At 39.7% G+C, this 144,179-nt stretch overlaps 1 protein-coding gene and 1 long non-coding RNA gene across 4 annotated transcripts; one reads left to right on the top strand and one right to left on the bottom strand.

The window, feature by feature from the left end:
* Positions 1-40,668: 40,668 nt before the first annotated feature.
* Positions 40,669-110,868, bottom strand: ANO6 (anoctamin 6). Of its 3 annotated transcripts, XM_066183130.1 has the most exons (20): positions 110,688-110,868; positions 85,209-85,285; positions 76,618-76,746; positions 68,601-68,666; positions 66,681-66,959; positions 66,210-66,323; positions 63,985-64,100; positions 63,450-63,584; positions 62,039-62,144; positions 60,756-60,816; positions 57,282-57,427; positions 55,725-55,802; positions 54,043-54,268; positions 53,008-53,177; positions 52,363-52,460; positions 51,635-51,765; positions 50,632-50,837; positions 46,371-46,570; positions 45,789-45,894; positions 40,669-44,852 (listed from the first exon to the last, which is right to left on the bottom strand). In XM_066183130.1, the coding sequence occupies exons 1-20, from the start codon at positions 110,773-110,775 to the stop codon at positions 44,646-44,648; spliced, it is 2,739 nt and encodes a 912-aa protein (XP_066039227.1). In that variant the 5' UTR covers positions 110,776-110,868; the 3' UTR covers positions 40,669-44,645. The 3 variants fall into 3 exon arrangements, with proteins under 3 accessions (XP_066039227.1, XP_066039229.1, XP_066039228.1); XM_066183132.1 differs by lacking the exon at positions 66,681-66,959; XM_066183131.1 differs by lacking the exons at positions 40,669-44,852; positions 45,789-45,894 and adding an exon at positions 45,999-46,041.
* A 106-nt stretch (positions 110,869-110,974) lies between these two features.
* On the top strand, positions 110,975-129,169 carry LOC136289385 (uncharacterized). Its single transcript, XR_010720785.1, has 3 exons — positions 110,975-111,132; positions 125,441-125,518; positions 127,004-129,169. It is a non-coding gene; the product is annotated as an uncharacterized lncRNA (long non-coding RNA).
* The last annotated feature ends 15,010 nt before the right edge of the window (positions 129,170-144,179 follow it).

The following is a 144,179-nucleotide window of genomic DNA, read 5'->3' as shown; positions in this document are numbered from 1 at the left end:
CAGTATTTGATTTTACCCTTGTCTTCAAGAAGCATCCAATACTGATTCTTTTCATATTGTGCAAGACTGACGTAATGCAGAATTATTTGTTTCCTTACATCCATTTCTTTCATGTTCATCATTGTGTGCTCAGCTGTTTCGCAGGCAGTAATGAACTTCTTGCCATACTTGTTTGCTGCAATGAAGGGTATTATTAGTCCTATTTTTCAGATAATAAGTTGAAGCAGAAAAATATGAATAATAACTTTAAGTACAAATTTTGGGCACCGAGTAAGAAAACAATAGACAACTATTATTCAGACTTCATTAGTTCACAGTACAGCCCTCCCCGACAGCACAGTGTCAGGTGTGGGTGTGAGATCCCACACTGTAGTCTACAAGACTACCACAGTATTCTGCTCAAGCTGATAAACAGCTAAGGGGCTGAGGAAGGATGCTTTGGGGAATGGCTTTGTGAGGTTAGCTAGCTATAAGGTCTAAAAAGAAGACCCGTGCCTTTCCCTTACCAACCATAGGGAATGAGCCCATTGATGCAACCACCTTGTGTAACCTCCACTTTAGTTTGGCGTCTGTCTTCTGGCATAGCACAGATAGGAAAGGCAATTGTAGAGACAGTCTGGGCTTAGCCTCCTTTATCCTGGGGTCAGAAAAAAAATAGGCTTAGCATGGACAGAATCCTTGGAAATGCTATTTATCAACTGTTACTAAGCATATGCAATCAGATATTTTCTCAATTATTTATAACTTGGCCATATTTATGCATTATACCCATCCATACATATAGATGCACAACAAAAGACTTACCCATCACACAAAGACTACTCAATGCCAAATTTCACTTCCTTGCCTCAAGACAACATACTGCCAGAAATTATTTACAAAACTGTTGAAATAATCACTGGTAAATAGCATGATTGGCAAATAATATATTTTCTGCTGATTTTATTATTGAAAACAACTGGACAATTTATGCTAACACTTTTTTGGAAATCAGACATGGAACATTTCAGCCCCAACAGTTAAACTCTGGAAGAGTTTTTAATGACTGAAATTAAGGGTTTCTAATGGGAAGAGTTTGGCAGCATTAACTACAAAGAACCTTCACCATTCAGCCTGCAATTGCTTCTCCCAAATTGTGAGTTGCAAATCACCTCCACCCCTAATTCTTGCCAGAGTTACAGTCCCTGGTAAGAAGGGAACCCAGAAGTTTTAATTTTTTTGCTTGGATCGTGGGGGTAGAGAGGTTGAGTAGCTCTAGTATATAGTATTTTTATGAAGACCCCACTGCTAAACCATATATGGAAGTACTTGAGGACAAATTAGGAAGCGGAACTTATTTATATGTACACGGTACACAATGCCTGTAATGATTTTTTTTCAGTTTAATAGTCTTTCTGGAATGAGTAGGAATAGTGTTATCTGTTACTTGCATTGTTGATAACTTCCAGATGTAGGAACAGTGTGTTTACAGTTTTGGTTTGGTTTGATTTTAGTCATATGAATTTGATGTGAGAAAGACGCAGACTTATGTTAACATGAGTCCTACCACAAAAAAAAAAAAAAAAAAAAAAAAAAAAAAAAAAACCAAAAAAAACCCCAAAACAAACAAAAAAAAACCAAACCAAAACAAAAAAAGGTATGTACTCATTAGGGCAAGTAAGTTATAAACAGCATATACAAAGGAGTATGTATGATTGTGATACAAATGGGTTTGGGGTTTTTTTTACTTGGCTCATAGAAATACCAAGTGCAACAATGCCATTACTTTTTAAATAAGCTTATCTCTCTGGTAGCCTGGCTTTAAAAGAAAGCCAAAGGGTCTCAACTTTGAAGTGTTTCTTTAGGTTCAGGTAAAGGCAATACTTTGTAGAATCCATGCAGGAACTATTTTAACAGCATGAGGCTAAAATGGGCTTACTTTTACATCTTTGGGAATTATCAGTCATTTTGTACCTGTTCATTTCACAGTCACATTCTAGTTACAATCTGTCCATAAAATTTGGAAAATACAGCATAGAAAACATTATTATGTATTGAGGTATTCATTAGAATATTTGGTGTATGTATTTGGGAGGAGGTGAGGGAGAGCATCAGAAAGGAGGTGTTTTTCCTTACACTTGCAGGACTTGAGCCAGTGAGCTTCTTGTGACTGGAAAGTTTATGCCAGCACATTGTAGAAAACAGATTTTCAGTATGAGCACAGTCATCCCCCAACTGCAGGTATCAGGGGACAATAGAAAAGCCAGATTTTTGTGATTGATAATGCAGAATTGACTGGACATACCATAAGAGTCAACATCCTGAGTCATGTTTTACCATTGTGATGGTAAAATTATTGATATTTTAGAGAATTGATATTTGAGAGTTCTAGCTAAGAAGTTCATCCTAAGTACAAGAACAGTCCTTTCAACTAGGACCTTGCAGTCTGTTTCCCCTCCCCATTGCTAATTGAAAGCACCACAGGGTATACCTGACAATAAAGGCTCCACATTCTTACCTTATTTACTGTGTGACTTCTTCTTGGAGCTATGGCAGCTCACAAGATACTGAAGAAGTCTGTCCCTGTTGGAGATGGATACCTGAATTTGTTAACATCACAATGACCTTTTTTTCTCACCTCTTTAATTTTTTTTTTTTTTTTTAATTTCCTGATGCAGCCTATATTAGAATGATTACAGGCTGCAATCACTTAGCAGAGCATAGGAGAGCAGTGAGGGAGATACTGTCCACATGTTATCTCACTGTGATCACAGTTAATAAAGCTCCAGTCTGACCTGTTGTGATTTGTAATTGTGTTATTACACACCTGGATTGTCCAGATCTCCCACTCCAACCTGTAGCCCCAAACTTTGATGGTAACAAGGTTTTTATGATAGAAAAACAAGAGAGTCACTTGTATATTAAAAAGAAAAATCTGCTTTGTTTTCCCATTTTTTCTTCAGTTTTATGTCTTTTAGAGGTCTTTGCATGGCATTTCAGTAATCTTTATCTTCAAGAATTCAAGCACCTTTTTTAGCCCAAAGGAACAACTTTAAAGGTACTCTTTCTCTTAGCGAGACCACATCCACTCTGAACAGAAACATATTACTTGGAATTTATAGTATAATATTGTTTCTCTGAGTCATCATAATGAATCCACATTAGTTTATTATCACTTACACTCAGCCCCAACACGTTATATAAATGATGTTGGGTAGCTTGTGTATCTGAATACTAAAGTCTACCCCACTGTTTCTGTTGTCCTGTCCTGTGTTGCTTAAGATAATTGCTGCTGCTCCTGCACTAGTGCTGTTGTCACTACACCTGTACCTATAACTATGCAACATCATCTACTCAGACAGTATGGAACTGGCTATATTTTTGATTTGTAGATATTATCACTCATAATTAAAATATTTATAATCTCGAGGTACAACCCATAAACATAGGAGTTTATGTTCATGCTTACCAACATAAAAAAGCCATCCTTTTTTTTCTTTAAATTGAAAGGTCTCAGTTTAAAATAAGTACACTTTTCTTTAAAATGTTATTTATATTCATGGCAATGGCAGTCTGTTCTAAGGCCTAATTTTGCTCTTACTATTCTCAGATGTTAATGAGTTCAAAAGTGCATTTTTGCCTAATAAATCTTCACATTGTATCAGTCTTTGAGAAAAGAGGGTTTGTTTGGTGTGTTTGCGGTTTGCTGGCTTTTTTTAAACTTTGGAGCTTTTTCAGTTTCTGCTGTACTGGTTGAAGCTTTCCTGAATTACTTCCAGTGGAATTTTTAGTTGTGAGTTGCAAACACAATATTTTCTGCATTTGTGTTATTTCATCTAAAGCTGATAGACTGAGTTAAAAAAGCAGAAAAAGGAGTTTCTGTCTTACCATTTACAAACTCCCAAATGGACAAGAGAAACATCAGTTGAATCTGAAAATTAAAGAATATATAAACATATTTGTGACAATATTCTTGTATGTGTGGCTCTTTTCAGAAGTGCCTTGGCATCTTAATGGCACTGATTTTAATGGGGAAAAAGCAGCTGGCCTACTGCAGTAATTCTGAAATCCCACAAGGCAATGAACTGCTTTATTAGGCAGCAAATACCTTTCGAAGTGAGGCCCATGATGACCAGAAACAATATGTTATTTCACTAACTACAATTAATATTTGTTTTGCATAATAATGTAGTTTTAAATACAAAAGTTTTAAGTAGTCTAAAAGCTTAATTTTTATGAAACAGTAGTCGGCAGGGGTCATTTATTTTACCTGTAGAAGTGATTTTAACAGGCTCTTTTTGTGTATTCTTAAAATTTTAGTTCCATCTTTCATCTGAATACTGCTTATAAAAATCTTAAGACAAAATAATCACCAGGAAATATGTCCATCGTTACTACCTGACATAAATATCTATATATTTGTATATCTATATAGATATCTGTACAACTAATCATGAGCGTACATGGGACAGATCAAAAAAACATGAACAGGTTAAAAAATACGAAGTTCAACTTAACTATAACAAAAGTTGAAAATGATCATGCCAACCAATGAAAATTAAACTTTGTCATCTGCACTGATGGCGCCTGTAAAATGCAGCCCAAGTAGGGCTGGAGCCCAAGTGTGCAGCCAGCGAGCCAGGACACTGCCAGTCGCATCTCCCTGGGCACACAGAGCACAGCCTGTCACAGGGAATGGCCTGGGTGGTCTGCTGTATATACAGGCCTGTTGAATACCAAGCCAGTTTTCACTTTTTTAGCTTCAAAAGGAACTTTCTTTTTAGTCAATTAATCAGGGTTATTTTTGACATTTTATTCTTAAAGACATCTTTTTGGGGGCACAGAAAGGTAAAAATCAAGAGATATTTACTATTTATACAAATACTTATTGCTCATAAGGAGCAATTTAAAATGATAAATCATTATTCTATAAATCAGATATAGGCAGACAACTTACTGGACTCCTTCCAATATACACTTAGACATGCACCAAAATATCAGAGTGTAATTACTTTCATTATGTATTCCAATTAATCTGAAAAGAACTGAGTCTGTAAAGATGGCATCCTGCTACTTTTTACTCACATAAACCCTAGTATTATTTATAGAATTGGTTGTCCTCTGTTTATTTGATTAAAATATGGACTAATCAGGCACTGCTTTTCCAGAAATAGTTCTTGACTATGATAATTCGCCATCTTCTGAAATTTTCTTTATTTAGCCAAAACACAAGTGCATATTTTATTTCATGGCAATACTTTAAACTTATGTCTGCTTTGGAACCAATGATTTAACTAAAAAAAAAAACCTAAACAAAAAAGCTATTTTAATATATATCTGAAGGTATATTCTCTTGTGTGAACCCATGTTCTGATATTCTGAAGATGTTTTGTTTGACCCCAATGCTTTTCCAATAAGCATAATCATTTTTTTTTACTTTGGAGATTATTTTATAATGAGCTCATCTTCACCTTTGACATTGCTTCAATCTGGAAAAGGATATGTGGCCATTGCAGACATATAACTGTTTCTGACCCTGTATTGTCAATGATTTAGATCTTCTTCTTTGTCTGTCAAAAGCAATGAATTTTCTGTCTTCTTTATTTGTTTCAAAACCCGCTTCCTTCTTCCCTTAAAATGGAGACTCATTTTTGCATATTTGGAGTTCTCCATAAAGGGGAAAAAAATCTTGTGAATCTTAAAATGTTGTAAGATATTAAAATGTTAGCTAAGAATATACTACTAATGTAGCATATTTCAATAAAGAACCTTTAGCTCTCTTAAAGGATTGGAAAGTTAAAGGAAGAAGCTCGATTGCACTGCCCTGAAAACAAGTTGTAAATGACGGAAGAGGCCGAGAACTTTCTTCACCCTTGGGGCAGTTGAGTAGGTGAGGTGCAGACTTGCTGAAAGTTGGTGCAAGGTGTGGGCTCGTGTCAGCCCTGCTTTGGTAGGTGGGCTCTTCCTGGACAAGTGCTACCTGCACTGAAGACAAGGATGTCTTGCCTTGGTGGCCAATGTGCAGCAGGCCATAGAGCTCTTCTGTGGAGGGAGGAAAGATATAGCTTTTGCCTACTCCTAATCCCCCAGCTTCCCAAACACTGAATTAATTAATTACACCTGTAATCCTCTCCTCCTCTGTCAATTTAAGTTTTCTCTTCTGACCTTGTTCCTCCCTCTTGGCCCCTTCTTCACTGGTACCATGCTTCAGTCAGTGCTTAATTACTCCACTGCACTTTGTGTTCTCTAGTTTGAAGCCCCTGTTCTTTGTTTTGTCATATTCTGGTAATGCAAATAATCCTCTTCATTTGAAGGTATTTGTATTCTGTGATCTTGTCTCCCCTGAGCCTTCTCTTTGGCAGACTGTAGAAACTGAGTTTCGTCTGTCTAGCCCAAGTCACTAGGTCCTTTTTAATGATGTTCTCTCTGTATGGGTTTTCTGTACTTTCATGGCATTTCCGAGCTGTGGGGAGCAGAGTAGACCCAAAATAAGGTCCCAGTGAACTTACTTACATAAAGCATGCAATATCCTGTATTATTTTTACAGAATAACAGTGTACAATCACTCATCCCTTCTGAACTTTTACTGCAACTCTTCATGTGAAGGCGAGTACAGTTTGTCGATTTAAAATCTGTTCCCAGTCTAAAATGTGTGTCTGTGATTCACCATGCAAGGCAGTACTGAGACCATCACTGTTTAGAGACATTTTGGCTGTGCCTTGTCTAACACATTGATTCTAATGAAGTTATTTGTGGCTTGCATTGACTGCTTTGGAGTCTTGTCTTTCCTAAACCTTTTCTTACAGGTGTAAAGTTTATGAAGAGTCTTGTGATTTGTGGCAGTAAGGATACATTGGAGAAGATAACAACCAAAAATTGTGAGGCTCCTTTGTGCCCTGGATCCCTTCACAGCAAGGGACTGTGTTATAACTTACAGAATGAGTTAATTGAAGAAGCTATGGAAGTGCAGTGATCAGAAAATGTGCAATGATCTCTGATGTACAAAGGTGCTGTCTGCGAGCACTAATGCCTCAGCTGGTTTTCCACCATCATCTTGTTGTAAGTGATGGGGAGTGGCCTGGGTGGACTGCAATATACACGGACCTGTTGAATAACAAGCCAATTTTCACTTTTTAGCTTCTTATCTGCTACTTTCTTTTGACCCTGATGGTTTAATCAGTTCCACCTGGGCTGAATGCTTCATGTAGCTGGAGCTCGGAGGGCTACAACAGCAGGTTGCAAGAGGCTCATGGTAGTAACTGCCACTCAGCTCTGTGCAATCTGGTTTTATTGGAAATTATTTGTCACAGACAGGTATTTTGAATCATCAATCATTTTAAATCCCTCTTTGTCTGAGGTATCTTGCATCCACTAGTTGTGACTTCAAAAGTTAAAGAATAAAACCTGTGCCAAAAAATACCTCCTTTTTTTCTGCACATCTCATTATTTAGCAAATCTTTCTGGAAAAATAGAAGTAAACTTAGGACAATGCTTTTTCTAGAATACTTATTTATCTCACTACCTCCTCTTTTTGCTTTAACATCATAGGTGATAACTGCACCCCCTGGGTACATCTTGGCTGATATCTAAACCACATCTAGAGCTGTTTTCATTTTACTATGAAAAATTGTTTGAAATGAGAGGCTATGGATGCTTTAATACCAGGACCACAAAATGAGCTATCAATAAATCTCTATCATTTAAAAAAGCTAAGTGATGTTGAGATTTATTAAATACCAAATATAATTTCACTGCTACCAAATACCATAGCCCCATTCTGTTGCATTAAAAACAAAGGAGAAAATATAAAAATAATTAGCTTTATGCATTCAGAAATCTCATAGAGCACAAATAATAACTCTGGTCTTGACTTGGTAGTACACAAAGGATCTACCCTGTTCCACAAGATTTCCCAAAACCTTTCTGCTACTAATAATGCTTAATGGCTTCAGTGGAACAAGAACTTTTCCCTAAGAGAGTTACTTTCTCCTGCTGTTATTGCAAAGTCCAAACCAAAGAACTTCATTAAAATTACGTTGTGCTTTCTAGCAGAAATGATGATATATTTTGTAGAAGAGGTAAACAGCATGGATGGATCTTCTCTAGTCCTTGCAGAAGCGACAGCCTAGGAATCCCACAAGGTGCAGTAGGCATAGTACAATAAGGTGTGCTTAATCATCTGACAAGGAATGCCAACAGGCAAATATACTGGAAAACACCATTTGGCTGTAACACAAGTCCTTGGAGGACAGGTAGGGAAATAATGAAGAGAGTGCAACAGGTAAATTCCTATTTGCAAAATGATCCTCTTCCAAGCCTGGGTCTCATGTCATAAAGCAGTTCAGGATGTCCACAATTGCGTCAGAAGCTTGGTGCAGGCTCTGCGAAGGAATGTGTTCAGTGTGAAGAAGATACTCTAAAATATAAATACTAATAATTTTTCTCAGTCCCTCTCTTCTTAAATTATAGGCATTTCTAACTGAATAGAGTTGAAATAGTCTTTACATGCTAATATGAATAAATTCAGATTTATTATGGAAAAATATGAAGTAGCTTTTTCTTATGTACAAGACTCCATGAATTCCAAGACAATGGTATCAAATTCCACATTCTGTTCCAAATTCCATTCTTTTAATTTCAACACATTAATTTATTAGAACATGTTGCAATTATTTTTCTTTCCTATCCTCCTCCTGGAGGAGGGGCCCAAAGAAGAAAGCCCATGCAACCAAAGTTTGTGCTTAAATGTATTTTTTTGACATGACATTTATTAATGATTTTTCCACAATCCTTCACTTTGAAGATATTTTTTTCTTAAGATTTTTGACAAGAGGTTAATGCAAAAGGTGGCTGAGCAGAGTTACTCCCCAGGATCTGGAAGCTGTAGACTGCCTTTCCTGCTAGTGCTGAGCCTGGGGCCAGCACACCACCAGTCAACTGGGCACTGCCTGGCACCACCCTGCAGTCCCAGCTCTGGGTGTCCACAGGGAGAAAGCACGTCTGCTTTTTGTGCTTTTGGGGTTTTCTCTTTTTTTGATACAAGGTCCAAAACCATTACATTAAAAAAAATCCAAAAACACAATTAAAATGTTGTACGTTTTATATATTAAACATTAGGTTTCAGTAAACTGAATTACCAAAAAATCTGTGGGTTTTTTCAACTCATTTTATAAGCAAGAAGATAGAAACTTACATGTGTCTGATGTCAGCCTTTAACAGATTGCTTGGTGCAACAGGAAAACTTTGAAAGTGTCTCTACTCAAAAATCTCAAGAATGCAAAAGACAATGCCAACGATCTGCATCTGTGATGCAACAGTCCACTATCTGTTTGGTAAATAGTAATACGTTATAGAAGCTAATCCAATGCACTCAACTCTATGAGTATGAATGGAAAGAAGCAAAACAGGTATGATATGAAATATGTGCTGGGCAGTCTTCTGTGGAGTGGGAAAAATGTGAAAAGAAAATACAAATTTATATTCTGTGCATTCCATTTCTTAAAAGCCATCTGGGCGAAACATCTACTATTAGCTTCCCTGTAAAGAAGAATGGGAAATGGGTGGCTAAAATATATGAAAAGAACAATAGACTAAAAGCTAATTGCTCCTATTTCCATATAATTTAAAAATATAAAATTGCCTGAGCAAAATGACAAAGGAGGTTTATTCCTAGCCTGTGAATAACTGAAGGCTTACTTGTTTCCCTATTCTAGAAAAGCTTGTATACGAAAGTTGAAACAGGAAGCTCATGTATGCATTTCTTTCCAGGGTGAGATTTGTCATTCAAAGATGCTGCGTAGCTCTCAAGCCTGAGCAGGGACAGGTCTTATCTGGAGATGCACCCTTCCCTTGCACAGGCTTCAAACCCCCCACCACAGCTTTAAAGTCAGCACCACCTTTTTATACTAGGAAGAGCTACTGCTCTCCCCAAAAGCCTCCTGAAGAGGGTCTTTGTGCCAGAATACGTGTTGTACTGTCTCCCCCGCAGCAGGGGTGTTTGGGGTGACTCAGAAGCCAAAGGTTCATGGTGCAAAAGCTTCCCTCAGCACCGGTCCATCAACCTGAATTGCTGGATCTCTGCTTTGTCTCACAAAAGCAGAGGACAGCATCTCCTGCCTTAGCAGGAGGTTCCAGTAGCAAGAAACACTGCTGTAACTGGAAGTAACAAATGCAATACTGGCAGTGCTACATAGCAGGACTTTAATAGCTCTAAAGTTGGGGCAGTAAGCATCACGCACAAGAAAGCACACATCAAATACATTTCTTTGAAAAACTAAAGCAATTAATCTAAAACTACCGAGATAGAAAAAATAATTAAGTCTATAGAACTGAGTGAAAGGCAGTATTGTCACTACTGTCATAGTATCATTGGCTTAGAGCATAATTCAGAATGAAAAAGATCTCAGAAGGTCACTAGGCCAACTGCCTGCTCAAAGCAGGATCACCTCTGAGCCCAGACCAGGTTGCTCAGAGTTATACCCATATGGGTCCTGTAAACCTCCAGAGATGGAGACAGTACAGCCTCTCTAGGCAGCTTCTTCCACAGCGTGGTGGGGATAACACATTGCCTTTCAACTAACTGGAATGTCTCTTATTTCAAATTATGCCTCTTTTCCCTTGTTCTCTTTCCATGTACCACTATGAAGAACCCAGATCTCTCTTCTTGTCAAAAACACCCCCACAGATGCTGGGGGGCTGCTCCGGGGTCCTCCCATAGCCTTGTCTCTTCTGGGCTGACCAAGCTGGTTCCTTCACTCTGTCCTCAAAGGGAAAATGCTCCAGCCCCCACCCAGCCTAGGGGCCTCTGCTGAACTCAATCCAGTTTGCTCCTGTTGTTCAGTATCTAGGTAGTCCCTTCCCTCAAACTACTGACTAATGCAGCCCAGGAGAGTTCCCAGTCACCTTCTCCTTTATGTGCCAGATGTGCACTCCAAGAGGACTCACTGTATGATTTCCTGAGGAAACAACAGTAGGCTGAGCAGTCTGCAGTTCCCTGGGTTGATTTTTATGCCCTTTTGAAGACAAATGAAACACTTACTTTAAGTCAAAGGAGGAGACTAGAGGGATAAAACAGAAGAATGGACCATTTTAAGCTCTGGCTTACAGCTTTTCAGCTTACAGATTTTCACCTAGGTCAGAAAGAATCCAAAAGAACCCTGAAAGATCCACAAATTGTCTTCTGGACTGTGAGAATGACAAATTAGGTCAGATAAGGACTCTGCTACATAGTGCTAAATCTAATAGCAATCAGTGTAGGATGCCTAGAGTTTGGGTATCAGAAAGAATATAAATGAAGGGTTCTCTTGTGTGAAACACCATCTGGTACCCCAGGCCACCTTCTCATCTTCAGCAATCATTGAGTCTGGACTGGTGGGGCTCTCAATTACACCTAAACCACTCTGCTAATCAGTCCTTGTAATCCCATTGTTTACAAACTCATTAAATTCCTTTATAGCTCATTATAACTTTGGTATCAATAAATTAAATAATTAAATTCTCTGTTGTGTTGGAAAAACGCTTCCTTTTGTTTGATTTAAACATAGAGTTGAGTCTGTCCCCTAGTTCTTGTGTAACAGGAAACAGTGGGGAACGAACACTGTTCACCTTCCTTCCACGGTATGCACTTCTCTTAGATCCCATCAAAGCTGCTCTTGAGCATTTTCTTTTCTGATGAACTTCCTTTGGGATACATTTCATATGTCCATCTGTCTCTCATCCCCTTCCCATGTGTCTCTTCCACAAACACCAGTTTGAGAACTGTTTACAAAACAGTCCACAGATCTCCTGGCAGACTCTTAAGGAAAACACAGCCTCTAGCCAAAGTCTGTGTTTTGGAAATGGTTTTTCTTTAGTAAGTATAGTTTCATTTTTATTTGATTATCTCCATTGGCTAAATGTGGTTAGCTAGCATTTTACAACAGCTATATTTCATCAGCTGGAAAGACAGGAAAGACTCTTGTGCTGTATTTGGAAATGGGAGTGAAAGAGGTCAAGAATGGCCTTCACCAAGGTCTTACAAGTTTTTTGTATTCAGAGGGCTCCCCACATCCCACGTCAAGGTGACTACCCAGTGGAGGCCATCGCTGCCACTCAGGAATTCAGGTGGGAGGCTTTGGAGGAGGATTGGAGATTGGGAGGGAGAAGCAGGACAAGGATGTTGGGGTGTTGCAGATGCTGGCATCTGCCCTCTGGGCTGTGGGCATCCTGCCAGAGCAGTGCTTGCTCACAGTTCTGGCTGCCTCATTCCCTCAGGAACTGGGATCATGCTTTTCACAGCACCACCAGCTTTGCCTCTGCTTGTGGCGGTGTGCAGCACCTTTGTCATGCCACCACCAGGTACCAACCCTTCCTCTGTGACTGTGATCCTGCAGAGCACAAGACAGTCTTAAAATATTACCCTTGGTGCAGTCAGTATTTTGGGTTTAGTGACCTTAGAATCAATAGTGATATAAATCAGTGCCAGAAAATTATTTCTTGCTGTGAAGGGAGAGTTTCAGCACACTGAGGTGATGAAGCAGCATGTCATGGACTGACTGTACCCACAACTCCGTGCACTGCTCTGTGAGGCTTTAGTATCCATCATGTGGCAGAGAACCTCCTTTCCATTATTTTTATCATACAGAACTGAAAAGTGCATTTTATCCTTTTATTAGCAAGCCAGGTCCACCAATAATTTTAATTCTATCGGGAGGACTTACTTTGGGAGTAAATTTTCTGGTCATTCAGTTCAGAGCTGCATGTGTTGCCCTACAAAGCAAACTCCTCTCCCTCTCTCTCATCCTGTACCTGGTAAACACAAAACCCACCAACTAGAGACATTATTCTAAATAGAGCTGGTAAAGGACAATGTATTTTTTTTCCTTACAGTGACTAATAATGGTGATCAAGTATAAAAAGGGAAAGAACAACAAGGCAAAGCTATTGATTCTGTCCTGGGTGACAATTGGTTTTAGTCTAGGCTTTGGAAAACCTAGAGCATTTTCCTCAATTTTATAATATTTTATGTGTATCCAACTTATTTTTCAGGTTTGAATTTGAGCAGAAGTGTGTGCCTTCAAGATACGGTGTTTGTAGTTTGTGAATAGACAGAACCAATGGGGAACTTCCTCAGATAAAGCCTCTGAATTTTCTGTTTCAGGAGTCATACACTCTTTAACCTTTTCTTCTTATGTAGTTTAGTGAAGTTGGAGCTGTTCAGCCTGGAGAAGAGAAGGTTTTGTGAAGACCTCATAGCAACCTCCCAGTGTCTGAAGAGGGCCTGCAGGGAAGCTGGAGAGGAACACTTTTTCAGGAACTGTAGTGGTAGGACCAGGAGTAATGAGTGCAAATTGAAAGACAGTAGGTTGAGATTAGATGTTAGGAAGAAATTATTTACTGTGAAGGTGGTGAGACACTGGAACAGATTGCCCAGAGAAGCTGTGGATGCCTCATCCCTGGAAGTGTTCAAAGACACGTTGAATGGGCCTTTGAGCTACCTGGTCTAGTAGGAAGTGCCCGTGCCCATGGCGGTGGAGTTGGAACAAGATAATCATTAAGATCCCTTCTAACTCAAACCATTCCAAGATTCTATGATTCTATATCAGATTCTATATCAACACTCCAACACTCATGTTTTCTCTTCCACAAATAAAAACTTTTGTTTTCTAGCAGCTCCATTGCCGTGACAAGCAACACAGATGGATAGTGCCTGGATCTAGAAAACTGATACTTTTCCATTTTCCCATCACAGTAAAAGGAGCAAGCTGAAGGTACTTAACAAAGTTGATGTGCATTTTCTTCAGCAGTAATGTCAGGAGTTTGAAGATCTTTCACTTTCCTTTGGTTCAGCCATTTAGTACATTGTATTAGTTTTCTTTAATACCATTATGTGCTAGAGCTTTTCTTCTTGTCTTATCCATGGTCGCAAGCCTTAAAGTTAAAAAGAGGAGGCCATAACGCATTCGTTTTGCCAGTGCAGATATCATACAGAAGATAAGAGCATTTACCTATGGCTTGCTCCAGCACAATCTCTTACAGACTATGCTGAAAATATGCAGACAGGCAATCTGCATAAGGTTTCTGTGAGTGCTCTGGACAATATTTCTGACTAGATCCTCAGCTAATTTAAGTTGGCATGTGTGTGTAGACCACACTTTAAAATTATTTCAGTTATGTGCAATGAACGTGTTTATCTCAAATTTATAGGTGGCCAAACATCACAAGCTCTATTAACCAATAAAGCATTTATTCCTACTTGAGTGATAGAAATTTTAAAGCTGGTTAAAACTGCTATGCAGCCAAATTCTTTTCATTGGACAGCCTTTCCAGAAAGGCTTCCAGTATATATTCAGTCTCTTTGATACTCTGTAGAAAGAATTAATACAGTACAGAAAAGTACCGCAAGTTTTAAGGAAAAAAAAAATCTGTATTAATTCCAGGGAACTCATATGGAGAAAAAAAAGTAGATTTTGATTTAAAATAAATTTTCATGTGACCCATAATATTACAAACTTAACAGTAAAGAAACTGACAAATATTTAAAATGTGCTTTCTGTAGGAAGTGTTTCAGATTATGATACTTTATTTCAAAATTTATCAGTTTGGAGTTACAATTCCTATGTACTGTTACTCTTCAGAGTACTTCTATTTAACTACATTATGATGAACACTAATAGGAATACCATGGGTATTTTGAAAAATGTTCTCTATGGATGTCTGTATTCCATTGTGTGCGTTGTTACATCTGGTTGAATTCAGTTAAATTCTATCTTGGAACTTTACAGGTAATCTTGTTTTCATCTATGATTAAAAAGTATTCATGGTTTCTGTTTTCCAAATTTTTCAATAGATGAATTTATAAACCGTAGTTAATATACATCTTAATCTCTAATACTGGGGTTGTAATTCATTAAATAAAAATAAATAATGTATACATTTCTTTTGTGTACTGCCTAATTGCACTTAGTTTATATTATCCAAATTACACATGCTATTTTTTTTTCTCTGAGATATACATACCATTTATTTTCCATTTTGCTTAGTTTTACTTAGGAACTAAGTATGACAGATTTTATTTATTCACACCTCTGTTTTTCAGTGAGGGTATTTTCCTCTCAAAACTACACTTACACAATTTTTCGTGTGCAGCTGTAGATGGACCTGTACTGCTGGATAAATCAGAAAAGTTGAGGTGTTCTCCTTCATCAACGCTCTTGGTGGGCATGCTTTTTAAAGGACTTGTAGAAAATGTGGAAATAATTTAACAGGAAACAGTCAGCTTAGGATTTAGATTTTTGTCAGACCTTGAAAAGAATTTGAGGAAACTACAGTACTTAATCAAAGTGCTTGAAGATCCTATTTCCTAAAGTATGAGAAAAAAAAAAATCAATATTTTATTAAATAAGCTGTTAACCACAAAGGTTTACATCATCCAGTATGAGTTTCTGAACAAGAGGAAGGTTAAAAAAAAAAAAAAAAAAAAAAAGCAGACTCTGTGCTCTGTGTCCCCATGGGGGGCCTGGGCAAATTCCTGCCTCTGTGGGGAACGTTTCTCCTGTGGCATGGTGGGAACTGGAGGAAGCAGAGCCTCCACAGTCAGTGCCACTGACATTGCTGTCCCACTGCCACAGTTCCTCTGCCCCTGTTCTCCTGCCCCTGCCCAGCTTCTGCTCTCTCTCCTGCTCTGGAAGCAAGTACTAGAGGCTCCACAAAGAAAACTGAGCTTGTGCTTCTTTCCAGCAAGGATTACCTCTGCATTTCTCCAGTCTCTGCAGAGGTTGTAGTTAAAACATTGTGTTTAAGCCCACATGAATACAGGACTGTTGAATATTTAGTTGGCTCGATTATTTTCTTTCAACCAGGGCAGAATATAATCTGATGCATTTCTAAGTGATTGCAGTATCTGCAAGTACATCTTTCTTTCCTGCATGGAGCTGTTGTATACCCATTCTGAAGTACATGGAAGAATATTTCTGCTTGTTTTTAATTCTTCTTTTGACATTTTTCATAGTCTTACTGTGTTTGGAAAGTCTCCAACATGGAAACTGCTAATTCACAAATTTTTGTTGCGTGTTGTTAGATTTTTAGGTTTTGGCAGTTCTGAAGAATCAATCTTCAATCAACAGCTTAAGACATTTTCCCAAATGCCTATATTCAGACTGTTAAAATATTCTATATTTATATATAAATATGTATTTATATCACATATGGTATATATCAAACATAATTTGGTGTTGTAGGGTTTTTCTGAGGTCATTTGCTGTGGAAAGATCACAGTTCTGATCAATCTGTTAGATCTACAAGTCTTTCAGTGTTTTCTACCCTTTGTCAAGTTTTCTGTTTCACAGTGAATTATTAGGACCCTTTTAAGCCTTGCCCCTTAAACAATACCCTAGGCTCCCTGTCCTTGCGCTAATGCTAACTCTGGATGTTCAGCCTCAGCAAGGGAACATGCTTCCCTGGGATTCACACTCCACAGTCCAGCAAGTATGCTCTCTTTCTACTTGGACACCATGCTGTTAGAGGGTTAAGAAACTGTTTATTTCATTTATCTTCCATCACCCACAGGGATCCTCAAAGATCCACATATATCTCAGCTCTCTGAATCCTTCACTGTGTGCAACGTTTCCAGCAATCCCCTGCCTCTCCAGTTCCATGTTGTATGCTTTTAGCTCCTTTTAGCTTTCTGTTTGTTCTCTCAGTCTCTAGTTTCCCCTAAAGGATGCTGTGGAACACCTTCTTAATGATCTTCCCACCCACACCCCCCTCCAGGGAGCTGGCTGCACTGTGTTTGTGTTTCATGGTCTTCACTACTCTAGGTACCACACGATGCTGGTTGTCCACACACCTGGGATGACAAGCTAGTTCTGACATTGATAGAATTGCACAAGTGAATAACCAGCAACTTTTCCACACCACTCCTCATTTCATTCCCGTTAAATGTCTTTTTACACATAATGAGTTCTGCTGGTTCAGTATTTCCCCATTTGGAAGATATTCCCACTTTTGGACCATCCTCACTGTGTTTCTCTTACAGCTGTACCATTTCTACAGTGCTTTTTAAATAGCAGGACCTGAACTGTCACCAGTGAGGGTCATTTCACACCATCTATACAACACCATAATTTCTGGTTTGACTTTTATCCCTTTCTTGCATACTGACACAGACTATAGGCTGGCTCTCTGCAATCACTTGGCAGAGCACAGGGGAGCAGAGAGACCAGTGCTGTCCAAATGTTTGTTCCCTGTGATCATGGTTAATAAAGCTCCCTTCTGACCTGTCCTACATTGTACTTATATTATGAAGCACTTGGTGTCCCCAGATAAGACACTTGACAAAACTATGTGTCTTTCTGACCACTGTCAACATTGAACTGAGTGCCACAGACCTACCAGCAGTGACTCCTAGTTCTCTTTTATTTATGGTAATAGCCAATTTAAAATCCATTGATTTATATATGCCTAGTTAAAATTGTTTGCCTCCATATTCATTATTTTACATTTATTGACATTGAATTTTTGTCTGTTATTTTACAGCCTGTATATCCAGAGCATGTTCATCAGACTGAATGTAGAAAAACATCATCTGAGCCAGGCACCATGTGATGCCATTATAGGCATCTGAGAGAAAGAGGCATCTCCAGGGCCATGATTCTTCCAAGTCTAATGTATAAATCCCAAACAGACAGGGGGAATCCAGCCTCTTTCTCTCCACTGAGTACAAAATGAGCCTCAGGTGGTTTTGTGTTTCTCTAACAGCTATGCTGTGGTTAGGTAAAATAAATCCCACCTGTTGTGAGCTGTCTCTTTCACATTGCAGACAGCCTTTGTTTATATTGCCCTAAACTATTTTGTGTCATCTACAAACCCTGCCATGCTGCTATTTGCTTTTCTCAGATGATGTTTGTGTGAATGGGGCAGGCACACAAATCCACAGATGCTGGTGGGACTACCCTGGACATCTCCCTTTATAAAAAACCAAGAAAACTCTCATGACCAAAAAGGTTCCAACCCTTTCTTTTTACTGTAAAAGCTTTATTTATTTAACAACCTTTTGGGGAGGATGTTCTCAAAACCTCTTTGGAAACAGATGCATGCTTCTGCAACACAACATCACCACAATCTGTGCTCTAACGGACTATTTCCAAGGAGCTCAGTGGATTTCTGATGTAAGATTTTCTCCCTACAAAATTTCTAGGCTTTATTATAAGTTTCCTGTGTTGGTATTCCTATGTCAGCATTACACATCTATAGGTGTTTTGACCTTTTCTAATTTTCTTTTCCAAAACTGAGTTCATATCTACCTTTTAAGGGGAGGGTTGAGCAGTTTTAGCAGTTCTTTTACAACTCTGGGGAAATACCTTAAGGTTCTGCTGATTCATTACTACCTATTTTATTGTTCTGTCCTAAATATTCCCTTACTACATTTGAGCTGCTCCTATTAGTTGTAATCAGGAAAGTGCATGCAGTGGAACTGTCCCTGAGTTCTTTGTGGTTACCCAGCCCACCTAGCTTTCCTCTTTCTGGAAACCCCATTGGTCCTATTGATTCCCTGATTAACCACAGCAAATTTGAGAGAGATTTTTCCACATCTTTTGGTTCTTTTAGCAAATTGTCTTCAAAATGTTTTTCAGACCTGACTTCTTATGATCTTACCTTTTGCTTGCCAGAACAAATCTACGCCTACTTCCTGGAGATTTGTCTTTGATGTTGTTCATATGGATAAAATATTTTTTGTTTTGTTTTGTATAAAAACCAGTATTCTGATCATAGTGAATTAGATTAAGTGAAGCTATGATGTACATTAGGCACATATCTAATTATTATGGTGAAGGTGTAGTTTGCCTGTTTCTGCTCACAGTCAGTAGTTTTGGTAATGAGAGAGAGAGTAAATTCCATTAGTCTGAGATGGCCCAAGGTAGGCATGCAGCAGAGGTATTTGTGCTCTGGTGCCCTTCCTTTTCATGGCATTTTTAGAATGTTCTCTGCTTCATTAAAAAAAGAAGAAACACCTTCCTTTTTTAAATTAATTGAGTTTATACTGTTTTCACGAGAGAGGAGATTCCTCAGAGGAAGGTCAATAACATAATTAGCAAAATATAATTAAGACGGTGGTGCTGAAGAACAAGAACCAAGTTGCTGGCCAGATGCTTCCCATAGTACAGCTGGTAGATTGGTTCTGTCCTTTGGCTAGGCTTGTGAAAAAGACAGAATTTAACAAGAAAAAAAAATCTCTGAGGTCTGAATATCTGGCACTTGAAAGACAGCACATACTCCGATTTGGTTTTTTAAGCACTCAATTTTTTGCAACTTTGCATCACAAACAAGCAAAAAAGACATTGTTTATGTTATTCATTTCAAAAGTTAATTTTACATCACATATTAATTTGTAATATTCAGTGCTGTCAATTTGCCCTTTCATGTATATTTGCAGATATGAGCCCGACTGAAGCTTGAAACAAGGCCATTAGTATAGCCTACTAATGCAGTCCATACTCTCAATTGCTTTATCTTAATAAATAATCTCTGGGACATGTGATAGAAATAAAAACTAATTTTAAATGATAACCATATTTGAAAGTTTGAACTTTTGTTTGTGACTCTTTGCAAAGAGAAAAATCAAGAATTATCCAGTAAATTACTGGCAATGTGTTGCTGTTCTTGCTCTGTTGATAATCACGGGAACTGAAGAATTGCTATATTTTAGCAGACGTCTAGTGTGATGAGTCTGTTACCATTTCTTGCACAGTGATCAATTCCTTATGTTTCAAAGGCATATTATGTAGTAACCCACACAAAGGAACAGTTTTTAATCTCTGGAAACTACTGCCTGATAGAACCTCAAACATGGCAATGAAAGTCCCACATGTTTTAACTCATCTTTTCTAAAATGACTCCTGTGTATACCTGAAATGCCAAGACCTGGTTCCACCCACACATCGTGGGTTTGGTTCTGTTTTTAGTTTGTAAAGAAGAGTTAATGGCATTTCATATATTTACTTGGCATCTCAGAAAAAGTACATCTGTATTTATCTCTTTGACAGATCCTGGAGAGGCAGGATTTTCCCCACACAGTTTTATGGAGGCAAAGTAACCACAGCATTAACAGAGGGAAGGAAATCTGTCTCACCTCCTCATTTTCATTTTTCAAACTCCAGGCTTTTTTCCATCAGAGCACAAGATGCAGTTAGCTTGTCACTGCTGCTAACTGGATTAAGACTAACAACTAATTTTAGATATAGGAATGTAATTTTCCAATTTCTAAGCACTATTATCTTTCAGCAGATTTGTTTTTATTAACAAGTGGAAATCTCTGTGTATTTTTTATTGTTTGTGACCCTTTTTCTTCATATGATCCAATTCTAACCTGGGTATATAATTCCAGAAAGACTGTAAACTCTAGTAATTCAATCATGCAGTGCATCTTTAGGTGTTTGAATGCTCTAAATATCTCTTCCTGAATATGTTTTCCTTTAATTTATTAACGCAGGGCTCCAGATTTTATTTAGTGGCCTGTGATTGTTTTGATAAATATATGTTTGGCCATGGCTTTAATTCTTTTGGAAACCCTACTTAGGCACAGAGGACTGATGGACCATTACAAGTCATTGACTGTGGAGAAGGTTAATCAGACAAATCTTCTCATTAACCTGAATCGGATTCTCTTCTTTATTACTGAAAGACAGATAATTTAGATTTTTACAGTGAGGTTAAGGAATGAGTTATTATATTAAAAAACATGTCTGTATATTAAGCATGTGTGCTGTTTATATGAGAGTTTATAGAATAAGGAATATATTGTGCAAAAGCAAATTGTAGTGCTCTTCAATCAGAATAAACCCATAGTACATATAAATGAATAAAAGACTGTTCTTTTCCAGTGTACAAGTGCATAAAAATGACCTTGATAGTGCTTCTTCTTTTCTTTTTTTTCTATTCCTGGGCTCCTATTTTGGTTTTTGTTCATTCTGCCGAACTTTTTTCATTGTTTTAGGCTGGTTTATTTTCATTGGGCAGCTTACTTGCTTAAATACACGACTTTCCATTCCCTTCAGTGGTGACCCCCATATTACTTTTTCTAGCCTTTTCCCAGTCTTGCACGTAGCCCTAGTAACCTTATAGGTGGCACAGTATTGTCTCCAAGTAGTATGTTCACATTTTTGAAACAGATCTGAACATTGTGAGCTTTATTTCTCAGACTAATAGGTAAAGCCCTATTAATTTATCTTATTTGTCAAACATGCTATGCCAATATGCCATGAGTAGTGGTATGTAGATAGCAGGCCGGTTCATTCCTTATGTCATTCAAAAATGACCTACGTATTTATATAATTTTGAATTATGAATGGCAGTGTGCTACACGTATGCCTCCATCTGTATGTGGGAGAGGGAATGAGACTGAGTTCAGCATGGTCTCTTCTTTTGCAGTCACTGGACTTTCCCTTAAGATTGATGTTCTGGAGAAATCTGGAAGCAGTAGGATTTCCTAGCACATCCTTAATACTTATAGGGATATCAAACTGCAATTAAATACTTAAAATCTTGTTTCTGTTGCTAGCTGACCCTGGCAGAATCATAAGTGTCTAGGCGTCTACATTTCTGCCAGAAAAGTCCTTAATTTTTTGAATGATATGTTGGGAGCATGACCAGCACCATCTTGCTGAGAGTAACGGTGTGTTCTCATATATCCACTAAACATGGTAATTTCTTCTGTTAGATCAATGTTTGATTTCTTCTCCAGTCAATGTTTTATATCAAATAACTGAATAATCTTGAGAGCAGAAAGTGTAATGACATAATCTTCCATGCCTACTCCAGGTGACTAGATTAGAGAGTCATTTTCTGGCTTGCTAGCGCAACAGACATGAAATCATTTAATTAAAACTGGAAAAATTAACCTGAAGAAACTGGAGAGTGACATACAGATATATGTTGCTGGCCACAACAAGATTTAGGTTAAAACAGCCTTGGCAGAGATGAATGGGCAAGGCTCCCACAGACCTGGATGGCTGTTCTCTTTGTTCCTAGAAAGCAAGGAAACCAAGAAGGTTGCATCAGCAGCTTCCTGGGGCTGAGGGAGAAAAGGTTTTCCCCCCCAACTCAGTGCCAGCTAGATGAGAGAGTTCTCTATTCCTTCTGGTGGCTTTCCTAGATCCTGTTCAGACATGTGAATGTCCCCACATATACAACAGGGAGTCTAGGTATATAACCCAGTGCTGGATATTTCTCTGTGGGCAAGATCTTGGATTCGTCCCATGTAACAGTCAGCCTGATTTATTGCTCAGAATTCTCCATTAACTTCAGAAGAGCTCTGCAAGGTCTTTGTTTCTGGCTAAGGTTCCCAAAGTTAGTGGGATGAAGCTGGCTGAAAGTGTCAGAAGTTCAGAATTGTGACACTCGATATTGCAACTTCTAAAGGTTTTTGTGGACTGATCTGGTAGGGAAATTTTGGTTAGGTAAATGCAGCGGTATTTTACAATTGACTTTAATAGCCCTGGAAGTAATTTAAAGAATTCTGTAAAATAGCTAATGCTGCTACTCTAGAAGTAGGTATTAACTGCCTTTAGTCCAATAATTTTGAGTGATCAAAGCCATTCCTCCTAGGTCTTGCTGTAATGAAAGATGGGGTTTTAACCATTCTTTAAAAGCAGTGAATCGTTTCAATTCTTTCTCTCCTGAAAGCTCTATCAGATGTATTTTGATAGAGTTAGAATCATGTCCCTGTTTTCGTACTAAATGTTCCTATTTATATGTTAAAAAAGCTGGCAGGTTTGCAAGTACTGAAAAAAAAAAAAACCTCAAGGGGACAGCATTTTTTAAATGGAATGGGATTCAAAGTGAGAATTCATGAATATGCCTTTGGCTGGCTATGACTGCAAATCTTACAGAGATCTGTGACACTCTCATTCAGCAGAGTCCAGCTGGGAACTGGCATGTTGTGTCTGTGTAGCCCTTTGCTCTCTGCATCTGTAGAGAAGGAGGTCAGTCTCGAGCCCAGTGGAGGGGGAGGACGTGGGAGCTCTGATGCAGTTTGGGGAGGGGCTGTGGTTATAGCTGGAGAGTAGGCTCTCTGCAGGAGGTCATGAAACCTGGATCACTTGCATGAAACTGGGCTACTGTCAGCCTTTTATTTGGTTCTTGATGAAGACACTGTGGATTGGAGAAACCTTCCTGAGCTCAGTACTAACATACACATCACTAGAAATCTGTTTTGGCATCTGCTGGTTTCTTCTCTTTGAACACTGACTCTACAGAATAGAAATTACCATCCAAAACACCATATTGCACTGTGCATCCTTAAAACAGAAAGCAATTGTAGTCACTGCCAAGTCAAAAACATCTGCCTGAGGGAAGATCTTGCTGGTCTGGGCCATGAAGCTGTTGCTACAAGGTAGAACACTGATGGTTATTCCAGCACTGTTCTGTTATGTGGCTCATAACAGAACAATGCTGGAATAACCATCACTTCTTCTGATTGTGTTTCCATCTTACTTTTTTCCTACATTCCCAAAAATTGTTGGATGAAAAAGGCCCTAGAAGCTGAGAAGGTCTGGAAGAATATCTCCTGCCACAGATTAGATAAAGTGCTGCAAGGGCCATGGGGTGGTAGGAAAGATGGCACCAATCAAGATACTGGTCTAAATTTTTTTGCCTGATTGAAAGTCACTAAAGTCTAAGAACATGCACAAAGATAACTCGTTATTATACTTAATGGGCAGTTAGTTGTATTGCATCAGGTTTCCTTTATGTTACAGAGTAATTGGACAAAGCAGAGTCTTGCCATACCAACAGGCATCATCTAAAAGCCGGGAAATATTTCTGTATAGAGAGATGGAGGGACCACAGCTGCTTGATTCAGAAAGCGAATAAAAACAGTAAATGTATGAATAGAGTCAATATTGAGTGGAAGATGTACAAAATAATAAATGTTATAGAAAATCAAGGTCTCCTATTTACTCTTGAGCATAATGCCAAAACAAGGTAATTTGAAATGGAAGTGAAAAGCAGCATATCCTGAGTGGTATATTATTAATTTATGGTATTGATTGGTGCATCCAAATGAAGGATTTAGTAAAAATAAAAGCAAGGAAAAGTCTGTGTATGGATAATGAGAAGATCTAAAACCTGTTAGACAGCACTGGATGACATAAGCCAAGGGAACAAAAGGTAGGGTCTTAATTAATTGGCAGTAGATTTCTTATCCCTTCATTTTGGCAGTAATCTGAACAGGAGTTTCAGATGGCCAGATCATTTCTCTGGTCATGTGTTGCAATGCTGTACAGACAAGCTTAGGCATGATTTTGCTAAAATGCTCAAAAAGGCTTTTGTGTAGCCACATTTGCAGCCAAAATATGTTTAATGTGGCTGCAATTCCATGTGCTGTGGACAACTTGGTGTCAGCCACAGTTGCTTTTTACAGCCTAAGCAGTATTAAGGAACGTGAATTTGACAACCAACAACGGGAGTACACTCATTCCTAAGGTAACTCTGCTGGCCTTGGTAGAGCTGATCCAAAGTTCAGTTTAGCCTTGATCTGTTTTTCTGTAGTCAGCAAGTTGTGTGTCCGGAGAACTGCTTCTACTTCTGCTGTTCTATCCATCTTTGTTCAAGGTAATAACATAAGAGGTAAAAAGGGTTCAGGGAACGGTGACGAACATAACTGGAGCACAGGAAAACTCTCCTATGAAGGAAGATTAATAAGGTTTGAGTTGTTTCTCTTAGAGATGAGACAGATAAAACGGAGGAAAAATAAAAAGAAATCTGAAAGGACTCATCCACATAGCCCTCGTGACCCACTAAAATACCTTTAGAGATCCACAACAATGGAATTGAACTCAGCTGCTGCTACCTGCTGCTCCCTACCAGTTGGATGTGCAGTTGGGCTCTCTGCCGTGTGCCTTTTGGGGTATAAAGGCTAAAAATCATTCATATAGGGGAGGAGCAGCTGTTGTCCCTGTTTCCCACCCAAGAGAAAATAGGGGGAGTCACAGACAATCTGAGAATATTCCAAGTCAAACAAAAGGGAGATACCTTTCCACATAATACACAAACACCCATGGAACTAGGCAATAAATAAATAGTGTATGAAGATATTATGATTTGTAGCAAGAGTTTTCTGGAGCATAAGAGCTGCTGGTAAAGCTGGGTGCAGCTGTGCAGCCTAGGGGATGCTGGGTTCTCCATGGGTGGGATGGACAAAGACTGACAGCGAGCATGCTTCTCAGGAAAAGGCAAAGCAGAGGTGTTTGGAGCTTCAGCCACACTGGGGAGTTAGCTGCCTGAGTCTAGTCATTATCCTGCATCATCTGAGCCGAGAGAGTCAGCCCAGCTTGTGAACATAGCCTGTGGTCAGTGTGGACAGTAGTATTCATGGAGGGATGAAGCTGGGTCAGAGCAAACACAGTTTGTCATGCATTTGCAGTAGACAGGCAGCAGAAACAAGTAATCAGTTACCATGGTTCAGTTGGTTTTTAGTAACTCAGGGGTGATGGTAAAATATCACAAGACCAAGTCCTAAAAGCATGCCACCCATGCCTCTCTATTTCACGGGTAACAACCATTGTAACAACCTCTGACGACTCACCAAACAAGTTCTCTAAGCAGCTGATGATAGTGCTATACTTTCTCAGTAAATTCAATTTCATGTCAGTGTACTTTATTTGATGAGTATTTCTTTTTTTGCTGCAGAGCTTCAGCAGCAGTGTGGATAGAGACGCCATGCCCTAGCTTTTTAACGTGTGGTTCACTCATAGCACACCTGGGTTTGTAACCCAGCAAGCCCCAGAAATGGTATAAATGCATCTTTTGTGCCTGGGCTGGGTACTCTGCTGGGTTCCTTACTGCCCAGCAAACACCTACAGACTTGGCTGTCATTTGGGAAATGGGAAGGATCAAGGCAGTTCCTGGGATATTGCAGGGACCGAGCCCCAGAGATGACAATGGATCCCTGCTCCCAAGCCTGGTGAAAGATCTGCATGTCTGGGGCTTTTCTTTCTAACTTCTCTTTCTTCCTTAGAGAGGCTTTGAATTTCAGTTTATTCTTCACTTAATGTGAAGAGAATTACATTATTCACCCTTGTTAATAGCTGTTAATGGGAATTTTATTGTTGAATCTCCTGTGTTTGGAAGCATCAATTTATTTTCAGAGCGAATTTTTTTCTAAATGTTCATGGGAAGAAAAAGTTATCAGACCACCCTCTGCAATTCCTAGCTGATGTTAGACTGCCTTCTCTGATTAGCTTTTAAAAACTATTTCTAGCTTAAATATGTAGCATGGAGCCCTAGACACAAAGCTTGATGGTGCTTATCACTTCAAATACACTGTCAACAACCTCCTCCCAAAAGGAACAGATTGTAGGTGTGTAAGGGACTCCTTCTTTTCCTCCTGCAGAGAGCCTTAATTTTTGATATCAAAAAGCTTGGCTGCAGTGAGTCCCCCAGCTGCTTCAGCCTGACTCTAGAGATGGCTGAGGCTGCAGGTGAACTCCCTGCAAAAACTAGGGCAACCCCCAAGTTCAAAGTGAAGTAGCTGGAGCTGGATGGGATGCATTCCACAGACACTTCTCCTTTCTTTTATTTTTTTTTAATTCCCTTTGCTATGTTATATTATTATATTTCTATCTTACTTCTCATTTTCCCCAACCCAATTAATGTCTTTTCACTTGAAATGGTTTGTACAGTCGTAAGGATTTGAGGAGACATAGCAACTGTAATGCTATAAAAGCTGGGAGGCTTTATCTTGCAACCGTCTGTGAGTGCCCCTCTTTGCGCTTCCTGAGGCCTTTGTACATGGTAGCCTTACTTAGGGGAGTTTATCTAAGGAATTTAGGTCGTCATACAGATCTTAGTTTATGGGGGCAGTTGAGTGGAATTAGGATGCTTGTGGTAAATTGAGTATATATACATGGGTAAAAATAATAGCAGAATAAAATAATGTATAAAGTAATATGCCTTTCTAAATGCCCAGGCAAAAGTAACAGATTTGTGTATCCCAAAGCACATAGAAAGAGCTTTCTGATGACTAGGTGCAGGAATGCTTACTTATGCCCCAAATATCACATTGCCTTTTGCCTTTCCTTTTTTTTTCTTTTTTTAATGCATGTGAAAATCATTTGCAAAGTCAACTCTAAAAATAATAGTGTTTGTGTAACAACTGCAATATTTTTTCAGGTGAGCTTTGAAATTTAGTGTTTGTGTATTTAGTTAAGAACATATAAGTTTTTTCCATCCCAGCCTCTATCTCACATCTGTAGAGCTGATGTCTTGTATATTTTCTCTTTTCTAGAATTAAAGTCACTTGCTTTTAGGCTGAACAAAAGTTTCTCAAGGAACTTAAGTAGGAAAATGGTAGGAAGCATGACATAATCATCTTTGTTTCCCAGTTTGAGAGGTTCCTAAGCCACTCCTCAGAATATAGATGCAAAGGTTAAGTGATAAAGGTATCTGGCAAATTATTTTTATAATGGATTTATAAAACTGCCCTGTATTGCTGCAAGGGAGGACTGATAGGTATTTACCATTTCTGCAATACCAGCCAATCTCTAGAAATGAGTCTGGCCATTTCGTCTTCCTTATTCTGATAGAAGGAAGACAAGTGTAACAATCTGTATTTTGTTAACGTTCTGTATTTTGTTAACGTGGGTGGGTTTTCATGTTAATAGACTTTTAATGATTTTGCATGGGAGAATGTCCTGTCTAAAGAAAGAGGGAACAGCTGTTATGTTCAACTATAGGAAAAATAATTTAATAAAACTCATGTAGCATGGCAGCATATGGAAATTTTATTGTAACTTGTGCTGCCTCTGCTGTGAAGTACCCTGGTCTTTATTTCATTCCATAGAGTTTAGTACTCAGCTGAAAGACTGTTGTTAGTGACTGTTTATCTTTAAAACCTCCACTAACAGCGTTATTCTGCAGTCCGTTTTCAAACTGGGTGCATTTCAGAAATAGACTCTTTATTAGATCCCATCATATTGGTGTCTATACCAGAGGGCAAAAATAAGACGCTTAAATAACTTAATTTTTTGTCTCTGTGAATGGTTGTACAGGCCACTCTGAGACTGGTCATCTGATGGGTGTGGATGGTGTAGTGGGCAGGTGGTTTTGTTTGCTCCCTCTGAACAGCCACTGCAGAGACTCTGGTGGGGAGGCTTTTCTCACACACCCCTGCAGGCACCAGCAGCAGCTGCCCCACTGTCCTTAGCTCTGCATCACTTGGGAGCACCCTGATGGATGACAGCATGTTTTCCTCTGATCTAGAGACATTTCTGAACCTTGCTAAAGCTGCCTTTTGCTTCAGCTTAGGAGCAACTAAATTCACTAAAAAGGAAGCACCTAAAATCAGAAGTGCAATAGATAAATGAGTACAGGAAAAAAAATAATTCAGTTGCTGTCTTGCTCTTGTTCACCTTGTCTTTTGAAATTGCAGTGAAACTCAAACACTGCACTTTCAGGTGAAGAGCAGAGCGGTCTGTGTAAAGTTAAGGGCTTTACACAAGGAGGGATTGCTCTTCTAATCCATCAGACAGGTGAGCTGCATTGCATTTAGCCAGTAAAAGGTGGATATTGGAGGAAATAGCCCATTAAATTACCATTACCTAGTCCTAGAGAGATATTCCTGAAGACACAGATCACTAAGGTGTGAAAGAGCAACCAAGTCTCTCCTCAGCTCCTAGTTTTTTGGGTGTGGAAAACAGACAGCAGTGGTGCCTGTCTCTGAGTGAGTCATGCAGCTTAGAGCAACGACTTTTAAAATCTTCTTATCATTAGAGAGAGACACGTGTGTTACACCTGATGTGTGTTACATGCCAGTTGTAAATCAGATGCTGAAGAGGATTTTTCCACAATCGAAGCCCCAAAATGCCTCCTGATAGGCAGGGTCAGACCCAAGGGCAGAGGGGAGTGCATCTCCTCTCAGCCATGCCTTCCCCAGACCTGGAAGCAAAGTGGGGTTGTCCACTTTCTATTCCTATTTTTGGTTTTGTGGTGTTTCCAATCCCACTGCAGGCTGGGCGAGGCGGTGGGGCCGGTGCACGGCTCAGTGAGGGCTCTGGCTGAGGTGTGCTGGGAGTGCAGGAGCCAGGCTGGCAGCATGGGGCTGCCTTCCTACTTCAACAGTTTTGCGTCCTGGGATTACCCTGGCCCTCAGGCCTGCTCAGCCTCACCTGGGTCCCCTCATGGACCCCTTAACTCATTACCCTAGCAGAAGGTGAACAAAGCAGTTGCTGTGCCTTCTTTTCTATCTGTAGGAAAAAAAATCTCCAAAACCAATTTGGATTTTGGTTTGGGAACTGGCTCTACAATGAGGAAAATGCGTTTTAATATAAAGCCAGCCTTTACAAAGCAACACAAACCAGCACTTCATTTCATGCAGTATCTGGACATCTCATTTCATTTGTAAGCTAAACTATTATTCACAAGTGTAAGCCATAGATCAGAAAATATTGCACGCATTTGTAAATGGTGTAAATAACCAAGTAGTTAGTTTTTTTCAAATTGCAAGTTTCTTTGTGAATTGTGCTTTTTCCTAATTTAAAATCCTGAAAATTTCCTCAGCTAAATTTGTTATGTTCCTAAGATCCAGATCCAAAATCACTCAGATGTCTTAACTGAAACTTCCTCTAACACTTAAGTTGACAATTGTGAATCTTAAAATCCAGTTAGCATCTATGTAGCTTTTTTTACCAATCAATTCAAAAGTGATGGAACTTTACCACCCTTCTACAAGTTACACTACACATATAAGGCACTGCTCAGGTTTTCATCAAACCTCCCAGCAAGGATAAAACTCACTTCTTGACAGATACAGGCCACTGAAAATCAGCCTAAAAGTGAAATGGAAACAATCATAAAATTGACTTTTTTGACAACTAAAATTTTTAGTCCTAGCCAGGATCAACTTTTGGATTGCAAATGGTCTCAAAACATATATCAATGTCACTAAGTGGACAGGACATAAAAACTGGATTTTTAAAAATTTCCATCAAATTGCATGACAAAACTAGGAAAAGTTAGTTCTCAGCTGTTTTCTGCTTTATGTTACGGGCTTAGATGTGTTTTAGCAATATTTCAGTCTTAGGGCTTTATGGAATTATCTTAATTTTAATACTGTGTGATGTATAGATTTTTTTTTTCTCATTGACACACTCTAAGGAATTAATTTTTTTTTTCTCTCTTAAACTGATTATTCTAAATTGAAGCTCTTAAGAAAAAAATTTTCTTTTTCTTATGAACACACACAAATCCTTACAGAAAGGCTCCTGGCTAAAGTGAGGTGTTTCTGATCCAAGCTAGGAGGAAGAGGGAGGAGGGGGAGGGGAAAAAAAGAGAGCAGGGGGGAGCATTTCTCTTCTTTCTTTCACCATAGGAGAGTGTCCCAGGCCCCTCCCTGGGATCTGAAATCTTTGACTGAAGTCAAGCTTCCCTGGTTTCAAACTTGGCAGGAGTGTGCCTAGATGCTGGATGGTAGCTGGGATAAGAATTAACTGGGAAGGACTCACTGAGTTACTTCTAATGAAATAATTTTGTACTGTCATTTTAGATAATTAGACATTGGCATAGAACCTCAGTCTGCTTTCCCCAAATCCCTGGTGGAAAAGCTTTACTCCAGCCCTTTCCAGACTTTTAAGTATATTTGTGAAAAACTTCCCAAGGTCTTGGGTTTTCCTTTGGCTGCAAAATATATGTTTGGACTGGTAGAAACTATCTGGTAAGGGAAAATATTTCCTATTCAGCTCTTGTAACAAAACAAAACAAAATAAACAATTTTTTTTTCTTTTTTCCTTAAAGGTTGCTAAGAGATAGATACTTCATTCCTTAAAATCGCTTTTTCATGGAACAGTACAAATGTTAGCAGACAAAGCAAGCTGGTCTTGCTGTATTGTAAGGTGCTGCAGAGAACAGGACAATAAATAGATTGAAAAGAAAAAAATGCTGGGAAATGCTTGCTATGAAATTAATTAGGTATTTAAACAGGAAGAGCTGATTTCTGTGAAAGCAAGAGGAGTTCTGTAAAACCAAGAGTGCTTTTTAATCTTTCATAGCGGTTCGGAGATTCAGTCTTAGAGCGAAGAAGTTCTAGAGGGCAGCTCTAATGCGTTCGTAAGCTAAAAACAAGGACCAGTGAATAAGAGGGCAATATCTGCTTTAGAAATACATAGAGACAGCTTCACCTTTATAATGTATTCATCATGAAGCATTAAAAGCACTTTGGCCCCATGTCTTGAGGGACATTGAAGTGTTACTGTTACTGCAGTGCATTGCCTATCCTGCTTAGTGTTACTGCACACTCGGTATATCTTTCGGGCTTGTAATCGTGGTGTTGCAGGCTATTTCTTTATATTCAAATAATCATGGGCCTAATTTTGAGAGAGTGTCAATATGGCTGGCTGAAATGGAATCAATGGTACCAAACTCCTTTATACTAGCTAAGGAGCTGGTCCTGTGTGCTTAAAAATAGCCTAATGAGGGAAGGACCAGTCTACCTACGGAGAGGTTTTGTGACCTACTTCTGCCACTCTCCTGCTCTTTTGGGAAAGCTCTGCTGGTTCTTCATCTCCCCGGTCTCCCCCAAATCACTCACAAAAACAAATTCCACCAGAGAGAGAGAGAGAGAGACAGCTGCTTCTGCATATATTAATAATACACAGCTCTATAAATGATTAATAAAAGATACCACTGACTTTGAATTATGGTGTAGTAATTCACGCTTAGATGTTTAGATGGCTCTCAGCCTTCATCCTGGCAGTGCACGAGTCATCCGGGATGAATGATTATCCTGCCATGCAGACTGTTGTTTCTAGTTGCTTAAATTGAACACTGCACATGTCGGACAGGATCATGCAGCTGATTATGGCCCACCACATGGATGGCCATAATCAGACTGATTAACTTTTTAAATTGCTCAAAGATGCATCTGTGGGAATGGTGTCAGCCACAAACTGTGAGGGCTTCACCCTTTGGCATGCTGGAACCTAGAGCTGGTACAAAGAAGTGTCTAAACTTGTGGTCATATTTAATTTAATGACATGTGCAGATATTCTGGTGAATCCTATGGAGTGCCTCGTACAGAGCAAAGTCCTGTTGCTCCTTTGGTGGTGTATATGTTCATGTTATCATTCTCCAGCTGTTCACTCCATGGGAAGTCATTGCACTCTCTGCTGTGCCTCTCCGAGTTCTCAACAATGGTTACATTTGTGTGAGATCTATCCCTTAAAAGGGAACATTAATTTTTAAAAAGCCACGCAAAAATGAGATTGTATTTAAAACAAACAAACTAAAAACCCGCAAACTGAGAAGCTGGGTATTAACTGAGTAACTGGGAGCTGAGTAAAAGAAGTTGTCCATGGGAGAGAGAGAACAGGAGCAGAAATTCAACCCTGTCTAGTCAGCTGCAGACAACTCAGCCAGCTCTTGTTTACTTCCAGGTGATTCACAACATCCCAATGTCAATCAAAATGGATCAGAAAGATGAGACCTGAAAAGTGCCAGTTTTTCTCTGTTAATTACAAAGGGATCCTGAGGTGGCTCACTCAAGTGTAGATGACGACTCTCCAGAGCCCTAAATCTTGGCGAGGTGAGGCTTACCTTTTAAACCCCTGTATTCTCCGTTCTCTGTAACATTCTCTTAGGCTGCCAGTACACAGAAGAGTAAAAGGCCATCACTAACAACCTGTTCATCAAATCAATGTATTAAAACGCTGTAGTGGAGCTCGTAGGGGTGTAAAATCCCCACAAAAGCCTTGTCTCTGACTATGGTGTGCAAAGGCAAGATGGAAAACCTGGTTGGGTTATCCCAGATAGAAGGAAAAACACCAAAGTATTTAGATCCACAAGTGAGGCCTCCCTCCTCTTCAGGGGAAAAAATGGGGCCTCAGAAGGAGTTTGGTGCCTTTGTGCTGGTTTCTGAGTGAAGCAAACCTTTGAGGGGAAACAATGCTAATAGAGTCATCGCTTTGGCACATGAGCTCTGCTAGAAAGAAAGCCTGTTAATCCCCTCTATAGTCTCTCTATTTATACCCTTAGGCTGCACATAAACTGGCCAAGTACAAGAACAAAAGCTGACTAGAAAAATCACTCCTGTGATTGTTGTTCTCGTGAGCTATTATCCCCTTTATTAAGGAGCAGGCTCAGAACAACCTCTCTTAAGGACAATGTTCTGTAAAGAAATGTGATTATCATGCTGATTTAGGTGAAACTTGGCCCTCTAGCTCGCCTCTCACTCTGCCCTCCCTGCCCATTTTCCTTACTGTGCTTTTAAGTGTTGGTGCCATCAGCCAAGCTGGAGGAATGCTCTGACCTCAGTCCTGCCCCTTGCTTCTTCGGGAGATCAGTATCAACCTACAAGTTAAGTTTGTCTTCCCAGCCATTACTTTAAGGAACTTGATTATATAAGTTTTACAATATAGAGAGAAAAAAAATCTTGGACTACGCATTTGTGTGTAATTTTAGAGGTGGGGTCTTCTAGAGAAGGGCAAGGCGTGGGACTGTTCATCAGATTACTGGTGTCCTTTCTGGTATTTCTTACAATCACTTAGAAATTAATGTATGTGATATTTCATTTGTTTCTTTAGTATATCTGCAGCCCATTAATAATTGGGATTATCTTCTCTGCAGTTTATATTTGAGAATAAAAATCCTCACCAATGTCCTTTTTCACCATGACTGAATAGAGATGCACCTGCTTGACCTGGAAGGCAATACGGCCCAGGTTCTTTTGTGTCAGTCAAGTTAAAAGAGGAAAAAATGGCTCTTCTGATCTTTCTGCAAAGTACATTTCCAGAGGCTTTTGGAGAAACCCGTCCTTCATTGACATGAGCTTGACTGAGAAGATACTTTGAAAATATAGCTTGCAAACATCTCCTCCAGTGGTTTTGTTGGAGAAAAAGGAGCAGGAGGGATTCATCCTATCATACTTGGCTATACTGAGCATGGAATGTCTTATTTGGAAAACTGTCTGCATCAAAAATAGCTGTGTTGCACCTTACAGTCCTGCAATGAAAATTGTTAAAATGATGAGGTTAGACTTATCTGTAAGAATGTTAAAATTTTTGACTAAATGTAACGTTTCCATTAATGTATTGCCAGAATGACTGAGTATAGTTCACTAGATAACACAGTCTTAAGAGGCCTGTGAACTGAATAATGGAGATTCTTGAAGTAAAGTAGTAAATATCTCTTTCAGGCTATATGTTTACAGTTTTCTGACCCTTCCAGTGTCGGGCAATCAAAAATTTTATCTACAGTATACCCTGACTTTTCAAGTCACAATCCTATTCAAGGCCAGACAACAGGAATAAATGAAATCAATGCAAAGAACCACACATTAATTTGTGGGATTTTTTTGTACTCTATAATCTATTTGTGAAATGAAATTAAGTTACTCTAATAATGGTTTAATTATACGTAGGCCAGATGAGACTGTTGGTATTTAAAGACAGGGAATGTGTATATTTAAAGAGATGAAACTCCAGTCACACTGGAAAGATAAAGCAAAAAAAGGATGATAAGATAGAGCGGTGTTTAGGCTTATGTCTGAGGCTGACTGGAGCCAGATGGTGGATTTAGAAGTGGTGGTTGCTGGATTCTTATGAGCTTTCTGCTGCTGAGAGCACACCACAGTGGGGCAGGGAAGAACTGCCCTGATAATGTTGTGACCATAAGCTACAAAGTACAAGTTTAGTCAGTCCTTTCTTTTGAAGACCAAGTAAAAACCATAAGTAACAAGAGAAAGCAAAGGTTTGGGAATTTTTTGCACAAATGTGATTCATTATGGGATATCTAAGTGGGCAAATTGGGTGTTTCTAATTTTTGCAAAAGGCAGACAAATAAGAGGGTGTTTATTAGGACATATGTGCAAATCAGGTACTTCTGAAGCTGGAGGGCTGGAAAACCTTTCCAGTTCAGAACTGAGGTTTGGCCACACTTGTGTCTTATTCCTGGGTGAAGAAGGGGGAATTTGGAGACCCTCTTGGCCACCACGCTGACTGAATATAGTCTCTTTGGGTTTGGCTGAACCTACAGATCGTCTCTTCCACATTTAATCAGGAATAATCTAGGAGGGTGTTGCAAAAAGCTGTTAGCACTCATGTAGGACCTACGGTAGCAAATATGAGAGAAGAACCACTGGGAATGTCCTGACTCATTATTTTAAGAATTTCTTTCTCTATTAAAATATCTATTTAAATATTTCATAAGTTTTTATTTTCCTGAGAATTCAGCTTTAATTGAAGAGGGATATCTGAAAAATGGAAGTGGTATTCCTGAGCCAGATGTTTGCCAGCATTTTTAGTGGCTTTTTGAGAAGCTTCCTTTGTCACAGGTCCTTCAGCATTCTCCTGGCCAAGCCTTGGAAGATGTTCAGCTTCCTCAGGGGGCTCAAATTTGGTCCCCTTCCACTTTCCTTCTGGCCTCACTGATGGATTTTGAAGATGCATATTTACAAGTTAAGACATCACATATTGCTTGCTCCTGCTCTAGCACAAGCAGGATTTTAATATTAATCTTTGTTTACTCAACAGTATAAGTTGTATTTAATCTAATATCTGTTAAATTTAATACTGATATATTGAGCACTTTCTTAATGTATGTTCACATTCTGTCTTAGTCTATTATACATGTGCTATATAGATGTGAGGCATTGGCTTTATAAACACAGAAATAAAGACAAGAATAAAAGAAGCTTTTGCAAACCAAGTAACTACTCTGTGAAGTAATGGAACTTTGAGAGCTGCAGTTCATTCCATGGGCTCAGTTGATCTAATCCATCATAAACCCTGACAGGGCAGGTTTGATCCCCCAGCTTTTGACTGTGTGTTCCTTCAACTCTCGCTCTGGTTCTAGTGGTGTTTGAATCTGTAATGAAGCAGGTTGACTCACTTATCCAGAATAAAATTGAATAGATAAAGATGGGGGAATTTTGTCTTGGGTTATTCAGTTGAATCATCTTCACAGAGGGCCTGAGAAATGCTGTGCATAGTGAAGGCTGATGGAGAGGGAGAACGGTGACTCTTAGGTAGTAGAGATCCATTAGACCCACTTAGCTGCCTCTTCCACCTCCCCAGCCAGGATACCAGGACATGGGTCTACAAGACTTTGAAGCACTCCAAGTGCGTCTTGCTGTCATGACGTGGTGTCCTGCTCTTTCTGTGCACCAGCAGTTGTGTCCACTGGCCCTGTGATGAGCTGGTAGAAGAATACTCAGTATTTGTGTGATTTTAGTTAGGTCTCTTCCATTTTTGTATCTTGAACTGATTCTTCAGGATGTTAAGTAAAACACAAGTGATATTTGAAAAATGTGCAGGAAAACTTGGGGACACAGGACGTGACTGAGCTCTGGCAGGGGTGGTTTAGATTACTTGAAACTGTAGGCTTCATTGCCACAACAACTGGTTTTCTGCATTTTTGTTTCTCCTTTTCTTGGGTGAATTTGAGAGGAACAGTTGCATTTTCTGTAACTGACTGATTTTTCATCTGTACTAAGCCATATGTATACAATGGACCTAACTCTGGGTTGCAAAACTCTCTTTGTACTCACAAGACACTGAGGGCAGGCTACAAGAAGGTGGATCTGTCTAAAGAACAAAGGTACATTAATAATCTTAACAAGATGATACACAGACATGACAACCAAAATCCAAATCACCAACTCATGTTTGCTCATCAAAAATATCTGCAGATGGTTTAAAGAATTTGATGAGGTACAGAAATCAGCTAATAATTTGCCATAGACTTTGACAAAACTAAATCAGATTGTAAGAAACGGATGGAGCTGCATTTCCAGGCTGATCCATGTGTCAAGCACAGTGTTGTGGAAAAGTTCCAGCACTGTTCCCATACGTACCATGGATCATACTTTAACTGCTTACTGCTTTGGTCATCCGTCTTTTAATAAGGTCTCTGCACTTGACTGAGTTTGTGGTGCTGGTGATACCTCAGCGAACTATGCACACCTTCTCTGCGCCTGGGACTGCTAAAGGCCATTGGAGAACTAGAGCAGACATTGCCTCTGATTTAGCAGTAAAACCTGTTTTAGGTCTCAAGTCCTGAAGACAGCCCAAATCCTCCAGCACTGGAACTTTCAATAAGACATTGTTTGTCCTGCTGCACTGTCAATAAGATGTCATTACTTGAACTGCAAGATAAGAAAGGATTTGTTAACGGCTCCTCTTGGGGGTTGGTGTCATTTTTTCCCCCTTGTAGATCCCTGGGGAAAAAATTCAGGAGCAGGCTGTCAAGGAAAGAAAATCAGTTTGTCAATTTTTTAATATTATTTTTAAAGTTTTTAAAATTTTTTAAAAAATTATTTATGCTTTTCAGTAAAAGTTTTAAGTTATGAAAAGCACAAATTCAGCCTTATTCTTTTATTTGTAGTCGTGCAAAACCAGTGATTTAATGTTCATGTGCATATACCTTTAAAAGAGATAAAAAGAAATACTTTAACATCTTTTAAAAAAAAAAGCTGCTTTGAGCAGTAACAGGTCTATAACCTATCATTAATCTGAAGGTGCAGTAGTCCAGGAGAGGCAGAGCAGTTTTTGCCTTTCCCAGGTCTAAGTAACTAGTTACTAATGAACAGTGGATGTGGCAAGAAGTTTTCAGTCCTCGCTTTGGCACAGTTGTCAGTGCTGTAACCTGGAGGTTGCGTGGCTGTGCATGGGGCTGCTGCTGCTCTCACCCTGCGACCTCTGCCTCTGGCCAAAACCTCCTGTAAACACCCTTGTCCGGTGTCACCTCAGTCCCAGGCTGCGCGGGTGGCTGCTGCAGGTTGCTGTCAATAAAATTCCCTCATTGTCCTGGGGCTTTCAGGGTGCAGGTGACATTCTCACAATCTCTGATTGAACAGTGACATATTTTTCGCAAAGCAACATTTAGAACAATGATGAAGTGCCCGATCCTGTGAGTTTTTAGCCATCTGTATAATCTTCTATATAAAGATATGATTACGCAGACAGCATGTCTGAACTTGGAAAATTCACTTGGATTCAGGTGAAGTCTGAGCTCAAAGCACAATAGCTACACCTGAATAGGGATATTCAGAGGACACAGAGCAGGTGCCAAGACCAGACCTGCTCGTTTGCAGTTGTGCAGGGGATTCTTAAAGGAACAACCCTGCCCATTCATCTGTGTAACCGGCTTAGGCAGGCAGGCAAGTCTCTCTTTTTTAAACTCATTAAAATAACTATGGGATGAGGAGCCCACTTGGCTGCGTTTTGGTAGATTTTTTTGGGGGCCAGAGGCTTCCCCGAAGCTGGGCTACCTCTCCCACCATCTCATCTGTACTTCCCACAACTGTCAGGCCGCCCGTGTGGCCACAGCCACGCATGCCAGCACCGCCGGCACATCTATCCGTGCGGCCGCACTCCCCTGCCCAGTGGGCAGCTGCACAAACACAGGGGCTGGCAGCAGGCAGCCCCGGGGCGGCAGGGAGAAGCCAGAGCCCCCGCCTCCTTACGCTGGCACGGCTGCCAAAATATTTTCACGGGACAAGTAATCTTAACCCCTGGCAGCCTGGCTACTCTGAGCTCTATAAAACCCAAGAAGACAACAAACCCCAGGCACCCTCAGTCCTCAGTGGAGGGGGTGGATGTTCAGGGCTGAACGCCAGGCTGGGGCCGTCGGTCATAATCTCCATTGGCTTGCCTGGCTCCAGCAAGCGAAGATCCTGCCGTGCCCATCCAGAGAGGCTCACAACTTCCTGCTCACTCTGAGCAGCCAGACCGGTTTAGAACATGACTGCATGAATGAGCACGGTATGGCTGTAACATGAGACCAGGTGGGATGCCAGAGAATGGGGGGTAAGGCGATAGCTGCAGGTGGCTGTGGCTCCCAGCACAGCTTATTTAGGCACTTGTGGGCATCATAATTTCTCAAAAAGCTGTGAAATTATGTGAGAGGCTTACATGGATACTGTACAAATACCTAACCTCCCCGACCCTGATATTACCTTAATGCTATCAGAATTGGTTGTAATTTCTCTTGTGTTGCACAATTTAAGATGTGCCCTCCCCCCAGCTCTCTCTTCATACGCTAGAGGTGGCTTTTTGGTGTCCTGGCCTGTGCATGCTGTACTGTGGAATGCAGTGGGATTTTCTCCTTGGTCTGTTTTATGTACTTTTTCTTTTTCTTTTTTTTTTTTTCTCTCTTCAGCAGTTCGGATCTTACCATAGCCTACATGTTTTTAGAGAATAGTATATCTTCATACAATTGATATAATTCCTGACTGATTAACTGTAACTTTAATCTCAGCAACTAACATTGTTTTTACAGGATGTATCAGAGAATGCAGCAGAAATTGTAGAAAGCAATTTTAAGAGACTCTTGTTTTGAGGCCCTTCCAGCTTGTAAATAAAAACTGCTTTCTTCAACTTTCCTAAAAATAATTTTTTACTATTATCAGGCTTTTAAAACACATTATTTTCTTACGAGGAAAATATTGCTCCAAGCTGTGTTGAACTTATTTATGACTAACTACATCCATATCTTTTCTGTGTTTTGCATACCTGCTAATGATCCCCATGCTTGAGGTCCACAAAAATGCAAATAAAGATAAAACTTGCAGCCACCATCACTTGCACCCCTGTATTGGAAAAGCAGCTTTATGTAATAGACTGGAAATGACAGGTAGGCATACCAGAGAAAAATCTAGACTGGGTGTGAATTGCTCATACTTTTGCTGACATCTCTGGTGACCTGCAGGCAGAGCACACTAACAGGGTTGGGTGTTCCAGGTGGGGCGGAACACAGTGTGCTTTCATCTGGTATGTACTGACTATCCAAAATGTGGGCACTTCGTCTGCTCTGTGACAAGAAAGAATTACATTCTAGCATCACCAGAAATAAAATGCTATGCTTTGTCTGTTTGTATGTTAAGTAGAAAAGCCTGCTGATTGAACAGTTTTAAAATTGTAGGTCAATTCAGCACAATCTTTGTATGGATTTGGGTTATGATGATACTACATCTTTCTGCTTGTAGGACAATTATCCTTATTACGCTTTATTCTGAAGTTTCTTCTGTTCTTGTTCTGACAAAGCCAAATTGAAGCAAGAGTGGCAGGGCAGTGTCGGTACTGGTATCTGTGAGACGCATAGTCCTTAGTCAGCAGAAAACAGGTTGGAAGTGGTGGTACTTCTGCTTCTACAACTGTCATAAAGCTGCTGAAAGCAGATCCTGAGAATGTCTATGTGAAATAAAACCAACACACCTCAGTGCAAAGACAGTCTCTATTTAGAACTACCCTCTAACCTTTCTGTTCTTTAAGTCTTAGGAAAGGATTTCCCTAAAGCAGAGAGCAAGACCCAGAGTGGAATCAGAAGAGAACTGATGGCTGGATGGCAGGGAGAGACTGAGTGGACTGCCTGGAGGAGGGAGCATCCCAGATCCAGATGAAGAAATAAATGATGACTCTGAAACATAACACAGGGTTTATCTTGACAGGAGTGAAAGGTTATAAAGACCCAAAGTGGTTATTTTTATGAGACCATAATGGTCCTTGTCATCAACGGGATGTTGAAAGGAATGACTTCCATCTAGGAGATGCAGAAAAACACAGGACATACATTTTAACACTAGTAACAGTTTAATGGAGTAAGATTGAAAAAGAGGATGAATATGGAAATTAGACAGGGATGACACTGTAATAATTTAAATGTAGCATTTGGCAGAAGCAGTATCATTCAAGGAAAAACAGACAACACTAATCAACATCAGATGTATTCATATTTTAAAATATACTTTATTTAATGACAATAAATATAAAGAAATCTTAATATTCAGAAACTAATGGCAAACATTCTTAGAAAAAATACAAAAAAAACACTCTTACATTCTGAACTTTCTTGACATATGCAGAATCTAAAACAGTGGTGATAGTCTTAATTTATGGTGCTTTATGGTTAAGGCAAGGAAATGGTCACTGGTTCAAATTCACCCTGACTTCAACAGATCTGTACAAAGTAGGAGTCTGGCCTACATATCAAGTGTAGAAACAAAGGTAAAATGAATTCAGAGTTTAAAACAAATGCTGATTTTCCCTTCAAGCAGATCCTTAATTAGAGTGACCAAGCCTAAAAAAAAAAAAAAATTACAAATACTCGTATGTTGGCAACTGGCCCCCAGCATTTTGTTCTTATGCCTCCGCAGAGCTTCCTGCATGCAAGCAGAGCACATTTCAGCAGCTGGAGGGAGCGGCTTCAGAAACTGCACAGCTTAAATCAAACTATTAAAATGCAATTATTAGGCACAGTGTTGGTTTCCCTCTTCTTTTTCTGATTCAGAACTCTGCTGTGAATAACACTGAGCACATGGCAGACTGAACTGAATTCCTGATGTAATGTCTTCTGAAATGAAATGTTACAGCTACATTAGCAAGGAGCACAGCATTTCAGAAGCAAATCACCAGAGCAAGAAGTGAATGTTGGCTAGGTGATGCCCGTGCAGAGCTCACCAATCTCTTCAGCCCAGCTCTGGTTTCAGCTCTGCAGACTAAGTGCCTGTCAGCGACCACTAAGTGCATTTCTGAAAGCTGCCTTCTGGGTCAGTTTGAACCAGAAGGAACTTAGTCCCTGTGTGCCCAGACTAGTCTGTGATGTCTCCCAGAGAATGGAGACAAGTGGAAGACTGGTTTCAAAAGCACATTTGTCATCTGAACAAAAAAGTTTACATAGAAACACACTCAGGGCTGATTAGGATTTTATTATGGGAGGAGCCCAAGCCATAGGCACATAGGCTTTGTTGATGTAGCAGGTTTTTTAATTGTTACCTTAAAGGCAGGAATATAAACTCTTTATGACACTGAGGGCTAACACCCCTTTTAGGAAATTATACCAACTGATGTAGGAAGAAACAACTTGGAGGGTCCCCAGGTATCAAACAAGGAACAAAAATCTAGGCACTCCTGAAAATCAGCCTTAAGCTCTGCCACTGCTCACAGTATGATGATTCATTTGTTTCCTAGTCTCTTTAACTGTCAAAGAGCTTCCTTAAGACCAAATAATTAACTGAAATGGTCCATTTTGTGCTGCATTTCCCCCCCTTTATCACAGGATGCCTCCTTACCTGCCCCAGCCCTCTAACACCACACCTGGAAAGGTATTTAAGGCACACTGGTGCTGTAATCACTGATTAGGGAATAAAAATGGCATCTCTCATCTGAACACAACTGCAAATGAGAAAGGTCCAGTTGAAAGCTAAAATCAAGACCTCCAAGTATGAAAGGAGCTGACCGTCCTTTCTAACCCAACTCATTTTGCACAGGGAAATCCTGAGTACTTCACTAAAATTGTTCCTTGAAACAGTTTTTTGGACGAAACTTTGTTTGAACTGAAAGTTTGGTATATTATGCAGTGATAGGACCAGAGGCAGTGGGCACAAACTGAAATGTTTTTTCACTGACAAGGTGACTGAGCAGTGGCACAGGTGGTCCAGAGAGGTTGTGGAGTCTCCATCCCTGGAAATATTCAAAAGAAGAGAAGACCAGCCTGGCTGAACAGAGAGCTTTGGCTGGAACTCAGATAAAAAAGGAGAGCTGACGACCTCTGGAAGAAGGAAGACTAATGCGGTGAGGTTATGTAGGGAGAAAATTAGAAGGGCCAAAGCCCAAGTAGAACTTAATTTGGCTACTGCTGCAAAAGACAATAATAATGTTTCTATAAACATATTAGTGACAAAAGGAGGGCTAAGGAGACTCTCGATCCTTTTTTGGATGTCGTGAAAACACAAACAAATGGTGAGAAGGCCGAGGTGCTCAATGTCTTTTTTGCCTCAGTCTTTAGTAGGAAGACCAACTGTTCTCTGAGAACTCAGCCCCCTGACCTGGGAGACAGGGACAGGGAGCAGAATGAAGCCCTCATAATCCAAGGGGAAATGGTAACTGACCTGCTACACCACTTATACAGGCACAAGTCCCTGGGGCCAAACAAGCGCTGATCTGCTCACAGCTTGAGCAGACCTACCGTTTGCCCAGCCTGGCTGGATGGCAGGGCTCCACGAGTGGTATTTAAAAGACATGTAGATGTGGCACTCAAGGGACATGGTTTAGTTGTGGACTTGGCAGTGTCAGGTTAATGGTTGGACTTGATGATCTTAAAGGTCTTTTCCAGTCTGAATGGTCTTATGATTCTGTAGGGTTTGCTTCAAAAGACAGGCTTGAGTTACACAGCACTCAGTATTTGGAGACTTTGCTGCAAAATTAATAGGTTTAATTCCTTCTGATTATTGACTGGATAAAAGACATCTTCTAAATGCTATTTAGTTTCTGTAAGTAAAAAAGCTATATGAATAATCTGCCTAAAAATTTTGCTTATCTACTGTATTTAAGAAGAGTACAAAATTACAAACACAGAGTAATCACCTGGTTTATAGAGTACAGGCATATTTTGCTCTTTTAGAAAGGTTTTGGTTTTCACGATTTATATAAATTGGTCCATTAAAACTGTTAAAAGAGAAAACAAGATAACAATCTGCCATTTCACTGCTTCAGGCAAAAAATAGCCCTCCACATACATGCCTAATCTGTAATTCCCTAATTCCAAGTTTGCAGCTGGAGCCAAAATAAGCAAGCAGATTGGCAGCCTGATTTGAAGATGACTGATGGCTGTAGCACATGCCTCCACACCTCTGACATCCTTCCACATTATTTAAAGCTTCACAGCATGGTTAAGGCCTATTGAATGGTTTATTCCTATCTCCGGTTTCAATAGATTAATAGTCTTGCCAGAATTCACTGCATCACACAATGTTGTATCAAAATGTTCAGCTGCACATTTGTCCTGTGTCAAAACCTCAGGGAAGAGCACGTTCCGGTGTGAGAGAAATGCAAAAGACAGCCCTCCACAAATATTGATTTAGTATGTGAAAAGACTTTTAACACTTATTGCTTTTACGGGTAGGAGACCTTCAAGGCTATGAGCATTTAGCTCAGAATGGGCGAGTGAACTAATGAAAGTACATTGACAGGGGAAAGATAAAATGCCTGAGTTTTCTACTCACTTGGAGTGCTGTAAGGTCAGTTTGTATGCATTGATTTCAAAGGCAATTCTCCTGTTTACCGAGAGATTGATGAACAGGATGGGCTTACAGTCCTGTTGCTTCCTGTGATCCAAGTCCATGATTAATTGAAATATCTTGTTATCCATTTAAGTCTCAGTATGCATAGCTAATTCAGAGTAGCAAACAACCACGCTTAGTAGTTCCAATGGGTTAACAATGGGATCTTGAGTTGCATTTTCTTTCTTTTTCTTTCATGTTTTGGCTTTTACTCTTCATTTTATAGTTAAGGTTTGCATTAGCAAGCAATCAAAACTCCTTCATTAGATGCGATGGTATTCTTAAAGCAAATCATTCTTGTTCTTAAGGCTTTATTCAAGTCAGACTGGTAATCTAACAGCTGATGCCTAAAAAAAGTAGAAAGCAGCCTAGGTGTATGGGAATTAATCTGCATCTTCTTAAGAGGATAAATATTTTTCACCTTCATCTTTTTTTTTTTTTTTTTAATATATCCTAAAAAGCTGTTTAAAAAAAGATACCTCTTCTCTGCAATGCAGTGGTTACATTTGTCCAAGTGAAACAGGTAAGTGAGTATGTAAGAGTTGCAAGAAGCAATGTTTAGTAAATCCACAGTGCTTGATAGATATTGTTAATATCTGGACAGGTATTTGTTGTGCAAGTACTGTTATTCCATATGGAAAAGTACTTATTCATCTTTATGTCGGAAAGTGCTGTCTGCTTCCTTGATGATTTTGTCAGCTATTTTGCCCATGTTTTTTTTCACACCTTTGAGATCATTCTCGTGTAATAGTTTCTGTGTGAGGTACTTCTCTCGTTTGACCTTGCTCTTGGTTTTTTGTGATACATCCGGAATCGCATATGAAATAATAAACTTCACAAAGTATATGACATGCTGGGAAAGGTGAAAATGAAAAAATGTCAGTCAGGCTGAAAAGGACATTATTATGATTATCAACGAAATGTCACTTTTTGTCTTAAGGCTCTGTGTTGATTTAATACCAGTATCTAGTGCAGTAGAAAAGACTTTAAAAAGACATGACTAATAAGATAGAATAATTGTCTGATAAACGAAAATTTCAGATTTTCCAATCCTGATCTGAGCAAGGACTTCTCTTCCTGCTTTGGGGAAACCCTGGTACACATTGCTTCCCTCCTGCATGGAAACCCTGGTTACAGTTTCCTATAAGGTTTTCTAGGCTTGTTCAAATGACTCTGGGGCAATTACTTTTCTCTGATACAGGAAATCTGCTCTAACCAGTTTCTGATGACTTCAGTAGTCCCTCGATCAGGCCCTAAATACTTTTAAAAATTATTTTAATATTCCCAATAACCCAATATTTCTCTCTCTTCATCTTGGACTGATTCCCATCTTTTGTAAGCCCAGGCTGTACCTGCAGAGGAAGGAGCAATTGCTTTTTGATGACCATCTAGAGACTTCTCACAGTGACTGTATTTATGGACTTCACCATGCCATGTGTTGTACCTGTATTATGTACATGTACTGTGTACAGGTATCATGTATATGCATTCAGGATGCTGTGTGCAAACTTCCTCTAAGTACATGTATTCTATTTCTGCTACTAAAGATTATTCTACAGTTCTTGAGAAAAGAAGCTGCAGATATGTGGGGCAATCCTTGGTTGATGTCATGATTTCAGGGAAATCTTTTTCTAACGTTGCTACTCTTAATTTACATCTCCCAAGTTCTTGCTCACGCTAGCACACATCACCAGCTCTGGTAGCTGTGCTTGGACTAAATGCCTCTGAAGGATTTTCTGCAGGGAGGGAAAAGACTAAATAAGCAATGCTCAAACCCCCATACACTGACCTCCATGACAATGATGAAAGCCAGCTTGGCTGCAATGACATGCCAGTAGTATATATTGTGCTCATATTGGTGCTGGTGACCAGGAGGGTACCGGAGATCGCGGTATCTGAAAGCAATGTAGGAAAGTCAGGAGCTGGTCTCTGGCATCTCTGCAGTACGGCACTGTGGCCAGAGGATGGAGCACCACATGGCCCTGCTTGATGCATCCAGGAACAGTTAGCTCGGGGAACTACTGGGAGGGCTAAAATCATATCTGCAAGATAAGCCATATTTGGCTGAAATGTCGTATTTTTGCCATTTTATTAAGAATTAAGAATTTTATTAAGAATTAAGAATGTTATTAAGAATCGATAGAAATTTCAAGGTGCTTTTTTTGAAACCTATCAGCTAGGAGAAAGCCAAATTAAAATAAGAATTTTCTGAGTAGCACGAACTTCCACTCCATTCTGCCATTCAAAATAAGCGGGGTTTTCCTGTGTTTTAATCTTTCTTATGGGATATCATTAACTGAATTAGACGGCTTAAATATAAAACCCATTATTTTTGTAACTGGAAAATGACAAATGCTTATTTGACACTTGCCTGCATGTCACTTGGTTCCCGAACCAAGGGGAAAGAGGCTTGCTTGCATTCTTGAAGTCTGATATATTGAAGACAGAAAGGGTGCTGTTTATATACCCCTTCATAGTGTGACTGCTGTGACTCCCGTAAGGAGGGACCGAAAAGGACCAGTAATAAACCAGACGAGGAATCATGTCAGATGTAAAAGCAATGATCATAGCCTGCGTTCCAGAAAGAAAAGACAAAAAAGCAGAGCAGCATTAAAGAAATAAGCTTTAACATGCATTCATTTGCCATATACTTATCATCTCAAAAGTTAGCATATGAGGTAAAAATAGAAAATATGTTCTTTTCCCGTCAGTTGTTGTTCATTCTGTAAATGAGCATGTAGTCTCTCATGGGCACAAAACAATCCCTTTCTGGCATGTGCACTGTGCACAGTTTCTAAATTATGGCATTCTGCTGAATGCCTTAAAACGGTTACACAATAAAACACTTGTTTTCATGTGCATTCAGATGAGATCAGCATATGTGCTTCTTATGAGATGCTTAAAGAAATTCTGCCTGATGAAACTAATGGAAACAACAGAAGAGTTCTTCAGTAATAGAAAATTAAATGTCACCAGGTTCTCCGATGTCTGAGTAAAGGAATTAAATAACTTAGATATGTAAGTGATCCGTCTCTGATCCTAGAAACATCCCACCCTTTCTGAGATGCCAGCCGCCCAAATTCATCTTGGTACTTGTTGCCTCCTACTACAGCATAGTACATGTGGAAACTGCTCTTGATGCCAAGATAATTTTTTTTAGTAGCAGCTGCATAGTGCTGTTTTACATGACGTGACCCTTTGTTTTTATCTTGCTCCCAAGAGAGTCCCTGTCCTACTCAGTCTGCTAGTCACAAACTGGGTAGGAAATATGATCTGTGGGTTTGTTGTGGGAAGTCTTTTCTAAACTCATTAACTTCCCAAAACAGACTATTCTGGAGGGCAGGTTACCTATCTTTAATCCAATTTCCTCCCCTGCTACTGCAAGTTCAAAAGGTTTCCCTGTGAGGAAGACTTTCCACTGGCAAGATCTGCAGCTGAGTATTTAGCAAGAGGCTGCCCAGCCAACTCATGACGACAGGCATCTCTAGTGCCCAGCACCTGGGAAGGAGTGACCAGCTGCACTCCAGGACTAAAAGAGAAGTGTTTTGTCCCATAGCAGGATAAAAATACCCACTTGACAACATGGATGGAAAGAACCAGGGCAGAGACATGGAGGAGAAAGGTGTGAAGTAGGGATCTGATGAGATCGGGGGAAGGAGGTTTAGGCAAAGATGTATAAAAGAGGCAGAAAAAACTACAGGAAAATTGTGGGACAGTTAGGAGTAAAGTCAAGCAGTAATGGGTAACAGAGGAGCATAAAAACAGGTTAATATCTGTATTTTGTTCCCCATCACACCAGTCTGCAATTCATGAGGTCTGTATTTCCTTATTTTGATGACACGGGACAAAAAATTTCCATTTTTGTGTGGCATTCCCAGCCAGACAGTCCCAGCCTGAGGAGATATTTGTAACAGCTGTAGAAAAAGGTAAGGGGAGAGAGGAGAAAGGGTGAAAAAAAATGTGGATATCTCTTCTACAGTTCCATGAACAATGCTTTGGTGGCCGTGCTAGCTACAACAACCTCCTGCCTCTGCCTCTAACAGTTGACTTGTGCTCTGTGCTGGCTTGGACGTTTCTGGCCCCTCGCAGCAGATCAGATGACAATGCTGACCTGACTGGGAATCACCACTGGGTCCTTTCCCTGGTCTGATTCATCACGTGTTTGTATAGTGCTGGTGCCAGCACAATGCAGTAGACAGGACTGAGGGGGAAAGACAGCGAAGGGAAAGAGCAGGGAGTTGAAAAGAGGGCAAGACCCATCCTACCTCAAGTAGCACCACTGCCAAATGATGAATGATATCCCACTGTCTTACCTTTTGAGCTGGCTTACTTTGAAGAACCTGAGAAGCTAAACTAGTTAAGATAAAAGTTGCAGAAACAATCCTATTGAGACCATGGTCCAAGATCTGTATTTAGTTCTCCAGAATATTGATACAAGTGAGTTCAGTTGAGAGAAAATTTGGCTGATGAGAAATAAAAGGGAAGCATCCTAGGTTTCATTGAAAATTTTCAAGGATAAGGTATTTTTCTTGTACTGCACTTTGGCTTAAATCAAATGTAGTTGGCATGCACTTTTAAATACTGTTTTTAAGCATTACATGCCAGTGTGAAATGAAGTGAAAATTATGTGTTGTTTATATTTACATGCTGAGTGGGTGTTTTTGACTGACAAGAAGTATATATTACTGTGTCTTGCAGTTGCAGGGAGACGACCTCACAGCTAAATTACTCTGTTTTTAACTCTGAAGTAGAGTTAAAAGTAGAGTACAAGTAGAGTATTTGTAGTCTGAATTACAAGCATAGAAAATTTGTGTTAAAAAACTTCCTTTCTGTTCATTAGCTCATCTAGTCAGACCATAAATGAATTAATATCAACTTAACAGTAAGGCAAAAAAATCCCTTCTCCCTTTGGACGAAATGAGTTTGCTGCTGCTTCTTTGTATCAGAAAGATGCTGCTATATGGTATTACAGAGCTTAATACTTCATCTTACTGAATCTTTTTTGCAAGGCCCCAGGTCTCCTATCATCCTAAATCTGAACCCTGTCTCACTCTCCTCCCTCTCTCAGAATGATCTCCAGATGTGCTCCGGAGAGCTTTAAGGACAGAAATATGAGAGCTAATCCTACGGCATCCTCTCAAAGGAAAAACTTTTTTTCCTCTTGAATTATGGGCTGCATTTCAGAATATTGCACTGGAGAACTACAAACAAACAGCACATTCTTTGCTTCCCAAGCTTTACTGCACACAGTTTTCCTTTTATACCATAACTAATTCAAATCAGTCTTCAAATCAACAACAGATGCAATAGCAAGTCCAGTGCCTCACGGCAACTCTCAAAACTGGTAGCTTTGTGCAAAAGTTGCTTTCAAGTACCAGCAGCTGCTACAAAGGTAACATGCATGAAGGAGAAGATGCATGAAGGAGAAGAAGATACACTACCCAAGTATAATCAGCTGTAACAAGGCATGTAGAAGAGAAGAAACACTTTCTGTGTACTGAGGTAAAATCAAGGCAGGGTTGGTAAAGGAAAGACTGATGACTTGGATCAGTTCCTGGATGTCAAACAGGAAAAGAAACACACTTAAAGGAGGAAAATGGCTTCTAGCATTTGCTCAAGCACATGGCTCTATGGCCCACACTTCATTAGCAATAAATAACAATCTCTTTGAGGTCCTCACAACATGTGCAGTGGGGCTGTTTGAAGGTGACAGTCTCTGGAGCTGAGCCCCTGGCAGGCCAACAGCCCCATGGAGGTGAGCATCTGATGCCCTGTTTGCACACTGACATCAGCTGCAGAAGGCAGGGCACGAACACTCTCCGAACAGCAGCCTACACATGGCTGAGTCAACGTGAGGTCACCAGAGCCACCTTAACTCTGCCCTGAATACCACGAGAACTGTGATAAGGTACAATATTTTAAAGGAATCTTAAGATACACGTTCAACTTGTAGTTTCATATTGTTATTACAAGATCCAGCCGGATTGACTAGGAAATACAGTTATCCAATAGCATAACATATTTGGTTCCTTCTGATAACAGAAGTAAACAGCAACCTTGTTGAGAAAGGCTATTCCCCATGGATAGACTGTGGTGTTATTGTCCCTGCAGAAGAAACCAGTGGGGATTGCTCCTTTAAAAAAGGCCAGCAGCAAGAATTTTCTGTAGGTTAATACATACTAGTAACTGTATAAGAATAAGCAATCAAATAATACACAGTGATAAATAACAATGGCTTATTTTTCTTTCCACAATGCAGCCTACAAATAAAATATTGGTGAGTTGATACAAAAAATGTGAATTTCATTGTTAGAAGTATATTAATCAGAATTGTTTTCTTAAATATTTTCAAGAAACTCTTAAACTTCAGTTTCTTTGTTGTGTAGTTAAAAAAATTAAGTACAACTGAAGAACAGGTTAGTGTCCAAATTCTCAGAAAATTCATTCTGATCTGCAATTTTGAGCACACATGGTATTTTTAAGTACACAAAAAAGAAACTGAATTTCTGTTGTAAGAAGATGTGCCTCAAGGATCACTTCAGTTGCATTGCCACACACAGCATTCCCCCATTTGGATGCAGCACCTGCAGTGAAGGCATTTGATCTTTTGCAGGTGTTGGCATCGTACTTACATTGGTGACCACGGCCAGAATGGCTATGCCCTGCAGGATGGGCTGCCAGGCACCAATGTCCTGTGCCTTCTGTGGAACCATGCGCCTGAACTGGGTTGTCAGCTTCCACGCATCCAACCGGATTTCCAGCATGTTGTTAATAAGGGCCAGCAGAGGAGCCAGGGGGAACGACGCCACAAACAGGGTCACAAAGCCAAACTGTATAACTGTGAAAGGGAGAGGTGACAGGCATTGGTGAAGCTTTCACTTACTGGAAATAAGCAAGTGTAGGTATGGATAGCTTATATACTCCAAATTCAGATGGGAGAAACAAGAAAGAGTAGCTGGGTTCCTAGTGAATCTTCTGGATGAGAAAATAGTAGCACAGCACTGCTGGAAAAACCTGCTAGGTGAAGGGGACAGGAAAATATTAAAACTCACAACACAGCATGAGGAACTCTTCTCGGTATTCAAATACATATTTCTTTCTGACGTCTTTATCATGGAGACCTGGAATGACTATCGGTCTCCGTACTGAACTGGAAGGCCCAAACCAACAATCATATTAATGGTGTCTGGGTACTGCCTTAAGTACACTGGCAGAGTTGTCACAGAATGGATGGTGGCAACAAAGCAGCCATGGCCTGCCAGCTCCCAAGTTAACAGCAACGGGTCCTGGTGACTGCAAACCTCCTGCAGAGCAGTCAGACACAGGGCTCTGCTATGCAACACCGGAACGTGACAGGGGTCTGCCTTCTGAATGCATTTCTCACAGGATTAGGCAGGGAAGCAGGAGTACTCCTCCATGTACAATCACATGATATTTCCTAGTTATAACATGGATTAAGGCTTAGCTGCTTAATAAAAGCTTGTAAAACCATCTGTAATGGCTCAATCAAAACTTGTCTCACAAAACATTACTGTCTCCTCTGTCCACCATATTAGGTATTGCTTGTATGAAATTTTTATTTAGAACATGTCTCTATCCAGCAGCAGTAGTGAATAAGACTAAACTGTTAATTACCCATTTCAAGATACTCATAAAATAGTCCAAGTTTTCCAATGGGTTGGAGATGGTAGTCATGTTCCCAACGTGCAACAACTTTTTCTGATCTAGCAGCTGCAGAGTATCTTCCAATTAGATTCTTGACCAAACTGTCAGGGAGAAAAAGAACACAAAAATAGGTAAAAGAACCTAAAAAGTTCAGTAAATGAGAAAAAAATTTGGCATTTCTGCTGTTAGAGGTTTAAACAATAAATTTATTTATTTCTGAATTATTCAAAACTTCCTTCTTTTTGTTGCCTTATCCTAAAAGTGGGTTTTTACAAACCATAAATAAGACTGCAAAAGGGATACCAGAATCATACTGATTTATATTTACTAAATGAGTTAAAGTAGTAACTTATATATGACTTAAAAGCCCAGTGTATAACAACAAATCATTCCAATCAATATTGAGCAAGTTTAATATTCTCACAGGTTCTACTATCTCAGTTTTGAATATTGAACCTGAAACACATCAAGTTTGACTTTCAGAGGAAGGAAGAATTTCTGATTAGAATTAAAATCAGTTAAAACAACAGAGACAGGAGCCCAGACTACCAGACCAAAAAAAGACTCTGAGAACAAGTCTTATTCTTTCAGAATACAATATGCACTTACCAAACTCAGTGACCAAGTGCCTGAAGGCATCAAGCAAAACAGTATTGTTCAAATATGAAAGAGCAGATTACTTAATAGTTTGAACTTACGGAAGGAGAACTTCTTGAATGTTGTTCCAGATAGCTTTCCCTCCTACTATGATGGCAAGCTGGGTTGTGAGCTCGAGGAGACATCCACCTGGATCACACTGAACGTTGGGAGAGACAGGAAAATTTTTTGAAGTTGGGTAACTTTTCAGGCATGAATGAAACATTTAAAATTATGCATTCCTGGTTTATTACAATAACATTACTGAAAGCAATCAAAGAAGACTGTCTAGGCAAACCTTTCCAGTAAGGTATGCAAAAGCTAATTCCAGGCCAGATATGGTAGGTTGACAGAGTATCAGTGAAAGAGTGAAATACCAGGTGAAGTCATGCAGCTTTGTGCTATCACCAGGTGAGGGTCACTCAGCAAAATAGGAATGCTTCTACTGATGTTCTCTCCTTTCTATGTACCCAGTCACAGACTGTAGGACCACAGCAAAATACACTTTTTTGGGTATGCACAATTCATTTCTAAGTCCAACTGGTACTGTGCTATATTCTTTTATGCTAGGGGTTAGGGAGGAGGCAAATAGCTTGGGAAGCAGTCCCTTTTAAACTCTAATGTTAAATATGTACAACTATGTTTTACTTAATACACTCCTAACTGCAGCACAATACCCGGAATAATTATACATTCTACATACTCACCTCCTCATTGCGATACTTTCCTAGCCAATAAACTGGACTTCCAGGGTGACCTACAAATTTACCCTTAAAGAAGGCTATGTAGAAGCATGAAGAATAGTAGTTGACAAACTGGAACAAGAACATCTTTGTGGTCAGACTGTTTTCATAATCAGTCTGTGTCCTTGGAAGTTCTGCAATGAAAGAAAAGTAAATAAATTAAAAAAAAACCCCAACTCAACCTACAAGTAACCTACAAGCTGTTCTAGAGCCTCAGCAGCAAAGTATCTGTATGCCTCACATTCCTTTATATGACTGAGAGCATTATCATTTAGATTGTATGTAATCCCCATGTATACTGTAACCATTATATAATTCTAAAACTGTATGGATTGTAAAAAGAAAAGAACTCGTTCCCTAACAATAAAGAAAGAGAAGAAGCAAAAATTCTAATAGCTCAGGGGAAGAAAAAGCACCCAAATCCAGCAGACTCAGGAAAGATGCAAATTTAACACTTTGAACTGATGAAATAGTATTAAATGAAAACACCACACTACTTCATACATCTAAAGTAAAATAGCTGCTTTAATGTTGATGGCCTGAATATAGAGAATAATATTATTTTTGACTGTTTATCTGTTTAACAACATCAGAATGGTATGTAGCTTTAGAATGGTGACCTTAGCTCACTTATTTTCTCCATGAACAAAAGCCAATATAATTGAATGTACTATGCCTTACTGACCTGTTTTCGTAAAGCTTGGTTGTTGTAGTAATTTTCTTTGTTTTGTATGTTTCACAAGCACAAAACTATAAACAATTGATCTTTCATGCTGCCTGTGTAAGGACTTTTCAGGCAAAGAGGTGAATATCATATTACTCTGATATTGAGAAAATCTATATTGGCAAATTTCTAGGTGGTATTGTGTGATTTTGGGGGAAAATTCTCAAAGATGTGGCACAGGTGCTCATTTATTGTAATACCTACTATACATATAAATGCTGATTTTTCTAGCTATTTTACCCCACGTTTCCATCTGAGGTAGAGCAGCAGCATACCAAAGTCAGTGATCAGGATTGCCACTTTTTCATAGATGATGTTGAGAATCATGATGACAACAAAGCTGATGAGTGAAGCGGTTACTGACGTGGCCGTCTGTGGAGTCAGGTACTTGCGGATCGCCTCCGTCCCACTGATGTGCTGTGACAACTTTGCAGAGAACACCAGGAAAACTGAGAGCCTGTAGACAATGATTCCAACAACTGAAGCAATAATCAAAAGGATCTGCCAAGGGAATTCAAGAAGGATGTTCATGTTCAACCACTGGAATTAGGAAAAAGTGAGTTCAAAACACTTTTTATGGTAGGCAAAAGGAAAGTAATTTTGTGCCTCTTGCACTGCAAGAGGATGATCAAATAAGATACAAAGCAATAAATAGCGAACCGATAAAAGAAGCCTTTTTTCATGTAGCATAGTAAATCTGCAGGAAAGAAAAGAGATGGTCTGTTTTATGACTAATAACAAGGTTTGTACTGATGTAAGCCAATATAACGAGAAGTGTAATCAAATCTTGCACCTGAGGCATGTGATGGGAAAAAACTCTTCATGTTGGACAATCGGCAGGATGGGTAAATGTACTAGTGAATCTACATTGATTATGGAGAGGGCTGCACCTTCTCTTCCACATGATACTATTACAGACTACACAGGAAGAGAAAAAATTTAAGCCAAGTCATGTAGTCTGCAGGAGTTGCAATAATGATCCAGCTACCCCATCTTCCTTGCCATCTCTTTCTGCTTCTCTTCCTGCTTTTATTTCATGCTAGTTCTCTAGCTATTATTCAGTTTAAGGTCTACAGTCTGTGTATCTTTTTTTCACCATCTCAGCAAACTGCCATGAACAACGTTCCCTGACCCCGCACACAGTAACTGTGCAGTAACACAAGTTACAAACCCAGAACAAATCTCTGCCCTCCAACATGAAGTCTGGCCTATTTAAATCCAGCTGCTAATCAGTATTCTTTCCTTTGTGTTTCAAATGTGTCAATTCTGAGGCTCTCCTGAGCTGCCAGACACCACTCTTTCTCCTATCTGCATCCTATCACCAAGAATGAGGTCTTTTCCAGCTGCTATTTGTGCTACAGATGAGGAGGACTTGCAGCATGCTAAAACACAGAGCTTCTCAAGGCAATCTCTCTGGGCCTGCTTGTGTTATATATTGAGTCATGGTTGACTGGATCACTTTCAAGGTTTAGTTTTAATTAAAGTAGCAGCTCTGGAAGATTAAAGAGCACCCAGCTTTGCTCTGTTAAGTGAAACACAAAACCTGAAAGAAGTCATGGACTGTGAGACACAATATGGAAGAACACAGCTGGAACAAATCAAACAGAAACTTGCAGGGAGGAGAGCATATAAACCTAAGTCTTCCCCTTACTGCCCCACTAAAAGCAAAGACATTTGTCTTAAAATAATGAGGAAAAAACCAATGGACCACCTTCACAAGCATAACTCACAAGCTAAAGCTGCAGGATATTTTGATATTGTATGCTAATGAATACTGGGTGACTACAGCTCCCTTCTCCATGTGGATCCATACCTTATAGGCTTGATTTATGCATGAAATGGAAATCCAACCAAAGCTGTTCCATCCTCATTTTTTGTTCCATTCAGGAGTATCATTTTTTAGACACTTACTAGAAAAGTAAATTTATGACGGGAAAGAATAAGAGAAGAACTTTACCCAGAAGAAGATGGCACTTGTACAGAAAGTCATCCGTACACACTTCCCACATGCAGTGTATGGCACATGCTCTTCTTGCTGTAAAAGATTAAGAAACAGATCAAGGATGCACACAATCTTCTTTTATTGGTTTGTGGGGGTTTTTTTTGTTTTGGTTTTTTTTTTTTTTTTTGGTGTGCTCCAATTAAACTCTTTATTATACTGAGGGCAGAAAGAAAGGAAAAAAGTACCTTGTTCTGTTTCCTGGAAACTCAACATTTATTCATGACTTCAGAAGTCTTGCCTGATCACAGGTGTCTGTTTTTCTGCCCCTTCTAAGATAAAAATGACTTCCACAGAGGTAGAGGGTCCTCAGTTCTTATTGACTTCAGCCATGACAGGGTGGATAGTCCTTTTGAATGGACCCACCCTTCTTGGCTGATCATGGCATCCAAGGTCATTATCTTTCAAACTTCAATGGCTAAATTTAGCAGGCACTAAAATTTTGGTCCTTGATCTCTGTATTTCTCAATGTACTCTGTACGAACAATGGGATGGCTTCCCCAAGGAAAATGACTACCTCAGTGTGGTACTGTGAAAATTCACTGAGTCTTTAAAGAATCTCTGAGGATCAAAATAAAATATTTTAGCATATTCTTCACTCTTTGAACTGTCTGAAAGGGACTTTCTAGCTATGACTTTATATATTCAAGGTGGCATAGGTTTATAAGTTTTTAAACAGGATGAGTTTTTTGATAGTACAAGATATAAAAAGATCTATATAGGATAGTTTTGACTATGGCAGGTAATTTTGAAACTTTTCAGGTGCTCTACAATAAACATTAGTATAACGTGGATGGAATGTGAAAGCAGTGCAAATGATTAGATAAGACAGAGTAATCTATTGACAGAGAATAATAAAAAGTGAAACTGAACTTGAGTAAGCTGCCAAAGCTAAAGTTTCTCAAATGTATACTAAATAGAAATCTAAACTGAGATCCTCATAAATATGAATCCTCTGTCATTGAAATGAAGTTTATCCTTGTCTCTGCAAGTTTGTTGTTATTAATCATAATTTCATCCATATGCACTTAGCAACAATAGCTATTTATACATCTTTCAAACAGAAACATCTTCAGTTAAAAAAACGTTCTTGGCATCATATATAATAATGCAACATTTCCCTCTATTCACCCTTTTTTCCTGATGCATTCCTAGGCAAAGATAGCAAATGTTCTGTGATCTTGGCCTCTGGTAGCAACACTTAATAATTTCTTATTAGGGGATTTAATAAAGTAGACTTAGTCTTCTAAGCTGGGGATGATGTCTACTTCTGTATAAGACAGAGGAACCTCAGCAGTGCAAGGTCCTCAAACAGGCAACTACTTTAAAGTGCTTTCAGTCAGATATCAATTCCCTTGCCCTGCATCTTTATCAAGTCACTGTTTTCAGGCCAGCTTATCAATTTGATGCACTGCTGATTTATAAAGCTCCAGTCCCGATTCACCACTTTCATAGTGTCTGCTCACAGCATGCCTATAGCAGTAACCATCACCAGTTATCAAAACAGTCCTTTACCTGTGTGATTTCATTCATCACCACGTGAGTGCAGCGAGCTTCATATTCTGGGCGAACTTGCTCTTCTTGCTCTAAGAACTCAACTGTGTCCCATTCATACTCCAGTTCAGCCTGCCGCCGCTTCCAAAACTCCAAAAAAAAGGTAACTATCCAAATGACAGACAAAATGAGCAATACCACGTGAGTACTGGATACTGCTTGACCCCTCTGGGCTATAACACACGGCTCAGTATTCCATACAGCTTTTCACATGGAATAAGACATGGAATAAAACCTTTATTGGCTAATGCAAGTGGATCTACGCCTTTATGCAATTACGCTTTTGGATGTATGTTCTTTAATATGAGAAACCTGAGGTAAATGCTGGTATAACCACATGCTAAAGAATGTATATACTTTATCTATGCATTTTCTTTCTGCCTAAGGCTGAAATATGAGCACTTTGCATTTCGTATCACAGACTGCTTTGAAAACGTTTAACATGGGATGCTGAAGAAATTAAGTTGTTTGGATAGGCGAAGACAAAATGCTGGAAAGTGCAGGGCTTCTAGAAAAATTAAACTCAGTATGCTAAAAAATGTCACAGGGAAGAACTCATGCTCATTCACGCTGCAATTTTTGTGTAGACAAGTTATCAATTTGCAGACTACAAAAACAATGCTTGTTCAGGTAAAACTGCTTAAATACAGCTGTCTTTCCTCCTCTGCTAGCACAAACCTGAAGAGACTGCAGGTCTTTTGTATGGCATGGAGTTTAGAAACTCCCTGGGCTGGGCCAGCTGTTTTCCTGGACTGTTGGAAGCAGCTGGAAGCGCTGAGAGATCAGGTACACAGATGCCTAAGCAGGAACAGTTAAACATGAATCCAGCCAAACTCATTACCTTGTCCCAAGACACTACTCAGGCAGATCTGGTAGCAAAAGCAATGACAAACCCAGATGGGAAGGCGGGGAGGAGCTCAGGATGCTGGGTGTCACTACCATGCTCCCTGGCACACCTTGATCTTCATTCTCGAAGAGGGTGCAGGCTCAGATTAAATGAGTGGTGTGGCTCTGCAGCACTGTTTCCAGGAGGAGTAGTATCCAATCACTGCACTGCCATTGCTCTCATTGTCTGGGAGTAATTAACCCTAAAACTGGGGCTTTATTTCGCTAGTTTGGTCCCTCATTCTGAATGATGAAACCTCAGCGGCATGCAGTTACAAGTCCAAACATTAAAGGTTATGTCTAAAATCAGGTGTGGTTCAAAAATCCCAAAGTGAAACATTTAAAACCCAGGAAACTCCATGGGCTGGGCTGTGAGATACCCTGGCATCTGCAAACAGGCGTAACTCCAGAAAACCCTGTCCCCTGATTATTCAGGGGCCTCTTTCTCAAGGACTTCTCCACTCCCCCATGCTTAGAATGTAGCAAGGACATTGCAAGCAGCGGACCAGAGGGTCTCATCTGCTTTCACCTGCAGAGCAAGGACATTAGTCTTCCATAAACCTCTAATTTCTGCCCAGCCCAAATCACAGGAATATAAAGGCTATACTGGTTTTTTCCAGCTGCAAATTCAGCTGCTGCTGGAGAGCCCTGAAGTGCAGGGACTCCTTCTGTGGCGATAGCGTCAAGTGCTAACTGTGGCAGAAGGGCACATAACACAGGGACAGCTCTCCCAGCCCCCTACTAGCCAAGCTGTATCTTTCAGAGCAGGAAAGGAGCTCCTGCTGGATTTGCCATTTTCCTTTTATTTTGAAGCAAGATTGTTTCAACAGTGGAAACAAATGACATTTCAGAATCAGGAGATCAAAGCAGTCATTTCACATCATATTGAGTGGTGCCCCCTTTCATGTGTATCCCAGCTCCACCCTTCAGGCTGGCCCAGGTATTCTGCCTCTGAAGCTGTGTCACCAAGGTCTGAGAAGAAGTGCCTCCATTGGGGAACATTTCTTGGTTTAACTGATCTTGCTCAGGGAGGGGATCCAGGAATGGCAGCAAGTGAAGTGGAAGCTGCCTCTTGTTCATGACCTTTGCCAATCTAGTGTTACCATCAAAGGGAGAATTGGCAGAGCATTAATGTATAAAAAAGGGTAACTCCCGAGGCCAAATTCCCTGGTGTTTTATAGCGCTTTAAGATTTTTGAAGGGAATACACACAAGAAAATATGCACTTATTAGAAGTGTACTGATGATAATGAAGCAATAATATATCTAAGAGTCTAATATTAATTTTAATTGTTTTGGACAAAGAAGTCTAAAAAAAGTAATAGAGCAAGATGAAAATTACAGCTGGAATTATACCAGGACCATGGGTCATTTGGATTCAGTACAATTTTGGTTGAATTTCTGTAATATAATTCACCTCTTTATATAGTGGACTTACAACAAGAATAGTAGTAGACCTTGCAGCCATATCTATAAGCATGAATTGAACTTTGTAATTATTGCTCCTGGAACCATTCTTCAAAACAAGAAGCACAATTTTAATTAAAAACCAGACTGACAGTAAATTAACTCTTGACATGATGGGAGAAGATTATATTAATATCAAACTTCTAATAACTTACAACTTGGTGAATTCTGTGCTGGCATTTTGACTTTAGCATATGTTTTGGAAGAAAACTTCTTTTTGAAATTATACATTTCACCTTACATTTCTTTAAAGCAAGAGTTATTTTGAAGCACTCTAGGTCATCATAGGGAAATAAAAATACAACATGTTTTACAAAGAAAGCAAATTTTGCGTTCTTGTCAGTCTATATATGAATTCAAAATATTACATGAGACACATTCTCTATAGCACCTCGTATACAGACCTAACATAGAACATACTTCTGTAATTACAGGATAAGACACTGCAATAAAAGCCAGTTAACAAAGCTGCTAACAAGAATAAACCAAATTGTTTCTAGGAAAATAAACCTTGCCTAATCCCTTGAATATAGCACCAAGTGTTTTCACCTGTGGGAAACATCCCGCTTTCATATACATTTTCTGTGCTAAAAGACCAATCTAGTGCTTGTAACCTACTGCACTTTTTACAATCTGCTTCTTAAATAAAGACAGAAGGAAAAGAATTCCTGAGAAATATAACAAAATGCTATTTTCAATTGCATTGTGCAGTTACACAGCTGTTAATAGCACAAGCATCTCCGTAAGTCTTTGGGAAAAACCCCAGATCTCCTCTGACAGATATACTTAAGCATGTGGCTGGCTCCTGCTGGATGAACATGTGGCAGCCTTAACCACCTCCCTCAGACTTTTCTTCAAGTCATCAAAACAGAACAGATACTGAAGACTAATTTTTAAGACTACAACTTTTTGTTTGCTTATGATGAGTTCCTGTGAATGTGCTTGTTTTCTATGGAACTACTTTCCAGTGAATTCCCAAGTGCTAGCAAATGAAGTCAGTGCAAATTTATCCATGTTTTCTTGGCTGATGCTGGAGGCTAGGCCAAAATTAGATAACAAACCACAGTTGTTGAAATTGACTTACCCCATATTCCCATAAATACTGCAAACACCAGTGTTCCAAAGCTATCAAAGATACAGAGTTTCTGGAAAAGTGGAAAAGAAAAAAAAGTCTTAAAATATAACTGACCATTTTTCTTCTTCTACAACAACACAGAACAGAACCCAGAAGCTGCTTACTGAAAATGTTGATTTTCAGTTTTTATGTAGTTTCATAAACAACCCTTGTGGATAGTGTTTCCTCAACTTCTGTCCATGCACACCACTCTCCAGGAAATCAAGGAAATTAAATGCAAAATTCAGAACGAAAAAGAAAAGCCAAATATGAATTATGGGGAATAGTAAAATGGTGTGCTATCAAACTTTCTTCCATCTGTTGCATACTAAGAGGAAAAACAGTGCTTCTGGTCTGGGAACTCAGTATAGAATTATGGATCTTTAGTACAGCCACTAAGGCCATGGACACATCTGGTTCTCATAAGCAGGATAGCAAATAAGTTAGTTAGTAAAACCACACTCTGATGAAATACCTCTGTGGTCACTGTCTCCCCTTTTTTTCCCATCATAGCCTTTTCCCTGCATTCTTATTCCTTTTACCATGTAAGTGTGCAGATGCAACACATTAAAGTTGGGCAAAATATTTTTGATGATTAGCTGAAAAATCACAGTTTTGGGACTGAATCTACGGAGAGGAATGATGAAAGGTTAACATTAGCTTCGTGAGACAAGGTAGTGGGGAAAGAAAGTAAGGTTCTTTTTGACCAGAATAAAGAGCAGACAAGAGGACACGGCTGTGTCACAGCTTCTGTCATAGCCAACACCAGCCTCTCCTTGTACCCATCTTCTCCTTGGCAACATGGATCAAATTCAAGGCATAGATCCAGATAGCTTCTTCATGCAGGGAGGAGGCAGAAATTAGAAATGTCAAAACAAGCTTTAAATGTTTCCTTAGCAAAATTGATTCAGAGCTACTGAATCAAGGCTTTACTGAATCTTCCCTTCCCTCAAAAAGAAGTACCCCAAATGAAACCTATTTTCAATTAAAATAACATTTTATTCTCATATCAATTATCATCAGCTGTGTGAAATAAAAAAATTTAAATTTTTCATCTTAGATCAATTTGGAGCAATTAATGTTGCTGCTTTTACTTTTCGAAGTTGAGTCACTGTACCAAAAGGAATACCTATTTGCACATTTTTAGCAGTTCTGCAGGACATTAATGGAGGACCAACATTATTCCATATGTAGTACTAGAGAAAGTGCAACTACAGTTTAAAAGTGTGTCTACAGGCTGCAAATGTAGTTACCTTGGATGATTCACAAGTGATGTTGAGGTTCCAGTAGGTACATACTTTATCACACTGAGGGCACATTATGATATTACCTCCTATGTTGGGGTCACATACTTCTTGGCTGAAAACAAAACTAGTCAGTCACTCACTAACACTAAATTCTTTAGTCCTTTTTCACACATGAAGATAGTGCAATAATCTCAGGGAATTAAGAAATAATTTACCAGTGATCTGCACTCAAGAATTCCAACCCCACCCCTCGCCCTGGCAACATATCCCCATTTCCATTCATAGTCCTCATCTCAAAAATGGTTGACACATGAGGAAAATAATTTCCATCCCTTGTATGTGGTGGTAATTCTCAAAACTGCCCACACTAAAAATAAAACAGCTCTCAAAAGATCTCAGAGGCTTCAGTAGGAAACCCACAGTGGCATTCTCACACATGCTATCGTAGCAAGTCTGAAGGGAAAAGGAAGAGCAGCGCTGCCTAGCAGAACAAGGAATAGCTGCAGAGCCCAAAGGAGTCCCTGTACTTAGTCCCTGTAGTCTTCTAAAAAGGATCAGATTGAAAATTGTGCAGAGGGCAGCTGCCACAGTGATTCACAGATCTGTCTCCTAAGAGATAGCAAAGGAGCTGCCATCTCATACATACTACCCCAGCATGGTGGAGGCTGAAAGGTAACATCATTACTCTCTATGCGTGCATCAGGGGGCTAAACACCGGGGAGGGAGCTGAGCTGTTTAACTAAATTATAATACTGGCAAAAAGATGAATGGGTATAAATTTGGCACAGGACTGGAGCTGTGGAATAGCCCTTCAGCATCGATTATGAACACCATTCCAGGAGGGGGTATACAACTGGATGGCCTGTAGGTCCTCTGACACAATGCCATCATTTTTTTTTTCCCTGGGTCGTTTGGCCATGATTGAATTTTGTTGTGATGAGAGAATCTGTGTCATGGCTATGCCTTGCCTTCCAAGGTATCCTAAGCAGCTGAAGGCCCCTGTGGTGTTGCTCTTCCTATATTTTCACAAATTAGAGGAAAGAAATTTTTAACATCTTTGGGGATCTAATTTAAGGATTACCACAGTGAAAATTATGTCTTATGGCAATCTGTATTGACTTCTGATTATCACTCTTTTCTTTGTGTTCCTACACTAGGTATGGTGAACCTCATTCAAAATATAAATAAAATTATGAAATAGCAAACTCCCCCATGTCTATCACTGCAATGGTCTATGGATATCCATTATTTATCTAATATTTTATGCCTTTTCCTTCAAATCCACCATGGTAGCTGTTCTCAGGCCCTCTAATTTTGCCTCCTTCATTAAGCAGTGCCTTGCAAACCCTGCACTGTCCCCCTGTGCACAGGAGTGATCAAAATTGCACGTGATATTAAAGCAGGCCTGATCAGGTACCTCCATGTGCAGTTGTCCTTTGTCAGGCATCCATACAGAAAACAGCCAACTCCTACAACCGCAGCCACAGTCAACATATTTGTGTAAAAGCCCAGCCAAGCAAAGTAGATGCCAATTTTCTCTCCATAGTATTTCCTGTAGAGGAGAAAGGTGATTTTTATTTTCTTAAGCAAGTAAATCCGCATTTCTGCTTCAAATGGCTCTTCGTTTCACACATTTTATTCCAGCCCATATTGTAATAGTCCTCCGATTTCAACTTTGGGATTGCAGTAGTATTGCATGCTTTTGTCAAAGGATACAAATGGGGGGGAAAAAGAGAAAAGACCATGCATTACATAGAAAAATTTTAAGTGCTTGCCTTTTCATAAATCAGCTCATCATGAAACCAATCTCAAATTATGCTCCTGTGCATGAGCTGATCTGGGTGTATGTATCTTCCCTCAGAACTGACTTGACCCTTTGACTTCCCCAAAATCAGACCCATTATGTAGATTTCTCATTCTCCCTGCATTAGTCCAGTGCCTGTTACACCAACCTGATGAAATCCAGAGGCTGCAGTTTGAAAATGTTTTTAGGATGAGCCCATTCTCTGTAGAGGAGATATCGTTCACTTGGGCAGTTGGGATCGCTTGATGGGTGCCGAAAACTTGACTGCAAAATAGAACAAGCATGAGAAGATATCACTAAGATCAAACCAGTGCAGCTCATCCCTCATCTCTACAGATGATCTCTACACCATGGAGCTAGAGCCTGGAATAGCCTTTTAGACAGCCCTACTGCAAGCCAGGGAAAGGAAACAGCAGCTCTGAGAGCACACCAGGATTCAGGAAAGAAGATTGTCAGAAAGGCACTGAATGCTAAAGTAAATGCTGTACATATGTGAGCTGAAAATAACAGACTCATCATGAACTTAATCTAAGCACATGTCAACGTCTTGGCACTTAGGAATAGAAAATAAAAAAGGATCCATTCTAATTAGAGAACAGGACTGAATTAAAATGGATTTTAAGTAGCTTTAACATGCAACACATGCCTTGCTTCAAAATAATACCGTACTAGAATACAGGCTGGAAAGACTGAGGGCAAAATCCAGGGCATCAAGCCTCTGTTTTAAATTTAAAAGAGAGTTCACGTGAAGATAATCTTTGTATTTCCTGGTAGGCTATTTAAAAAGCTATTTCAATAAAACCTGCTTAATTTGAGACATACTTCCATTCTATATCTGTGATGCAACAAGATGAGCGATGTTTGTAGAGACCTATCTGCTACTTTTCATTTTCAGCATAGCTGTGATGCATAATTTCAACTGTATAAAAAGATAGCAATTAATTACTAGTCATACTGAGTCCAAATTCCCCATGCCATGGTAGAAATAGCCTGCAAGGCATGCTTTAAATCTTTAAAAGGAAACCTTAAAAATGGCTAGTCACAAATGATATTAATTCTATTCTGTAAAGCTTTGATTACTTACAAGAAACATGGTTTGTCTTGATTCTGCCTTAAAAATTTCTTTGAAAACCTTGGAGGCCTCCTAAATATTTTAAGCCAAGTCCATGCAGCTGAAGCTGTAATCATTCCTGACCTCCCATGTTCTCAATGTCTCCTTGACAGAACACACCTTGGACACAGAATGGTGGCTCTGAGGGGGACAAGTTGGGATGTTGTGGTTATCCAATAGATAGAATACAGAAAATCAGCCCTCAGTCTTTGCTCACTTTGCATTCACAGCCTCATATGGAGTTTTTTCTTTGCAAGTACTCTGAAATCTGATTTTTTTTCCTCAACTTTTTTGTGCTATTGCTAGCCTTACTATACAAAACTACTAAGGAATCTTTTAGATCTCCTCTGACAGATATACTTAAGCATGTGGCTGGTTCCTGCTGGATGAACATGTGGCAGCCTTAACCACTTCCCTCAGACTTTTCTTCAAGTCATCAAAACAGAACAGATACTGAAGACTAATTTTTAAGACTACAATTTTTGGTTTGCTTATGATGAGCAAACAAAAAGTACACACATATATAAATACACATATATATAAATATATAAAAAAATTTTCTGTCTTTCTTATTCAAATGATATAATTAAAAAAGCTTCAGAAGTAGCTGCAAAAGCTGGATTTGTTATTATTGTGAGGTGAAATTGAAACCAGTTAAGCTTCTCTCTGCAAGATTCTGACAACACCTGTGAGACATTGGACTGGCTGGGCAGAGCCTTCCTGTAGAAAGCTGAGTCTCATGTATGTATGCTGCAATGTTTGGGAACCAAGGGACTATTTCTAACTGTGCAAGACTTTCACACATCCTAAATTAAGATTTGTAGTCTACATCTCTATCAACAATGTTGATAAGAATTTTAATGTTGGAAAATTGCATATTAATGAAACACTGATTTAGGACTGATAACGCAGTGTGTCATGGGAACTACCTCTCAGTCCGGGTACTTTAATGAAATACATCTTCCAGAGAACACACGTTTAAGAACTCTCAAGTGAAATATATTGGTTTTCATTTATAGAAATACATTTTTAACCAACAGTGCTTTGGAAGAAAATCTCTAGCAAAACCATGTCCTAATCTTCTATGTGTGTATAATACCAGTCCAGGAATAAGACAACGAATATATATAGAGAGGAATATATATAGAATATATATATTCCTCTCTATAATAATATATATATAGAGAGAGAGGATATACATATCTAGGTATAGTTCAGACCTCTATATCAAACTGTATTTTAGTTACAAGCACCAGACTTACATCATGAAGGGGAAATGCTGCTTTGTAGATTCCAGTGTCCAGTAATTTGTTAATGCCAAACTTTTTCACATTATTTTTTGTTGCATATTCCACACGGGACAGGATAAAATGAACCTGAAATTTAAAAAAATATTTTTGTGTCCTTGCAACCTGAAAGAAATCATATACAGCTATACCTGTCTCAGCATACAATCAAGTTAGGAAAGAGTAAGCAGTGTAGACAAAATTAATTGCACAGGGTATACAAACCATTCAAATCCCTCCTTTAAATTCAGGTGGAAGCGAAATAGGAAAAATGTAAGTAAAATTTTCCCTTTGGATTGCCCAGGCTATTTCATAAATTACACAGGACTCTTGCATCCCAAACATTTTTAATTCTTTAGGCTGTTTTAGTGAAGGTAATTACTGTGATTTGATAAAAGGAATAGTTTCTTTTTAAGAGAGAATGCTAGAAATACTCCATGGACTTACAATTCGGCTTCTAGTTGCAGGATTGAAAAATGTGTCTTTGTCTTGGATATAGAAGTTGGACAAATGTTCCTTTTGAAAAGGGGCAGTGAAAAACTCTTGCTCAGGTTTGATGATATTTTCATCCACCCTGAAGAATCTACTGAACCAGTTGAAAGCTGAGTCTCGGGTTTTCAGGTCATTGTGTTGCAGAGGCAATTTGATGTGCATAACCTCAGCGTATGTGCACAGCACTTCCCAAGGTGCATGCACTTTCACAAAAATAAGTTTCTCATCCAAAACCTGAGATGAAAGAGTATTGAAAATAAGTATGCAAGCAAAGAACTTCTCATTTTAGCAATTCTTGAACTACTGAGAATTTTCATTCTCTTTAAAGCTCATAGATAACCTACTCAAAGTTATACTCATTATCCATCCCAGCAAATATATCATTGGCTTCTGTAAAAGCACTGACATGAGGAAACAGGCAGATGAAGGCATATAAAGGTATATAAAAAAAGACAGTTAAATGTTCCCTTAATGCTTAATGTTTACATCTCTGCAAAGTATTGTACAAAGCAATTTAAGTGTAACACTTTCCCCATATGGGGTCATTAGAACTCTTTTTATTTGTAATTTGACTGGGCAGGCATGGCTCTGGAGCTGCCAGTGACTCCCCAGCAGCTCAACTACAACCCCAGGATGATGGGAGCAGGCTAGGCACTCATGGGTGCTCCTGGGCAACAAGAATTCCAAGCTTCCTAGAGAGAGTGGAAAGAGGGAAAGGGAAATTCGATGAAACTGCTGAAAAAGACAGCATGGGGAACATTTGCTCCCACTGGGAGCAAACCCAAACACAGCAGTATGCATTGGGAACTCTGACAGCCACTCCTGCCTCCTGTCTACACATCTGTAGACCTACTGCTGCCCTGCATTAGTGAGCGTCAGCCACATGAATTTTACTTATGGAGCTCATTGGCTCAGGAACACTGGTCAGATATCTGATCTAGCCTGGGGAAATGTCCAGTTTCGAATGTTTTTCAGTCGTAATCACAGCAGAACTATTGAAGACTGCAATATGAAAGTATAGCACCAGGTCTGCAACAGCCTTCCAGACAGCAAGCATTACTTTCTTATGAATGTGAAGAACCAGACTGCATTCTTGGACATGCAGCAAAAGCCATCACTGCAGACAAATAAATACTGTAATGCCATAGATTCTGAGTCTAATTTGGGAGGAAGGGGCAAAGCAACCATTTCTGGAGCTCACTACAGACTACCAAACAACAACAAAATTAGACTGGAAGTGATTGTCCTGGAGAGGGAGACACAGATGGAGCACCGCAGCCCTGCAGGGTAGGACAAAAGAGAAAGGATTCAGAGGGGCTCTAACCCTCCCTGCCAGAGACAGCAGCTCTGGCAGCTGGTGTGCATTACCACAGTGCTCTCGAACTGCCTGCAGGCGACATCTCAGCCCAAAATACACAAAGCACACGATAGAACCACTTGGACAGTGCCAGGCCTTGAGAGAAGCAGGGTCATGTGCAGGAGCCCTGCACTGCTCTTCTGACAGGGGCATTCTGCACCAGACACACACTGGTTTCCCACCTGTGCTACACAGACAGAGTATGGGAAGTACCTCTCTGCAGGGTACAGACAGTAATTTTTATCTTCCAAGCTCTGAGCAAACATGCCCTCTGTAATCTCCCAGTTTCATGATGTAATCTTCCAGCTTCCCATCTTTTATTTTGTAGAGGAAGGAGCAGACATAAAGTTTAAAAAGATTTTACATCAGATCACAAAGACACTGCTAACAGAAGAAAGGTGGGCCTTTTTTCTTGAGGAGAGAGAAATCTTACAGTGAATTCATATATCCAGTTTCCTTAATCCCACAGGGGCAGCTCTGCTCTCAGAACAGCCATTCACACAGAGAATAGCACTCACCGACCTCGTTGCTTCTAGGTGCAAGCCATTGTTTATCAGGTTTGATTCATATACTTGTCTTTTCCTCTGTTAAAAGATATTGAACACTGTAAAACATTTGTTCCAAATTTCACAAATATGTGTGCATAGAAAAATGGAATTGCCTCCCAAACCCATCATTATGTTATCTCTATAGCCCACTTGATAGCTACTGTGGTGATACGTACAGTCCTACCTAGTAATTAATCCTGATCCTGAGTTTTTTGTCTGATATGCAACATTGCCCTCAAATGCAATTGTGGAGAACTTATCCTCACAGTTTCTGCTACATTACAGAGTTGTAAGTGTGACTCAGATTTTGAATATTTTGAAATCTACCCCTGAAATTGTGATCTCTTTCACCTTTACTCACTAAGTGAACTATGTTAATCTCCCTTTAGAAAGTCTTCATCTCAAGTGCTTTCCATCCCACTTTCCTTCCAGAAACCTGTAACTTTCTGCTTCTTTCACTGTAATCATATATGTTCATGCAGCAGTTCAAACTGTAGTATCCCAATATATTTTAGTCCATAAATTACATCCTCAAAGGAAGAAGTTGAGAGCTGTGGCACTTGTAGAGTCAGTGGTGCTATTCCAGGAGCATTTAAGGTCCCAGAAGGACACAACAAGTTCTCCTCAGAAAAGATCAAATCTGTGGATCATTTTAATTTCATTTTATAGTTACCAGCACTTGGAAGACAGTGAGTTACAAAACACCTGAAATGTCTTTCTAATTTTGAATCTGCTTCTCCATACAGCTGACTTCCTCCCAAGAAACACAGGAACATCCCCTTTCCCCTCAAATACAAAAAAATAACTCCATAATGGATTTATAAGCAATTTTGAAACTTCATGTGAAGCAATCAAATTTAAAAGCTATCTGCACCAACTGGGTAGTTCCTCAATGATTTATTTGTTTATGTGAGTCAAGGGTAGCCAGCTCTCACTGAGCTACAGACTGCATGTCAAAATATCAGCATGGGTAGTGGGGGGCACCTGTAAGCTGCTGGGGCTGAGAACTCTTAAGCGAGTAGTCTGCTGGAAGAAGATGATTTTAATGCACTGGGGACTGAAAGCCTTATTCCTGTACCAGGTCCGGCTAGGGCTGCAGCGAGGTTCTTGGAGTGACTTGGGGATATTACTTTCTTACTCCCAGACTCCTTTCATGCCGCTGGCCAATTTCTTTGTTGATTAATATGTGCTTAAAGGATTTGGCATCTCCCACAGGAGGGAGATGGTTTAGCTCCCACAGGAACTTAAAGAAGAAGGACCCAGTGTTTTTTGGCTCTATAGTGATTCTAGCTGCCTTAAGATCTGTGCACAGGATCCAGACCTGTTGCTACTGTGAAGGACCAGAGTCAATGAATGACCCTCTAGATAACGTCTTAGGAACTTTGATAGGCATGTAGTGATTCTCAGGGCTAGAATCACCCACTCTAGGGGCAAAAAGTTGCTTTAGCAAAAGGGTAAAAATCTTCACAAGTTCCACAGGAACAGGTCAGTTGTATATCCAAATAAGTTTCATCCAGTTCTTGAATATTTTAAGATGGTTGTAAGTCCCCAAACAAGAAAACGCTATTTTTCCAAAACTCTAGCAAGTCTTGAAACTAATAATTATAGAACTGAATAACAATATGATCAGCCTATCCCATTTATAATTTGTTAGTTCTTAGCTGCAGCAGCTGCATGTGACAATGATCTCAATGGACTAGTTAAATATTTTGTGAAAAAGTATTTTTCTTATCTGTTTTGGGTTTTCTGCCTTTTTATTCCAGTGAAAATCACCTTCTACTCAAGCTAGGCAAAAGAAGAGCCAAATATTTCAATCTGGTTTTTTTGTTCTCTCATCAATACTTAACACTTTTCTCCTTATACCTTGCTTTTCTCAGGATAAAACCACAAACCCAGGCTTTGATAACACTCTCCATGGAGGGATCTCTCTGTGTCTCAGTAATTCACTTGGCTATTGGTGACAGTATAATGGTGTTCATATTTTTTCCTATATATATGTGTGTGTGTGGGTAATGTAGACATTTATGATGTCTACATCTAATTATCTTCGTTGTACTGACAGCCCTAACTTAAAATCACAAATGTGAAGGAGTGTTTTCCTTGAAGTAATATATTTTCTTGCATTTTCAATATTTCATAGATCTCCTTTAAAGGCATTGGTGTTCTCCAATCTCCTTTAAAGCTAAAGGTTTTCAGCTACCTTGGCTTCTAAGTAAACTATATAATGATTTGCTCTGCAATTTTTGTTTTATCAAAACTCAACCCTCTTACCAGTTCATTAATATATGTAGTACACAGCACACAGGAGTTTGTCACTCTAGTAGTAACTCTTCTGACACTTCATCCCTCCTCTTTGCTTCTTCTGTAGTCACGTGGGTGTTTCTAAAGTGAATACTATTCAATCATGAAAATATTTCAACCCAAGTTCTGCTTTGTTCCAGCAAATAAAACAGGCAGAGGGCTAAATGCCTGTTTTATTTTCTTTCTAAATTGCAAAAAATAGATGCAGAGCAATTTTCATTTGTAGACGTCTAATACTATTTTTTAAAATCTTTTAATCAGATTCCTTTAATAATTTATTATGGCAAGGAGTTCCCAAAATTAATTTTGCCCTCAAAATCTTAGAGGAATGTTGACAATATTAAGGTTTCTAATAATACATGAATTCAAGTAGTGAGAAACAAAGCCTCTGGGAGGATTTGCTAATTAGGGGCTTTGCTATTTTATATAAATGATTGAATTATGCATATAATGATCTGTGGAGGAGCTAGACTTTTACCCAGAGGAATCTATAGTGGTTTTGCTTTGACTGGGGAATACAGTATATAAATATAATAGTTTATTATGCTGGAAGGTGGAGACCACCATAAGTTTATTTTAGTATCTGGCATTTCGCTCGGCTACCTGCAAGGCTAAGTTGCAATAATAAAGTAATCATGGTAATGCTGCTAATCTAAATCTGACATAGGTTTTGATGATTGAATGGCTAGTCAATAGACTAAGACACCACAGGATGCATAATCATACACAGTTCTTAAGAAAATGAAAACAGAATGTAAGTAAATGCCAAGTATTACAGGCACGTGGAAGGACCAGCTTTTGCGAGCTGCTTTTTCACCATGGTGCTTTCAATTTCTGGTGATTGTCTTGCCAAGTTGAGGAGATTAACAAGATTGTGGGTCTGGAAATTGGTAGCAGACCAGTAGCACTTTTCCCCCTGTGCGTTGCAAATGGTAGGGATGACTTGCTTTGATTACAGTGACAGAAGAACGCCAACTCATATCTTTGCTAAGTTTCTTTTGTGCAAAGAGAAAAGTTCCCTACCACAATATCCATGTGGGTTCAGTGGAAAAATCCTAACAAGGAAAGAGAGCTTGAACAGCCTCCTCTGCCTTACCTGACAGGCAACAGATAAATCAAAGTCAATAAGAGAAAGAACATGGGGCCAAAATCCTCCCCTATGGAAATCAGCTGAAGGGAGTGAAGAGGATCATTGTACCAATATTAGCAGCCTCATAGTTTCTTTGATGGTGTTTGGAAGCTATCCTCCGAGTCCCAGCTGTCAGCATCATAAAATTAATTTATTGAGAAGCTCTGCTTTTTAAGCTTCTTTCCCTTATGTTTCAAGACAATCATCAAAATATGAAGCAGAACATGCAATAGAGAATAAGCCCCCAAAAATGCAAACTCAGAGAACTCCAAATACATATTTTTGGATATACCCTTTGATTTTAAGCCAGCTTCATAGTTTTCTGAAACCTGATCCGTGACCACACAGAACTGGTAATACTGCAGTCTAGCCCTGCCCTCAACAACAGCTTCTAGTCACCCTGTTTGGAAAGACTCATTTCTGTCTTACAAATGTATGTAGTAACTGCAGAGTAACACCTCCGTCTATCTGTCCTCATATTCTATTGTCATCCTTCCTTCCAAAGTAGTAAAATTTGGGTTTGTGGTTGCCTCAGGAACAGAGGTTTCATTTCAATGAGTTTCTGCTTCAAAACCAAACCATCCAGCTGAGATGAAGGCAGGTGTGGCTGCCCTCCTCCCAGCGCTGAAAATCCCTTCATACTTGTTATCAGACTTCCCTAGTAGGTTGGCTGAGCACACCACAGGCATGCAGAGCCTGTCATTCTCTACTGCCTCAAATCACTGCATAAAAAGGCACAGAGGTACCTTTTTACCTCTAAACCCAAGAGCTCTTCTCTCACTGCAGGTATGACACATGCTAAGCAGTGGGATGAGTATAATTCATGTTCAGAAAGTTACCCAAGCTTATTTTTGGTCATGTTCTTTTCTTTTTGTGGTTTTATTGTTGTTGGTTATCTGAACTTGACAAGTATAGAGGCAAGAATTGTTCACTGCTTATGAAAACAGAATTCTCCAGCTCTGATGAAGTTCTCAGTAACACTGTACTTAAAAAAATCCCAACGAGATGTGTAATGTTCTCCATGAGTGATAGTTCCATTCAATCTGAAAAAAACAAAATCTGTCTATTTCTGAGAAGCACAGATTCTTTCACAGCTGGAAATGAAGGTTTTGCCCACATTCCAACTTAAGTTACTGACAGTCTTTCTGTTTATTTCTTTTGGGGAAATGGGCTGAAATGGGCTAAAATGACATTCGGCATTGATTTTTTTTTTGAATTTCCCTTTCTGGCCCTGATCTTTTGACTTTCAACAGTGAGCTCCTTGAGGACTCCAACAGATGAAACTGGTATTTGGGAGCATTCCTGAAGAGACTGGTGATATTTGATGGTAAGCTATCCTGACAAATAGGGTACATAAATTGTAGTTTTAAAAGATAGGCTTTGAACAAGAATTTCAATTGCTTGCAAGGTACAGTTTCTGGAATCTTCTCCTGGTAGTCTCATTTTTGCTAGTGCTTGCAAAATCAATTGTATACCAACTTTAAAAAGTTTGGAGTTTGAATTGAGTTGCATATTTGAAACTTACCTACTGGCTTTTGGATCTATAAATTATGTTAGAAACTTCCACGAAGTTGTCATTTCATTAGTTTGACTTTGCCTCCCCTAAACCAGATTTCAGAAACAGATGAAAATAGGGGAAGGACTGTGGATCTCCAAGAGCATCAGAATCCCACATTTTTATTCCTTCTACCAAATCACACCCATGTTTTAGTTCCTGCTGTCCTCTGAGATATTTCCCAAGAATATTGCTTATTATTACAAACTAATGCTGGACCATTCAGTTACATTTATCCAATTCTTTGGAAAATGAACAGAAAGCCATTCAAATCCAATACAATGATAATCCCAGGATCTGAGTTTTCTCTTGCTGCAGAAGAACACGTGGATCTGTTCCCTGTTCCTCTGAATCTGGTAAATTGGATACCTAGGTTGTGGCTTGATTTTCAAATCCTTCTGTCTAAATTCAGTAAGAATTTGGGGACTCCTCCACATTCAGTATCATAAAAAAAACCAACCAGCCACTGCAGCACACAAAACATTTCATGTCAGAAATCTACAGATGTTCCCTAAAAACTTGAATTCTGAAGTGACTTCCACATCATGCAATTGGACAGCGTGCTGTGTGTAACAGACAGAATTTTTCCCAATGACGAATCCTGAGATTTCACAGACCTGTAACATTGCACACAACCAGTGGAAAACTTGCTCCTGACTCCAGTGACATGAGGATGTCACCCTATGAGAACAGACTTTACTGAATCTCCTATTTTTTAGTGAACTGGAGTTTTCAAATCCTGTGCACAATAAAGCTCTAGATAATAGCTCTATAAAACTGTCAGGGAAGTCAAAGAAAGAGTAGCATGGGCAAGGAACCTATTCCTGGTTGAAGCACCCCGAATTACACAAGATACTACTTATAAAATTTGTCATTTTCAGTTCATCATTGATGAATACAGTATTTAGTATACATAGTAATGTATACAGTATTTAAAACTGATTATAAATGGCAATGCTCCTTATTTTGGTTGCATTTCATCACAAGGGTAGAAGTCATTTGCCTCAGAAAAAATTACAACCAAATATGCAACAGCGTCAGTAAAGACAAGCTATCAAGTAGGTTTTATGCCAACATTGATGAAATCTGAGTGTATCTTGGGCAGCACCAATCCCAACACCATTCTGGGAACTGTGGTAGGCCAAAATGTTAATTTCCTTCCTGGAATTCTACGGATTCCATAAACGCATTTACTGCACCATAACCACCATCTTAATTTCAATCTCAGATATAAGGTACATGTGTACAGTCCCCTGTTGCTTCAGCTTCCACTTATCCATGGAAATACTGGTTTTGGCTTCCTTCTGACACATCCCAGTCACCCTAGCTTCCTGTGTCACTCTCCTGGCTGTACTTCAGTCCATACAGGCTTTGTTGGCCACTTCGCTGTCAGGCTGCATAGCTGGCTCTTGTTCAGCTTGCTCTCCACGAAAACCACCAGGGCCTCTTCCACAGAACTGCCCCCCAGCTGCTCAGTCTTCCCTTTATCTGGGCATTTCTCTAACGTGGTCTTGTCCTCGCATTTGTTGCGTGTAGGTAGATTGCTTCCTCTTCCTCAGCACACCACAGAGTCAATGTAGCTGCAGATCTTTGCAGAACTGAGACCTTTGAAAGTAAAGTTCTCATGCAACCACCTACCCACAATCTCCTAGTTTAATTATCAGTGGTTTCATTCTGGCTAATGTCTTAACATTCATGCTGCATTGAAAATATTACTCCACTGCTCACATTTAACTTCCATCACTACTTAGAAAAGATGCTCATTATATTTTTAATATATTTGGGCAATGGCCAAGTATTACAAACATAAATGTAAAATGCTAATTGATAAAAACAATTCTTTCCAAAGGGGCAGCTCTTTTTGTCTAATTACCTCTTTCAATTAATTTATACTGCTGATCCTGCGATCATGTGTATTACAACATCCACCCACGGCAGGACTCCCTCAAACCCTTCTAACAACATTCCTTATGGCTGTCCTGTTAATGCCAACAACAACACTGTGTAATGAGTATCAACCAACTTAGCTACAGGCTCTTTTACTCCTACTCTTTTATTTCCTAACTGCAAATAATTATTTGTGTATGAGCTGCTTTCAGTGATATCTTGGTTCCTGCCTGTCTCTACTAGAAGCTGCTGCTGGAACATGGATTATTACTAAATCAGAGGAGGATGTGGGTGGGTGGGGGAGTGCAGATGCCAAGGGAACAATCTTATGGATGCTTACTTCTCAGACAGTTCAGTGGCATGGCTGAGCTCATTTTTGTGACCCTGCGTGCCATAATGAATGTAGTCCTCTGATGGAACTGATGAAATGATTAAAGAATAATAGTTAATCTATTATTATGCTTCATTTTTAAGGAGCTATGGAGCTGTGGACACTAAGGAGCATCAAGAAGTCACTGGCTTGAGACAGAAACTTTACAAGGTCCCTAGCAATGGAAGCTGATGAAGTGCCAAGGGAAAGAATTGTACAGGGAGAAATTCTGGCAGCAGATACACAATTATTTCCCTTAAACAAGTTAGTTACGTTATCAGAAGTCAGCAGAATGCCAGCAGCTATGTTCATAACAGTGATCTGGAGCAACTGGTCAGCTGCCTCCTTTGTGTTCTTCTGAATACTCTGATTTTATTAGCAAAGTCCATTAGGGGCCTAACTGAATCACTGTAGGTACAGAAAATGGTCCCAGTGTGAAGATCTTGATGTCTAACTCTAATATCATGACACTGGCATTTTCCTGTTCACATCTTCTGAAGGGTGGCCTCCCAGGAGGATGCTCTGAGGTCACCAAGCACACACTGACAGACATGATGTGCAGTGCTCTGCTCATTTGCACAGCAGTCTAGTGGCTTGAGCCCTGTCCCCTGCTCAGTTTGATGAGCTTCACTCTCCCAGCTCCCAAGAGTACTCTGAGGATAAAGCAAAGCAATTGCTGTTCTGGGTGAGGGCACTGTCCTTTCTGCACACAGCTGTAACACTCAATATACGAAAAATAACTTACCTTTTGCTTTTTACGATCACTTCTCTTATGAGTCATTTTTTTACTTTCATCTTCATACACCAAAACAAAGTCAATTCTTCGCTGCCCATCTTTGAAGAACAAGGAGTCAGTCCTATCATCAAAATCCACCTGAAAGACAGGTGGCACAGGTTAATATGAAGATCATTACTTGCTAGTTCCTTACTTGCTTCCATTTACATAATGTTCAGTGAACATAGAAATTCAACATATATCAACCTTGTGTAACAGGAAGCCCAAAATGACAAAGTTGCACAGAGTAGAATGAAGAAAAAATATTATCCAGAGGAATTTGTCGGGTCTGTGCATGACAGCAAATCAACAGAACTTTGGCTTAACTTTCTCCTTTAAAAATGGTACGTTAGCTTTTTATAATGAGAGAAGCACTGGGATGCAGCACCAGTAGCAAATAATGTATCTGTCTAGCAGTGTGTATACCATCATGGACATATCATAAGATAGCTTGTCTACAAGACTGTTGTTGCCTGTTTGGAGTCTCAGAATTAATTCCCATTAATTGTGCATTCCCATCTGTTCCCTTACCTGAAGAATTTTAAGCATCTCAGCAATTAATAAAAAAAAAAAAGAAAAAAAAAAAGAAAAAAAAAAGGAGCAGTTTCATGCATGCTATACTTAAACCCACCACTTCCAAGAGAACAAAGAACCTGGTCAGAGCAGAGATGAGATCTCCAAACAGACACGTACTATGTGGATTTATTTCTCATTTTATCTGCAACAACTCAGCAAGAAAAACACATTGTTATGTGCCACACATCCATCATGTTATAACAGATGCCAAAATCAAAAGTTTTAATATATCCATAAGCCATTATCTAGTCCCTGGAGGAAAGTAGGATAGATTGTCATATCCACTAATAACATCTTAATGTGTTATTTCATGCGTGAAACGATTCAGACACATTGGTGACAGGGAAACCTGAGCACTTGAATAATGATTTTGTAGTTTCTTAGAGTACTCTGAGGGCAATATCACATATTACCAACCCTCTGTATATTTCAGGTAATATACAGCTCTAATGTTATCCGAATCATGCTATGGAATGGGCACCAACTTCTCAGGTGCTTGGCCAAATCCATCCATGCTGTTCATGGAGGCGGTGCCACTAAAGTGGATAGATACTGAAAGCCAGAAGTGAGACTCAGCATGGCATTAGACAGGAACACCTCCAAAGCTGGCAAGGCTCCCACACAGAACTGCAGAGGAGCCTTGGCCTCCAGCTGACTGAGCATGGAGGGTAGGCCAAGCCAGGATCAGGTCAGGCAAAATGACACAGAATAATCTCTTGCATTTGCCGTGGATATGGCAATGGTCCCCAGATGTCCCATCCCTGGAATTTTCCTGTCAGTTCAGATCAAATTTCATGATACATGCCAGGTCAGGTTTTAGAGCTCTAGGATGTCTGGTCCAAAGAAAGGCCATGGAAATGTGGTCATGGTGTCAGAAACCCCAGAAGTGCAGCCTGAAATGGTTGTTCTTCAACTGTGAAGAACAGAGAAGAATGTCAGTCTTCAGTCAGGAACACCCAAGTTGTAGGGAGCATACAGTGCTTTAGGAACCACGTGTCACTTTTTCCAAAACAAACTTTCTCTTTTTTTTTTTTTTTTCAAAACCTCTCTCTGTAGATTATTTTGTAACTGTTTATTGGCTGAACCAAAACAGGCAGCCAAGATGTGTCTCCCCATAATTATGACAAAATTTCCATTTTTAAATAAACTCAGGGGAGTTTAAATTCACAATTTTTTTTTTATGTTGCATGTGCAAAGGCTGATGCAAAGAGGTCCTGTTGACTTAGTTGCTTCAAAAGTCTGAGCATATTCTTGAATAGAATAGTTTTCTTTGAATGCCACCTGTGTGTTGGGATTTGTGACAAACCTGACAGCAAGCAGCTGCTCACACACATACACATATGGCCAGTATACACACATTCTGCACGTTAGTTTCACAGCCTGGGATAGGATTTAGAGTCTACCTAGGCAGTCACCAAACCAACATACAATTGCATACTGTGAATAAGGTTTTAAGAAAAAAAAGGCATTCAATTTCCAGATGACATCACCAGACCACAATAACACTGAGTATCTCTATCAGCCAAAGCAAGTCACAGGGGTGAATTTCTAAATTCTTGAGAGATGAAGTTGGCATAGTCCTATCAAGAAATCAGAATTGGCTGTGACAAGCTTTCCTCCTGCTGAGGACTAGTCACAGGTGTAAAACACAGCCTTGCTGCTGTCATTTCCAATCTCATTTAAAACATAACCATGATGATTTAATGTTGAAAAGATTCCCTAATTGGGAGGACAGCACCAACAACGCCCCTGTTGGGAGACAGCCTGGGACGTGCCTGAGCAGCGGGCACAGAGCTGGGACCCCAGCAGGCTCTGTCAGGTCACGGGCCATGATGGCTCCTCTGTGTTGCAGTGCTGGAAACACAGAGCCCAGATCCTGTGGTAATGAGTAATAGGGGGAAGGGTTGTCACTACATAAAGCACAAGGTCTTTTAATTGGGTTTTTTCCTCTTTGGAATCTTAAAAACATCACTATAGTAACTTAAGTTTAGAGACACACAGTCTAGTTGTGAAAGTCAAGCACTTGAAAGCATAAAAGTAGTAATAGTTTTAACCTTTTTTTCACTGCAGCTTTTAGCACTTTTTCTGGTATGACCTGTCCTCAGGGTAGAGAAGAAAGCCATGGAAAAGAGCAAACATCAAATCAAGTTTTGATAGAGGAAGATTTGATCATAATTTGTGTTTGCATAACTTCACTGAATAATTTTCCTTTATATGTAGTCTTTTTTAAGCCTGAAACGGCAGTGACAACTGGATTAGTAATAATAATTAATTATATTAAAACCTGTATATACAATAGTTATAAAATACCTATTTATAAAATAAAATCTGCCTGTTAACCAGCATTCTGACTGATAAATTTACGTATATAAGTGTTGTCATTCACATGTGTGTATAGCTGTTATCTCTATTAACTGTTACTATCTTTATCTCTCTCTTTCACACACTATGCTCATATAAATTGAATATAACTGAAAGATTAATAAATACTGGACTGTATTAATCCAGATACAGAGAAGTTCATACTTATGCAGCTAACTTCTTATTCGTAATCTCCATTGCTTTTAATCACAAGGGCATTGTTCAGTTGACCTTTCCATAGACACTTTACGTATCAATAAAATAATAAAGAATTGACTCATTAAGCCTGAACACTTAAGAGACCAAGATTAAGACCCACATAAATAAGATTGTTATGTAGCTCGTATTAAATAAATTAAATATTGCTCAATTAAAATTAAGAAGTAAAATGTAAAAGAGAAGGCAATAGCCAAGTTTCCAACAGCCACATTAACTTACATGTGTGGTGTATTTTGTAATCCCTACTGGATAGCTGGTAATGAAAAATCATATATTATTCAACATAACTACCCAGGGAAAAACAGGACTGGAAACGAAAAAGATGTGGTGTACTTTGAAGCTAGCATTTCCTTTGAGACAATGTTTGTTTTGGGTTTTTTTTTTTTAATATGTAATATTATTTGACAGTTTTGCAAATGTTACTAGCATACCAATGCACACAAGCTTGCATGCATAGACAAATTAATGGGGCTGAAATTTCAATACATAGTTTTTCAAAGTACCAGTAGCAAATTATAGGCCCAAATTGAACACGTCCATTGATACCTCTTCATTTTGGAAGAAATGAACACACGACTATTTACTGCACTATTTAATTATTTAAACCTTGGAATAAACACGTTTTTAAGTACTGATGGAGGCAATCAGTTGTGCATTCTAATGTTTTAATAATACCCTAATGGACAGCAGGTTAATATTGAGTAACACCACCAATAATAATGTGCATATATATAGCTGTGAAATATTAATTATACTTATCACACCATCTGCAGCCTTTAGTAACTGTCCAAGTGCTGCACAACCAACTGCTTGCCTACCAGGGAACTATCAGTTGCTTTATTAACAGAAGGAATCTGAAGGACAGAAGAACCTGGCCATGAAAAAAGATTTTTGTAACATTCAAGTTACACTTGTATGGGCTAGCCTAGAGGCAGCACAGCCACGTCCATGTGTGTGTACCTCTGTGTTTCAGTTTGGAACAGGTCAGATCAGGGGGAGCATCAGAGGCTCTTCAGGGAAGGAGACTGGAGGAGCCTGCAGCAGCAAAAGCCCAGCAAGGTGTGTAATGCAGACACCACCTCCCCAGCACCAAATGCCTTTTGCAGACTCACTGTTCGGGCCCTCACTGCCAGCAGATTGTGCCACAATCACAGCACACAGGTTGTGATTGTGGCACAACACACAGGTTGTGGCTGTGGAATCCTGCTGGAGCTGGGAAATGCTGCACTGATGCAGTCACATGGAAGGTGCTGGTCATAAGCAGTCCTCAGCCAGTCCCCTTCCCTAACACACCTTATCTTCCTGCTCCCTGAGTGTGTCCCCCTGTGGCCGCCTCGGCAGAGGAATGAGCTTACTGCCCTCTGGTAATCCAGCACAAGCCACCACCAGCCAACAGCACCGGCTCCCCCAGCCCCCAGGACACAGCAGCACCTGGAAAAGGGGCATGTGAGACAGGAAGATAAGCTTGCCCCAGCACAGAAGGCTGATACCCAGGCTCGCTGGTATCCAAGGGGAGCTGCTGTGTCTCACTCCCGAGAGCTGCTGCTGTAGTCATGGCTACATGTGATGCCTGCAGTAGATTAAAGGGGAACGTGCAGGCAGAAAGCTCCCTTCAGCAACAGCCGTCTTCCAGGGAGGGAAAATGGTTGTATTACCAAGAAACTTGCCTCACTTCTCCAGGCTTCTCAAGGCATGACACAGTGAAATATTCAGTGGGGATAATGGTGGGAAGGGCAGCACTGAGACAAGCATGAAGAAAAATATGTGGGCAGGAATTGCAGCTATTTATTGTTTACCATGCTCTGACCAAGCACAGTACTGGAAACTGGATTTTTTAAATAACAAGAGATTCTGCAGGAATGATTTATCCAACTGGAGAGATGAAAGAAGTGCTTTATTTTGCCTGCAAGAACCTTTGGTGTGACTGTCAATAGCGTCAAATGTAATCATTACTGAAGGGATAAGCTACTTGTCTACGACCTCACATATTTTTCAGATATGCTTCAAAATAGCTTCCTGCAGCATGCCAGTGAATAAATCAGTACAGGGAAAGAAGAGAGCAGAGCAGAGCCTGTGTAACATTGCCTCTGCTGATAGGCACCTGCAAAAAATCCTCCTGCTAGGGCACAGAGACAGGCGCATGGGAGATCTGCAGGTTGCACTTCAGTTCTGGGCTTTATGAAGGGCAAAATTTCAGACTGACTAATTAGGAGCACAGTTACTTCTCTCTTCCTGCTTCAGGGAACTTTGAAACAAGTAAATAAAAAGAAAACAAACTATATTACCAGGGTATCAGGAAACATAATTATTTATAAAGGACTTCGAGATCATCTGAAGAAAATGTTACAGAACTAAGAAGTTCTTCTCACTATCACAGCCATATAAAAAGATCTTTTATTGCTTTAGGTTCTGAGCAACTAATAGAGACAACTTTCTGACATTAAGACAAACACAAGCACTTATTTCTGGATTATGTTGTTATATAGAATATATAAGATATTAGTGGAAGATGTAAGTTTATTTGCATATTGCATAATCATGTTGATCTGCCTCCAGAGGGAGACAAATAAAACTGTTGTGTCTTCAACTTTTTCCTTTATTATTCGTGTTTTTTAATAACAACAGAGGATTGTTTTAGTTCTCTTTTTAGCAATAATGTGAATATTAGCAAGCACTTCATCAAAAGGCTTTTTTTTTTGTTTCTTCAACACGCATAGGAATTTCAGTTATGTAGCAAACTGAAATAAACTGAGACTAAAGAGAAGTAGAAAAAATATGGGGTGTCACTACATGTCATGTATTTCTGTCAGCAGAAAGCAGCTGGTAACAGGCCAGACATTGGGATGCCTTGTCCCCTGAGCTAAGTTTGGACCAGACACCCACTTGACTTCCTGTCTGAGCGTCAGGTTGCTGCTGGCTGCAGGAGGAATTCCAGTCACTCCTGATTAGAGAGAGACCGAATGGCCTCACTTTTAAAGAAAATTAAGGAAGTGCTCACTGAAAACCTGCTTTTCAGCAGCTCCCATCTTTCCTGGGATGCAAGAGCTGGGGAATTCACTCTTTTGAACCTCCCAGAAGCCTTCTTGCAGAAGAAATTGTACAAGGGGCATCAGTAACAGAAAGTTTGAAGAAGTTAACCTTCTCTCTGTAGATATTCACTCTCAAAAAAACCCCTTATTGTTACATGTCAATTTAAATTTTCTACCTACAAAGTAGATAAGCTGCAAAATGAAATTTGAGCTGGAAAAAGCTTGAATTAATGCTGTCTGTGCAGTTTTGTTCTTACTTGTACATGTTGTTTATGATACATGATTAAATTGTAGCATCATATGTCATATTTCTATGCTCCTTGTACTAGTTATGGAATACTCCTTATTGTAATCTTTATTTAAGGTCTGGGGGTTTTTTTGTTTTTGTTTGGTTGGTTTTGTTTGTTTTTTGGGGTTTGTTTTGTGGGGGTTTTTTTCTTGTTACACCTCACCTAAATAGCTCAAATGCTTAAAATAGGAATTTCCTTCTGACTATGCCTTCAGTATTTTCCTTATAGAATCTCAGTGTTCTGCAAATGTTGTGAAACTTTATTATAAAAGATCCCCCAGGATAGAAAGTAACACTATAACTCTCATTTTAATGGTTATCACATAAGGCATCTAAATATCTATGCCAAAACCTCTTCACTGTCTCCTAAATTTGCAGCTACAGCTTTATACAGCAGGACAGTGACATCTTTCCAGACAGCTCAGCAATTCTCTCTCTTCAAAGAGCAATACACTCAGTTCCAGGTGCATATGTCACTCTCTTGCAAATGCAAACAGGGCCATGGATGTTCTCCTTTGGCACTCAGGAAAAAAAAAAAAAAAGCTGGCTGCAACTTTCTAAGTCTCACACAGAAATCCTATAGATGGGATTGTCCAAATATCTAGGACTGAACTCAGTTTTTACTAGTGGTAAGAGCCTTTCATTCCTTTGCTGCAATTTCCTGCCACATTTAAAGCTTTCTGAAGTACCACAAACAATATCCCCACAGATTTTTGCCTTTTTGGAGATAATTGTCCTATTCGTGTGCCAAATGAGGCAAGGATCTTGTGGCAAACTTTGCATATGACCCTGTAATTAGAGAAAGCACCATAAGAAGAACAGGACTGTTTCTATCAGCCAATAATTTACTTAGTTTTGGCTCCTCAGAAGAACTTGCAAAATCAAATCAAATTTCCAGAATACTTCTGGCTAAAATGCATGATCTAAGTTTAGACAAAAGGCACAGCACTTCCCTTCTATTCAACCATTTCAGGTTAGGCTTCCTCTTCAGTTTCTGTTTCTAGCTACAATTAGCCCTAATTCATTTAGCAGGGGTTCAGCAGATCACAATTTTATCTTTCTGGTTCCTCCAACCCACTGAAACTATCTAGTGATCAGCAAAAAGGACTTGACACAGAAGGAGCAGTGCAGACATGCTGCTAAAACTGAGAAGAAACTACAGTTTCTGGTAAACATGAGCAACCAAAAATAAAAATTGATTTTGACCATCACTTTTCAGAGGAAATAAAAAAAAAATTCTACCAAGGCTGTTCAGAGGAGACTGTTCTAACCACAAGGTATATGACATTCCAGCTGTTTCGATGCTATTTCACTTCATAAAATTACGTAACAAAAAATCAATGAACCACAAGGAGACTCTAAGAAAGATTTTTATAACATCCAAATCTAGGCATTCAATTGGGAAATGGAAGCTCTTGGTTGAACCTCATGCTTCAAAAATGTTTAAACAGCTTCAGTGAACACCTTGCTGCAAAAGGGTCAGGGGAGGCAAGGGTGACCACCTCCCAGAAGGAAATGCATTTCCAGGTATTTTGGATATTGGTTCCCTATGAGACCTGAGGCAGGGGTTCTTGAGCTAGAGCCAGCAGCCTGTTAGCTGCAGAAGATCTTAGGTGAGCTGGGAACTTAGAACTTTGGACAAAGGGAATGGACATCTCTAGGTCTTTCTCTTTTTTGTCAGCTCAGACTCTGGAGTAAGGAATATCTTGGTGTCTCCAAACTGTCTTGGAGCCTTCTTGGGTATGTGTAGGGTGTGTTCAGAACTAGTTATTCTTGTATACACACAGAGAAATCCTATACATTTGTGAACAAAATTACATTGAGAGAGGAGGTGTACGTGTATATGTCAGTTTATATTGGTCACTTATCACTGAGTCCAGTGCCTGTGACAACCTGTACTTATAGATCTGAGTCAATTACTTCAGCTACCTTTAGGGAAATGGGGATAACAGCAACTCAGATTTAATCACAAAGATGAATGGCATGTGATGCAAATGCAAAGGAATGATAGTCTTCTGGAACAGCTACTGGACTGTTGCAAGAGAAAATTTTACAGGTAGTCACAGTTAAAGTAAACAGGTACCCACCCATTCAGGAGTATGAAGGTTTTGCTGGTCCGGCACAGTTCCATAAGTGGGAATAACCACCTGGTTCAGTTCCAAGACTGAAATGAAACATAAAAATATGAAAATATTTTAGCATTTTTTGTGGTATGGGTTTTTTATGGGTTTATAGTTTTTAATTTTTTTCTGACTAATGCTTTGTGGAGAAGCCAGTTTATTGCACTTATTTAGTGTTTCAGAAATGGAACAATTGTGTGTCACATTTTAGATACAATCAGCAGGTGGCAAGAGGGTGAAACACCAGGATGACAAGGTAATGCTAGGAGAACATTTTGACAGTGATGCATCCCTACAGTGATGCAAACAGCATCCATTTACTAGTATTTTACTAGTTATTTAGTATTTCAGAAACCCTATGGAGTTTGTAGCAGAAGTTTATTTTTCAATGAATAAGGGTACCAGAACTGGCTCCAGCTGTGCAAACAACCCTAGCTCATGCTGGCTGTACTAGTCAGGCAAGAACAAATAAAAGTACCAAAGACTTTTTCTCAAGGCTTGGAAGGCGTGTGTTATACAGGCTGTGATACTGTAACATTCACTCAATAACACATAACCTAAAAACACACCTACAACTTCAGTGTATATTGATGCCTCAGCTGCTCCTCACCCACTTCATCAATACCTGTTAAAAATGAACAGCCTGGAAACTGAATTGGTTTCCTGAAAATACAACATAAACTAAAAATGACTTTGTCAAATATGCTACTGCATGAAGCCATTATCAAATACACTGGGAATACTGGCTACCAAATCAAGCACCAGATAACACATAAATTCATCCTAATTTAGCTACTGGAAATAAGTTGCAGAAGCTCTACAGTTGCTGCAAGGTATTTGCAAGGTTTTGTTTCTTCACAACGATTTTTGTGTCTTAAGGAGAAGTCAGATAACATCCTGAGGCTGAAGATAACATCACGTAGCTGAAGGGAGCAGGCTGCTTCCTTCCCATGCATGGCAGGCAGATGGATCCCATCTGTTATTTTTAGATCCTTAAAGCTGAGACGTATCTTATTCAAGTCCGTCCTGCACCAAGGAAGGGTCATGGAAAGCACAGCAATACAGCTACCTAAATGTCAGTGTTGTCTGGAAAGGACAGCCTCAACCTACCAAAAAATATTATAATACTAAAAGAAGATCTCCAAACTCTAAAATAATTAACCTATAGTACTTTTTGAATAGCTCAACACCCATTAGATACAAAGTCAGGAAGAGCACAACTGATATGCCTGGTTATGTTTTGGTTTAGTTTCGCTCTGGGGTTTTTTGGCTTGAAACCTTCATTGCTAAATGGCCAAATTTTCAAGACATTTTAGGAAGCTTTTCTTTTTCACTGATGATGCTCATTTATACCAGTAAAACATATGTCAAAACACTTAGAAAAAGAGCCCAACAAGATTACAAATCAACAGAACTCTCTCATGGCCTCCAAGCAGAAAATTCTTTAATTAGCAGAAAATTAAATACTCTTCCATAGAGTTTGGTAGGGACTTAGTTCCAGGTGGTATTGTCAGTTCCCAGATTTCTCCTCTGGTGATAGTAAATGTTCCAGGGAGAAGACACAAGCAAGTCCATGAATCTTTTCTGAAATATTAGAGCCATATCCAAAGGTCTGCCCAGCTGAATAATCCAGGTCTGTGAGCTCTCAACAGCATTAAGATCTTCAAAAACATTTCCCAGAATTTTAAAAAAAAGAGATGGAAAATATAGACTAGTGCAGCATTCAAACATCACATGGTGGGACAATAACATGAGGACTCAGAAAACACAAGAACCTCTCAGCAGCTACTGAAAACTTGCTGAATTTGTACATCATTATGATTTAATGGATTCAGCTGAGACTAGGGTGAGAAGGGGAAATATATATTCTCAGTGCCAGTGTAATGGACATCTCCCTGCATTTCCTTCATTATTCTCTATGTGGACCCAAAGATAACCAGATACAAAGTATTTCTGAAAGCCCACAGAAGAAGGAATGTTTGTTTCTGCCCACATGTAACGGGCAGAGGGAAGTAGAAATATCAGCATCTTACTTTGAAATACAAACAATTTCTCTGAAACTCTGTGTGCCATTACACAAAACATGCAGGTGTGGACACACACATGAAGACTCTCAGCCACTGAACTGCAGAATCAGGAATTCAGTTTTTGCTAAGAAACCACACCCCCATCATCAGGCCCATCTAGAAAACCCTTCAGACAGAGCTGAAAGTGGAAACGTGGCATTCATAGGAAGAATAATTCCAATTCTCCCAAATCCTGATGGATCTGGGGCTGGTCAGAAATATTCTTATGAAATTTGTATGTGAGTACAATCTGCTTCTGCATCAGGGTCTCTGTCCAGAATACCTTCCCCCTGATGTGGTGAATGTCATGGAGACTTTATAATTGTGTCTATATTTAACATCTTAACACATTTGTACTCGAAAAAATGCTTAAGAGAGTCCCTGGGACATTGTTCCTATGGAAGAACTTATGTAACAGGGAGCTGCCACTCTCACCTCTCATGAGACAATAGCCAAGAACTTCTCTCAAGTTAATTACAGATTAAGGTTCATGTGAATCCAAAATTACAAAGCCTTGACACTACCTGAATGGGTACTTAGAGAAGATTTGTTCTGACAGTGGTTTGCAAGGGCAGCTGTGCCAATTTGTGCAGATTTTATCTGGAAGAGACCGTTCTAGTCTCTCAGAAATACAAAAACAGTACTGCAAAACAGTTTTGCCAGAAAAAGCTGCACCCACACAAAGTGATTTTTATACCCCAAAATCACTTAATTTATTTCTCCTTCCTCCCCTCCAGCATTATGATAAAGTCAGTTTTAAGTATGGAGGGGAAAAAAAAATTGCAGCATAAAAGTTTGGTACTAGACACAAAGGAAAACCTCCTAACAGCTAGAACAGTAGGAGAGAGTGCCTGGGAAGGCAGGTGAGGTCATGTGAGGTCTTTAATATCAGAGATTATTTAGTACAGATGAATTAAATATCCTGGAACAATTTAGGCCATATTGAATCTGGCATCAACTTTATGAGGTTGGCCTAGCAGAACTTTAGAGGTCCTTCTCCAGACTCAGTTTCCTGTAATTTTAAGTCTGGTCATAGTGTTCTCACAGTTACGTCTAAAGGCCACTGTGCTGAGATTTTATATTAAAATAATAGTTCTGCCTACTCATATCTTCTTCAGAAATTTTTATCACTCCTTAATATTTGAGTCACAGTACATCAAGGTTAGATGTTTGCATTCTATCACCCAGCCAAGTAAAGCAAAGGAGATGCAAGGAAACAAAGAAATCTACTGGCTTTTTGCCAGCATACTCTGATTCTAATTGACAGATACATCAAATTCTGTCTTCAAGCAATCCAGGCAGCATATGCTTTTGCCAGAACACTTGACCTAATTTCTTTCTACTGTAGTCATAGTTCTGAGTGTCTGCTCAATGACCAGTCGGTCTTTGATCTAGTCCTCTCAAAAGATGCTTTTGTAAAAAATTTAAGTACTGAAAATGTGCAAACTCCTTTACAAGAATATCTTGGGGGTATTTGAGCTGCCAATGTAACAGTGGTATTTCCAGCTGCCTGGAGATTGTTCTTCAATGCATGAGACTGAACTGAGCTGTCAACACCTCACACCTTCCATCAAATTTGCCTATGCAGAAGTAGTAAGAAATCCATGTTAATCCCACACTACTTCTTTATAACCTATGCATGTTCAATTCTTTTGGCCAGGCCATGGGAGATGAATCCTGCTGTTTATTCTTCCGGTGATTTTTTTAATGAGTTTTCTCTACAGCTTTGCTTTCTCACAGGTGAGCCAGAATTTCTGACTGGATTGAATAAAGAAAAAAAAAATTCCTTGATAGTCAACACAAAATGTCCTGTCTTTTCATAAATTAATTGATATTGACAGTGGATGGTTTTGTAAGTTCAGTGGTTTCTCATTACTTAATTCAAATGTAAAGGCTTTAATGAACATTACTACTAGAAATCTCTACATATTGCTATTGGTGAGAGGCTGTGGCCTACTTATAGACATGGAAGCTGCTCTTCCTTTGTAAGAAATATAAAGAAGAATTAAATATAAAGAATTAAACCTTTCCTTGGGGTCTGAATAGTGAAATAATGGAATCTGTCCAAAGCACATGCAGTAAGGATGAAACAAGTTTTTTGAATCTGTAAATTAAAGAGGACTGAGAATGGAAAAAAATGCAGTATCCAGAAGAGAAAAAAGATGCTGTCCAAAAAAACATTAATGGCAAGAAAACCACAAAAATGTTGGATAAGCTGATGTTTGAAAAAACCACTGGGCTTGGCTTTGTAACAGGGACATTGTCAAACTTGCCTGAAAATGCCAATCTTTTTGTGACAAAGAAATTCAATGTATTTGCTATCATTGATTTCCTCTCAAATGAAAATAGCCAGAGGTGAAAAAGAGCTGCAGCACTGTTTTGGCTTGTAATCACCTGCATTAATAACCCAAAATAATAGTCACCAAATTATTCTGAGAAGTCAAGAAGATTTTACAACACTAAACTCATGGTACCTGGTATTTAACAAGCCTGTGAGATATTGTTAAGGACAAGATCTCAGCCCTGGCACTGAACATGGTACCTCATGAGCAACCAAGAATTCAAAGCCAGGAAAGTGACATCTGGAATCCCTAGGTTTTGCCACTTTGCTGTGGAGATCACATCACCTCTCACTTCCCTCAGAGATTTGTGAGAGTGCTGACTGTCTCTCACAGAATTTTTAAACAGTCTAACTCCCAAATCCTCTTCCTACAAAGACAAAAACAAGTGAATAGAACATTGTGCTCTCCTAAGTACAAACCGATGTGCTCGAGAACATCTGCTCAGCCCCTCAGTGGGACTTGCCTGCAGCATGGAGTGCCTGTTCCCCAAAGAGGGAAGTTTACAGTGTGGTTCCAGAAAATGAGAAATGCAGTGCTGGGGCACAGCAGCTGGTCTGCAGCACCTGTCTGCACGCACAGTGCAGCAGGTGGGAAGCAGGGGAAGAGTGGGCAGCAGGCATTTACTGAAGGAGAACCCGGAGTAGATGACATTCCAAACCCCCATTCAAGCTTCCTCACAGCCCTGTCCTCACACCGCTGTGCCCGAGGCAACAACATTCACTGCACATAGAAATGTGTGAATATTATGTACACCATTAGACATGCTCAGGTCGTTTAGGCCTCAGATTGCAAAGAAAATTAGTATAATAACAAAATACATCACTGACTGGAAAATACCAGGAAATATTTACATGCAATTTTTATCTGAATTGACACATTTCCTGATACATTTGACAGCACTGGCATCACATTAGAAAAGAAAAAAGAGTGATTAGAATAAAGTCTATGTGTTCTAATGAAAATCAGTTTAAAAGATCGTATCATGTTTGCCACAGTGAGGCTCAAAGAACTGGATGGAGTCAGATTGTTCCCATCTTCTGGGATAAACAACAAGATCCAAAGACTGGTCTTTGTCCAGATGATGATTTTTCCCTGACTAGTAGTTCTCTGGGCTATGGTATTTTCTCCATGCACATATGAGAGCAGACATTATAAAATTATCAATGGTTTCACTGCATTCCACTAAATACTACTGGCTTGCATTTAGTGGCATTCATTCTGCCAAGTTCTGTGATTAGAATGTGTTTAAATTAGTTTTATTTCATACTTGTAGACTTCATTGAAGAATGATTTGATGATTTCTTAGAAAGACATTATTCAACAAAAAATTTAAAATCATGCTACTAAACTCCACATTCTAATTTTCAGAAAAATTCTGCATTTGAAGAGAAATTGAATTATTTTTATATCAAACTATGCTCTATAACTTATCATTTACAGTTAATAAGAGATCTACACAGCTGCCTTCCATGTGAAAGTCTTGTTCTCTTCTTAGGGTCACCTGCAGTCTTACAGCACGTGAGAAACATGGTGACAACTAGTAATGTTAAAATGTAGCAATGACAAAACGGCTTTCCAGCTGTTAATAAATTACATACTTTGTGCACTCACATAGTGCAGATCTGCAGGTATCATCAACCAAAAAACCTAATCTATGCCACATAATAAGGAAAACATTGATATTCATTTCAGAAGCCCAAGGAAACCTTATAATGAAGCTATAGATGCTGCTGGAGCACAAAGGAAGTGAAATGCCTGTCTTGGAAGATGATTCTTTCTTGTTTGAAAGACTATTCTTTCCATTCAGTTATCTTCTCTTACAGCTGTGCAAACAAAGGATGGGAAAATGTGGAATGACTTTAAAAAATAAATGCTTTTTCATGGCTAACCCTAAACAGGAAAACATTCAGTTGGGTGTATAATAGAGGGCATTGCTAGTCTGAGTCAGGGTAGTTCACCAAAAATAATAAAGTAAACAGCCGGCAGTAATAAAAACAAGAAATTTGACTTTGTGTAAATGATTCTGCTGATAGCAGTGCCTAAATACTTAAGAGATACTGAACTGAAATGTTTAGGGGCTCAGTAATTGTAAAACAGTTCTTCTGTGTTCAGAACTCAGAGGGCTAACTGCCCAAAACCTGTTGCAAAAATACTAGAGCATTTCAGTGAGACCTGGACTAGCCCCAGCCTCAGTTTCAAAAACAAAACATTGGGCTAATGATGTTTTAGTTACAATTCTGTGATCTCAGAGTAATCCACTGAAAAGCTGATGTTGGCTCCTGTTCCTCACTGCTGCAGCGCACGCCAGAACCAACCTGGCTTCATCCATATCCATGCCTGACTCCAGCTGACTGTAATCCACTGCAGAAATTCAGTTGATAATTAGAATATTCCAAATGCTTTTTCTCAAGCTAAACTCTTTACCCACGTTTGTTCAGCTGAAATGGCTGTCAGAAAGAATTATTTTGGCTCTCATCTGTCAATAGGCAATTTGAAGATAAACAACCTTTGGTTTAGAATGTATTAACACATCTACCGCTATAATTTCAAACAATATTTGGTATACTTCTCAGTTGTAAACTGATTGTGTGCACAATGGTAAACACATGGCTCACTTTGTCAAAGTATAAAGTGATGGAATAAACTGATTAAGTCAGCAGGCTTCAGACTGATATACTTTTCAGGCATTAATCTCAGGTTGGAATATGGGCTTGACTCATTTTCTCTTCTCCACATGTGTCTTTTTATAACTTAGTAAAGTGACCATTAGTAACTTAATACATTAAAATGATGCAACAAACAAGCCTTCTTAAATTTTTCAATTAAGGTCGGCTTTGGTTTAATTATATATGGAATCAGGTAGAAAACTAGCGTAATGTTGACTGCCAAATGAGCCTGCTTCATGATTGATTCTGTCACACTCCTACAAACTGAGGCATACATACATGCATATGTACTTAATTTCTTTCATTTTTAATAATAAGGAAAACATTGTAATTCTTGCTGTCAAAAATGCAAGTTCTTAGTTTCTAGAGTTGAGAAAAAGAATGACCTCAGTCACTTTAAGAACATAAGATGTAAGGGATCAGCTGGGTCACTGAACCCAGCACCAGCTTACAGACAACTTAGACTTTTAGCTTCGTTAGAAAGTTCTAAGAGAAAAATTTGTTTACTTGGAATAATCTGTTATAATCTGAAAAAGAGATCAAGAAGAACAGGTTGCATTTTTTCCTGTTGAAGTAAATAAAATCCAGGTTGCAAAGGATGAGATAGACTAATTTTAAGAACCCAATGGGCATTAGGACAGATTTGCAGAACACAGTAGGCATATAAAGTTACAGATAAACTCTTGCTGATGTATTCAGAAGTGTCCAAGCAGGTTGAGAGTTTTTATGCCATATTATATCAACCATAGCATATGACCCTTAGCGACCAGAATGAATAAATTAATTTAATTAATCAATACATCAATTTCATTACTAAAGTTAATGTTTCCCTTGCTTAATAAAATATTTTAAATGCAAAATGTTTCATTAATGCACTGTTTAAAAAGTATACAGCATGTTTAAGTCAACTAATAAGCATGTTTTTCTCTATGGTATATTAACTCTACCTACCAACAAGATGCATCTATATACAAGTTCAGAGAAAATAGGAATTATCTAGCAGATTAGAAAGAAATTATTCAACAACAAATTGAAAATCAAAGAAAGTGTGCATTGAGCTGTATACTTGATGAAATCAATGTGTGTCTGTGGAAACAAAGAAGAGATGTAGGCCCCTAACACAGGATTTGGGAGTAACGAAAACATTCAGTTCTAGAATCTAGTTCTGAAATCAGGACTCGGCAACTGCTGGCTAACAGGAATTTTCTGCCTTGCTATCAGGCAGTGTGGGTATTTCCCTGGGGGTTGCCAGGGTCCAGAGTGGGTATAGCCCCCGTGGTGCCCTCAGAAATGTCATTATGCAGTAGAACACGAGGGGTTTACTGTCTTAGCTGCTTTACCAATCAACAAGAAAAACTTCTTTCCCTCAGTAAGCTTTTAAAACAAAAATTCAGGTTACTACATATTACAACACGTAAATTAAATCAGTAACTGCAATAATTCCTCTTTGGTTAATATGGCTCTAATGGTAGAAACTGGCTTTCAGGGTACTTCTAAAAAAGACATTTATAGAGAGATGTGGCAAGTAAGCAGATCAATAAGACTTCAAACTCAAACTTGTGAACACTAAAATAGTTCAGGTTCAAGACTGTCATTGCAGATCCTCATTTTAAAGACACAAAGGAAAGGACTGGATCCCAATTTTTCTGTTTCAGAATTTTTTGTGACTACAAAAAGGTAAAAGGTACACAGTAATACCACTTGATCTAGCACAGAAGATGCTGGCAGATTTTAAGGCAAAGGAAATAATTTTTCAGCATAAACTCCAAACTGTTATTCTTTTTTCTTCAGGACCCTACCTTCTTTTGTATGCAAGATGGGGATGCAATAATGATGACTCCAGGTTTGGCTAAGTAAAACTTCTCTGTCTAGAGTTTTAACTTATTTTTGCAAAAGACAGAGAGTATATATAGGGCTGTGGGAAGATTGAAAGGAAGAAAGATTATCTGTTTGTCAAAGAATTTGCATATAGCCTCAAAGAAGTGGCCTGTGTCCCAGGATCTAACACATGTGGCACTGGGCCAGCTGCTCGAACAAGGTTTGGCCCAGCATTTCCTGGCAGAGTTTTCAAGCTAACTGCCCAGGGTGGTACTGCCAGGGAACTCAGCACTTCCACAGCACAGCTGAGCATCTGTCCCTAGGAGAGAGCCTTTACAAGAGCATTTAGTGACAAGACAAGGGGGAATGGCTTCAAACTGAAAGACAGTATGTTTAGATCACATACTAGAAAAAATCCTCTACTGTGAAGATGGTGAGGCACTGGAACAGGTTCCCCAGAGAAGCTGTGGATGTCACATCCCTAGTTGTGTCCAAGACCAAGCTGGATGAAGCTCTGAGTGACCTGGTCCAGTGGAACATGACTCTGCCCATGGCAGAGAGGTTGGAACAGGATGATCTTTAAGGTTTCTTCCAACCCAAACTGTTCTATGGTGATTCTATAATGAAGTATGGTATGATATTTGTAAAGACAAAACTGGAAAAAGCTCTTGTTTCTGAAAAATGTGTTGCAAAGCTTTTGTCATTGGTGAGCATTTTTTAGACAACTTTGTAAGAAAATCAGGGAGCTTATCAACTAGAAACCCAGAATGGGATTAAAATCTGACTGTAAAAGAGAGGTTGAAAACGAATTATTTTCTCGTGGTCCTGCAGAAGATGCATTCCTGCCATTGCAATCGCACTGGATTCCTGCCAGTGCAATCTGGATCTCCCCGTACAGCATCTTGTGTTTGCACAACCTATTCAGAAGTGTTTTACTTTCCCCACATCTTAGTAATCACTTCAGCAGCCTGCATTCCTATGAAAAGGGCCTGGGTTCCTAAAACTCCATGTCACCCTAAAAACAGGAGTTAGGCAACCTGACACTCACATCCCTGTTGGATACGGTGTTCACATGTGGTAAAAGCACCACAGAAACACAGAGGACAAAAGGAATGAAAATGTTCTATGCAATGCTTGGATAATTTGAGTTAAACAAGACCTGGAGCCATGCTGTTTATGAGGAAGATAAAAAGAAATCTGCAATTACTACCGGTTTACTGAATGAGGCAGTGGACTTAAGAGGAAAAAAAGAACAATGATTGTGTACACAAACAGTATAACTTGGATTTAAACAAATGGCAGCGAAATGGAAGTTGCTTGGGCAATACTAATGCTGACACTGCCTAACTACTAAGTGTTTGACTTCATAACCTCAATGTTAACATTTTTAGTCATAATATATTATTAGCTGCAACCAATTGGGGATGCTATGGCTCCTGCTGGTAACTGGTAAAATTTGCATTTAAATATGGAGAAAGATTACTGCTGGCTATACTGTATTATTTAATTATACAGTCAGTTTAGAAATGAAATCATATCTGAAGCATTTGAGTGATTCCCTTGAGCAGAAATGATGTAACAATTATTACTTCAATTGGCATGAGAAAACTTTGCTGAAAGTCTAGAATTTCACCTAATCAGGCAATTTGATTAGTGGTCCATATGTAGCAGCACTCTGTGCTGCTGCAGACTAATCTCAAAATGCACTGCAAGAAAAGTAATCATAGTACTGTAGACACTTTTTCTCATGGATCAAATTTATTAAGTTTTAACAGTCAGTGCAGAATAATGTAATTAGTGTGACTTCAGTACCATGATGGAAAAACCCACAACCAACCAGCCTGATTGTTTTAGTTTATTAAAATCATTATGAACAAAAAATTCTGATTTCTGCTGAAAATTCAACTCATGATGCAACAGCTGGGTAAGGCTGGCAGCTTCCTGCCAGACAGATGTGGCTTTGGAGACACAGAGGTTTCTAAATTTCTTTCTGGGAAAAGAGGCATTAACAAGAAGGATGCATGTGTGCACACAGCTTTCTAATAAGAGTGGGCAGGCTGATGGAAAATAAGAATCTGCTCCATCTGCCTGGCACTGAAAAGTCCACTCTTCAACTAAAGTTAAAAATAAATGCATACGAAAACACCAACTCAACAAATTTATACACAAATACATTCGGAAAACATGAAGGCAATAAAAGCAAGCTCCAAAGAGAACACAAAAATTTTTCCCTGGACTTTGAGAACACAGAAGTAGAAGGATGTAAGATCCCAACAGCCATTACAGTCCTCTAACAAGACAAGGATGGAAAAAAATGAAGTAGATTCCTCTGGAGAGCGAATGACATGCTGAAGGTCATGGTCATTGCAGTCACTGGTTAAGCGCCCTCAGGTTTAGGTGACTGAATGGTCAGATCAAACACTGCACATTTACCAGACCAAGCCTTAACCTTAGGCAGGGTGGACAATTAGCTTTCCAAGGAAATGCCACCACCAAGTCATGCCTTCGGCTGCAATCAGTCTCTTGCTGGGATGGCTGGTTGTCATCTGGTTTGCAAGCCCAACTGGTGACTTGCCCTTTCTGTAAGATGAGGAGTGAAACACTCAACTGCCTTGCAGTCATTCAGCTGCAGGGCTTAACAGCAGTTCCTGGGCTTTGTCCTTGGGCAGAAGGCCTGCCCCCAAACCCCAGTTTTCCAGCTTTATGTTACAGCAGAGTCATTGCTGTACATCTTGCCTTCTGTGCAGGTTCTTACTGCGCCTTTTCACCAGAGAGTGAACGCTAAGGCTGTTTGCTAGTTTTACACAAGGTCAGTGGTCCACCTAGCCCAGCCTCCTGGCCCCAAGAGAATTCAATGGTGCTTTGGGTCAAAACCACCATTCAGTCTTCCAAAGTGGAATATGAGGGCACAGAGGCAGGGAAGCTCCCGCCATATACGATCGGACAGAAGTAGTACATTTTTTTCAGATCATCTTAAATGCTTTCAAGCCTGCAACTGCTTCTTATACGTCCTGGCTCTGGGATGAGTGAGGAGCAGCAAGTTTTTAATCACCTATCCATGACGTGGCACATAAGAAATATTCTCAGATACATTACATAGTCCTACAAGCTCTGAGGTAGATGCCAAAGATACCTCAGAAAATATATGAACAGTGCTGACTATGGGACAGCCAGAGCTTTTTGACTGCTTGACATGCTACAATGTTAATGAAGTATCAGGTATCTAGCTTAAGATTAGTGCTTTTAAGTAACCTATATAGAAGGATTACTCCCTGGGTAGAGTCATACTTCAGATTTCAGTATGGTCACCCACCACTACTGTGAACAAATCTTTCAGAGTAGGAACAGCAGGAGAGCTTTAGACCCAGCAGAGTAAGCACATGATAGTCTGGCATGAAGTGCCGTTCCTAGATTTCTCTAGCAATTGCTGCCCCTTCATAGAAGATTAACCATCCCAGACTGAATAAATTCTCTCTAAGAACTTACCAGTAAAGAATACCCGTGCATTTAAAAGTACAAGTGTCCTTTTGCTTGGCACAGAGAATAAAAATACACGTATTTTGATAGTGTATCTCAGGTGGGAGCTAACAGAACTCAGGACTATCCTCTAATGACCCTGATGAAAAATGACTAGCATTGAATTTTAGATACTGTTTAGCTATAACAAAACCAAGCAGCAAGAATAATAAGGAGGAAAAAGTCAAACCCTGGCTTTCCTCCTATCTCACCTACACTGCAGTGTAATTCTATGAAATCTTAAAAACAGCCCACAGAAGAGGAAGTGCAAGCTTTGTTTTGGAAAGCAGGGAAAGACATTTTACTATGGTGTCTGTAAGGAATCCTGCTAAACCGTTTTACGATGTTATGAACATACCAGATGGCAGTAACACAGGAACAACCACAGGGTTTGCTCATTTTGTACAACATTATAGATCTCCATGAGAGTACAACCAGTGCTGAGAGACCCAGTGATAGCCCTCTTTTCCACTGAGATTCTAATCCATTTCTTCAAAACTGTGGAAGTGAGAAAATGTAAAAAATCAGTTTTCCACTGAAATAAAACCAAAACTCAACCAGTAGCCTCTAGAGAACTGTTTTTCATTTAAGCTGAGATAAGAATGCTTACACATCTCGTTATAACAGTAGGGAAAATGCAAGTGTGATGGGTTGTTAGGAGGTTAGTCCTCATCCCTTGATATCAGTATGCGGAAATTTATTCTGTTTTTGAAGAGGAGACCAGAGTGGCTCTACTGCGGTTTCTATTTTTTGTGTCAAAGGTAAGAAAAATGACCTTTTGAAATGTGTGAATCCAGCTCCTAGACTGTAAGACCAGAAGGTACCGGCAAGGTCATCCAGTCTGATCCCTGAACACAAACCAGAGGATTTTACCTCCAGATTTTCTTTTATTTATTATCTGCAAACTGGAGAAATACAGAACCATGAAATCATGGAATGACTCCTCTATCCCTGCTTGCTCCAGATTGGCACTTCAGCTGTGCAGTTTGGACCTGAAGAGCACCCTATGCCACTTCTGAGTGACATTTCTCTTCTGCAGGAGCCAGATCTGTTCATATGGACTCAAATTTGGCATTCTGAATGCCAAGAGAATGACTGGCCCTAGAGGTGACACGAGAAAACAGCAAAGAAAATAGTGATGGATATGGAAAAGAACTGAAATACTCCATAAAATATCACTGGTTTTATGTTTTCTTTCCCTGAGTAATTTCAGAGGAGTTAGTGAGATCTGGTCTAAATCAGCTCTATTAAAACACAGTATTGCTGATATTTTAAGAAGTAAAAAGCATGAAACCAAGAAGGAGCACAAGCTGGTTTTTATTTTTGTGTGAACACTCTCTCTCTCCTGCTCAGGTCTCATGCATGCCCAGAACCTGGCCTGAAAAACATACATGTACTCTGAAGGCTGACTTGCTGTAGGACTGTGACAGAACGTTTTGGAGGGGACTGTAGAGTTAGGCCTCTGGTCACAAGTCTGACAAACTGCTTTTATACCTCCTCCAGTGCTGAAGGTCCCCGAGGGCCTTCTTGAATAGGAAGGTATTTTCTTTATTGCTTAAAATAATGTGATTTTTGTTTGTTTGTTTTTTATCCCAGACCAACTAAAAGAAAACAGCTGTCCTGAAGCAGTAAATAAAAAGAACACAAGCTAGTTCTGAGTTCTGCTTTTGTCATGAGACAAATTTGCCAAGGTCAGCCTCAACCATGCTGTCAAAATTACTACTGCTTTACAGAGGAAACCAGCATACCCTGCCAACCATGTGTTTTACAGGAGGGTAGCCCATGCACAGCAGTTGCCCCAAGCTCCAAACATAGGTTTTTTGGCAGCCGAGCTGATCCCTTGGTGTTCCTCACCAATACCACATCTCCAGGCAGCAGCTATGGAGCCTTTTCGTAGGGAGCTGACATGTTTAACCCAATTGTAATTGCAGATGGCTGTTTGGTCAGCCTTCAATGCCTACGGATCAATGAGCTATCTAATTAGAAATCTTGAGATATATTTATAAAATTATACCCACTGCTATTAAATTTACATGTCTCAAAGGAGATATATTTGAATTTCTGTAATGAGATTCTCAGCATGTTTGCTTTAAGTATTTCCCACACTCAGATGTTAGACAGTGTGTTTACAGGAGGGTCCCAAAAAGATACTTTTAATTACTTAAAAAAACAGTGAAAATATTAAGTTTAAAGTCAAAACCTAGAGGCACTTTTTAACTTGTGAGTAGGTGCAAAGACTCTGCCTGCAAGCATTCTTGATGTCGGACCCAGAGTTTAGAAACAAATTGTACTTTTGTTTTCTAATCAGGAAATATTTTGCAGTTTTAGCAGATTTTACTGTGGTGACCAGTGACAGGACCCAAGGGAATGGCCTGAAGTTGTGCCAGGGGATGTTTAGGTTGGATATTAGAATGAAGGCTTCTCACCCAGAGGGTGGTTGGGCACTGGAACAGGCTCCACCAGGGAAGTGGTCACAGCACCAAGGCCGGCAGAGTCCATTTCAACAATGCTCTGAGGCACATGGTGATTCTTGGGGCTGTCCTGTGCAGGGCTAAGAGCTGGACTCAATAACCCTTGCGGATCCCTCCCAAAATCAGCTGATTCTGTGATTCTGTGATAAACGAACTTTGCTTTTCTTGAAAACTCCAATAAACTTACAAAAACATCTGGAGCTCTACATGGCTGGACTACATTGCCCTTGAAGCTTTTTCTCTCCTCACCTGGTTATCAGCAAGGAACAAGTCAAAAAATATAGACCAGCATTGACTCTTCTATTCTTCAGGTCATATTTTTTTAAAACTTTATTACATGTTTAAGTATTACCAAATATTGCAGAGCTATTGCTGGGTTGTGTCTTAAGCAATGCCATCAGTTTATAGATTAAATTGTGCTTTAGTGAAAAATTCCTTCTTGTATTTTATAGGCAGCAAAATAATTAAATTAATTTAATTATTTTTCCTAGAATAAATCATCAAATATGGAGATGATTAAAGATTTAATAGAGATTTTTTTTTTTCCATTAGGGACTAATTCTGCTTTTTCTACATTGTATACAAAAATTATGCTAGTCCCACTCTGGTCAAAGGGACTGCTCACAAGGGTAAAGTGTGCCTTGCTTGATCTCATCCTTGTTCATTAATGCCTATAAAAACTCCATTAGACTACTTACAGAAAAAAACACACAGAAAAAGAACACCAATAATCTTACTAATATTGCACACAAACTAATAAAACTCCCTGGCACTGCTAGAGCCCTGTGGATTATCATCTCAGCCTTATTATCTCTAAGTGCAGTGCCAAACCTACAGCAGTGGAAATTTATTTTGCAAATAACTAATCGTATAAAGATAGCAGTTTTTCTCTTCCAACTGGATAAATTACCAATGAACACATTGCAATTTTTACTATATATTAAAAATATGCACGAAAATGCCACAGATTAATTATTTCAATTCACTGCACTCATAGCTATATTATCTTAGTCCCTTCTGTAGTTTATTTTCCTGATGAACTCAACAGGAAGAATATTTATGCCACTGCTTAATGAGTGCCTGACCAGATAAATAGGTGAATTACAGAATCACAGAATCACAGAATGGCTTGGGTTGGAAGGAACCTTAAAGATCATCTAGCTCCCAAACCTCCTGCGATGGACAGGGACACATTCCACTAGACAAGTTGATCAAAGTTCCATCCAGGCTGGCCCTGTACACACCCAGGCATAGAGTGTACATGGCATTCACAGCTCCTCTGGGGAACTTGTTCCAGTGCCTCACCACCTCACAGTAAACAACTGCTTCCTAATAACTGCACGGGCCAGCCCTCCCCTTGTGAGTACTGCCAAGAGTTCTTCCTCTTTCACTTTTAATTACTTTCTTTTTCTTAGTCTGTACCCAGCACTCAACATCTTTTGCCTTCACTTCCATTTCCTTACTCTTTTCATTACTTCAACACTTCTTATATTTTGAGAACCTACAGTGAAGACCCTGGTTTGTGCTACATGAGTCTCTCCAATGATCTAAGCTCAAGCCTGGTGCTTATTTCAGGCTCTCTTGAAAGACAGTAACAGACCACAGCTTCTCCACAGGCTGTTTGGTCATGGCTCTTAGCTCCTCCACTGTGCTAGCACACCCTTGCATTACTGATATCAGCTCCCAGTATCTTTAGCAGGATTGCTACACAACCAATATTTCATAATCACTTCTCATACTTTCCAACCTGATCTGCAACCCAGATGACATTTTTTAGTTACTATTCCTCCCACAAAGGAAGGAAAAAATCCACAATATTTCACCCACTGAAAAGTCACCAATCTCATCCCCTTCTCCTGACACAAGTCCATTAGTATCACCACCACACAGGAGGTGCAGGGTATCTCAATACAAGCACTTCCTGCTCCCACTCTTCCTGGACAGTGAAGATTCCTTATCTGACTGTAATTTCCCAAAACAGTAATGGTTGAGGGAAAGGTCAAAGGTCTCTGCTGCAGCCATGGAAAAAGAACTAAGAGCTGTCAGTCAGAAGAGAAGGCCCTGAAGAAACCTTACTCTGTCACTTCAGGACTAACTGGTGGCCCGTAAGAAAGATGGGGATAGGTTTTTTAGTAGGGCCGCTAGAGACAGGACAAGGGGTGATGGTTTTAGGCTAAAAGAGGGTAGACTCAAGTCTACTTATAAGGAACAAGTTTTTAACAACAAGGTTGCTGACACACTGGAACAGGTTGCCCAGAGAGGTGGTTGATGCCCCATCCCTGGGAACATTAAAGGCCAGACTGGATGAGGCCCTGAGCAACCTGATCTAGTTGAAGATGGGGCTCATGACAGCAGGGTTGGACTTGATGAGCTTTAAAGATCCTTCCAATCCAAACCATTCTGTGATTCTGTGATCTATCTCCATCCATGCTGGAAGCCTGCAGGACAGACACACACCACGGGCACTCAAGTTTTCCAGGCATTTAGCCTGCTGCACCAGCAGGTCTCAAACAGCACTGAACACAAAAGAGGTAGTAGCTGTTTCCTACAGCAGAACACTGGTGCACAGCTCATTCTGATGACTGTAATGTAAGCAGTCTCCTATGCAAATATTTAATGTCCCATGATAAATCATATCTAAAAAATGCTGGAGAACCTGACTAACCAGATTTATGGGTCCAGATGAAAGCCATCTACAGAAAACTGGAAGGAAGGGAAACAGTAAAAGGAAAGCAAAAGCTTCTGTTGGTGGTAGTTCTTACATGACTTTAATTTTCAGTTGTGTCTAAGTAATCTTGATGAATAGTGGTTTAGTTGGAAATTATTTCATGTAAAAAACTAAATTGAAGGGCCTTTACACATTTTGAAACTAAGCTGCTGTTTCTACCACGAGTCATAGAAACAAAAGAATGTTTATGGTCCAGCAGACTTGTAACTACACTTCTTAAAGTTTAGTTTGCAGTTTAATATATTTTATTAATTTTCCAATTTGAATCTGGCATTCATTAAGGTTGTTTCAGGAGCTCACTTCTCAAGTCCATGCAGGGAACCATGCCTATATGTCTACTGCTGTTATCAAGTACCTGAGAATGGGGTAGGCAAAAGAGAATAATTCCACTGAATTAAGCAAAAGTATATTTCAGATGTCTGTATATTCCCTTGGGATACAGTCAAGACACTTCTGTCACAAAGCCTTCAGAGAGATGTGGGATGCCTGAGTAAACTCTGAGGGGCGGAAAAGACAAAAGATCTATGCTTAGACACTTGCATTCTTAGACTGAGTACCAAACACAATCTATTGTTTGGTGGCAGTGTGCATGACTGCCAGTTTTCATTTACCACAGACAGCAGCAAAAAGAAGATAAAGTGTACAGTGTCCTTCTCTGCAGCTTTGCATTCCCACCACCCTGACACTGAGACTCCCCAATGAAAGATAAGGCCAGAACGCCATGGAGACTTAAGCTGCCGCTGTGGGGTGGTTGTGGGTGGGAATACTTCTTTTGGTAGCCAAAGCAGTTTGTGCTGCTTCACATTTGTGACATTACAGCCTCCAGTTTTCATTTCAACTTCCCGACCCATCAGACTGGAACCAGAACACCAGATTGTAGCAAGGTCTGAGTGGTCCCTCCTCACGGCCAGTGCAGCAGACGAACACACTCTCTTCAGAGACTATTCCACCGACACTCACACTAAGCCTGAGTCTGAATCAAAAAACCCTAAAAATTGCAAATGATATTACGCCCATGCCCTAGTGAATATTTTTTATATTCCATATTAAAATATATATATTAAATATCAGTTTAATAATACATATTTTGTACTGTTAGACTATGCCAAAGACATGCACTGTAGCACTAGTGACAGTCCCCTAAAAACAATCTGATTTTTTCTATATAGCACTTGGATGATATTTCTCCCCTCACGTTTTTTTCCCTCAGTATAAGAAGAGCACATAAACCAACCCATGGCACCTACTTCAGAGCTGTCTTCCTTGACATTCACACTCTGTTAAATAAATTATCTTGTTAAACACACAACTGCAGCAGTTCCATATGCTTAAGGCCTGAAGTACCTTTTCTAAAGGTTTTCTCATGTCAAGCACACGATATTTAGTTTTATTATTTGTGCATTACACAAAAAGCACAGCAATCAGCAACCCCTTTTCCGGGATATGCCACTTAATCCCAAATATAGGCTAATGCTAATTTATTTGACATTTTTAGGGGATACAAAAGTATTTAATTTATGCCATTGTGTTCGGTTCTTTTATTTTTTATCACAGCAGAAAACACCCTTTTCAGTACGAGATTTCCCATGGAGTTTGCCACATGTCTAGTGGCAAACTAGACCTTAAGTACACAGCATGCCACCCACCCATCATTTCCAAGGAATTGGCAGGTATGAGGAAATAGTAGGATGAGGTGATTTAAAGGATAACTTTATTGAATGACATAAATGATAACTTTATGGACAACAGAAAGCTGGGAGGAGTGGCTGACATCCCAGAGGTCTGTGCAGCCCGGCAGAAGGACCTCAACAGGTTGGAGAGATGGGCAGAGAGGAACTGTCTGAAATTCAGCAAAGGCAAATGCAGGATCCTGCACTTAGGAAAAATAACCCTCTGCACCAGGACAGCTTCGGGGCTCACCTGGTGGGAAGCAGCTCTGTGGAGAAGGACCTGGGGATCCTGTTGGACAACAAGCTGTTCCTAAGCCAGCAGTGCCCTTGTGGCCAGGAAGGCCAATGGGATCCTGGGCTACATTAGGAAAAGCATTGTCAGCAGGGCCAGGGAACTGGTACTGCCCCTCCACTCAGCCCTGGTGAGGCACATCTGGAGTGCTGTGTCCAGTTCTGGGCTCCTCAGTGCAAGAGAGACATGGAGCTCCTGGAGTGGGTCCTACAGAGAGTGACAAAGATGATCAGAGGAATGGAACATCTGTCTTAAGGGGAAAGGCTGAGAGAGCTGTGGCTGTTGAGCCTTGAGAAGAGATGACTGAGGGGCGACCTCACCAATGTCCATCAGTATCTGAAGGGAAGGTCTCAAAAGTACAGAGCTGGGCTCTGCCTGGTGGTTCCAAGCAATAGGAGAAGAGGCAATGGGCAGAAACTGATGCACAGAGAGTTACACCTAAATATGAGGAAGAACTTTACGGTACAGGTGATCGTGCTCTGGAACAGATTGTTCAGAGAGGTGGTGGAGTCTCCCTCACTGGAGATATTCAAGAATCATTTAGATATAACCCTGTGCAATGTGTTCTAGGATGACCCTGCTTGAGCAGGGAGGTTGGATCAACGACCCACCACGGTCCTTTCCAATCTTACCCATTCTATGATTTTGAGAATTTCCCAGACATACAGTAACAGATCACATCAGTAATTCTTCTTTAATTCCTCTTTAAAGGTCCTTTTGTGTGGAAACACAACATCTGTTACGGCATGTGTACATTTTCCCTTCCATGTCTCTGGTCTCCTCAAATTCAAGTTCTCTATCTGCACTTTCATGCACTGCGTAAAGCACAAATCAACTGATATTAGCACAGTTTTTTGTGAGCTTTCGGTTGCAATACTTTTAGTAACTGTAATATTATGGAACTCCCGGAGTTCTGTAGCCTGTAACAAAACTCTGGCTTTTTCCTACAAATTCAATAAAATTCAATAAAAATGAGTTTTCTTTTTTACAAATGGTAATGCTTGAAAAGTTATTTTAAAAAATCTCAAGTTGTTGAGCATAAAAGTGTGGAGCATTTTTCCTCTTAAAGTAACTTGTGGCTTGCGTAAATAGATGAAAAATTTCAGGGAATGACTTGTGATAAACACCCACCATAAAATTTATTACTTAATAACAATGAAGAGAAACAAAACTATTACTATTAAAGTTGTACAATTTGCACAAGCTAATACAGTGGCAGATAAGTCCTCCTACAGTTTGCAGATTTACCTGTAAAATGCACTCATATGTTCAGCACAGCTAAATTCAAAATACAGGAAGAAAGAATGCATTCAAAGCACAGGAAGTTTTTCATGGACATCACTGAATTCAGGTACGGTAAAAACCCCTTTTTAAATAGAATAAAATTTGGTATATGTATGAAGCTTGTATAAGTTTCCTAAATTCCTGCCTGATCCTCTGATCTCCTCCAGAATTTATGAATTATAAATAGCTGCAAACTGGTAATTATATTGCAATTAAATATTTATATTCTTACCATTTGGTTTTTAGGAGTTCTGCAGAAAAATCATTAAATCAGCATTAAACAGTGACTGGTACCAACAGTGTACTTTCAAATGGAACCACACTTGGTGACAAGGTTGATGTCATTGTGTGGCTTGGATCATATACTCATCTGTGGCCTGGATTCTGCGAAAGTGACAGAAATTCAGGAGATAAAAATACTGAAATACGAAGAGACAAAAAAATGTAGGTAAACCATCAGTGCAACAGACATAAGAGAAAGGCATGAAAAGAAGTTTAGATGTTGACCAGTGTAACAAGCCAGTGTATCCTGTGCGAGTCCCAGCTCACCAGGTAGAGTCTCTCTCTCCCCCAGTAGTAACTCAGAGTAAATGAGACCATGTGTCTACATTCCTGCTTGATTCTGCAGGAATGTACACACGTGAGATGTACGTGCACAAGAACAGCGTCGCAAACAGAATGAAGGGAGCAGAAATTCTTGATTCTCAGCTCATCAGACAGCTTATTGCCATCTTCAGGAGAATGGAGAACTGCAATGTGCCCCACATCATTTTTAAGTTGATTTCAAGTATGAGAAGAAAACCAGGTGTGAAAAGACACCACTGGGGCAGTTTTACTCACCATTGTAGGTAGAATGAAAAGGAAGAAAATGTCCCTTCAGAAACAAAACTACTTTTTTAAAAGAATCTACCTTTAAAGTCTTGTGTGTTACAAAATTGTTAGACTCGGCCCCTTTGAAATTTTCCAAAGTTGGGGATTATGCTTAATAAATTGCAGGACAAAGCCATACCTCTCAAAAAAATAATTTACAGGTTCAAGCTTTCTGTTGCCTTTAGAAGACTTCTGTAGAGAACTGCCCCCTTCACAGGACCATGAAGGGAAAGTGGAGTAATTTGGAGGACACTGTTGGTATGGCATATGTTCATTTTGGATTACAGTATATGATATCAATAATATTTGTACAGTTACACAAGAAATATCAAGTTATTGATGTCATTGAAAAGGAAAAAAAAAGCTCTGGGAAGGCACCATGACTAAATGCAGTATATGCCATGAGGAAACAAGCAGAGAACATAACAGTGAGCAAAAGCAAGGAGGTGAAGAATAGCTATGCCTACTCTACACCATTTAGATTACAACATCACCACTCAGGGCAGCCTCCCAGTTGTAGGGTGGGTTGAACAAAACCTGTTGTCTTAGACTGTGACTCCACAATTAATGTTGCTTGAATAAACCAGTACTTTTGTACATTCTTATTGTAGTTGCTAAAAATGTATCCTGAAACACAGCATGAAAAACTTTTTAGAAAGAAGAGCTGGAATTCTCCCTGAATCCTCATTGGCACATTGTGTGAGGAAAAAGGCTGACATATGAACACCCTTTTCTTGGTCATCTATAAAGCATGGTCTGGTCATTATTGCAGCAGTGTCAAAAGATGACAGGATGTAGACTCAAGGATCTACAAGGAACAGCTAGAATATATATTTGAGTAAAACCAAGATCACAAAGAGTAAGCAAGTTGTTAACATATCCCTGTGATGACAAAATCTTTCTTGTCAGATGGATAGTCAGGATGGAGGCCTCTGGATATTGTCTGCATAAGTTAATTTTTCTGGAAACCATACTCAAATATCCTGTAAATCCCCAAATACAAGCAAACCAATTTGGATATGGTGTGAGGTTTTCACAAGGGAAAGAATAAATTTATGATTTATGGAAAAAAAATTATACTACCGGTGTAACAAGCCTCTTGAAAACAGCCTGAGTCCAAATGAAAAAGTTGCCCATCTTGTTTGTGCACTGGAAAGAAAAAGTTTCAACTTGCCAAAAAGTCTAACCTTAGGACAAGACTTTCTTCCCTAAGCACAGCTCTGACCCAAACAATTAGTTTCAAAGCCCTGAACAACAGGCAGAGCAGCTCTGGTACCTCCCTGTGGACTGGGACTTGAGTACAGCTCTTTCTCTGGATGCCTGCCTACTGCTGCTTCTGACACATGTGCTTTGCTAGTTACCAGCATGGATAACCAAAACCAACTGCATGCCAAAATGAGACAGACAGATCTCCCTCTATGCGCCATGACTACAAACTTTGATATTCCAAAATAATGCTTTTCTGATGAGCTATAAAGACTTTGGATTAATCTTGAATAGAATAGAACTGGAAAGAGTTCAGAAATCCTGCTTACTTCCTGAATCAGGGATGATGTCCGTGGGAAAGATGCAGATGTAAGTGGTACAATAAAACTGGAGGTAAATGAATGATTTACATGTTTGTCAGACTAATAAAACAGTTCTCCTGTAATTATACCTAAGATAAATACCTTAAGACAAGTTACACATGCATTTTGTAAGGCAAATGTGACAAAGCCAGGTGCTGTGTAACAGGCTTTGCATAACAACCCATGAAATCCTCACTCCACAATTTTTAGGCAATTCTGCCACATAGAATGAGTTGTTCCAAACTGTTGCATACAGTATACGACGCTCATGATTCACTGGCTCTGAGAGCTGAACTATCCCCAAGCTGGACAAAGAGTTATGAGTAGGAAAAAATTCAGTTGTTCTCTGGGGTGAAGAATGGAAAAGACAGCTGTTGATTAATACACTGCAGTGCTGATCCACCCTTTAAATTCAGGGAGTGGAGTCAAACAATACCTTTGCCTCACTTCATATGGAAAACTGAATTTGTCTTTGGACTATTACTGTAAGTCAAGGGATACTCCCATCTGAAACAAAGGCTAATAATGTTGGAGGAAAGACATTCCTGATTTCCACAGACATTGGGTGAGGCTCAAACTTTATACACTTTTGGAGTGAGCTAACTGAATAAATGTGGCAGGCTGTATTTACCGTTATTAAGGATTAGTATTTGGAGGCAATGAGAGTATCAGAGAGAGTTAATGTCACTAAATTCTTTTACAAATGCAGAAATTCAGACCAAATATTTGAAAAATCATCAAAAATATGTGCTTTTCAGTGAAAACATTCACTACCTTTTGAACAATAATGAGCAGAAACCCACTTTATTTGCTAAAATTTATATAGAGAGATCCAGATTCTACTTGCTTGTCTGACTTTTGCCTGCATTCCTTATTTGTTAGATTTATTTTAACAAGTTAACTAGAAATAAAAGGCTTTATAATATCTTGGCTACTGCAGCTGAAAAACAGCTTCTGAACTGAAGTAAATCTGTGTCTCTTTAGTGAAATGAACAGGCCCCTTCAGTCTGAACCAGCTGAGAAACAAGCCCTTTCAGGCTGTTTTCTGGAAATACTTTTATAGAATTCATTCCCACAGTAAATACAATGTCATTGTCCTGGGCTACTGGCATTGGAACAAGACTAACATACACTTCGAATTTAAAACTCTGTCCATTTTAATGTCTGCTTTTCTGGCAGACACAGCATGCCTTTCCCCCGCCCCACCCCCCCAGCAGAATCACTATCTTTCTTTGCTTTGCCAATTTTCCCCTTCCATTTAACTTTGTTTTGTTGGTTTGTTTGTTCTGGGGGGAGGGAGTGGTGTCACTGAAGGAGAGTAGGTTTGGGTTAGATATTAGAAAAAAATTCTTTACTGTGTGGATAGTGAGGCACTGGAAGAGGCTGCCCAGAGAAGTTGTGGATGCCTCATCCCGGATCGTGTTTAAGGCCAGCTAGGATGGAGCTATGAGCAACCTGGTCTGCTGGAAGGAGTCCCTGCCCATGGCAGGTGTGCTGGAACTGGATGATCTTCAAGGTCTCTCCATCCCCAGCCGTTCTGCGATTACCCTTCTCTTTAGCCCGGTGTCAAGCTAAAGCACGCCAGTCAGGCAGCGCGGGGAGAAAAGGGATGCTGCGAGCCCGGGGCGTGCGGAGGCGATGGCAGGTTTGGATTTGCCTGAGGACCAAGGCTCTGGGGCACGGGTTGTGCCTGTGCTGGGAGATCACTGCGACACCAAAGGTCGCCGGCATCGCGCTCACCGCTAAGTGCTGCTTTTGCCCCCTCTCACGCGCTTCCCTCCCGTCAGAGGGGAAGGCACGGGCAAAGTTTTCCGTACTTCTCGCCCACTGAGCCTTGCCCATGCCACGGAAGCAGGACCGTCGCCACGGCGCTCCGTAAGGCAACCACACCTGGCACACACCCGTCCGCACGGACAAAGACATCCCGTCTTTTCCGCGGAAAGCCCTCAGTAGTGACAGCGGAAGGAGGCGAGCGGCGGTGCGGGCACCCCGTGTGCAAGTGGCTCCCGGGCGCGGCGCCGCCAGGTGCGCTCCCCGCCCGCCGCACCGGCCCCACCGGGGACTTCCCCGGGCCGTAGCCCCCGCCGAGCCACGGCCGCCCGGGGATGAACCCGCTGTCCACGGGGGACCCTCCCCGCGCCAGCCTCCTACTCACCGGTCTCCCCATCATCATTATCATCATCTTCCTCCTCCTCCTCCTCCCCCTCCAGATCCAGCAGCACATCTTGGTTCTCCACATTCATCTTGCCGAAGTTGCAGCGCCCCGCGCCCGCTCCCCCGCCGCCGGGGAGGGAGCCCGCCCCGAGCCCTGCCAGCGCCGGGGGCGGAGCGGCGGCGGCGGGCGGCCCCCGACACCTTCCCGGCGGGAGGGGCCGCCCCCGCCCCGCCGGGCACGGCCCTGCCCCGGGCCCGCCCCAGCCGCTGCTCCGCGGCCAACGGGAGCGCCAGGAGCCTTTAAAGCCCTGGGTCTTCTAGAAATGCGTCAAAATATGCACGCGAGCATTGGAGGACTAACCGCTGCTAAATGCTGCTGAAGATGTGAAGCCTACATATGCAAAAAGCTCCAAAGCAACAAGTAATGGAAGAGTTATTTGGAAAAGGTAATGGAAATTGAAGGGGGAATGCTCAAGGACTGAATAAAAAGCCAATCTCTAGAGCCCTAGTAATGTATTCAACTCGTTGTTGACTATTTCACAGGGAAAAGGTTGTCCTCATCTCCATCGTCTCCTCCAGACACAACCTAGGAGGATTTTGCAACACAGAATGCAGAATTGTCACAATGCAGGAATGCTGTGGGGGCAGAAGTACTTACAAAAAGGGATTTTAGTGCCCAGCAATATACTCGTTTACTCACTTGTGTTGGTTCCAGGGGCAAGGAAAGGGTTCCTAAAACTGCAAGACATCTGGAGGAGTGCCCGGACAGGAACTGGGCTGAGGTGGTATAGTGGGAAGAAATGGAAATATGACTGTAAAAATGGATTGAAGAAATGGAGGAGCAGTATTTGGGAAAAGGAGAAGACAAGACGCACAAGATACCATTTGAGGTTGTTTGTTTTGTTTTGGTTTTTTTGTTTTTCCTGCAGAAAGCAGGAAAAACCCTATAAGCAATCTATTTTTACTCTCCAGTCTATTGTTGATACCAAAATGACTCACAGGACCCAGGATGTTTAAAGTGTACATACAAGAAACTGGATGAAAAGCCATTTGTCAGATAAGCTTGTCACTTGTTGATACAGTTATCTGTTGTCAGTCAGCTGTGGGTTAGAGTCACAGCAGGGTATTAGAGGAAGTCTAAGTGCAAGCACTTTCAGCAAAAAAAATGAGTTCAGAAATTTAATTGCAGAGTTTTGAAATGGCTCTGCTTGGCAAAGACCTTCTCTCATAGGCTGCTTAAAGACAGAAGTGGTCTGCAAAGGCATGATTGAAACTGCCAGAATAGAAGCTACTGCTCTTGCCCTGTTGATAATGCCTCACTGGTATTACCATTATCTGTGCCATCTGACATTGTGTGTTTTTCTCACTCAGATTAGGAAAGACTCACAGAACTGAACCAGAGAAGGAGGGCAGTATGATGGGAGGACAGCCAGTGGGGGGTAATGATGCATAGCAAGATTTGTTCTTTAGTGTGCTGAGGTAGAAACCTGGTGTGCTGCCCTGTGACACATCCAATCTGCCTCTGACCATCGAAGAACGTGCCTTACTCACTGCTGTGACTGCCTGTCAGGTCTCACACTTCGTGAGGTTATGGGGAGAGAGTGAGTTATGCTGCTCCTAGCCAGATTTCACTCCATGATGACTCATTTGCAGACACATCATGTTTTTGATGTGCCTGGCACACAGTTGCAGTAACATCTTTAAATACCTGTATTGTGTAATCTTCAGCTGCCCCCTTTTTCTTGCAGATCCTCCCCAAAATGTGGTCCTGGCTGGTGAGATCTTGTTTCATAAATGATGGGAAGAGGGCAGGGATTGTTACAGACAAGGTACAGCTTGGTTTAGGATGGTGACATGAGATTTGTGCATTCTGATACTCCTCAGGGACATCATTGTTACCTTGGTTACATACTTCCCATTTTCACATTTAATGAATGAAAATATAATCCAATAATAGCAACGTTAAAAAAAGAGCACTTCAAAACCAGGCTTTAACAAAATGTGGGATTTCTTTAACTTGATTCTATTAAAAATACAGGTAAAGGATCTGCCTCCTGCTCCCAGCATAAAGATTTCTCCCAGCATTTACACAACATGAAGATTTTGTAGGCTTTATTCAGCCTTCAATACCTGAATGTTCAATTTCATAGATTACAGAGTTGAGTTTTGCAGATACCTTAAAAATCAAGGGAAATATTGTGTGTAAAATTCACATGAAATGCATGTGTGTTGGAAAATGCATAGCTGTTTGTTTTTTGACTTTGTACCGGATGCAAATATTTCTATGTGTAGTTTTGGTCAAACACCAAAGCTTCAGAAGCTCAGTTTTGTTACTTCTGAAAAACAGATTTAAAAAAAAAAAAAAGGAAATGAAGACCAAAATGCAACAGCACCACCCTGCTGCCATCTCTTTGTCAGATGGATAATAGCAAAAGATCCACTCAAATAATTACAGTTGAGTTAGTTCTAGCCAAGTTTTTCAAAAGTCATGTGAAATGAAAAAGTTAGGCTAACTAATCCCCACCCCAGCTCAAGCATGACTGTATTCAATTTTATTGCAGAAATAAAACTGTTTTAACATTCCTGGTAGTGAGAAACAGAGACAGTGAGAAACAGTCCATGGAGCCAGTGGAAAAATTGCTTCCATGGATAGGGGTTTCATAGCAACTGAAACAATATAGGTCAGGAGGAGAGTAAAAGGGATTGTTTAGCCCAGTAGTGACAAAATTCTGGTGCAGGCACCAAGTCTTTAACTGGCGTGGATCTGGGCTGGCACCAGGAGCTCTGAGTCACAGGGCCTTTGACAAAGAATCTGGCACTGAGCATCAGAAGCTTGCTGTCAGTCACTGCGCTGGTTCAGCCCCAAGCAGTAAGGCAGGTTTGAACATATCCACACACTGGTGACAAGTATTTGCCATCATGTGCTTCACATCCTCTGGTGGGGAGTCCATAAGGCCCCCAGTTTCAGTCCTGTCAATACATTGCCAAAAAAATTTTGCAGCATTTGAAGTTTTCTTCTGGTCTTTCTCCCAGCATCTGTGAGAACAGCTGGCTGTTGTTCTTGTCATAATGATGTATTACATATGGAAAACTATCACCTTAATGCCTCTGAAGCTTTTCTCGTCCAGATTACACAAATCCAGGTCTTGCATCCTTCCAGCACATATCACTGTGTGTGCTTTTCTCTGTTACAAGTTAATGTAAAAAATGCAGTGTGAGAATCTATGGTAGGAGAAGGTGATATCGTTTTACAAAATCTCTTAAGTACATTGGCTTTACCCACTCACAGTCCTTTTCTCAATGATTGCATTCCCTTACCCTCTCACATCCACAGAGTTGCAAGAACCAACAAGTGGTATGGGCAGGGTCACCTGTATACAACACAGAGGACCAGGGGGCCATGGAGCTCCATCCTTGGAAATATTCAAAAGTCACCTGAACACAGTACAGGTGGTCTTCCTTTAGCAAGGGGCATGGACAAAATGACCTGCAGAGGTCCCTTCCAGCCTCAGTACTTCTGTGATTCTGCAATTCTGTGAAGGGATGCCAGGTATCAGGTCCTCATCATCTCCCTTGGGCAGTGACAAACTAATTTTTGGACAGTTTTGTACCCAAGAACCAAAAATCACTATTACATGATTCTTTTGCATTGGACTGCTGCTTATTTCCACCTCCATAAATTTTAGGCAAGTCTGGTCTGAGTTTTTTAAGGCCGCAGTCTGTCTTATAGTTGGGCTGGAAATAAAAGGAATGGTGGATGTGATGTGACATGATGTGATGTGATATGATATTACCTTCTTCTTTTGTTAGAAGTAAAGTCCTATGCTGGCACGCAATCTGTGGTCTGGTTTGACTGGAACGGTAAATGCAGGAAAGAACCTTAGAGCTTTCTCTTGGGAACTATGCCCTTCCTTTTATATGAATACGGTCTGTTTATTAATTGAATATAATCCATCATTATCATGCTTATGCAGTTATATCCACTCATCCTTCATTTTTGTCCTCTTAATATTTCTACTGCACTTTCTTTCATTGCCTAACCCTTTATTTTAATGTACCGTGCTCAACAACAAATACTGTATTACAAGTAAGAACTCATCCACAGTGAATACTATTACTGTACCATTTTGGATGTGATTTTCCTTCCAACATGTCCACAGGAACAATTTTTATTTTTGTCTTCCCACAGTTGTCAACTCATATTTCTATTGCACTCTGCAATAAGTCTTAGATTAATTTCTGCATCTGAGCTCTTTGTCAGGCAGTTTCCCATTTTGTATTTCTGTAATTGATTTTCTGTTCCTAAGTGGGCATTTTTACCCTTGTTTTTATAATATTTCCTCATTTGATCAGTTCTTTGTTATTTTTCAAGATAATTTTGGATAGGAGTGTTTTTCTTGGTATCATCAAACTGCTGGGGGACAAAATTCCTATGGCCTAAACCACAGGCCTAGCAGAATAAAGTCCATGAGCATGCAGAAAGCAAACAGTCGGAAGATTTGGAGGACTTGGTAGGTCAAGTGTGATCCAAAAAAAAAAAACCTTGGAGGGAGTTTTGTGGGAAAGCTATCAATTATTGAAAGATATTAATGCCACTATGGCAAATTATATCAGTGCACATGAAATTTGGGAAAAAACCAGCCGGAGACAAGTATCACTGTGTGAAGATTTCTTTAAGGATACAGGAGTTGGAGTGGTTCATCACTGATGGATTCATTGCAGAGCAGAGAACACAGCTGTCTTCCTATTCTGCATTCTCAGTTGGAATGAAAGAAATAATTATCCCTGAGACCAAAAAAAGTCTATCCTTCCACATTTCACAAAACATTAGACTTTTTAATAACTGCAGGGGTATTGTGCCTTTGTGTCTGAAAGCAGGTAACTTTTACACCATTACTGAAACTTTGAAACTCAGTAACAGATCAGAGATCATTTGAAATGCAAAACCCCTGCTATAATGGAAAAACAAAATCAGAGAGAAGATAAAAGCTAACTAAAGAAATAATAAATAATATATATAAAAGTATTACATATGTTTAATAAAATGGTCATTCCACAAGAAATTCCCTTAAGTGCACCAAATTATTCACAGATTTGCTACATTAAAAGTCAGTAAAAGAAAATGTAGAAGAAACTTCCAGTTGACCACACCATATATTTTTCCTGGTATTGTTAAGTTAGTGCTTGCAATCTGTTCAAACCTGGAGAAAAAATGACTGTGAAGAGTTTTGAGATAATTGTGTTTATTTCAGTCTGATTCACAGATAGGGAGAGCAGTGAAGCATTAAGGGAAATTAAATTACCCAAATTCTGTAAAAGTCTAGTATTTTTCTTTTACCTTGGTTATATCTCCAGTTGCATGTAATCCTCACAGATTTCTTAATTCTCCCTCTTGCATGCAGCCTCTAGTCTGAGATGACAACTTCAGTCTCTTTTGCCCTCTATTGAGGTGAATTGGTAATAACAATTACCAAGGAAATGTGAGCTACAAATATCAAAGAGGATATAAAAAATGGATCTCAGACCAGTGGCGTGTGTAATTACTTGATGCAGAAGTCTGGTAAGGGCTGCCAAGTCTTCTGCTGACTCCTACCTATGAGTTCCTCCTGCCTTCTTCTTTCACTGGGTGTCCTTAGCATGGGAAGTAGATGTGGTAATCATCTGGCAAACTTTTTGTCTGATATTTCTAACCTGTTTAATACCAAGCTTTTAATTCTTAGGAAAGGTGTATATACATGGCCAATGTGTATCTTAGAATAATAGACTCAGAGTTATTTTTTTAACACAAATATCTGAACTCAGATAGTCCAGAATATTTAAACTTCAGGGAGATAATGAGGTTATTTCAAAAGGTGAATTATGAACAATAACATTCAGTCATTTTCTTGTCAGTGTGCTTTTCTAGTTTTTTTCTAGATATTTAAATTCTACTTGCAAAAAAAAAAAAAAAAAAAAAAAAAAAAAAAAAAAAAAAAAAGCCCCAAGTCTGTCTGGCTATCTCTAAGTCACAGGAAATGACTGTAGCAAATTTTACTCATTCTTCAAGAGAGACTATATTCTTAGTCATCCTGCCTTATTTTGCAAGTGCACACACACTACAGATGGGGAAGGCAAAGTCACCCACGTGTGTTGGTTAGTCCAGGTGAGCTACGTGACTAACCTGGCCAGGTCTTTCAAAGCCAGGGCTCCGACTTCTGCGTGTTGCTGGGGATACACTGAGCTGCTCTGAGCTAGCTGTAGTATTTGGGCATCACATTTGACTGCTGGGGAAGTTATGGCCCACACCTGTAGGGAAGCCAAAAGGTTTTGTCTTAGTGCTCTGAAAAAATGCAAAGAGCTGCATTTAGTACTGACCTGAACCCCACTGAAATGGTTAAACTAATTTGAATAATGCTGTGCATCATTATCGTGTCCAAGTGCAGGTACGCTCTGGTTGGGAAAGTAAAGGATAAATTGCCACACTTGTTGCTAAGTGTTTTTTACAGTGTCACTTTCTCAGTCACTAGGGGAAAAAAATTTCTGACGTAAACCAGGATGGAAATGACACAACCATAGCTGAGTGTTCAGATTACAAAAAAATATATATTTCAATGAAGTCTTTAACAGTTTTTTTTAATTTCAAATAAGAGATGTATATCCTGGAAAGATTAAATTGTTTGTGAATTCTGGAACATAAGGAGATAAAACATACTGGAAAAGTTGAAGAGTGACCATAATATTGTGGTAATACTACAGTTTTTTATTGCAGCTGCCACAAAAAACATCAAAAAAGGAGAATGTTTCTATAAATTTGCTCATTGAAGCCATGAGAGTTTATTTTTTGATAAAATAATGTATTAAGCTTTCTATTTCCATGTTGGCTTACTCAGACAATCTTCCCTGAGTAACTGAGAAAGCTCCACTCTGTAGAACCCAGTCAGCAATGTGTGTAGCAAACTTACCGTTCCATTATCAGTGGAAAAGATATTTTTTCAGGAAAAACCTGAATTTATCTGGTGAAAAAAGATGCATATGGGAGTTTATCAATGAGAAGGTCAGAAGGGGCTGTCTTGGCAGTTACTCATGCAGGTTACATCCTCTGCCATCATTGTCATCATCTCCCCTTAGTGTGGTGGCTGATCCATCCAACACTTCAGCCAATGTTCATTTTAACTGCAATTCCAGAGGGATAAGCAAGTGCTTCTTCTGCATGCTTTCAGTAAAGCTCTGTATTTGTGGTAAAGTGCTTTTGGTGACTGCTGTTGTACGTCTCCCCCACCACTTGCAAGCACAGATTTTCCATTAAAAGTTGAAGAGAGAGGAAGAAAGAGGAATTCTGAAATAAATCCCACATGTGGGTAAGTGACTTAATGTCAAAATACTTCCCAGCACTTTTAAAGATGATTTGGTTCTATCCTGTGGCCATGAAACATTCTTAAAATAACTTGTCAATAACTGTATCCTGCAGGGATAGAACAGGACCTTCTGGCATTAATGAAAACCTGGCAATCAAACTTCATAAGGCTTTACTTATAGCTGAAAGTGTGAGTACAATTGCACACTTAACACTTAAATGGCTTTCTTCTGTTTCCCAATCAGACTTCTTCTATCAGGATGGGTTGCTCTTCTGCTAGGGATGGTCTTAATTTTCATGTAATTTTCAGTAACATTGCTGTTTCTGGGTTGTTCCACTGTTAAATGTTATGTCTGTACTGGCTTGTGGTCATGTAAGTGGTATAAATCAGTAGACTCCACAACTGATGATGTGAGAGAATTCTGTGGCAGGCTTTAATACTTGCACAGGAGTTGGAGGAGCACATATATCTCCTGTATAAACTCCCCTTCCCCTTTGCTGCACAAGGAAATGATCTTGTCACCAGTCCTTCCTCCTCCTCCACTCTGTTATGTCATGTTGCACATCACTGTATTTCAAATTTACTCCAAGAAGGAATTACACTGACAGGCAAACAATGAGAGTTTTGGTCCTCCCGAAGAATGTGAAAGGAGGGGTTTTGTTCTATGCTGGTTTGGAGCCCCAGGAGGATTACCCACATTCTCTGCAAAGTATTTTTATTGCACTTGAAAGACATTTGGTTTTTTCTTCACATGTCTTCCATGTCTTGCAAATGGCAAGAAAGAAAACCACACTTATTTACTATGAAGCATTAAATATGTATCTATATATACATATACACTCATATCTATATCTATCTATAGATATAGATATAGATATACACAGAATGTAAGAATTTCCTTACCTCAAGCTATGAGTCCGTTTTAAGCAGCTTCTTTTTTTCTCTCCTTGTGTTATTTTGCTTTCCTTGTTTTCTATTGAAAGTGAGATTATAGGAGCCCTAACATATTAGTTGGGTAAGACTGATTTCATTCACCAGATAGAAGCAGAAAGCGAAACAGACAGATGTGTGAGGAAGCTGGAACCACAGACCAAGTTACCCATCCTTTGCCAGGTGTTTGACACCTAAGGTGATTTTAAAATGAGGAGTTTTCTGTTTGTCTCTGTGGCTTTGTCCTCAGTGCAGGCTGCTGCATCGCCAGGAATGTGGATGCTTTCTGCTGCCCAGGATCCTGTTTTGTTAATGCTTCCTCCTTCGGCCACTTGCCAGAAAATCACCTTGGAAACCAAGGCACCAGTTTCCATGGTCACTTGGAGGAGCATATGTTTCCTTCCATTGCATGGGGTATTGAGAGGAGGAAGCCCACAAGCATTTTTTGCCAGAATAAATGCGGCGGGATTGGACTCAGAGAGCTGCATCCCGACCTTATTTCCTCCATCAAATCCCACCAGAACTGCAGAGGATAAACAAGCGCAAAATGTAGCTTTACATGGATGTCCTCACAACTGAGATGTGAAATGACATCTACAAACAACTTGCCTCTGACTTATTATCCAGAGAAACTCAAGAGTGAGATAAACAGGAATAAAACAGAACCTTGTTCTCATCCCCCAAATGCAGGCACATAAAATTACACGAACAAGAAAAAAAAGTCTTTAAAAGCACTCACCTGATGGTTGAGGTGAAAACTAGCAGTCGCAGGTCAATCTAAAGGTGAGACTGTGGCCCTATCCCACACTCAGAAAGGGCCCATGACTCACTGTAGGAAAAAAGTACAAACAATAGCATGAGGATTTGTCCTGACTCCCATTCTAGTTGGATTCAAGCACTGTAGGATCAAAGGCTAAAAATGCAGAGGAGGAACTTGTTGACTTCCTCTAAGGAAAGGCAGAAATGTTCCTCAGGCTGCTGTGTTAAGGCTCCTCTTTGTTTTGACCACCATAGGCTGCAGCAGAAGCATCTTCACATCAGGCATTGTATTCAGGTCAGAGAAAACACAGCAAATTTTAATACTCATCTGTGGCTTAAACTTTTCCAGGTAAAGGTTGTCACAATTCCCCTTCCATCTAAACGTTAGTTTCCTTCTGAAAGGTGCTATACCCATCAAGTTCCTTAGAGAAACAACATGCCTAACCACAGGGTCCAGAATGATGGTTATCATGAAGTGACCAAATCCATGCTGTGATCCTGCAAAGTACCAGAAAAATCTATCTAACATTTTGCCACAGTTTTCCAGATCTGCAATTTGAAGCCATGGTAATTGCTTTGTGAACAGCAACTCTGCTTGTTGCTGTTGGAAATTAAAGTTTCAAAGCAAGAGATTTTCCTTCCCATTTACAGATGTGACCATTCTCAAACTTGTGTCTGAGACACCAAGTCACTGTTTCTTGATTCTTACTTTTCTAACCTTCCATTCTGAAGGAAAGTGATTAGATAAACTGGAAATTAGGAGGATCCAAAGTCAAATACCACAAGAACATTTTCTGTTATATCTGATGTTTCAATATGGGGATGTGACAGATCACCGCCAATGCACAGAAGGGTGTGAACAGCTTTGATCTTATTTTGCTGAAGATATGAGCTGAATAAATGCCAACCAGACAGTCCAGGAACTACATAGAATGGTAGCAGTCCTGAGCAGTTGCTCTCTCTCTAAGCCAACATGCCCTTAGCACCCAAAATGGCCCTGCATGTTATTTTCCACATGGTACTGAACTATGCAGAGACTAATTTATATGATTGCTGTGGCCCTTTCAAAATAATTTAAAATTAATCAGTTCAGTAAATTCAGGCTGTTTGGGGCACACTGGCTAACCTGGATAGCCCATTTAATCACATTAACTCACAGAAATACATTTGTGGGAACTACTGTTCAATGATGAGTTGGTTCTCTGCCATGTGATATCCCCTCAGAACACCAGGGATGGCTTTTTATTGCCATCAGCAACTTTGATTCCCCTGAAAGTGGCTGATGGTTTTCAGTAACCACAGCTCAAGTGAAGAGTTCACCTCTTCACTGACCAATTTTGTGGCTGCCCTGCACAGCCATGGATAGAGTTACAGCCTTTAACGGCTAACAAGTGGCAAGAAAAATCAACTCTGCTTAAATTAACTTGAAAGTTCACTTTCAGAAACATGTATCTGCACCTTCAATACTTATTTATTTGCAATTTCACCACCATGTTTTTGTATTCCATCAATTATGATCAGTTTCTAAACAGATACAATAAATACTGCAGCACAGATTTCATCTCTTTATGGGCAGGGTGCAATGTGAATTGGAGCCTTCACTACACCCCAGGACCCCCAGAGAGGCTGTGGTCACCTGTTTTCTGTTGTTGTTGGCCATACACTCCAATTGCCCTGTACATGAACTATTTAAGCAAAGTCTAATATTAGGCCTGGCTCACTAACTTTATTTACTTTTTGCTAGGAGATTGCTTTGCTTCTAAATTATGCATGCCTAAACTGCAAACATCAGTTTCTCCTAAACTCTCTCCCTTAACTGGATATGACTAAATTAATTATGTTAATTCTGTTAAAATTGTTTTCAATAATCCATTATTTTCTGCTGCAGATATTTAAGCAGAAGCAACTTGGTTTGGCCATAAGAATGTGGCATGTCAAACTACTCTATTTGTCACTCTTTCTAAAATGACATTAAAAATAGTTAAACAACATGAAATGGCTGTGATTTTAATTGAGAAAACTTTAGGAAATGCCAAATGTTGGCCGTCTGCACTTTCTTAGTGGGTTTACGCATTGTATGTACTTAAGTTTATATTCCATGAAACATCTTTTCCCACCAGTCTTATCATGTTCCTTTTATCCCACCAGTCTTATGGAAAAATAACAACAACAGCATCAACAAAAATAACGTAATTACACATAGTTATTATGTGGACAAAAAGGTTTACATGATACCTAGTGTTCTCAGGAATGGAGCCTTAACTAGCTAAAAGTAAAATAATATTAGAGCCCTGCCTTGGGAAGCCTTAAGAATAAGTGCTTGTGACAGATTCCCTTCAGAGAAGTGTCAGAGCAGAGCCCTGGGAAGGTAAGTTGAACACAGCCCGGCACATGGACCACAGTAAATACAGGATAGTGTGGCTAAAGCAAAACACTGAGCAGGTTCTTCTCTGAAGAGGTTCCAAGCAAGGGTCCTATGGTGAAAATAGCACTTTTTAATGTAACTGCAGTTAGTGTCAAGATGTAGAAGTTTTTTCAACAGCAGCCTTTGTGCATGTGTAGTACAAACAAATCTATACTATTTTGCAGTATTTACATTATTTACAACAGAGAACGAAACTTCTATAAAATAATTTCCCTGATCATTTCTGTCAGTGATGCATCTATGCCACTGAATATTTTGTATGTGGTTTTACTCTCAGACACTGAATATAAATGTCTTGCTCCATGCTGGATTTGGTTGTCTCTGCAGAGTGATTTTTCTCTTTCCAAATGTGACTGGCAGCTCTTAAGAACAGCACACACATGCTGCAGCTACCTGGGGATGCAATTCTATTAACTTCTCTGAGGTTTTCCAATGCATGCTTATATTTTGATTGTTGGCAAGACCTTTGTAAGACAAGGTCATACATGAGAGAAGGAGGACAGGGAGAACATGGCATTTTAGCTTGGCACACAGACCAGCAGTGCACTGCCATGGCAGTGACCTACCCTTTGCATTTGCCAGCAAGGGGCTCCTGCTGACATCAAACCCATATCCCCTCCCTCCCCTTCCAATCTCCAGTCCATCTCACTTTTGGGGCTTGGTTTATGACACAGGAGGTTGTATAAGTCATAAAGAAAAGATCCCATTACTCTGGTTTGGAGAGCTGCACAGAGAGCTCCAATATTTCAGGATGGAGATAGGAATTTTAAACCTTCCCATCCCATTTCTCAGGACTGTGTGAATCCATCCATCTCTCTGTTAGCAGGGGCAGAGGAAGGGGATAGTCCTTGGTGGAGCTCACCTCTATGTTGTTGGGAGGGAAATTTGGTCCCTTTTCATCCCTTCCGTGCCTGAGTCTTTATGTAGGACCTGAGAAGTCAACCTTCACATGCTTCTGATGTCTCTGCCCTTAGAGACATAACTCTCCTGGTCACACAGACTGTCCTAAACATACTTTTCCCCAGATATTTCTGGGGACATTCCTCTGGACTTCCAGGGATAAGGCATGCCTGGCTGTGAGCTGAGACTGATGTGCTGATGGAGGAAGAAGCCCAGTTTAAGACAAGAGTCTCTGTGATCATGAGGGGTATAAACCGAGCTGCTGAACTCCACCAGCTCTGTCTGCAATTCACAGACTGCCTGCAATGCCTGCCTTGCAGCCACATGATACAGTGTTTTGACCTGGTTTTACAGTTCTTGTCAGAGAAGAACAACATTTCTGACTCCATAGTCTGATCTTTTGCCTTTGATATACCCAACTAATGCAAAAAGATTTTTTTTTTCTGAGCTCCTCAAACCTTTGTAAATATCTAATCTCAAAGTCAGAATTTCATTCTGAAAGATGGTTTCAGTGAGGGTGAGCGTACATTATGCTAAGGCTTGGACAAAATATCTTTGCAGGTGTTGCTTGTAACAGCTGTATTTAATTCAGAATAAAATATAGGAAACAATAAAGCTCCTTCATGGAATTAGACGACTAAAAAAAGAGAGCCATTGCCAAGATCATAGCAATATACACCATTGTAAAGATACCAGATAAATAATAGTTTTTTGGGCTGCAAAAAAATGCAGAGGTGTGGACACTGTTTGATGGAGGTAAATGTGAAAAGAAGCTGCAAAACTGTCACAGGCTGACACAGAAACATCAGAAAAGCAAGGAAATAACCACAGCGAGTATTAGGCATGTAGCCTCAAAAAAAGTCAGTTGCCAGAGACATCTTTCCATGACAATTCTACTGCAAGGATTTTAAAATTGAGAATAGGGTGTTGGCCTTTTTTTGAAATCTTTGGTTTTAGTCCTTATACATTAAAGGGAAAAAAGTCAGACAAGTATCTAACTTCAACATTGTTTTTTTCTTTCTGAAGGAAACTTCCATTAAGACTCCAAACACTGAATAGCAGTTCACATTCAAAAAAAAAAAAAAAAGCATCCGTCCCCAGAATCTTGCCATAATTTCCTGTGAAATTCAATGTATTATGCCAGGAATAACAGTAACAAGAGCAACAAGTAAATATCATTATGGCCTATGCTTGTTTCATACCTCAACTAAAACAGCTCCAGCTCTCCTTCCTGCTTTCATGTGGAGCTAGGAGAGATTAAGTGGGCAGTGATAGTAGCACTTCTCCATGGACACGAGCTTTTCCCAGTCAGTAGGAGCAGGATGTCTTGCCCAGGAGCTCTTACCTCTGTCAGCCTGAAGGAACCTCCATCTTACCCTTATTCTGAAGATTAAGGCTGCTTCCAGGCTTGAAGTAGCACTTGAAGCTTTGAACACCAGGAATACACTCTCTTTCTGGTCCTATAGGGACCTGTAAGAGGTCATGGAAGCACCATGAAGGCCAACTAGGTCTGGCTTTGAGCATTAGATTCTCCTTCTTTGGTGAGTTTCTTGCCTGTACAGTAGCTTGGGCTTCCTTGATGAAAGCTTCTTTCTTCATAATCTGCAAAGCTTCCTCATAGCATTGACAGAAGAGAAAAAAAATCATCCTTTCTTGTGAGATCAAAGGGCCAGCACCCATGGAGCATCTGTTTGACAAAAATGGTCTAAGTTTAAAGAGACTCCTTACACCATGATGTGTAAGAGAGGAAAGGGTGGTTGTAGCAGAAAGCCTTTGGAGGTTTGGGCAGATGAAATGAGTCACCAAGGAAAACTGTGTATTGTAGTGAAAGTAGGTAGAAAGCTCAAGCTTGGAAGCACAGACTAGCAGCTCCTGTAAAGTTTGTTTGTGCATTTGTCAGCCTTAGCCTTGTGGGACTAGTTAGTTCTTCAGTGAATTTCCATCTCCTAGAGCTCTTTGAAACTTTCTGTAGTTGCACACAGCCCTGAAAATCCAGGCTAGGCTTAGTATTTAAAATACTAGGCTTAGTATTTTATTAATGTTCATAATTTCTGAAGCGCAGAACAAGAGACGAACATGGAAAGCTGCTGAAACCCATAGGGTATAGACAGAAAATAAAGCAAAATGATGATTTTCAAGCATATGCTTTCATTAAGAATGAATTACCAGGTGGTTCTGGCTTTGGTTATGGCCAGTGGTACAACGCTCTCACAAATTCAAGAGAGATCTGCCACCACTTGTGAATAGAACAACTTAGTAAAGGAAATAGTTTCAGAATACATACCAGCATGACAAAAAAAAAAAAAAAAAAAAAAAGACTGCCTATTAGAAGCTAATAAAACTTGAAAATTGTTTTAAAGAAAATAGAGTGTTCCTTGAAATCTTTCTATTTACATTTTGATATAGGTATGGCCATACAAATGTCGTGGGCTTTGAATATCTGAACATCACGAAGTTGCCTCATCCAGGAGTGATGCCTGTCAAGTAAGCCCAACTGCTAGGATCTGCCTGATTTTTGGGAAGGCTGCAGGAGGGCAGGGATATGGGCAGAGCCCAATCGTGTGTTCTGGCTTCCCTTGGCTGCTTGGGACCCTTCAGCTGTGCCTGCCAGCACACAGGAACTTCATGCCGTTTCCCCCATTTTCTGCTGCCACACTGGCCACCATCAGATGGTCTCAGCATGCAGTGAAGGAGCCAAGTGTCTGCCTGGTGCTATGGATATCTGAGTGTTTTAAGGTGAAATATACTGCTAATCAGAACTAAAGATAAGCCCTTTCCCTTGTCATATATGGGCTGGCTTTTCATGGAAACAGGTAATCTATCACGAGTATAAAATGGGGTGTGTTGTGATGGTACTGAGATGGTCAGTGTGAAGGTGGCATTTGTAGGTTGCTTCATCCTATAATGTCACTCACCACTGTCAGAAGGAAGCTGTTACTAGAAAGCCTCAGCAGACGTTATTACATTATCCAGCAGAAGAGATGCCATTAGGCATTTTGGCTGAAGGGAGAGGCCATTATGCTTCAGAACTCCTTTCCAGTACCACATAGGTTAATAATTCATGACAATTATTTAGTTGATCTTGATATAAGGATCACAAGGCATAGCTAGGCTAAAAAATTCTCAGGACCACAGGAAAAATCATTGACAGACCAAGGAAAAGCAAGGGAAAGAATCCAGGCTCACAGTCTGGCAAACCTGAGTATGTTTAATTTACAGACTGCTTGTCATAATTGCTTGTGTCTGCCTGTAGAAATGGATCTTTATGGAAAAGTCCAGGATTTTACCTGAATAGTCCAGGACTGGGTAGATCGTTTCTCCAGGGGAAGAAAAAAAAAGAAAAAAAGAAAAAAAAAAAAAAAGAAAAAAAAAAAAGAAGGAAAACTTCTAACTAGTTTTGGATAAAATGTTGTCTTTATATTTAAATTTTCCCACAAATAACATCAAATAAATTATCAGAGACTGCAAAGGCAACTGTAAAACTAGCATTTTCTACAGAGGCATTCTAAGAGAAAGCTCTGCAAATGATTCATACTGAGGTAGCTCCAGTGACTCCAATTGCATTAGGTGACTTATGCCTACCCAATACATGTGTGTGTGTGTCTGTAATCTAGAAATAAATTGGTACTGAAAGTGACTGAAAAAAATCCCTAAACCTAATATGCTGTTTTGGTGGTAAGATAGATGATAGCTAATTGTTATGATCTTATATGAAAGAGTACAGAGTTATTTCATCTGGGCACTTAGTTTCCTGATTGTTTTGAAAGAGTCACCACTAGCGTGGAGTGATTTCCACTGCTGTATTCCGCAGCGTGTGGCAGTCACGTTGGTGCAATTAAACACACGTTTACTCATGCACACCCAGTGCAGGCACTAACAGCCACTTAACTAAAGTCACTTTTACCCATAATTTATACGCAGTCCTGGGGTAGCTCATTAGTTCTCTCTCACTGCTGTTTATATATCCAGGAGCTTTGTCAAAGAGCTGGGGATTGTTTGCAGCTACCTTTGAAGCAGAAGGCGCGGCGCCGGAGAGGAGCCCGGAGGAGCCCAGGCCGCCTCCTGATGGCAGCACGTTCCCACGGACAGAGCACGCCCACCCTGCCCGCCGAGAAGAGGAAAGCAGTCACCGAAGGGGGATAGAAAAGAGAAGGGGAAAAAAAAATCCCCCCAAACCCAAACAAACAAACAAAATCCCTAAAACAGACTAACAAAAACCCCCAAAACCAAGCCAAACAAGCAAAAAACGAACCAAATTAAAAAAAAAACAAACAAACAAAGAAGTCCCCAAAACAAAACAAAAAAGAGCCAAACAAAAAAAACCAGCAACCCCCCAAAAAACAAGCAAAAAAAACCCCAACCAAAGAAACACCACCCTCACAACAACAAAACCCCCAAAATCACCCTAACCCCGCCCCGCCCCCCAAAAAACCCCCAACAAAACCCAAACAAACGGAAAACAGAGAACCAACAAAAGAAAGAAGGAAAGAGAGAAAAGGGGGGGGGGGGCGAGGAAGAAAAAGAGAAATGAAAAATAAGAAAGACAAATATCAAAAAAAGGAAAAAGGAAAGGAAGAAAGAGGGAAAATAGGGAGGAAAGAGACCTTTTTGTAATTTACTGAAAGGGAAATTATTTACTGTTACATATTTTGCGCCTTCATGCTAGGAAAAGAATATCTATTATTTGGATCATTTCAGTGTAATGTTTTGAGGATATGATTAAGTTTGAAATGGAAACATTTATTTTTCACTTTGTCACTGCTTTTTATTCCGTCTAAGCAAATACTTGTCAATTTACAAATATTGAAGAGACAATCTAAGCCCAGGACACTGATTATTGAAGAGGCAGGCTTTCCTTACAGGTTGCCCATTGTCTTGGAAACCTATTGTGGGCAGAGCTCTTGCTACCATTGGTACACAGAAAAATGGTGTGGTTTTTTTTTCATGATGAAAATACAGACTCTGGATTTCCAGGAAATGAATGGTATTGCTGCTTTCGATTTTAACACTATAACTTTCAGCAGATGCAAGACTTTTAGTTTGGGGTCACACCTCCCTGACTATTATGAGCTGAGTTCATAAGTTGAGTTAGCCTTACCATATCCATTCTTCTCCACCTGGAAGCTGCAGTCCAGACTTTTGGTGACAGCTGTGTGAGAAACCTGCCCACGGCCTTGAATGATTGTTTGCCAGCTGTCTTGTCTGCTGGCATTAGTGTGCAGCCTTGTACAAAAGCTGTTCCTGGAAATGCATTTACTGAGTTCCACTGTTGCAAAGGAATGTAACAGGATATCAGGTTAAAGCTATATTTTTCTTCAGTCATCTTTGTCAGGCAGAAGATTGGACTCTGTTTGCTGTCAGACTACTACAAACTGGTATATGTCACTAATCTAAGTGTATTGATATGAGAACACATATTAGACACTACATCATGCCAAAGGAAAGCTTCCTACAATGCTAGAATTCTGTGTGCTTTTGGTTTTTGCATCCCATTTCAGTTCTCTCCACCATCAGAAGTGAGATATATCAACCCTGATAAAGTCTGTTCTGGGCTCTGTGAACAGTTATCGTCCTTTGACTGCTGGCAGTGAGAAATACTTCAGCTAAAATTTGAGTACGTTATTGGAATTAAAATTTACAATGTAAGTAAAAGAGACTTCGAGATCCAAGATATGCAGCAAGGCTTAACCTGGAGAGTTTGCAGAGTTTAATGCTGGAGAGTCACTCAGAGTCTGTAAGCTCTCTCTTATTTATTTGTAACAGTGTAAACTTAGGAAAACAGTAAATTGAGTTTTTAAAAAAACTGATTTACAGGAAAGCAAAGTAGAGCAGCAACTGTTTAAGTGACTATTTTATCAATAATAGTGGTTACATAAATAGCAGTTACATAAATATCGGAATATAACTCAGAAGTTGCATGTTCCTTGTTTGCAAATGTAACAAGGATGTTCTTCTTCTGTTCTGTAAGAAACTCTGTGTGTGTTTACACTCCTGCTCTCCAGACCCCTGCATTATATAGAATATTTTCAAAATAACTAGTTCCTTTTCAAAACTTGCATAGACACATAGGTCAAGCCCTCATATCTAGCTGAACAGATATACACTGCAATAAAACTCACATGTATAAACTTCCAATTCCTGTATTTTTCAAGGTTTATTACTTTCGCTAAATACGTTGTACAGTTTATATATACATTATATATACATGTGCAGATTGCTCTTATTCCTTAGAAGAGATTTTGACTACTCACAGAAAAGCTGGGAGACAGACAAAAAATATCTGCAGTCACTTATTCTGTAGTGGATTTTTATATTCTGAATTTCAGTTTGCTGCATTCTAGACTGATGTCCAGTTGAGTATGTGCCACTGAGTATGGACTGTTCTTTCTCATTGGGGTGGGAAACTTGGCACATATGGTTTTCTCTGGAAAACACCAATGACTTCAGACCAAATGAGAACAACAAGAAGTCACATAACATGCTACCTGAGGAGCCTTGTGATTAAAGTAAATTTCATGGTATGAATTAGCAAAGAGAAATGAAATTGACTGATTACAGCTCATGCTCCCAAACCCATGCCATCTGAAGATGTTATCTTTTCCCTTAACTACTGAATCATTTACACCAGACTTCATGAGACATCTGGTCTGAGCCAGACCATAAAAAATAAGAGTATGGGTACCCCTTCAAGCAGCACATCTCAAATCCTAACTGAAATTGCTCCTGAAATGGGATCTTGAAGACTTAAATGTTGAGCAGGACGCGATCTAAGAGTAACCAGTGAAAAACACAAGGAAAAAAAAAAGCCTAGACTCACTACTTTTCTCTTTGTTGATACATATTCCATATATTCATATATACTCATATTTCAATATTTCATATACCACTTGTTCAAGAACTAAGAGCATATTTCAAGCCCTCCTCTGAGTGTGTTACATACATTCATGAATTAAAGCCTACAGTGTTTCCTTGATGATTTCACCCTCTGCTCAAAATAATTTTTGACTTTGTAACATTTCATTTATACAACGATTACTTTGATTCTCATTGTTTGAATCATAACTGTATTGTTTCATTGTAGTTAGTCTTCCTACAGTTGGAATAGTTAGGTTCAGATTTTAACTGACTTTGAAATGCTAGCTTCATAGATTTTCAATAGAAGCCTGAAATCCTGCAGAGTTGTTGTTTTCTTTCAAGGCTGGAACATATGTCCACCAATCATGGATAGTAGAAGTACCCTTAGATGATAAAGTCTCTTTTTTCTCTTTATTAGACAGTCTCTGGTCACTTTGCTCACATTGAAGTGGGGAAAAAGACAACTACAATCCTGGATATTTGAATCTGTCCTCACTGACGGATAGAGAAAGCTATTTTTTTAAATGCCCAAGTCAAATTCAAAATGGAGCAGAGTTCTATGTCAGGGAAGAGGTTACTTTTATTTTACTCAGTACAGATAAAATTTAGGCTGAAAATTAATGCAGATATGCATATTCCTGCACTAGAGCTGCATTGTCATTAAGAATCCTTGACTATAATTTTGGTATCTTTGGTCTTAAGGTAAGTTGCCAGTGGTGCTGCTACTGGAAAGTGCCAGGATCAACCATAATTGACTTCTCCACGCAAAGCTTTGAGCTATACCAAAATTTGGGAAATCATATTGGAATACATGAGGTGGAATACATGAGGAATATATGTTCTTCCCTTCCCTACTGATGAAAATTGAGTTAAAAAATTTAAAACACAGAGAAGCATATTTCTCAAAATGACTTGAGAAAAAATATTTAAATTCAAAGGATTATTGTGTTTTATCATGTTTTAATGATTAAATGAAATGTTGAACCACTAACTTTCAAAAACAGAGGATGGATACCTGATATTACTATGAGAGGCAGCAAATGGTGAAATCAGTAGTAACCTTGGCAATTGCCTTGGTTTCCCATCTTTCTCTAGCAGTCACAACAGAGATGTCACTGAAGCAATTTGTCTCTTTGCTTTTCATGGCCACCTCCTCCATTGTACAGCCTGGCTTGCTGTCCAGACTTGAGTGGTTTGGAAATGTGGATGAGATCATCAGCTGGCTTTAGCAGCACCACTGTTGTGGGCTCAGTTTTCATGCTGGGCAGGGAGGCCTCCACCTGAGTCCTGCAGTGAGACAGCCACAGTTTAGTGCAGTTTCTGCTGCCAGCTGTGGATGCTGGACCAAGCCAGACCAGTTCCATATCCCCCACCATCTCCCTGGCCAACGCAGGGAAGGCTCAGCTGCACACGAGTTTCTACACAAAATCTCTGTTGGAAGAAAGGCACCCTATTCTCCATCTACCAATCAATCTTTAATTAACCTCAGAAGGAAGAAGATTCTAATTTAGGTAACCAGTTTGCAACTTGTCTATGGCAGAAAAGCAGGCAATGCTGCTCCATTGCTTTCGTTTGCTCACCAGACAAAGGGCAGAGACCAGCCCTTCTGTCCCTCTGGAGTCCCCAGGCAGGTCAGGTCCATTCTTTGTTCCCATCACCTGCAAGCACACACTTGTAAATACCAGGTCTGAATCATGTCACACATCACACATGAAAATTTTCCTTTTTTTCCCAAAGTAAAAAGAATTTTTTATTTCTGCCAAATTAAATAAAATTACAAACTTTACCAATATTTCTTTTGCCTAATTTTTCTGTTTCCCATTTCAAGCATCTGTGTGAAACTGTCTTTTAAAGGGACAACATACACTTCTCACAGACTAGCTTATCTTTGAATTATTCTATTGGAAAGCATTTTGCTTAGTCATTAAAAGTGAAGTAAACTCTGCCCATTGAATAAAAGGGGGTTATTTTTAGAAATGTGTTTTTGCCACTTTCAGAAAGCTCATCAAATCACTATTTATATCTCTATTTTTTCTTCTAACCATACAAAACAGAGACAATAGTAAAAGCTCCTTACCTACAAATACAGTTTAATATAGAGATATTTCAAATGCAGTGTTCTGGGCTTACAACTGTAAGCCTATGAAAAGAAATTAAACAATTATTAAATAAGCTGTTCAGATGCTGATACCTGACCACATATTGGTTCATAACTTATCATGAATTATGAGTTAACTTCATTAGTCAAATGAAACATTAATTACACAAATAAGTATTTCAGGGGTAAAGTAAAAGTGAGAAATCTCATTCACTTTCAGATAAAATTGTTGATCTGTCAATACTGGAATCTCAGCCTCTGAATGAATAAACTCTTTGCTTCTCATATGCAAATATTCTCCTACTGTGATCTAATAGATTAGAGAGGTTTTCTTACACATAGGCTTTTCAAGGTCAAAGATTAATCAGAAGTTATGATAAATATTATTAGCTAGATATGACTAACACACATTAATGTAATCAATCTTTTAGGACATGGAGGTAAATTGTGGTGTTTATTATACAACGACGCATTGCAAAGTTATTTCATACATGGGGGATTTTCAAAGTCCCGCATGATGACATTGATATAGTGCTACTACTCTGTTATAATCTTTGTATATTATTTAAGTGTAACAAATAGTTCATTCACTGCCTGCCCTAAACTTTGCATTTGATGACATTCTTGCTGCTGTGTTAATATCGGGTCTATTAAGCTGGACCTCATGGTCCATTACCCTTTCTTTAGGCCTGACCCCATGAAGTTTAAGGGTCTTGAGCACAGTGTGAAAAAGCAAAGGGTTTCACTCTCACCCAAGGAGCTCATTAGGACTTTATAGAAACACAAAAAATACTCACACAGTACCAACATTTGCACTGAGGGATACTCACCAGACAAACAGCCTGGTGTCAGGAGGTGTTCATTGTTCCCTTTTTCCAGGCCTGCACACCAATTTAGCAGGCTAACTAAAGGGATCACTCATTTGTAATCCCGCATTTCAGCCTTTGTTGCAGAGATTCATTTGCCAGCATCTTTTAACTCTGCTTCCTTGAAATTCCCATTTCACATAGGACAGTGTATTTGAAATCAACTCGCTATTTGAGATACTCTGGCTAGGATTACACTTGCCAAATGCTATACAGTGGGATTTGGAGGTTGTCTTTGTTTGCTGCCTCAAGGCAAGCAAACAGTCATTCACAGTACATCTTCAAAAGACCTTTTCAAAAATCATTTACTGACAGAGGGCCAGGTTCTGCTTTGTTTACCTGCCTTGAATAATGCTCCTTTTCTCCTAGATTGTAGCTGATTGAATGAAGGAGTAAGGAACTAAAAAAGCTGCAGAAGGCTGTTGGAATCCTACCCTAACCAAGATAAGAATAAGGAACTGCTCTCTCTTCTGTCACTAATGAAACAAGTTTGTGCTTCTTGGGCTGGAGTCCGACTGTGCACCTGTCTCCATAGTGTGTCAGCATCTTTGGCAAATATGCTGTGTGCTGTTAGCAGCTGATAGCACAGCTCACTATGGCTTTGGGAGCAGTATAAAACATCTCCCTATATCATTAATAGATCATTAAGACTTTTGCAGTATTCAGTGTCTGAGCACAACGATTTAGGTTCTGTCTCAATCATATTTTAAATGGGTTTTCTTTTATATTTAAGACTCTGACATGAAACCCCAAAGTACTGATTTTTAATTCATTCTCGTTTTTTGAAAAATGATGCTCATTGGCTTGGGCAGCAGCAGCCAGCTGTCTGGGTGGCAACCTTTGGTATACTTTTCCCCATTTCCACACTTCCCATAAACACAAGAACAACATATTTGCAGACAAAAGGGACTCACTTTACACTAAAACCCAAGTACTTTTTTTTTTTCCAGGCAAACAGAAAAAATGTGTAGATTTTTTTTCTGGCAACGATTCCTTTAAATATTTCACAATAAGGTATCTTTACATCAGGAGAAGCTATTTAGCATCCTAGCCATTTCTCACATTCTTTTTGAGCTGTTTTGCTCTAAGAAAGGGCAACTGACATTAAGATAACTACAGTTTTGGGTTTGGCCAAATGTGAAATCTGAAGTAAGGAAATTGTTGTATGCACTTAAGTGGCATTTAGATGGGTATGTCTATTGTTCCCTTGTGATGATATACATTACACTACGAAACCAGTGGAGAAACATACAGCAAGAATTTGCTAATTAGTTTTAATATAACAGCAACAGAAAGGTATGCATGACATCTGTATATTTTGGTTATAAGCAAAACTAGTTTTGTTAGTCCATGTATAATTTTTCTACTTCAGAAAGAGCTACCATGCAAGTCAATTTAGTGCCATCTGTGGATATGATGTAAAATAAATACAAACAAAACAGTCTGCTAAGGAAATATCATACATCTTCAGAATCACCAAAACGGATTCGGGTCACTGTTATATTTCAGCAATGCTGTACATTCACTGACAAATACGTTCACAGTGAATTCTTGGTCAATGAGCCCTGCCTAATACCTCGAGTATTAGGTGGGATTTATTCACTACTACAGCCTAGTACAGAAAAGCTTGTGTCCTGTTCGTTTGTCAGCCATTACAAAGCAAAGTTCTCAAATCTCCATGGCCACGGTTTGGTTACTTTTTAGTTGCTATGCCATCTCTATGTCATTTTCTTGACCCATAAATTTACATCTCTGGGAGTTTCAAAGCCCCAGCACGACTGTTTCATCTCAGTTTACCCAAAAGGAAGATAGTGAAGATAATTTTGAAAGGGATCACAGGAGGAGATGAAGAGACCAATGAAAAATTCTGCACCTCATTCAAAGGCAATCCAAAGGCTAAATGGAAATGTTGAGAAGGATGCAATTAGATGAGGTAGAAAAGGGAAGGAATCACTAGTCATCTGGGTCACATGCAGTATAAATGGTGATTTTTTTGAAGATAGCATCTACACCTTTTCAATACCTTCAACAAGTGGCAGGGCCAAAGGACAAAACATGAAACCAGTTAACAGCAAATTCAGCATAGCCTCTAACAACAGCATGTCCGAAATGGCTCATGTGAAGACTCCTACTGTCTTCATTGTGAAGTCACTGAGTTTATCCTAACAGCTTTTCACAATTAAATTGACCTGATACTGCTGATACTCGGATTCAGGAAGTTGCAGAGCCAGTTACACAATCGATTTTGGCATCTCTGCTTTGGGGATGCAGATACAGGGAGCTTGAAGGGGCAGTGGCATTTAAACAAACAGTGTCATTTCTGCAGTGAATGTCTGATTGTGGCCTAAGACTTTGGCCTTTGGCCTCCAAATTTATTTAATCTGAGACATGGTCAAGACACTGTAAACAGGAAGGCTCCTGAAGCTATCACATCAATAATCTGTAAATTTCACTTTGTTCTCTCACAAGCAAAACAAACAAATGTAGAAGCCATTCTTCCACCTGCTGTTGTTCTTAATTACAATGCAGAGGAAGAGTTAAGTCAGCAGATAATTGAATGGAGTCCAGTAAAAGTCATTGCTTTTTAATGGCAATGCTTCACTGCTTGAAGGCTTATTAGATAAAGTATAGCATAAAAATCAACTATAAGTCATTGACAATTTTAATATTTCCTGTATGGGTTTGTTTACATTCTTTAACAGGCAGAGGCTGTGTGTAACATTATATTTCAACATTTTTCAGGGTAGTATTTGTATCTTAGATGAAATAATTTATTGAAATAAGTGGCATCTTTACTTTGGGTTCTGTTGTGTTCACCAGAACTTATTGCCAAGGTGCCCCAGGCCAAGTCCTTGGTGAGGTGAGGAACCTAAAAAAAATAACTCTATCTGATAAAACTGCTCAACTTGAAAGTTTTCTTCAGACCTACTTGAAAGTAAGTAGAAATGAGACGAGTTAAGGCCAAGGCCTACCTGGAATTAAATCTGGCCGAAGATGTCAAGGACAACAAGAAGGGCTTCTTCAAACACATCAATAACCAAAGGAAAACAAAGGATGAAGTGGGCCTATTACTAAGTGGAAGGGAGAGCCTTGTAACAGAGGAGGCAGAGAAGGCCAATGGGATCTTGGGCTGCATTAGGAAAAGCATTGCCAGCAGGGCCAGGGAACTGGTACTGCCCCTCCACTCAGCCCTGGTGAGGCACATCTGGAGTGCTGTGTCCAGTTCTGGGCTCCTCAGTGCAAGAGAGACATGGAGCTCCTGGAGTGGGTTCTACAGAGGGTGACAAAGATGATCAGAGGAATGGAGCATCTGTCTTATGGGGAAAGGCTGAGCGAGCTGTGGCTGTTGAGCCTTGAGAAGAGATGACTGAGGGGTGACCTCACCAACGTCCATCAGTATCTGAAGGGAAGGTCTCAAAAGTATAGAGCCAGGCTCTGTTTGGTCGTTCCAAGCAATAGGACAAGAAGCAACATGAGGAAGAACTTCTTTCCTGTGCAGGTGGCTGAGCACTAGAACAGTTTATCCAGAGATGCTGTGGAGTCTTCCTGCAGATATTCAAGATACTGCTTGGATGCCATTCTGTGCTGTTCTAGGATGAACCTGCTGGAGCAGGGAGGTTGGATCAATGACCCACCATGGTCCCTTCCAATCTTACCCATTCTGTGATACTGTGAAATTGAAGTTTCTAAGTACTCTCAATGAATAGTAATAATGTACCTATGGCTAAATATAACTTATCCTGACTTTTATGTCTGCAAATACAGCTCAAATACAACAGATAGTGACTAGCCGATCTCTAGACCTTCCAAAAATATTACCACCAAAAATGTAAAAGTAATACAAGTATAGTAAGGATAATATAACAACAGTACTTAGGAAAACTAACTGGACAACCAGAATAGGTGTAAAAATAAACTGATTTCCAGGGTTAGTTTTGTAAAGAAATAAACCAGATGTGCAGCACTTATAAAGGATCATACATGAAATTCAACAGAACCTCAAAAAATGGTATGGTCTCATTTAATTATATAAGAGTAGTAGATATTCTAGTGTGGTATCAAATGGCAAAAAAGTAATGAAGGGAGGTTTAGATAAGAACAAAGAAAAGGATGACTACATGAGACATGAAGTGAAGAAATTAATGCATGAAGTGCAAAGATCGGGCTGAAGTCTAAAAAGGGCAAAAGATGTTGGGATATTACAAATGCATCGTCAAGATGAGTTACTATACTAAAACACAGATATGTGTTTCGTATCTAGGAAAAAATCAGAGAGGCAACTAGACTTTGAATCAAAACAGCACAATATTCTTTAAGTTGGACAGAATAATAAAAACCTCCATACTGCCAAGTGTCAAAGAAAAGCCTGTAAGTGACAAAGAGAAGATCCTGCAGCAGTGACTGGAAATAATGTATTTCAAGTAGCTTAAGAATTAAAATGCCCTCCCGTTAAAGATGGCATGAGGACAGTCAGAAAACCACACAGTCACAAACCCCGAAAGTGACCTATTTCATGATCACTTCTGACCTTTGGAAACTGCATTCCCAACTTGGGACATTATAAGTTCCTGAAGTTCAGGGAAATTTCAGGTAAGTGTTGCCCCTGGAATGTGTAGATGATTTTACTGTTTCACACTGATTAGTGTGAAACTTGGTATTTTAGCATCAAATCAAGTGACGATTGTAACATAACACAAGTTTTTAGTTTTGTTAAAGAACTTTTAGGCAAAAATGATCTGGGTATTTTCAAAAAAGTATTTTCCAACTAAAACCATTTTTTTCAGCAAGTGTTTGACTAGCTGTAATGACTCTTACATGGCACCATTAAGATGTTATTTTCTTCTTCAGAGTATAAAATAAGACATTTAAATGACATGAGTGTGCGGTGAAGAAAAAAGAGCAGTAATTGTATACAAAGGAGTAGGTGCTATGCAAATACCTGGCTAGATTGCAATCTAACTTAATTGAGTAATTGATCACATCCTTTTGACTTCTATTTCAATGAGTTGAGAAGAGGGTTTAAATAGAGGTTACACGGTGCCGTAATGTTCTTGTAGGTGGTTAATGCAGAATCAAAGTTTATGTACTTAGGACAGAAAGAATGACAGTGATAGGTTAAATAACACATGGTAAAGATGTCAGAGTGCCTTTCCCTAGCAACTACATTTCTTTGAAACATTAGTGTATCTCCTAAATAATTTCTTCCTGTTGGCCCAGAGTTCCAGTTAACTGATCTCCCAAATACGTGCTACCTAGGTATAATTTGTTTTATTAAAGGAAAACCCAGCAAACCACAAAAATTGTTTCAGTAATTACTTGGGAAGATAACTGGCAAACATATGAACACTAGTCAGCATGGATGTAAAGGAATATTGTGTTTAACTAACACAACTTCCTCATGGGAAAGACAATGAAAACTGACAGGTGTAAAGTAGGAGACATCCTAAGTTGACTACAAAGAGGCTTTTTGATTTAGCAACACAAAGAAGATTGATATGTACCACCATTAAATGTGGTATTGATGGTGACATATTACACTGGGGAAAAATGGTTCCCTAAATGAGATAAGTGTATTAAATGAATATAAATTTAGGGATGTCATAAGAATCACAATGAGAAAAAGGTTTAGAATTTCCTCCAGTAATATATAAATACTCTTCAAAAAATCCCTACTTGTGCAAGCAGAAAAAAATTATAAGCTTGAATTCTTGTGAAAAGAAAGAAAATGAATTTTTGAAATATAGATATTTTAAAGTAAAGAATCTTAGACCATATTTATTGTCAAAATTTATTCTTGCATTTCTGTAAAAATAATTAGAGAAAAGGTTTTTGGAATGATAGCAGAAACTCAAATACAATACTTGATACCTATAAAAATTTGGGGAAGGAAATATACTCTCTGCTATTTGTTTTCTTGGAAACCAAAATGTAAATGAACAGCTACAGTTTGATTTTTTAATTTGGCCTTACTACAAAAGCAGACAGGCAAAGAACACAAAAGACACAGAGCACAGGTAGTAACACAGTGTATCTCATTTAAGAGGAGCTTCTAATCTACAGAAAAGGCAATTCTTTCCGTGGCAGCCTGCAAGGAATAAAAAGAAGGAAAAAAAAAGATTTCTTATATACAGTCCTGTATTTTCACAAATTGCATAGTTTATGCTTACAGCTTTGCACCTCAGGACACTCTGAATCTCATCAGTCTTAAAATATTTAAGGTATAATCTTAAGTGAAATCTTATCACTACTAACACAGGCTTGAAATAAGGGTCCATGTCAGGAAAAAGACATCAGTACACCAAGAAAATGAACACTACTCTTATTTGAAAAGTATTCCTAAATAATGATCTTTTCACTAATTTTGACTTACGAATTTTCTAAGTGAAATTCCCAAATTGGGCAAGACCTATGACAAAGGTTAGACAGAGCTTTCATTTTTATATTTGTGTTCATAAAACCTGTGTAACCCTATGGCTAGGACAAAAAATAGCAATGCTGGTTCACATGGCTTATAAAACAGTTAATTTCCAAAGATATAAGTACCCTCCTACTGACTATGTTCTTTTTTGCCACTATCAGCTCTAGCAGAAACCCTTGGAAGTTTTAATCATACAGTTTCAGCCAGATCCTTACCAGACATAACCTTTGAAGCATGATTACACACCCCTGTGTGTATAGCATTGGCCCATACAAATTTCTCACCAGCTTCTGAGGAACTACAAAAGGTTTCACACCTCATGGGCTCTGAGCTCTCCTAGACTACGGGAGTCTGCCACCCCAAGGCAGAGGTCGGCACCCCAAAGTTCGTCACAGGCCTAAGCCTTCCCTGGAGCACACATGTAGGATTTGTTTCACCAAAATTTCTGTAAGCGTTCTTTTAGTTCAATGGAATCCAGATGTGTATAATGGATGGAAAACCACATTAAACACAGTAGTTAGGGCCTCCTTTAGCCAAAAGACATTCAGTTACAAGATGATACCCATTTTTATTCTTATCCCGGTGTACAGCTATTCAGCCTCAGGTTAGCTAACACTAAGCCTAGAAGCAATCCCACAGCAGAATGTGAGGAGTGATCCCCAGGTCACAGAGTGGCGCTTTTCCTAATGTCTTCTCTCCTGCCCCACAGACCTCCTAGTCCTAGCTGTGCTCATCTTAAATGCCATGACATGTGATACACAAAATAAAAAAACCTCAAACCATTATTTTGGTTTAAAAAGGGTTGTCTGCAAAAATAGGAATTAGTATTTTTTACCTAGAAGATACCCAAATACACCAGGACTTGAGGTTTTGTGGATCCTCGTCTTATCACAGTACTAGGACTCATAAATAAAAGTTGTACAGAAAGATCTAAAAATACTGTTTCTTTACTACCTTCTCTCAGCTGAGGGAGCTTTCTCTTGAGGTCCAATACATACTGTAAAGTCTATTATATGGAATAATCACAATTATAACATGATTATAACATGTGTTGCAGCACAGTTTACACACACATCTCATCAGGAACTTTGTTACTGAATACTAGAATAAACTCATAGGATAATTCAGGTTGGAAAGACCTCAGTCTTTCTGACTGTCCAAGAGTCAACAGTCCAATCTCCTGTTCATTGCAGGGTCACTTCTGAGTTCAGACCAGATTGCTCACGGTTTTATCCACTTAGGTCTTAAAAATCTCTGGGAATGGAGACTGCATACCCTCTCTAGGCAGCTTCTCCCACTGTCCAATTGCCCTCATGGGAAATTTTTTCTTTCTATCCAGTCTGAATTCCTTGTTTCAATTCATGCCTTTTGCCTCCTGTTCTCTCTCCACGCTCTGCTGTGAAGAGCCTGACTCTTATCTTCTTGCTAACCTCCCTAGAGATACTGGGGGGCTGTTGGTTTCCCCCTGAGGCTGTGTCTGTTTCCAGCTGAACAAGCTCAGTTCCTTCAGTTTCTGCTCACTGAACAAGTGCTTCAGACCCCAGTCAGCTTTGGAACAATGCTGAATTCACTCCAGTTTATCAGTCTCTTTGTTGCATTGGTGCGTTCGAAACTGGATGCAGTACCTAGATGTAGTCTAACAAATATGGAGGAATGGGAAACAAATCCCTTCCCACAGCCCAAAGGCTGCATCCCAATTCACACCTGAGACAGCCTGGCTGTCCTTGCTGCCAGGGCACACGGCTGCCTACTGGGCCCCCAGGGTCAGGGTGGGCCATTCCTGCAAGAGCTGTTCCCCAGCCTTGGCTGCTGCAGCCCAGAGGGACAGGACTTCAACTTTTCCCTTGCTGAATCTCACAAGGTTCTGTCAGCTCTTGTAGTTTCCCAGACTGTCCTTTTGGGGGATGGTTGCAACATTTGCCTTTCTTGACCTTCTCCAGTTGTTTGGGGCCTTTAAGTCTCTAGCACCTTCCAAAGACAACAGATAATAGAGAATCATGTTTTAAACATGAGGACACAGTTAAATATAATTTGCTCCTATTTTTTCCAGAAGAGGAAAAAAAAAAAAAAAAAGAAAAAAAAAAAAAGGTTTAACAATGTTAGGAAGACATCATTTTGTTCAAAGGCCTCAGCTGCAGTGGGTGAAAAATGTAGGCAGTTGCCTACATTTGATCTTGTTGCCTCCAGAGGGAAATGTAATGGCATTTACAGCTTGGTTAGGGCTTGGATTTCCCTGCTCTGAAGCTGTATTTGCCAAAGTAACTGAAAGCAACTTTTATTTTTTGAAAGGTACCTCTGTTTGCTCCAAGCATAACTCAAAGTTCCCGACAATGGAAAGACTACTTTATTCAGGTTAGATTAGATCAGATATTTAATATGAAAATTTCTGTAATTAATTAACCCTGTTAATCAAGGGAAAACTAAAAAATCTGTAGGGAGCTTCTTGCTGCTGTACAAAGTTAGGAGGGTTGTACTGTGTACTGTGTCTTTGCTATTAGGTATTATTTTAATGGCAAGAACAGAGGAAATTTTCAGGAGAGATAAAAATGATGCAACAAGTCCTTTTTTTCTAATTAATCTCAGAAAACTATGCAGATTTTACTGCTGCAGGAATGCTTGGGCAAAGCGTATTTATTTTACTTAGTCTAAATCTAAAAGTTACTTTATCTGAAATTGTCTTTCTACCTGACAATCAAAGAATTTGTGTGTTCCTGTAGGGATTAAGTCAGGAAGCAGTTTTCAACAACAACAAATTGAAACGTTTACACAAGGAAGTGTTGCTTTTATAAGTGATGGGAAACTTCAAATTTGATTACAAGCAACCTTTGGCTTCCTATCTGTTCAACAATAGGCCATGTTGTTAAGGGCAATTTCCATGCACAGCATGTGGGTCCCATTTTTTCATCCTTAGACATGGTTGTTTACTGTTCAGAACTGTTTATGCATTTTAATCAGGCTTATTCAGCGGCCCTTAATAAATCACCACTAAGTGAATGTACCAAAACAAGAACGATTATACAGGATTTGTTCCCCTTATGCAGTATTTGCCACCCTCAGGTTTCACTGGATATAAAAATAAAGAGTAAATGGGCAATCGAGTCAAAAGAATAATTATGAGACATATGATTTTAATGCCTTTTGCTGAGAAGTTGCCTCCAGCAACTTCCGTTAGCTTCAGGAGCTTGCCTTTAAATTCAGCTTGGGCCAGAATGACTTAACAATTGGAACCTGCCTTCAGCTCATGGCACTGGAAGGCTTTCTGACGGGATGAAGCTGACAGCCCAGTTCCTTCCTGGCAGACGTTTACGTGAGACAAGGCAAAAGTCACAGAGATAAGTGCTTAAACATTCAGGTACCTTGGGGTCTGCAAACAACGGAGGAAAGCACTGTTAGTAAGAAACTGTTACAAAGAAGTAAATAGATCATTTTGGTTATTCGTGTAAGAAACACCCAGAGAGGAATTCTTTTTGCATAGTCTGGTGAACAAAAACTTTCCAAAAGAATTTCAATAAATAGTAATGGTTGCATTAATAAATGCTTTCTGTGATAGCTCTACTGCATAAATAGAAATAATTTCCAGGAATGAAGTTATTTAATTTTCAGTTAAGGAGTTCTTAATCTGCAAGGATTTTTCCAATCCTGCTTTTACTGGATTTCACTGGATTACTATTCCTTCCTGTGACAAACAGGGGAATTTTACAGATATAAAGATCATGTGCAGGAAAGATGTGACACACATTGCATGGTGCCCTACATATGTCAAAGAGTAATGTCTGGGAAAAACAAAGTGGAATACAAAGACAAAAAAGGCTTGTACTATGTAGGGCAGAGCTTCTCAGAAACTACCGTTGAAATGCAAAATATAATTCTGGAAATTATTTTGCAGGTTCCTTGCCTTGATCTGTCAGTTTGCCCTACTAAGGCCACTAGGTGAAATGAGGGTGGGTAAATTTGGGCTCTCTGACCTGCAGAAATCCTGCTTTCATTTGGGTCAGAGTTCTTGGTCAGGCTGCCCAGTCCTGATGCTGCTTGTAGCCATAAAAGTTTTGTCCAGCATCAGCAGCCATGCAAGACTCCCCACCTACTCTCCTGCCATAACCCCTCCTGCAGCTTTGCAGACCTTTTCTCCTCTCCCCCAGCCTCCCAAATTGTTTGGGTAGCACTTATGCTGGTTTCCTAAGAAGCAGGGGCTCCCTAAGAAGCTGGATATTTGGGGATTTGGCTTCAATCTGTTACTGTTACCATGAAAATGAACATTTGTGATCAGAAAAATTGCCACAACGTAACAAAACTCTGATAGCAAAATAGTGAGATTTCTTTTGGGAAGTTACACGGCTCAGTGTTCCATAAGCCTAACTAATACAAATTACCATCTTGACTTTAGTGGTACTCAGTTATCATGATCAGCATGGAATCCAACTTTTCAGCTAGCTGAATCAAGAAGGCTCAAACCTTTCAAGAATACCACACTGAAAACTGTTTTCTTCAGTAACACCTTGGCTAGACCTACACAAAAGATGGTCCCTGAATTGCACAGGCAAAGTGCTCAGTTACTAATATCAAACTGGCAATTGTGCCATTCTTCCTTTGAAAATAGGTTACAGTCATTTCACCCGCAGAAAAAGAAAAGATGTTGTCCTTTGATAAATGAATAACTACTCAACAATAATGCTGTTTTATTGTTTGTTCTTAAGCAAAATGTGGCCAAACCTGTTTCTTGTCCATCATTTGCAAACCATGCCCAGCTCAGACCGTGTTAGGCTCTTCACCCTGAATTTAGGTGTTTTTTTGTTGTTGTTGTTTGGTGTGGTTTTTTGTTGTTGTTGTTTGGTTTGTTTGTTTTTTTGTTATTCTAGTAACAGCCTTGTTTCCCTCAGCGAAATAAACACAATATCCACAACTCTATGC

The sequence above is a fragment of the Chamaea fasciata genome, unplaced genomic scaffold, assembly GCF_029207755.1.
Source record: "Chamaea fasciata isolate MVZ Bird 193981 ecotype frontalis unplaced genomic scaffold, bChaFas1.0.hap1 SCAF_5, whole genome shotgun sequence".
Classification (NCBI taxonomy): Eukaryota; Metazoa; Chordata; class Aves; order Passeriformes; family Sylviidae; genus Chamaea; species Chamaea fasciata.
The sequence above is the reverse complement of the archived record's forward strand: the minus strand, read 5'-3'. Positions and strand labels throughout refer to the sequence as shown.

Excerpts from the sequence above, each read along its gene's own strand:
- ANO6 (XM_066183130.1), bottom strand. The coding sequence starts at position 110,775 with ATGAATGTGGAGAACCAAGATGTGCTGCTGGATCTGGAGGGGGAGGAG. Across the intron at positions 46,571-50,631 it reads TTCTGGCCGTGGTCACCAAT|GCTATGATCATTGCTTTTAC; the intron begins GTAAGTACGATG and ends TCTGGAACGCAG. Across the intron at positions 45,895-46,370 it reads GGGAACCAAGTGACATGCAG|ATACCGCGATCTCCGGTACC; the intron begins GCAAGTGTCAAA and ends CATTGCTTTCAG.